Genomic DNA, 119,363 nt, shown 5'->3' with positions numbered 1-119,363 from the left:
CTTTTTTACGTTTCCTATCTCCCTCCCACTGAGACTGTATTTATCCCAAACCTAGTTTAACAGATATTTCACACTTTCACATATCAAGTACATAAATTGTAGATATAAATGTGAAAAAACCCCAGTTTTTTTTCTATTTCCGACAGTACTTTACTTCTAGACGTACAAGAAACTTAGTTTTGGCCCCTGCACATTATTATTCAAAACATCACGCGCACTTCGCACTTCTTATTGCCTATAGGGCGGTGGACTAGCCTAGTGGTTAAAGCGTTCGCTCGTCACGACGAAGACCCGGGTTCGATTCTCAACATGGGTACTAGTGTGAAGCCATGTCCCCTACCGCGATATTGCTGGAATATTGCTAAAAGCGGTGTACAACGGTGTTACTCATTACGCATGGAGAGAGAGAGAGAGAGAGAGAGAGAGAGAGAGAGAGAGAGAGAGAGAGAGAGAGAGAGAGAGAGAGAGAGAGAGAGAGAGAGAGAGAGAGAGAGAGAGAGAGAGAGAGGGGGAGAGAGAGTGAGAGAAAGAGAGAGAGAGAGCTGTATGGGCTTCCATTCAAACTCTAGTTTGTTATTCATTACTTCAGCATACACAATTATGTTATTCGTGTTGTGAACAATGTAATCTGTCTATTGAATTTGAATTATTGGTCTTCAGGAAAGCCTTATATTATTGCCTATTAAATCAACAGTTGATGAAGCCAAGCTATCTATACCGACATCCCTGTTGACAGCTTTTGAAATATTATCCCCAGACAAATCTCATCAGACTACAATACATCAAACAATCTAATGTCACACCCAAATTTCAAATATTTGCCCGCACCAAACAACTTTTTTTCTAAATCCAAACCTGTTTTAAACAATTACACCAATGCGTCCCTCTCCCGTTTATTATGAGGTTTAAAATGTCCTACTGATTGGTGTAAAGTCGAGAGTCCATTCGGTCTAACAGGCGCCAACAAACCTGAGACAGTCCGGCGTGATCCACACCGTCACAAGGAAGCAAAGTCTATACCACGTCATTGTGTTTTTTGTTTGATGATTTTACTTCCTGTATGCGATATCATCAGGTTGTTTTTTTATATTTAACGCCTTACTCAGAAAACGTTAAGCTAAATCGAATTTGGACCTGACATTCAAATGATCGATCATCGAAATGAAAAGCAATAAACACATGAAGAATACATTAGTATAATGGAACATAAGTACACTGGACGACCGAGGTTGGCACAGGATGGGAGTGCGGGTATAGTTATCACACACTATATGCGGAAATAATGGTCGGTGGGGGAAAATAGTGGTCAAAGCTTTCGCTCGTTTCGGTAATAATCAGGTCCGCTCCTCCCGTGGGTACAATGTGTGAAGCCCATTTCTGGTGTTCCCCGCCGTGATATTGGTGGAATATTGCTACATCGTTGTAAAACTATACTCACTCACTCTGCAAAGATACAGTAAACAAGAAGACTGACTGACTGACTGACTGAATTTGGTTTTACGCCTCTTTTAGCAATATTCCAGCAACATCACGGCGGGGGACACCAGAATTTGGCTTCACAAATTGTACCCATGTGGGGATTCGAACCCGGGTCTTCGGCGTGACGAGCCAACGCTTTAACCACTAGGCTACCCCACCGCCCCTAAACAAGAAGAAAATGAGTGAGTCAGTGAGTATGGTTTTACGCCGCTTTTAGCAATATTCCAGCAATATCACGGTGGGTACACCAGAAATGGGCTTCACACATTGTACCCATGTGGGGAATCGAACCCGTGACGAGCGAACGCATTAACCACTAGGCTACACCAGCGCTCCTTGAAGATGAAGCGTATATATATGACCATATACCTCTTATTGCTGTACGACGCATTGAAAGGGATACAGACTGCCAATATAAGGTTTTGTTTCAAGCATTACTACCAGGAGACAGAGTGTATATCGCATCCGGATCCCACAATCCACAGATTGACATCATGAGCACCGGATCTGAACATCCGACCCCGTTAGTGGCCACTTATATAACAAGCAACTGCTGAAGATCAAGTCTTACCCGGATCTTCACGGGCTGGCAAGTAGCGTCATCCACACCGTCAGTACTAAGCAACAGTTGCCGTACAAGGAAGCAAAGTCTATACCACGTCATTGTGTTTTTTGTTTGATGATTTTACTTCCTGTATGCGATATCATCAGGTTGTTTATTTATATTTAACGCCTTACTCAGAAAACGTTAACCTAAATCGAATTTGGACCTGACATTCAAATGATCGATCATCGAAATGAAAAACAATAAACACATGAAGAAAAAGTGATTGATCATGAGCTTGTATATACACGAGGAATACGGGCGCATGTATCAACTCAGATACCGGAACTAGCCACCACTTTAACCGGAAGCATGGGTTGCTTAAGATTCATCTTAACCCAGACCTTCACAACGTTCCTATATTGGAAGGTAGTGGTATGGCCTAGTGGTTAACGCGTTCGCTTGCACACAGAAGACCCGGTTTGATTCTTGACATGGTTACAATGCTTGAAGATCATGTCTGTTACCCCGCACCTTGAGGGGGTAAAACATATCCAGAGATTGTAGAGATGCCATAGCATCAGAACACGACCTGGGTTCTGTGGCCCCAGACAGAAAGGGGTCGCAACCCTAAACAGGGAGGCCACCATATTGTGTTTTTCCGTTGAGGACAATGAAATGAGTGAGTGAGTGAGTTTTATGCCGCACTTTAAAAGGGATCCGTGAACCAGACAAACATTTCCTGCGGCATCGCTTAAAGGACTGTTCATTTAATATTCTGATGGTGATGGTTGTCAAAGAAAGTTATTAACAGTTATTATTATGTTTTAAACAATTGAAAACAAAAGAAAGTGTCAGCCACAAAGGTAAGGTATTGTTTAGAAACAAATATTTCGTCCCATACCAAACGCAATTGGCGTTTTGCAGCACTTGTGGAACATTTGGTCTCCAAACATAATTTCAGGCCACTTCACCCACTGAACATTTGTGCAAGTCGGGCCCCTAACAAGGCAGTCGACGCCCTTCCACTGCATACGTATATACTCAGGAACAGTTGTGAAAGTAGGGATAATCAATCCATGGTCCCCCAGTGAGAAACATTTACATCAAAGTGATGTCCACCATCCCTTTATGAACACCCACCCCAGTCCCAACTACCAATATGTTGGTCCCCTATCTCCGAATGTATAAACTCGTGAAGATCCGGGTTAGAATCGGTCTTCAGCAATCCATGTATGTCGTAAGAGGCAACTAACGGGATCGGGTGGTCAGGTTCGCTGACTTGGTTGACACATGTCATCGTATCCTAATTGCGGAGATTGGTGCTCATGTTGTTGATCACTGGATTGTCTTGTCCAGACTCTATCATTTACAGAGCTGGAATATTGCTGAGTGTGGCGTTGAACACCAACGAACCAACCGAATGTATAATATCCAATCATTCGTTTCATTAGTATGAGCGTACAAATGAAAGATTCCCCTTCAATGTTGCCATTAGCTATTTAGAGAGTTGACGTTTTCACATGAAGATATCATCAAGGATGTCTATATCACCGGAAACACATACAGTGGTCATTATGCAACAAACGAACTACACAATCTGGTAACTCCAATACTTATTTTTAGACTAATAAGTTATTCTGTCGGGTCTAACGACGCTGTGAACAGTTTTCAACTTATACCGCAGCGTCAACTTCGTTGGGAGGATAGGCTGACGTGATGCAGATCTCAGAAGTCTCTTAGGTGGAGCCCACGTGCACAGGTACGATCATGACCATCCTAGGAAGACATTCGGGACATACAGGGATTCGAACCCATGATGTTAGGTTCTGGTGTGCTCAAGGGAAGCAACTCTACACAACGGATTGCGGTGGTTTGGAACACAGGGTCCTCAGAGTCATTAATGAAATATACCCAATCAGGCCTACCAAAGAAACTTTCCCACTGTGTAGAAAAACGCAGAAAAGCCCACATTAATCGTGGAAATAGCAACATAAACATATACCTCGCTACTGAAACAGTAAAAACTGCAACGAAAAACTATGAAACTGCAACATTTTCATAGTTTTCATAGTTATCAGCGAACTTTGACCTCTACTGCACATGCGCATTACGATCCGGGCTTCTTTCCCATTTCCAAGCAACCGTGAATCGCCTCGCGTAGAAAAAGTATTAAAAATGTCGAAATAATTGCTGTCAATCGTTTCATACGAATGGAAAGTAAACTAAACAAGTGTGCACATAAGTATCATGATGATATATGCCAAATAACACAACAGAAATACTTAAAAAGGAATGTAACTTTTGTCCAAGCTGGAAAATGTCAACATGCGGTCGAGACTTCCTCTTCCATGTGCGCATGCGCAAAATCGAAGTTGCGGGGTCCTCGTTTTATGATGCAGTGTTAGCGATTTAAAGTTGCCGTTTTAATTGTTTCAGTAGCGAGGTATTATGTTTAAGTTGCTATTTCCACGATTAATGTGGGCTTTTCTGCGTTTTTCTGCACAGTGGGAAAGTTTTCTTTGGTAGGCCTGCCAATGTCGTCGGAATATTCAATTTTTTATTGGTTGAAAGAAGCACCAGGATATTCCTTGAACGATGAAAAAGTTGATTACGATATGTCAGAGCGGCACATAGATCATTGTAACCTCGTGGAGCACTAATTCTCTTTATACATCTGAACATTCTTTACAAAATTCTCTTTATATATATATATATCAGAATTTTCATTAGATAATTCTCTTTATATATCTGAATTGTCTTATATAATTCTCTTTATAAATCCCAATTGTCTATATATAATTCTTTTTATATACATGCATCTGAATTTTGTATGCAATTCTCTTTATATATCTGAATTTTCTTCATAAAAATCACTTTATAATATATATGTCTGAATTTTCTTAATATAATTCTCTTTTTATATCTGAACTTTCTTTATCATAATTCTCTTTATCTATCTGAATTTTCTTTACACAATTCTCTTTCTATATCTGAATTTTCATTACATAATTCTATTTATATATCTGAATTTTCATTACGTAATTCTCTTTATATACCTGAATTTCCATTACATAATTCTCTTTATATATCTGAATTTTCTTTACATAATTCTCTATATATATCACAAAATCCTATTGAATTGTGCGTCGGGAAGACATTTGCGGAGACTTGGACATGAGGTTCAGGCATTGCTTCTCTAGTTATCGTGTTCCGTGATCGTCAAGTTTATTTTAAAGGGCGGGTTAGGCACAGCTAATGTACCCAAACAACTTGTAATAGTTCAGCAATCAACGAAGTCACATGTTCTGAATCAGTATGGCTAGGTGCACTTCGTTTGTATGTCTAAAAACGTGTACTTTCAGGTAAAATTCCACCAATAATTTTAGATGTACCGTGAGAGGGGGTTTGTGCTCAGTGCCTTCACGTAACAATTGTTTCTGTGTGATTTAATGTGTGATTGCACTGGGAAGATTTCTGGAATCGGCGTGGGGTACTTTATGTAGTCAACTGTTAGGAATCATCAACATCTGGGAGATATTTTCGTTATGAGATTCTGTCCAGGGTTTAACTGAACAAAATTATCCCCCAGGTTCCTGATTCCAATGCTATTTGTTCGGTAAACCTGGTATTTAATTAACTAGCAGTAGTAAACATAGCGATAATCAGATTCATTTGAACGTGTTCAACTGTTTTTATTTCAAACAAATATTCGCTCGCTTTTAGGTTGGATAAATGTCACTAATAGTCTTAACCTGCTATGTTGGCTTATGAACAATCGCGTTTAAATAGCTTATGGGATTATATAACAGAGTTGTTGGCAAGGCAACACGATGTACGGAAGCTTAGTTAGTTAAGGTTTATACTAGTCTATATAGAACGTTAAGGTTTATACTAGCATATATAGTACGTTACGTTAAGGTTTGTACTAGCCTACATAGTACGTTAAGGTTTATACTAGTCTATATAGTACGTTAAGGTTTGTACTAGCCTATATAATACGTTAAGGTTTATACTAGCCTATATAGTACGTTAAGGTTTATACTAGCCTATATAGTACGTTAAGGTTTATACTAGCCTATATGGTACGTTACGTTAAGGTTTGTACTAGCCTATATAGTACGTTAAGGTTTATACTAGTCTATATAGTACGTTAAGGTTTGTACTGGCCTATATAGTACGTTAAGGTTTATACTGGCCTATATAGTACGTTAAGGTTTATACTAGTCTATATAGTACGTTAGGTTTGTACTAGCCTATACAGTACGTTAAGGTTTGTACTAGCCTATATAGTACGTTACGTTAAGGTTTGTACTAGCCTATATAGTACGTTAAGGTTTATACTAGTCTATATAGTACGTTAAGGTTTGTACTGGCCTATATAGTACGTTAAGGTTTATACTGGCCTATATAGTACGTTAAGGTTTATACTAGTCTATATAGTACGTTAGGTTTGTACTAGCCTATATAGTACGTTAAGGTTTGTACTAGCCTATATAGTACGTTACGTTAAGGTTTGTACTAGCCTATATAGTACGTTAAGGTTTATACTAGTCTATATAGTACGTTAAGGTTTGTACTAGCCTATATAGTACGTTAAGGTTTATACTAGTCTATATAGTACGTTAAGGTTTATACTAGTCTATGTAGTACGTTAAGGTTTATACTAGTCTATATAGTACGTTAAGGTTTGTACTGGCCTATATAGTACGTTAAGGTTTATACTGGCCTATATAGTACGTTAAGGTTTAAACTAGTCTATATAGTACGTTAGGTTTGTACTAGCCTATATAGTACGTTAAGGTTTGTACTAGCCTATATAGTACGTTACGTTAAGGTTTGTACTAGCCTATATAGTACGTTAAGGTTTATACTAGTCTATATAGTACGTTAAGGTTTGTACTAGCCTATATAGTACGTTAAGGTCTATACTAGCCTATAAAGTACGTTAAGGTTTATACTAGTCTATATAGTACGTTAAGGTTTGTACTGGCCTATATAGTACGTTAAGGTTTATACTAGTCTATATAGTACGTTAAGGTTTGTACTGGCTTATATAGTACTATAAGGTTTATACTAGTCTATATAGTAAGTTAAGGTTTGTACTAGCCTATATAGTACGTTAAGGTTTGTACTAGCCTATATAGTACGTTTAGGTTTATACTAGTCTATATAGTACTATAAGGTTTGTACTAGCCTATATAGTACGTTACGTTAAGGTTTGTACTAGCCTATATAGAACGTTAAGGTTTATACTAGTCTATATAGTACTATAAGGTTTGTACTAGCCTATATAGTACGTTACGTTAAGGTTTGTACTAGCCTATATAGTACGTTAAGGTTTATACTAGCCTATATAGTACGTTAAGGTTTATACTAGTCTATATAGTACGTTAGGTTTGTACTAGCCTATATAGTACGTTAAGGTTTGTACTAGCCTATATAGTACGTTACGTTAAGGTTTGTACTAGCCTATATAGTACGTTAAGGTTTATACTAGTCTATATAGTACGTTAAGGTTTGTACTGGCCTATATAGTACGTTAAGGTTTATAAGCCTATAGTACGTTAAGGTTTATACTAGTCTATATAGTACGTTTAGGTTTTGTACCTAGCTATATATAGTACGTTAAGGTTTGTACTAGCCTATATAGTACGTTACGTTAAGGTTTGTACTAGCCTATATAGTAATGTTATAGTTAAGTTTAATACTAGTCTATATAGTACGTTAAGGTTTGTACTAGCCTATATAGTACGTTAAGGTTTATACTAGTCTATATAGTACGTTAAGGTTTATACTAGTCTATATAGTACGTTAAGGTTTATACTAGTCTATATAGTACGTTAAGGTTTGTACTAGCCTATATAGTACGTTAAGGTTTATACTGGCCTATATAGTACGTTAAGGTTTATACTAGTCTATATAGTACGTTAAGGTTTGTACTAGCCTATATAGTACGTTAAGGTTTGTACTAGCCTATATAGTACGTTACGTTAAGGTTTGTACTAGCCTATATAGTACGTTAAGGTTTATACTAGTCTATATAGTACGTTAAGGTTTGTAACTAGCCTATAGTAGTTAAGGTTTATTAGGTTTATACTAGCCTATAATAGTAATGTTAAGGTTTACTACTATATAGTCTATATAGTACGTTTGTACTAGCCTATATTTGTACTAGCCTATATATACGTTTAGGTTTATACTAGTCTATATAGTTATAAGGTTTGTACTAGCCTATATAGTATAGTTAAGGTTTATCGACTTAGCCTATATAGAACGTTATAGGTTTATACTGGCCTATATAGTACTAAGGTTTATACTAGTCTATATAGTACGTTACTAGGTTTGTACGATTAAGGTTTATACCTATATAGTACGTTAAGGTTTGTACTAGCCTATATAGTACGTTAAGGTTTATACTAGCCCTATATAGTACGTTGTTTGCACTATTTAGCGTTTAGGTTTGTATAGCCTATACGTTAAGGTTTGTACTAGCCTATATAGTACGCCTATAGTACGTTAAGGTTTGTACTAGTCTATATAGTATAGTACGTAAAGGTTTATACTAGTATATATAGTACTATAAGGTTTATACTAGCTATATAGTATAGTTAGGTTTGTTACGTTAAGGTTTGTACTAGCCTATATAGTACGTTAAGGTTTATACTAAGTACTAGTCTATATAGTACGTTAAGGTTTGTACTAGTCTATAGTACGTTAAGGTTTGTGTTTACAAGGTTTATACTAGTCTATATAGTACGTTAAGGTTTGTACTAGCCTATATAGTACGTTAAGGTTTTATACTAGCCTATATAGTACGTTAAGGTTTATACTAGCCTATATATACGTTAAGGTTTACTAGCCTATATAGGTTAAGGTTTGTACTAGCCTATATAGTACGTTAAAGGTTTGTACTACTATTTAGCATAGCACGTTTATACTATATAGCCTATACGTTACGTTAAGGTTTGTACTAGCCTATATAGTACGTTAAGGTTTATACTAGGCCTATATAGTACGTTAATTTTTATACTAGCCTATATACGTTAAGGTTTATACTAGTCTATATAGTACGGTTTATAACTAGCCTATATAGTACGTTAAGGTTTGTACTAGCCTATATAGTACGTTAAGGTTTATACTAGTCTATATACGTTAAGGTTTGTACTAGCCTATATAGTACGTTAAGGTTTATACTAGCCTATATAGTACGTTAAGGTTTAGTATATTAAGGTTTATACTACTATATAGTACGTTAAGGTTTATACTAGTCTATATATATAGTACGTTAAGGTTTTAATACTGGCCTATATAGTACGTTAAGGTTTATACTAGCCTATATAGTACGTTAAGGTTTGTACTAGCCTATATAGTACGTTAAGGTTTATACTAGCCTATATAGTACGTTAAGGTTTGTACTAGCCTATATAGTACGTTAAGGTTTATACTAGCCTATATAGTACGTTAAGGTTTGTACTGGCCTATATAGTACTTTAAGGTTTATACTAGTCTATATAGTACGTTAAGGTTTGTACTAGCCTATATAGTACGTTAAGGTTTATACTAGTCTATATAGTACGTTAAGGTTTGTACTAGCCTATATAGTACGTTTAAGGTTTGTAATTAGCCTATATAGTACTTGTTAAGGTTTTATACTAGTCTATATATAGTACGTTAAGGTTTATACTAGCCTATATAGTACGTTAAGGTTTATACTATAGGCCTATATAGTACGTTAAGGTTTATACTAGCCTATATAGTACGTAAGGTTACTAGGTTTGTACTAGCCTATATATAGTACGTTAAGGTTTGTACTAGCCTATATAGTACGTTAAGGTTTATACTAGTCTATATAGTACTATAAGTTTAGTACTATATAGGTACGTTAGTTTTATACTAGCCTATGTAGTACGTTAAGGTTCATACTAGTCTATATAGTACGTTAAGGTTTGTACTAGCCTATATAGTACGTTAAGGTTTATACTATCCTATATAGTACGTTAATGTTTATATTAGCTTATATAGTACGTTTAGGTTTGTACTGGCCTATATGGTACGTTAAGGTTTGTACTGGCCTATATAGTACGTTAAGGTTTATACTAGCCTATATAGTACGTTAATGTTTATATTAGCTTATATAGTACGTTTAGGTTTGTACTAGCCTATATGGTACGTTAAGGTTATTGCAAACGCTCATCGTTGACTTGTTTGTCGTTTTGTTTATGGCCCAAAGCCGACTGAAAACCACTCGGACCCACAGCTTTTGTTTTCTGCAGGTCCTTAAGGCCGACAGCTTTTTTTCCCTAATAACTAAGAGTATTATTTCCTTATTAACACACACTGAGTACACATTCTGATCAGGATCCACAACTTGTTATGGTTCTGGGCCCTTAGAGCCTACAGCTTTTGATGTTTAAGGGAAATCACTATCTATAAAGTGGAACGAGACTGGAAGCTCAATAAGCTGATTCCTTCAAAATAGTTCAACACATTCCAACTTTGGTTGCTAGTAATGATGACGCAATATTTCATAAAATTGGAAACTTAACGACAGCAAATTTTGACGGTTTATGTTACGAAAAGATCTTAAATTTGACAATATCGTGACACGAGAATGCTTTACAACTGGGAGACAAGGGAGTGTTCGCGGAAGATCCTTTTGATGTCTAGACCCACAAATATGTCTTGACATGGACAAATAGATGAACAGGGCAGCCAGTGAAGCCTTGGGCAAGAATATGTGAAGCGTTACTCCGGTGTATGAATACGGTCGTTCAGACGGATATTAGGGGGTGAATGAGTATGGTTTTTAGCCGCTTCTTAGTAATATTGTAGTAATTACGACAGGGGACTCCAAAAAAGGTTTACACACATTGAAGCATTGTGGGCAGTCGAAATCTGACCTGTGGCGGTACGTGTGATTCCTTTAACCAACGAACTATCGTACAACTGACTGAGTTTGGTTTTACGCCTCTTTTAGCAATATTCCAGCAACATCACGGCGGGGGACACTAGAAATGGGCTTCACACATTGTACCCATGTGGGAATTCGAACCCGGGTCTTCGGCGTGACGAGCCAACGCTTTAACCATTAGGCTACCCCACCGCCCTGAACTATCGTACAAGTGCTGCACACGAATTACAAATCCATTATGACATCATCAGTCCGGTGCTTCTTACAATCATCAGAATTTCAATGTTTTTAAATGTGCCAATTGTGTTCTTGTCACGGGAATATGAAATTCGTAATATCGTGTGGTCCAGAGAAAATTTCACGCAAGGGTGATCAGTAAGGGTTGTCACGTCTAAGCCTCAATGAACATCTTGTCAAATACCGTTAACTATATCTAAAACTTAAGATCTTGGTTCCATGTTCGGGTGCCGAGGAATATGTTTTGACACTTGAGTGCGAGTAAATATCACTCGGACCATAGTGTGTAATCGTAATCTTCGAGAAACTATTCAACACTTAAACATGATTTTACCTTTATTTATCCTGCGTTTTTTATTTACCACACACACGCACACAATTAAGCAAAAACAAGCGTGTGTATGATTGAGATTGCGGCGTTGAAGATTGATTAAAGTTATGATCCGCTAGAAAGTGCATTTTTCTTTTAAATATTCACATTACTACTTCAGCACTTACCTACGTATTGACGCCTGTCCACAGAGTCTTCAAAACGACTGTGTCTAATCGTACCAAGTTAAAGCCTCACAGGAAGTCCGTCACACTAATATACGTTATGGTAAAACCCATTACATCACTTCCTAGTAAGCAAATGGCATCTCAAGTTCATCTAAAGTTCATTAGGTTAGAGTACAAGGACTTCCTCATTCAAGACATACACGAAGCATCATGATATATTTGTGACGTTTGGACATTCGGACACAAGGTATTACCAAAAACTGGCCTACAGTTGCACCAAATGTACCCACTCTTTTGGGTTTATACGTTTCAGGTATATCGATGGGATGACATCTTTCAATGTTTCAATTCCCAATCCCCTTCCACTGATTTAACCTAGATATAACGCACATCAGTGAAAATGCTTCATCTGTAGTTTATCTACATCTTAAATATTCAGACAAAAACCTGTTCACACGACTGTGTCACAAGAGTTATGACTTAAACGTTTCTTTCATGTCGATCAATATTCCAACAACTCCAGCCTCTACATTTCTTTATCTGCAATGTCCGTGAACACACTGAACAGAATCGTTGCTCTTCTTCCCATACGATTATATGAGATTGAGAAAAGTATGTGACATTGAGTTGTTTTTAACAATGAATACACGACTTGGCCATCGAGTTGTCAGCCGGGAATCAGTATTTCAGTCTTTTCAGAGCGTATTAACTTGACGTCACTGAACAGTCGTGGTGAGGTTGGTTTTGACGTGCGGTATTGCCTTCTTGTACTTATACCCCACTACTGATGATATATATGGTAGTCCAATCAATCACTCTGCCAGGTACAGTATACTGAATCTACGGGCTCCGGTCCCTGTTTTATCCTCTGTATGTCGAGTTCCAGGCAAGGTGACAACAAGTCCCATTTTTAAACGTCTTTGGTAAGATGCCACCTTGGATCGAACCACAGACCTTTTGGTTTCTTGGCGGACCCTCCATCCACTATGCTATGGTGGCGGTAATCACTTCAGTGCAACATACATGTGTTCTACGGCTTTAACACACCGGAGGCCATATGTGGGATGGCTGACCTTATGGACTTATTGGGCTCTTGGAATTCCTTTGCCGTGGTGTCATTATCGTGGCATGATAAATGTCATATACTCTTGACATCAGCATCCTTGCGACATCAGCACCTTGTCACACCATCTTCATGGTAGAAATATATAAGCATCTTAGCAACATTAGCACCTTGTCACACCATCTTCCTGGTTGACATCTATCAGCATCTTAGCGACATTAGCACCTTGTCACACCACCTTCCTGGTTGAAATCTATCAGCATCTTAGCGACATTAGCACCTTGTTACACCATCTTCCTGGTTGAAATCTATAAGCATCTTAGCGACATTAGCACCTTGTTACACCATCTTCCTGGTTGAAATCTATCAGCATCTTAGCGACACTAGCACCTTGTTACACCATCTTCTTGGATGAAATCTATCAGCATCTTAGCGACATTAGCACCTTGTCAAACCATCTTCCTGGTTGAAATCTATCAGCATCTTAGCGACATTAGCACCTTGTCAAACCATCTTCCTGGTTGAAATCTATAAGCATCTTAGCGACATTAGAACCTTGTCACCACATCTTCCTGGTTGAAATCTATCAGCATCTTAGCGACATTAGCACCTTGTTACACCATCTTCCTGGATGAAATCTATCAGCATCTTAGCGACATTAGCACCTTGTCAAACCATCTTCCTGGTTGAAATCTATCAGCATCTTAGCGACATTAGAACCTTGTCACACCATCTTCCTGGTTGAAATCTGTCAGCATCTTAGCGACATTAGCACCTTGTTACACCATCTTCCTGGATGAAATCTATCAGCATCTTAGCGACATTAGCACCTTGTCAAACCATCTTCCTGGTTGAAATCTATCAGCATCTTAGCGACATTAGAACCTTGTCACACCATCTTCCTGGTTGAAATCTGTCAGCATCTTAGCGACATTAGCACCTTGTTACACCATCTTCCTGGTTGAAATCTATCAGCATCTTAGCGACATTAGAACCTTGTCACACCATCTTCCTGGTTGAAATCTGTCAGCATCTTAGCGACATTAGCACCTTGTTACACCATCTTCCTGGTTGAAATCTATCAGCATCTTAGCGACATTAGCACCTTGTCAAACCATCTTCCTGGTTGAAATCTATAAGCATCTTAGCGACATTAGAACCTTGTCACACCATCTTCCTGGTTGAAATCTGTCAGCATCTTAGCGACATTAGCACCTTGTTACACCATCTTCCTGGATGAAATCTATCAGCATCTTAGCGACATTAGCACCTTGTCAAACCATCTTCCTGGTTGAAATCTATCAGCATCTTAGCGACATTAGAACCTTGTCACACCATCTTCCTGGTTGAAATCTATCAGCATCTTAGCGACATTGGCACCTTGTCACACTACTTCCTGGTTGATATCTATAAGCATCTTAACGACATTAGCACCCTGTCACACCACCTTCCTGGTAGAAATCTATCAGCATCTTAGCGACATTAGAACCTTGTCACACCATCTTCCTGGTTGAAATCTATCAGCATCTTAGCGACATTGGCACCTTGTCACACTACTTCCTGGTTGATATCTATAAGCATCTTAATGACATTAGCACCCTGTCACACCACCTTCCTGGTTGAAATCTATCAGCATCTTAGCGACATAAGCACCTTGTCACACCAGCGTCCTGGTAGAAATCTATCAGCATCTTAGCGACATTAGCACCTTGTCACACCACCTTCCTGGTTGAAATCTATCAGCATCTTAGCGACATTAGCACCTTGTCACACCACCTTCCTGGTTGAAATCTATCAGCATCGTAGCGACATTAGCACCTTGTGACACCAGCTTCCTGATTGAAATCTATCAGCATCTTAACGACATTAGCACCTTGTCACACCACCTTCCTGGTTGAAATCTATCAGCATCGTAGCGACATTAGCACCTTGTGACACCACCTTCCTGGTTGAAATCTATCAGCATCTTAGCGACATTAGAACCTTGTCACACCATCTTCCTGGTTGAAATCTATCAGCATCTTAGCGACATTAGCACCTTGTTAAACCACCTTCCTGGTTGAAATCTATCAGCATCTTAGCGACATTGGCACCTTGTCACACAATCTTCCTGGTTGAAATCTATAAGCATCTTAGCGACATTAGCACCTTGTCACACCACCTTCCTGGTTGAAATCTATCAGCATCTTAGCGACATTAGCACCTTGTCACGCCATCTTCCTGGTTGAAATCTATCAGCATCTTAGCGACATTAGCACCTTGTCACGCCACCTTCCTGGTTGAAATCTATCAGCATCTTAGCGACATTAGCACCTTGTCACGCCATCTTCCTGGTTACACTTCCTGGTTAACGTGGCACTCAGCAAAACTCCAGGATATGGCGGCATTCTGTACATAATTGAGCCTGGGCCAGACAATCCAACGATCAATTCTAACCCGAATCTTCACATATCATTTTATACATTATGAGACAGGGGACCGACATATTGGTATTCGGGGCTGGGGTGGGTGTTCATAAAGTGGTGGTAGACATCACTTTCAAGTAAATGTTCGAGTCTGGATAGGGAATCCAGTGATCAACATCAACTGGAATACGATGACATGTGTCAACCAAGTCAGCGAGCCTGACTTTTCATCCATTGTGCCAAAATATTTACCGCCAGTAAGAAGACTTTTTGAGAAAAAATCAAGCCATCCACAAATGAAATGCTTGGCAACTGATATTGTATGAAGTAACGAATTTCAAAGAAGTATGTATATTTGTGATTGTTGGTATTCTTTTGGGAATCATTATCCAGTATGTGTTTATCTAAGTGCTATCCAATGGGTCCCATCGCTACCTCCATTACAGGGAAAAAATGTTCCGGGAAAACTAAATTAGATATTTTAAGCCCCATTATTGTGCACCAGGAATAAAATACATGATATCTAACGTTTCTTGTAACTAGCTACAGTCTATACTTCACAACTCAACACAACACTTAATTTAACTCGTCAACACTCAACTTCTGTCAACTGTCTCCGGGGCTGTGGAGACACCTAATTGTTAAAGCGTTCGCTCGTCACGCATAAGCCCCGGGTACGATTCCCCACATCGGTACAACGTGTGAAGCCCATTTTCGGTGTTCCCCGCCGTGATATTGCTGGAATGTGTATAGCTAAGAGCGGTGTAAAACAAAACTCACTCACTCACTCAACATGTCTCCAACGTGAGCGTCTGCTGTGATAAATAAGGGACATCTAACATGATCTGAGTAGATCTGTGACTCGAAAGCGTGATCACAGAATCCTGCCACGTCTAAGGGACGTAACTCTTCTCTGGGTCATCCCTTCGCCTTTTTCTGCATGGAAGGCATTAGGGACATCTTCTAACTTTCGTAGTAAGATGTAACACTTCATGCATGGTGGAACTTTATCACGTCCAGTACTGGTCATAATCAGGCCAAACATTCAGCTTTGTAAGTACATGAGTATGGTTTTACGCCGTTTTTATCTATATTCCCCGGGCGGGGGGACTACATTAGAAAAATACTAATCATTGGGACTCTTCCTCATCTTTGTCACAAACTACGAACATATGTTCTCATGCGCCACTGAAGATTGTTTTAATCGCTGACAGCTGCTAAAGTCCTGGCCAAACAATATAGTGTTTCTGAAGATATTCAGGATATTAAGTCAGTATCTTAATAATAATAATAATAATAATAATAATAATAATAATAATAATAGTAATATGATCATCCGAACCCTCTCTGCTGCATACTATCTTTAATCTGTAAAACATAATAATAATAATAATAATGAGTGTATTTTTATAGCCCTAAATATTCAGGCACTAAGTGTCTGCTCCAAGCACCTTATTACCACTGATAACTCAAGCTTCCTGTGTGGCGCTTGAAGGTTATAGTCACATGAATTATCCCACCAGGTACCCATTTTCTGCTGGATGAACAGAGACATGTTTGAACAAACTCACTTACCTAAGGTGAGACCACATGTATCACATGTGCTTCATCTCAATTATGTCAGGCAGACCGTGATTGAAGCATTCATTTTCTGCAGTTTATTCAAAATACTCACGGGGCGATGCAGTAGCCTAGTGGTTAAAGCGTTCGCTCATCATGCCGAAGATTCGGGTTCGATTCCCCACATGGGTAAAATGTGTGAAGCCCACTTCTGGTGTCTCCCGCCGTGATATTCCTGGAATATTGCAAACAGCGGCGTAAAACTCATTCACTCGCTCACTCAAAATTCATAGCACTTTGTCCTCATGATCCGGAAATTCTAAATCATCCAACATGTTGTTTGACATATAAAGATAATTATGTGCACGTCTTCCTTGATGAATTCTTTCCTGAGCAGCTGTTGAGGATGAGGAGGAAATCATGTCTCTACTTGTGATTGGTCAGAGTGCTACTTTAAATGAGGAAGACCAACAAACAGTGGCGTGAACCTGATACTGTCAGCTTGTTGAAGCATGATAAGATTAAGTTGGAGACAGTTAAATGCTTTCAATGCACAGCCTTGCCTCATACCACAAGCATGATTTATAGCACAGCGTGCGTAAGAGTGTGTGATTATGGTTTTACGCTGCATTTAGCAATATTCCAGCAATATTCCAGCAATTTCACGGCAAGAGACACCAGAAATGGGCTTCACACATTGTACCCATGTCGGGAATCGAAACTGAGTCGTAGGAGCGAACGCTTTAACCACTAGGCTACCCCACGAATACAATATTCAAATGAGTTATTGGTAGCCATTGTTAAATTCAGCGACTTGTAGGCTGCCGATAGATCAGTGTTTTCATAAGGTTTGATATAAAAGAATGTGATGGTTTGTCTCAGTATGCGTGCAAAGCGTGCCAGAAACACTGGATCCTGGTCAGAAACGTATCTTGATTTCTCCTAATCCTGCGTCATCGTGCTTGTTTAGTTATACAAAAGTGTCGGATTATGTGTCGGTCTTTCCTCCAAAAGCAACGACCCATGATCTAGCTAAAATTCAGGGGCTCCTTTCACGAAGCAACCTTTACTAAGGTTAACCTTAACTCCCATTCTTTAACATGCACTAAGGTTACCTTAGTGACTTAAGTATCACCTTAGTGCTTTGTGAAAGGAGCCCCTGATCAACAGGGTGTTAAACTCCCCTCAGCCACTTAATGTAGGAAGAAGAAGTGATCATGAGTTCTACCGAATATGACTTTTTAGTGTTGTATCCGCACAGGATAAGGTAATGCTGTCAAAATATACTCTGCATAAAATGAAACGCAGACGTAGAAAAAAATAGAAACGATCTGACGAGGTTTTGCTGATATACATACAAAATAAAATTATACCAAATATGATTTCTCATTTCTGCATGCATCGGTTGTAATATGTGCTTGTGGAATAGGGCACGGTAAAAAATACCGAAATAGTGGGTATAAGGATCACAATTGTACAAGCTTAAACATGCCATGACAGACAGAAGCTCAATGCAACAACGTCATCGGCCGACTGAGGACAGGTGACTCGGCTTCAGTCGTAGTCAGCTTTTTCCGCTATTGGGAAGCACCAGTACAAGACTGCATGTGGAACTGTTACCAAAATGCAGGGGTCCACACGTGACCTTCGACCATGCGTCATAACTGCAGCGCAGGACATGTTCATAGTTTACGTGATAGTTACACCACGGCCACCTCTACACCTACAGCCAGACCGGATTTGCTTGATATTTCAGCCCAGACAGTGGGGAACCGTCAACGCGCCGCAGGTATTCGCCCGAGACAAACAGTTCGAGGCGTCATCTTAACTGATCAGCATCGTCAGCTGCGACGTCAATGGCCACAACAATCTTGTTACAGACGTCGTGGGGAACGTTATGTTCGAAAGTACATGCAGGAAGTAGACAGGTTTGGTGGCGATAGTGTAATGATGTGGGGATATCTCCCATACCAGTAGAACAGACTTGATACACGTCAAGATAATTTTAACGACACAGCGTTTCACGGATGACTTGCTCTAGCACATCTTTTTCCCATTATGCAACTAGCAAATGGCATTTCCCAACACAACATAGCCCGATCTCACAAGGCAAGACTGACACCGACCTTGATGAAAAACCACAGCATCCAAAGTCACCAAATCTAAGCCCCACTGAATATTTAAGGGATGCTCTTGATTAACGTCTGCAATCATGTCAGCAACAATCAAAGACCCGCCAACAGACCCATTCCAACAGTTGGCACTGATTGTGGGAACATTCCTCAGGTACAATTCTTGTCATCTGGTTTGCGGGATCAACCAAGCATTACCACAAGCGGGCATAAGTCTTCTAGTTGCCAGGAAGTTCAGAGCGAACGGTCTTCAATTAACATGTCTATGAGAACCTGCCCTGAGATGACCTTCACCTTGGACCGACATTCGATGGTTTAGCCCTCTTACCGGTCGACCTCGTAAAGCAGGATGAACTTACTTTTTTACCCTGCATCACAAAGACCTCGTAATTTTACACTGTGCCGTAAACAGCCCAAAATTTAGGACCCCGATTGACCTGTCGTAAATGCTTTAGGAGGTCGTAAACACTAAAAAGATGGCGTCAACGATTATGGTACTGCAAGTGATTAACGCGCTTACAAAGAAGACCTGAGAAATTTTGAGACATGTCGAACGTGCTCGACACTCATGTTGTTTTCTAACTGTGCAGAAAGTTAGAGCCCCAACTGAACAAACCTACAAGGCGTTCACATGCTATTCCGACCTCCCTGCAAGTGTTGTGTACACAGAGGTATTTGGCAAAAGGGGTTTTCCTCAGTGAAATCGGGGATCTCCATGGAGTATCCCGAGCTAGTGTGTCAAGAATACTCCGTGACACCGCTAGTGCTCTGGCCGTGTATCTGGACTTGGACCTGGGTGCCACAGGGACATATGTCCTTCCTCTTCTCAGATTAAGCTAAAGTGCTTAAATAACCTTTCAAAATAGGCTTCATCGTAAATGTCGCCAATTTATACACAATACGAAATCACGATTCACAGCATTATTTGCTGTACAGTGTAGATAGTATGTTTTCAAATGTGAAAATCGGATAATTACTGGGAGTACTGAATTTCAAAAATAACATATTAATGATCACTGAAATCAGTTTTTCATGAACCTAGAATCGGTTTGGATGTTTTCGAAAATATACTTACACGAACGCCGAAGTGCGCTTTCCGCCATATTGGATAATGTTTACAAAATCACGTCTCGCAAAGGCCGGTATTGAGACGCCTATTACATCACGTATATTTCATAGTCAGCTGTGACAAATGCATCACTGAATTCCCCATACATTTCAAAATCAAATCACAGTTGGTCTTTGTTACCAATACCAAATGGATATTGGGTGTGAAAACAAACGCTGTGCTCGGAATACTGCGCTACTGTAGTACAAAGTAATGTAAACAAAGAAAAATTCCGATTTATACTGCGTAGCAGCCGGGTATTCATTTCTTGGAATGGCTCAATACATTTAGAATATGTATTGAAAGAATATCATAGCAAAAAAGAGGAAATTAAAAATAGATACAATGCAATGATTTGATACTTCATAAGAACTTGTCAAAGTTTCCGTGCACCGTGACGCCTTATAACAGACGCAAAATCACGCAGAACGACAACGGTAATTATCAGCATTTCTGGCTTCTTCTCTTACTTCCAAAGAAAACATATAACAATACACAGATAGTCAGAATCACTCTGAATACTTACATTTCATATTTATGTACAAACGATCCCTGAATCAAGGGAAGAGTCCTCGCAAAATCCTGTGTACGCTTGTCAGCAAAGCCGCCATTTTGTAAGAAATCGGTTATTGCTTGTGATGTCACACGTCAACATTGTTGTACATATTAGGCAATATCTTTGAGGTGAAGGTCGGATGAAAAAAAATTAAACACAATCGTCCTACCCTTCTGATTACACTTTCAGTACTATGATGTATATTTTGCGTATAATTCAGATATTTTTTTCATGAAACCAATTTCAGTACCTACATTTAGCCTTGTTCAATATCATATCATACGTGGATATAGGGTATACGTTTTTATTCTTTGAAAGTTTTGATTGTTTGAATAAAAGTTAAAAGAAATTGGGACATTTAGAGTATCACACCATATTTTAAATTGCAAGTTAGATCATAGCCATAACTGAACAAGGTTAATAGTGATTCAGCATTGGGATTTAATATGAATAAAATGGACCTGGTAAGTAAAACTGATAATATTAATGGAAATGATTTATACATTTTATCTTGTAATTTTCAATGGAATTTAGTGATAGAATCCAAAATAATTCATTTATTGATAATTTTTTTACGATAAGATAACCTGTACATTGAATTAAAAACATAACATTTGCATTGTTATTCAAACTATATTTCTATTTGAAATACTTTGGGAATAACAAGATAAGCATGTGCCCGTTCGGTCTCGCTTTATGCGTTGCTATGCAACAAAGTACCTCTTATACAATGTACGACATGGATTTAGGACCGCGTCGTACGACATGGATATGACGTCTTTGTCAAACGGTCGTAAAGGAGGTCGGAAGAGGGTCGTAAACAAGGTCGTATGGGCTACGACCTCCTAAATTTAGGAGGCTTTTGTGAAACGCGGGCCAGGTGTTGTAGAAGTACTTGTATGTATACCGCGGTACACGAATGTTTATGTAGGCAATCAGGAGCAGAGGTCGACGAACCACTCACTCCTAGGCCTAGCCAAACCTAACGACCATGCGAGTTTTAGGTAATTGTCACAAACGGACCCTGGTGTCAATGAACGGACATACATAATGGTACCTGCTGCACTCGCTCGGCAAACCAAACACAATTACGGCAATACCATACTTATATTTTATCAGAAACCGCCATGTTCAACCTGCTGCTCATAAAACTCTTCTCACATGTTCAGGGCCACATGGTTCTGTAGCTACAATCCTGCTCTTGCTGCTTCACAACCATATTTTTTAGTCATATTACATAAGACCAGTCATAAATGGAAGACGAGGACCTACCTATATGAACCTGTCTTCAACGCGGCAAAACGCCATGTTTTCTTTGGTCCGTGTGCTTTGAGTCACATCGATCGATATATAATTATGGCAAGATGGATTGAGACAGTGAGCAGCGACGATGAACATATGAGTAACCAAGTGCCGAATCATGTCATAACCAGTGCCTTCACGACAACGAGGACTTTGCTTGATAGTATTGCGTCATTTAGTGTGACAGAATGCTTTGATCGTGGCTTTGAATGACATATTTCCAATGATCATGATTCCAAGTTATTCTACCCATGTTCATGGGTTTCACCAATGTGGTATACCTCCAAGGCTTGCTTTAGCTTGGTCGGATTCCCGTCCCCCGTCCCCCGTCATCGTCCCCCGTGCAACACGGAGACAGAGATGGCCAACTCAGACAGGTAAACAGAAGCACAGACAGACAGACTCGTTACAGACTCGTTGTGACATTATATTAACTTATAGCTAAAATACATGGAATTATAGCTAAAATACATTGAATTATCATAAAACGGCCCTCCCATTATCAGAAATTTGCGGGCCGCTGCAAATGATATTGGACCGCTCAACCTTAACGACGGGCCACTATCAGTTCTGTTGTCAAGTGACGTCATAGTGGGTGCGTGGGCTTACGGTTCATTCGACATTAATTGGCTTTTGACTGGCAGATATTCTTGGTCAAACAAGTCAAAGCAACCCGAATTCCCGCCTTAAATAGCGGTAATATTGGCTTTCTTGTTTGTGCTAACCTTAACAAGTGCACTATTAAGGCTGTTGATGGACCAAAACCGAAGACTGACATAGTTTGACATGTTGCAGGCTATGGTCTTGTCAAAGGCCAAGGTCGAATATCGTCACTTTCTTTTGTGACCTCACTTGAATTGTTCGGTGACGTAATTGCATTCGGGCAGTCAACCCCGTCAGAAGTTGATATGGGTAAACTTACAGTCAAATTCCTTCATTGTTTCCTTTTTCTTTTCAACACAAATTCCATGTATTTTAGCAATAATAACGGTAATGCTATTTTTGAGGGCATTATCATTTGCAGAAGCCCTCGGTCTTTTCAACTGCCATCCTTCGTCGGGCAGTTCATGGAAGACCTCGGGCTTCTGCAAATGATAATGCCCTGAACAATAGCATTACCCTTGTAATACTGTGCAACCAGCTAAATATCCAACTCCGGTCTTTTGGAATCACAACATGTTGGCTTCCAACAGGTTGGTATTTATCGACTTCCAACATGTTGGTATCTATCGACTTCCAACAGGTTGGTATTTATCGACTTTAACAGTCAGGGAGTAACACATTAAATATGCACGTGTTGAAACTTTAACATAGCCTCACTGTAGATATGATACCTCAGATGTGACGTACAAATACACATGAAGTAACTACGAACCTTCTGAATCTTATCTCCAGAAGATCACATTAAAGAGACTACACATTATTGTGACCGGTGATTATATGGTTTATGTTACAGTCGTTAGTATGTGTTTTACTTCATTGTGTAGTGAGTGAGTGAGTTTAATTTTACGCCGCTTTTAGCATTATTCCAGCAACATCAGCATATTCGAATGAATACAATATTCAAATGGGTTATAAGTAGCCGTGTTATATTCAGCGACTTGTAGGCTGTCGATAGATCAGTGTTTTCATAAGGCTTCATATAAAGTGTTAACAATTGTGAAAAGGGTCTTTTAAACCAATGAGAATCCAGCATTATTTTACGTCACGGAACAGTAGGACGTAAGTGGTAGGTGTGTTTTGCTTGTTCTAAAGATACCCATCACATCCATCTTTAATCAGTCTGTTGAAGAGGTGTGGATGTTACAGAAATTTTAAAATTCAATATACCGAAATGAATTTGAGTTGATGTACTTGCCTTTTTTAACCAAAGATCGGGTTCTCATGAAACGTGGAAGAATTTATCTGAAAGAGAAATAAATCAAGTTAGAAATATAATATTAGATGGAATAAGAGTCGTAACTGTAACGAATAAATCACTTGCACTAAAAAGTGACTTAACATAGGTACGTAAATAGAGAATACTACACGAGGTCTCATTACATACGAATTATACGAAAACGAGTGTCCTTCCTATGGTATCTGACCGAGCGAAAGCGAGGTCAGATAACATAGGAAGGTCACGAGTTTCGTATAATTCGTATGTAATGAGACCGAGTGTGGTATTTTATTTATTACCCACGTCTTACATGCATTAAATTGACAAAATAGCGTATTTTTGTTAATATTTTGGTTTCAAACCGAAACCGGTTTCATAAAGAGGTTGCGGAAGAGTTTTGTACTGTAGTACAATATTTGCATGACGTCACTGTAATGACGTCAATGCCTTGGTAACCGACGTCACGATGCATGTCAGTTGTCATCGCCTCGTACAGCCTCCTACAGTAAACTACTCCGTAGCACCCCGTTTCTTGGTTTGCAGTTGCTTCATTCGGCTAACATCACTGGTGGAAACATTGCGTTTATGTTTTTCGACGGATATAATGTCTCAGTTCGACTCACAATTAAACAGCGACACGGCAACGTTCGCGATGTTTACATTCCCACAATGCATTTAAGTTGTAGAATGAATGAATTCACGTGTTTGTTATGAATGAAAAAATGGTTACGTCAGAATGTGACCTCATTGAGAGGTCATCAGTTATCCAATCAAATCGTTAGAATCTCAGGTCAAGTCGTTACGACACAGGTCAACGCGATACGACACACGTGTGACGTACGAGATTAGTATGCAACTACCCATACGTTGACCACGTGGGTAATAATACTGAATATCTGCTCCTGAAGTTAGTGAGGTAACCACAAACTCATGGCAGGCAAACCAAAAGAGCATTAATTACTATCCCAGCACAGAAAATCGTTAATTCTGAATGATAATATATAACAAAATTTATGGATAACAACTTCTTTCTAATAAAGAAGTTGTTATCCATAAAGCGTGTTCAGTATTGTGCGTTCCAACTTCTAAAATCACTCAAACAAGTTAATTCTGAATTGCTGCGTGCGGCGTTAAACAACAAACTAACTTTACTTCTGAAATCGATAGATGGTGTGGGTTATATTCAAAACAAGCATACAACACGGTGCAACTCAGTGAAACGTATTGCAATTAGTGAAACCCCGGGCAACCCAACATTTTACCCAATTCAACGCAATGCAACCGCCCCCAAACAGAACCAAGTGGAACCCAGTGCAACTTAGTATTGTTGTTTATTTGTTGCGTACGAATGTGGGGAATCGAACCCGAGACCTCGGAGCGGCGAGCGAACGTGTTAAGCATTAGGCTACCCCATAACCACATTTATTTTTAGAATATGGCCGAAGACTATACAAAAACAGGTACGTCTTCCGGGTTCACCAGGCCGCGTATCTATACATAATGCATGGTAAATTTAACACCTTCAAAGGCCTCTGTGTGTAAAGAACCAGGAAGTCATATTGAGTGTGAAATGTTAGGAGGTGTTCATTCTGAGAGGAATAGTGAGCGTGATGTCTCCCATTGAACATGGCATTGTGTGTCCTATATAAGTAGGGTAAAAGGCTCCAATGCAATCTAAACTGTCAAAGGCTTCTTGGAATAACGTCTAGTAACAGCCAGAGACACACAAGGTACGACCCAGTTGAATGCGTATAACTGTCGCTATAAAACTTCAATAGAGAACGGGACCATTGGTTACTGATTTGATCTCACAATTGTGAGGATTCTTTTAGTCGGATATGATTTGGACACGACACCTGCAAGTAACACGTTTACACATCAGACGAGAGACGATGCGCAAATTGACGATGGCAGAGGCGCCCTTCACATCTTACTACTTCAATGTGTAGCTATCCCGTTGCGACGACTGTCTGTTGTACAGGCTAAGTAAACTAGACTCAGTATTATTCGTTACACTGCCATACTGAGTGTAACAAACCCTAGTAGAAGGTCGCGTCAGCTAACCTTTTGAATTGGCCAATCAGAACACAGCTTACCAAGTTGACATTTGCACATACCGTTTGAACTTTTACGTCGAAAACGTTTGTACTCGAACGATTCTGAATGCTATTTCCTACACAATTGCTTCCGAGTGATACACAGACCTTGGACTCAGTATTATTCGTTACTCTGCTATACCGAGTCTAACAAACCCTAGTAGAAACTCGAAGGTCGCGTCAGCTAACCTTGGAGCGACCTATGACTGTCCAATCAAACGCGAGGCGGACGAACGGATTTAACAAATCAGACAACGACTACTAAGTTTGGTTCGGCGAGGCAAGATGAAATTGTCAGCGCGCTCGGTAAAGTTCTTCTGATGACATGGTTACTATTAACTTATGTTTCCTCAAGATGGCATTCTGGAATATTGACATAAACGTTATTTTCGGCGACTGTTTACTCGCTGTTGTGCGTCCTCTATGGTACGTATTGTGATACGTGTTCACAAGCGTGAAGTGTATCACAGTCACAATACTCGTCAGAAGTTCAAAGTGACGAACTTGGACACTTCCAGCATCATCTCTACAGAAGACGGGATGATGCTGAGAAAAGTTGCCATGTTGCACATGCTTTCATTAAAAATTGGTAGCTTTATAATCTATTTGTTTGGGCAGAATTATGGTAGAATTCGTTGATAAGCGTTTACATACAAAATACTCAGTTACAAAGTTGCCACAATATCAATTTACCAAAAGAATAAAACAACTCAACACAATTGACATTACCAAATACAACAGAACTAATTATAATAAAAAATAATTCCAAAAAAATGATGTAAAGATGATGTAAGTTGCAGTTTGGTTATTTAAAGTTTGCTGATATAATATACGTAGGAATTTACTATCGCAATAGCACAAAGGCATACTCACGGGTCTAGACAACTGCTACTCTGACAATGAATAGGTTTAAGAGATTATCTCCTTGTAATGTGATGTTATTCAAGAGTTTTCCGTTCAGTGTTTTTGTATTGTTGGCTGTTAACAGGCAGGAATGTCAGTTTATTTGTTTAACCTAAATATTTCAGTTATCTAACGTTGTCTTTAACTTGCAGCAGTAAGGAGAGGTCAGCTCTCAGTCAGTTGGGCGACGGTTTGTTTGGAAAACACGTTCGAATTCTTTCAGCTTGAAGTATAGGCGAGTTCCGTTACCGCCCGGGTGGGCGTTTACGAACAGGCAGACGACAGTGGTCCTGATTTAGAAGTCGGGTTTCCTGTATTTTCTGTGCCTCTCCCTCGTCCTAATCACTCAGTTGCCTATCGCCTTATCCTCAGAGTTGTTTGTTTTATCCCCTAGACTGTTGTTTGTGCATCATAGTGGCCTAAGTTATTATAAAAAGATCCCTCAATCTAAGCTTCAAACAAGTGGGGAGACATTAGTTGGAAGGTGCGGTGGCCTTCACGTCACGACATTCTGAGTGAGTAAGTTTAGTTTTACGCCGGTTTTAACAATATTTCAGCAATATCACGGCGGGGGACACCAGAAATGAGCTTCACACATTGCACCCATGTGGGGAATCTAACCCGTAATAAGCGAACGCTTTAACCACTAGGCTACCCCACGCCCCAGGACATTCTGACTTAACTCAGGGCTGTCGTTGTGCAGTCGTTTTGAGGCAATATCATTAACTTTTGAAACAGTTGCACTGCTGCCATTGTTGACAAGTTTCATTGGACAGATTTCGCTTTATACCCTCTGAACGTCCTATTTCGGTTCCCGTGTGGACAGACCAGGGAAGATCCGGGCTAGAATTGGTCTTCAGAAACCCATGCTTGTCTCCCTCATGAAGATCCGGGTTAGAATTGGTCTTCAGTAACCCATGCTTGTCGTAAAAGGCGACTAACGGGATCGGGTGGTCAGGCTTGCTGACTTGGTCGACACATGCTTTTGATCACTGGATTGTCTGGTCCAGACTGGATTATTTACACACCGCCGACACAATCGACATTTTACTGCAGCTTGGCGTTCAGTCCTTTTTACACAGCACAACATGAAAGGAATTTACGGGAAATCCAAATGTCTACATCGAGGGATCATCCCATTATATATCTGTGAAAGCTTATCTGACAGTGTTTGCATAAACACACTTGAGGCTTGCAAACATCCTGAGACTTACTAACATTGTGAATAGCAGCTTTGATACAAACCTATCCTCGGGTACACATGGGAAACTTACCAAACAGTCGAGAAAACAATCTATTAATATCTGGCAAACATTGAATTCATGTTTGAGACTGTTACAATTTGGAAACACGGATTGCTTGGTTAAAGCATGTGCATACGCTAAATGAGCGGTGTACTGTCATATACCCAACTTGGTCGCTTCAAGAGTGAGTGAGTGAGTATGGTTTTACCCCGCTTTTCGTTATATCCCCAATATCAAGCAGCTGACACCAGAAATGGGCTTCACACATTGTACCCATGTGGGGAATCGAACCCGGGTCTGGAGCGTGACGAGCGGGCGCTTTAACCACTAGGCAGTCCCTCAGCCCCGCCTCGTCCCTTTAAGATCAAATAGAATATCATGTCAAGGAAATAATGCAGGCTATTTAGCTGTGACTGGATTCAGATGTATTACACTGGATTTGCGAGAATGGTAGCATAAGAGTTTGCGATATCACACATGAGGAAGGAAATGATGACAAACAAAGAGCATATGCTTTACCAAGTTTACACAACTTGAATGCAAAGTCCGTCCATGGGTTATGTGTAAAAGATCATAACAGGCGAGCACAAAGCGACATACATTGACCAACTAGTGGTAGAAGCATGTACATTAAAGGATCAGGGTCAGAAAATCAGAAACCATGTGGCAGATACGCTTGACCCACATTGCCGTTATCAACGACCCGCATGGGGAAGTGAGACCATGCTGTCTTAGAATACCCTAGAGGGTTTTAGGGAATCACCAATGAATCACAGTCGAGAAACGAAATGCCCAAGTGTGCTGGATTAGTGATTTTAAGGGCGCTTCACATGTGTCGCTTTTCTGTCGAAACACGTCTCAAACATACATGGGTGAGTGGGTTTAGTTTTACGCCACTTCTAGCAATATCTCGGCGGGGGACACCAGAAATGTACCCACGGGAATCGAACCAGGATTCTCGGCGTGACGAGCGAACGCTTAACCACTAGGCTACCCCACCGCCCCCAAACACACATGGAAGCCTGGGGCAAAATGTATAAGATTGCGCCCAAGATTATTTCATATTTAAAAGCGACGTGTACACGTAAATGTGTATGTATGGCTCTCGGCATCCTTGTTGTGACCCATTTATGTTTGGTTACATAAACTAGAATCTTTAAACGAGATATGACGCGGGCGGGGAATGCTCCCTCGGCCTTCTGTGTCACTGTGTTCTTTCACTTTACCCTGAACGCGATCCACATTCGAGAATATTTATATACACCCCAGAGTTTGGAATGTCTGTTAAAAACATCAATGTACAAATCATACATTGATTTTGAATAAAACCGTTTTATTGTTATCTGTGCCTGTCTGCAATTTAACCAAAGGAAACAGCCCCAGTAATACTTGCATATTATGACGTATACTTCATGAATAGAAGATTTCTTGCAGCTGAGATGACGAAGCAAACACGAAAGAGCAAATATTCACAGGAAATACTTTGAAAGAAAGGACTACTATAACTCATAGCCACCTGGAGGAAACGTACTAGCGGTACACGATACAGCATTACTGACATCGAAGGATGTTAAAGATGACGTACAAGTAGCTTGACACTCGCTGGAGACAGTTTACGGTCCAGCCAAGATGACAAGTATCATTATTGTAACAAAAGGCCAGTTACACGAGCGTTGTGAAGGTAAGGTTAAGCATCAGAGTAAGTAAGATACATTTAACACATACATGCTGCAAAGAAATGTTCACCTGAATGCTGCAACAACGTTCCTATCAACCACTCATTTGTTTGATTCAGACCACGGCAGAGACATGGGACATATCTGGCATATTGCTGACTGCACGTCTAATTTATCAAAATCCTGGATCCGCATCTGAACCGGAGGTCCTGCTCTCATCTCATCCAATGGAACTCAGGTCCGCCTTTAATTGAAACTAAACAAGATAGCACTGCATCAGTTTTGTTTCCTAAATCAGTGAGAAACGTGAGAGTCAGTTTCGTGATTACCACCTGTACCATGCATGTACCACCACCTGTACCATCATGTACCACCACCTGTACCATCATGTACCACCACCTGTACCATGCATGTACCACCACCTGTACCATCATGTACCACCACCTGTACCATGCATGTACCACCACCTGTAACATGCATAGACCACCACCTGTAACATGCATGTACCACCACCTATACCATGAATGTACCACCACCTGTACCATGAATGTACCACCACCTGTACAATGCATGTACCACCACCTGTACCATGAATGTACCACCAACTATGACATCATGTACCACCGCTATACCATGCATGCATGTACTACTACCTGTACCATGCATGTACCACCACCTGTATCATGCATGTACCACCACCTGTACCATGCATGTACCACCACCTGTAACATGCATGGACCACCACCTGTAACATGCATGTACCACCACCTATACCATGAATGTACCACCACCTGTACCATGAATGTACCACCACCTGTACAATGCATGTACCACCACCTGTACCATGAATGTACCACCAACTATGACATCATGTACCACCGCTATACCATGCATGCATGTACCACCACCTGTACCATGCATGTACCACCACCTGTACCATGCATGTACCACCACCTGTACCATGCATGTACCACCACCTGTACCTGCATGTACCACCACCTGCACCATGCATGTACCACCACCTGTACCATGCATGTACCACCACCTGTACCTGCATGTACCACCGGCTGTATCATGCATGTACCACCACCTGTATCATGCATGTACCACCACCTGTATCATGCATGTCCCACCACCTGTACCTGCATGTACCACCACCTGTACCATGCATGCACCACCACCTGTATCATGCATGTACCACCACCTGTACCACCACCTGTACCTGCATGTACCACCACCTGTATCATGCATGCACCACCACCTGTATCATGCATGTACCACCACCTGTACCTGCATGTACCACCACCTGTACCTGCATGTACCACCACCTGTATCATGCATGTACCACCACCTGTACCACCACATTTACCATGCATGTACCGCCACGTGTACCATGCATGCATGTACTGCTACCTGTACCCGTCATGTACCACCACCTGTACCATGCATGTACCATTTGTCTGCAGGGGTGATCCAAGATTATAACCCTCTCAATAGTTATACATGACCGATCAAGAAACAATGACTGTAAGGTCATTACTTCAAATGTAAAAATTCGGTATGGTAATATATTCAACCTAAAACCGTTTGGATATTCGAAACAAAAGTCAATAGCTCAGCCTCAAAACCGCCACTTGTCAATTGGAGATAAGGGTGATCAATATTCCATCAATATCATAGAGGGGGGCACCAGAAATGGTATTCAGACATTGTACCCATGTGGGGAATCGAACCCGGGTCTTAGGCGTGACGAGTGAACGCTTCACCCACATGACTACCCCACCGCGCCCAACGGAGAAGAGGATATGGATACGGATGACCGTAATGAATAGAAGTGGATGGATCCCACCACTTGCTAAACGTTGAAGCAACGGTAAGAATTTTATGTTGTGACTACTATATTTTTTAACGCTGTCTGTTGTATACAGGGGTTGAACAGATTTTGGTCGGCCATTTTGTTTTATGACGTCACATAGGTGTGACCTAATCGACTGTTGAACCCTTAAACCCCACCCTCCTTTGGGGGGTCCCCTGTCCGGCCCAGGTGTGTGTGACCTTCAAACCTTAAACATTTGTAATGTTTCAACACGTACCTTACCATAATTCTAGAAAAACAAGCTCTTATCGTGGTTGGGATCTCAATGAGATTAGTATTTGAGTAAACCTCTATTTATACATCTACAAAAGGCTACATAGACAACCAATGCAGATATACTCTTAACATTGATTTATTTCTAATATTCACACATTTTACACCACACCCTTGGTTGCATGCTTGTTGTAAGAGGCGACTAACGGATCGGGTGGTGAGGCTCGCTGACATGGTTCACACATCTCATCTGTTCCCTAGTAATTGGTTAAGATCGATGCTCATGCTGTTGATCACTGGATTGTCTGGTCCAGACTCGATTATTTACAGACCATATAGCTGGTCACTGAATACATTTAACCTACAATACAATTCTTAACACCTGGAGGGGCCCAACCTCTTCATACCCGACACAATACAGTGACAAAGAAGCTTACACTAGTATTCCATTGTACTGTCTGTGGAGTAACAGCGGCTAACACGACATGTGAGTAACCTATGTGTCACATGATGTCAAAAGTGTCATATATAGTATTCATGGACCTAAGATGGATTTTTGTTATGTTTGCAGTTTGAGAGTAAAGTTCAGCTTTAAAGTTTTGAGTAAAGCACTGGAAAGTTTTACAGGAGAACACATGCAGGTTTGTTTTCTTATTCAGCTATATATATGACAAATGCTAAATCATTCCATCACTGTACAACCACTTGACACCACTTGAGATATTCAGTGACCATCAGTCCTCAACTGCTTACTATTTCCTGTCTTTAATTCCGTTCAGATAGTTCTCTGCCTACATAACGGAAGCTGACCATTTGTCAGCATATATTCATTGTAGGCTGTGCGCCATTACGCTGAACATTATCAACGACCATTCCATGTACACATGATTTACAGTCCTGACCTTTAAATTACAATAAAACAATTTCTGGTCAACTTGAACTGGCTAACTTTGCGAGCACAGGAAGCCACACACAGGAAGCTAAACACATCAACCCTCCCAGGGCCGCACCTACATGAACATATCTGTACACGCATAAGCATAAGTGATACAAATGACAGCATTAAATACTTAAAATGGTGGTCAGTTTTAATGACTGGATGGAGGTGCTTTTAACAAACATAACACCTTACACTATTTCATCCAATCACAGCTGTGACATGTCTCTTCAGTTACGGCCCGGCTCAGCGAGCAAGCGATTCTGCTGTTAGTATAGTGCATAGACAGCGCCCCATTCACGCATATCATATACGGTGGTGCATGAATTGTATTTGCTAACAGCTACAATCGTTTATTGTTCACAGATATGTAAAATAAATACTCAGAACTTTGGAGTTATTCCTTGTGTACCAAATGACAGCGCATTTTAAAGTGGCTAGTGGGATACCTTTGATTTAACAAAATGCGCTCTGATATTTTCATAACTTCTGATCTAATAAATAGCATCTAAATTCCCCTCATATGCATAGTGTGATATTAATTCTACGTTGAAAAAAGATTTTGCTGTGTGAACATTCGAGTCGGCAAACTCATACCACTCCATAAGATAATTGAATAATAATCACAGCTCACTAAGGTGAACCTGAAGGTCCACACACACCTTGGAATATTGCTGTGTGCGGCGTAAACTAAACCCACTCACTCACTCACTCATTGCTCCCTATGCATATCTTCACGTGTGCAAATTTTTAAAGGTCGTCAGTTGTATCCCTCACAGGATTACGTGCAAATTAGTAATTAGTTTGTGGTCCCTCCGTGTGAAAAAATAACGCATTTCCTTTTATCGTACATGTCTTCTGGATTTAGACGCACAGCCGATTTTCGAATAACAGTGAACAAGTCTGTTTTCACATCATTTGTACTGCTTTTCCGTTGACCTTCTGAGAAAATCTGATCACCTTAAATTTTAGAACAAACTCTACTCATCCTTATACGTCATTACATATACACAGTATGCACAATTTAACTCTGGACACCCAAAAGTCCAGAAACTCCGCACTATGGCCACTTTCTGACAAAGACCTTGACAAAATTAAACATGCAGTTGTCATGAATATATGATAACGATGAAAAAATTATAAAAAAAGTTTTTGAAAAAAAAAATCATTTGGACTTAATATTCGACTAATTTAGAGCGTTATCAAAAACTGATTTTAAAAATTATTGGAATAATTTAGAGCGTTATTAATTCAAAAAAAAGAAAGATTTTTTAATATCGCTCTAAATACTCGAACCAAAATGGGCGAGTTATTATTACTGTACCACAGTTGAATGAAGTTCAATCATATTGAATTATGTATCATAATACTTTCATGTATTTTTAACCATATATTTGCAATATCAAGAAAACCAGCAAATGAAAATATTTTCGCCCATGGACGAGAATTTTCATTAACGATCATTTAGTCGAATTATGTCAAAAATAGTCGAATTTTGTCTCATGATACTTATAAACATACTTCCATTCATTTACAAACTCCAAAATATGGAAAAAACATTTTTTTTTAGCAAAAGTAAATATTCTTGCTCACGGGCCAAATGTTTTTCGCCCATGGGCGAGATTTTTAAATATCACTCTAAAATAGTCGAATTAAGTCCAAATGAGTATTTTGAGCCAAAATACATTTTCTCGCCCATGGGCGAGAGTTTTTATTATCGCTCTAAATTAGCCGAATTAAGTCCAAATGGGTTCAATTTTGTGTCATGATACTTATAAACATACATTCATTCATTTACACCCTCTAAAACGTGTGAAACATGTATTTTGAGCAAATGTATATATTCTCGCCCATGGGCAAAATTGTTTTCGCCCATGGGCGTGATTTTTTGATAGCGCTCTAAACTGGTCAAATTAAATCCAAAAGATTTAAGTTTTTTGTGATTATACTTATAAACATACTTTCATTCATTTACAACCAAAAGTAAATATTTTCGCCCATGGGCGATATTTTTAAATAACGCTCTAAATTCGTCAAATTAACTTAAAGTCAAAATGAGGTGAAGTTTGTGTCATGATACTTATAAACATACATTCATTCATTTACACCCTCCAAAACATGAATTCTGAGCGAAACTAAACATTCTAGCCCATGGGCCACTGTTTAAATTTTAAGTTTTCGCAAACTGTTTTTTTCTCTTCATTTTTTCATCGTTATCATATATTCATGACAACTGAAATGTTTAATTTGTGAAATCCCTTGTCAGAAAGTGGCCTTAGTGGAGAGTTTCTGGACTTTTTGGGTGTCCAGATTAAATTGTGTCGTGTTATATCAATATATCAATATCCACTGAGCTGCAAATCCTAGGTTCATGTTTTGATGTTTGTTCATATATGGATTTCAGTTGCGTGGGATAGGCAAACACAGCTGGACCAAGGCGTAGGTGGGACAATTGTGTTGAACGCCGCAGTCAGCAATATTTTAGTTGAGTGCAGTATTGAATTATTCCAGCTGAATGTAAGTAATGAATTGTTGACCAAAATATGACAACTATCTGCACCACCGGGTTACCATAACACACAGTTGCCACAAAGCCTTTAACGATCGGGGAGTGTTTGTCTGAAGATTCACGAACAGCTGTCAAAACTTGTACGCTTTGCTACATGGAGGCTTCTTATACAAGATGGCCGCAAAGGGTGACGCCTTTCAAAGGTGACACAATTGGTGATGCCTCATGCCAGGTGACACAAGGGTATCTGTCGCCTAATGCAAGATGACATGGCACAGAGGGTGACGCCTCATGCAAGATGACACATAGGGTATCTGTCGCCTAATGCAAGATGACATGGCACAGAGGGTGACGCCTCATGCAAGAGGACACATAGGGTATCTGTTGCCTAATGCAAGATGACATGACACAGAGGGTGACGCCTCATGCAAGATGACAAATAGGGTGTCTGTCGCCTAATGCAAGATGACATGACACAGAGGGTGACGCCTCATGCAAGATGACACATAGGGTGTCTGTCGCCTAATGCACGATGACATGACACAGAGGGTGACGCCTCATGCAAGATGACACATAGGGTATCTGTCGCCTAATGCAAGATGACATGACACAGAGGGTGACGCCTCATGCAAGATGACACATAGGGTATCTGTCGCCTAATGCAAGATGACATGACACAGAGGGTGACGCCTCATGCAAGAGGACACATATAGGGAAACCTCTTGCTGTGTATGTATGTATGTATGTGTGTGTGCGTGCGTGCGCATGCATGCATGTATGTATGCGTGCATGTAAAGAATGTAATGCATGCATGCGGGTGTGTGTGTGTGCGCGCGCGCGACTATGTGCATATTTCTCTGTTTCTTTAGTGTACATATAAATTCAACACGTCTTGTTGTATTTTGTTAATGTCAAACGTTTTCGTCAATAACTTCCGTGTGTTATATTGATTCAAACATATGGGAATACGGATTTATCTGCATCATGCATACTGTAAAGTAGAATTACCTACATAAACAGCGTACTTCCCCACCAAACAGGCCGTCTGATATATATAAACCCACGTAATGCTTGGGCTGAACTAGATATACGTTTGAACATGCTAGCAGACATTCAACTTCTTGATAGCTGTGTCGATATAAGCGTTGGCTAGTCACGGAATATTACTCCCCACATGGGTACAGTGTGTACATTATATTTATAAATTTTGGAATTTGCTTAAAAAGTAAAACCAAACTCAGTCAGTAGATCAACTTCGTGAAGCATCGATATCACCCACCAGGAAATTGGAAGTATCTCATTATAAAAAAAATTATTTGAAAAAACCCCAGCGTAGATATGAACCATTTCTCACGAACCACATTGCGAGTCAATAATCTTTTCATAATTCTAACAAGAAAATTAAATACGCCATGGTGTTATATCCAGCTCCAGACATGACACATATATGGTGACACATAGTGTCTTCACCTTAGATTGACACCTGAGCATGACATATTCTGTGATCGTTCTGTCTCACCAAACATGAACGCATGTATGATCTGAATGTAGTCCACGGACAATAATCATATGTCGACCCCCCTGGGGTTGCAGATAATGATACGTCCCCAGTTGTGACTGAATGCTTCGGGTGGTAAGGCTTGGTGACGTGGTTTGTTTGTTTGTTGTTTATTGCTGCGTCTTGCTACCCGTATACAGTAAACATCAAACAGTCACAAACAGGCTTAATTGTATTTTCCTCAAAACGACGTTAAAAATTAATTAACACAACCCACATTCTCCATCACAGTCACATTCCTGAAGGCAATAGTAGCTATTCTCGAAACACATTCCAGCAATGTCAGTTGTTTGACAAAACATATCAACTGAAATCTAAACCAAGCCTTAAATCTGACGAAATGCAGCTAGCTTATATATTCCAACTCCAGTTGTGTTCAACACATCATCTCACAAAGCAATGTTGTATATATAATACTTAATTGTTATGGGATGCTGGGAATGCAGGCTATTTAATGCAGGTCGTGGAAGGTGAAGAATGCGGATGTTTCCCACTCTTATTAACTCCAACACAAGGATGTTGTCATATCCACATCCAAACGTGAACAGTACAGTTTACGGAGTTTGTTTGAGATATCCACTATCACTCAAGTTGGCGAACACCAACTCAATGGCCTTGCATGAAATTTCACAAACACTGCCGGAATTGATTTAATTACCAATACATTTGTTTGTTTTTTAAACGCCGCACTTTTCATTGTTTCAGCGATATGACGCCAGTCTGTAAATAATCGAATCTGGACCAGACAATCCAGTGATTAACATCACGAGCTTTCATCTACGTAGTTTGGATACGATGACATGTGTCAACTAAGCCAGAAAGCCTGACCACCCGATCCCGTTAGTCGTCTCTTACGATAAACAATTATAACCCGAATTTTCACGGGTAAGTTAGCATTACTGCCCGAATCGTGTCTTAATGGCTTATCATGTTAGCCAAAAGTAACATTACATCAGGTGAAATAACGTTCTGGGAAAGATATTTGATTTCCAGGTCAACTGATATTTGTGGGTGAAAGGGTTACCCTGGAGCTATGCATGTAAATAAGGCGGCTTAACGATAGGAAACCAGACAATATTTCACTTCTGGGTTTACTGTTTGGGGCTCCTGAACAATGAACAAAACACACCGACACGTTGTTGCCCCTTGCTTCCCGTGGGAGATTCGGCGAGCTCCTATATTTGGCTTCCGCTTTTGCATGCTGTTGTGCATTGAACTTAGTATTGTGATGCAAGCTCCCGTTTCCCACGCCATGTTCCGGTGTAAGACAATCAGCTACAACTGGGGGTGATAGAAAGTGCTGGCGCATTGCTCGATAATAACGGTAATACATTTGTGTAGATGCATTGTTTGTATATGTTATTCTTACATTCAGACACTGAAATATACATTCTTAAACCTTCACACTTCAAGCAAGATTACAATGCACTAGAAACTTTCAGTCTTTGAAAAAACAAAAACAAAGACAAGTTTACAATCACAACAAAAACATTTAAAAAGCCCCATAAGTGATCTGCGAAACTACGAAAACAGTCTCACCGCAATGACACAACACCAGTCTTCTCATATTTCGAGCCGTGAGTAAGTCTATGGTTCCGATTATAATGTTTCACCAACCGGTTCATTCGTGACCCACTCGTGTTATTCCGGGACAAGCCGAATAGCCTCTTCTTGGAGGTTACGGAAAGGGGCGAGTGGTGACGAATGCACCCGGTTTGGGTAGCCTTCGGTGATTGGAGTCGTGCCAAGTTTGAAAAACGTGATTCACACAATCAGTTGCCGGACTAAATACTTATTGGACTATTCAAACCGCGGACTTCGTGAGCTGGTCATTAGGTGCCTAAGACCGAAGGTGTGGGTTTGCATCCCGTATTGCATTCAACCCCCAAGAAGTCTGTCATTTCAGATAACGTTTAAAATTTATATATTTATACTGTTTTTACCTCCGTCTTCAATGAAATCAGTTTGAATCATGTATGAAATCGCTTGTGCATCTTGATCAAGCTCAGCCACCCTTAGGAATATCTCCAATGGCTGCTTGCACCAAATGCCCAAGTTATATTATTTTGATATATATAGTTATAGTTAATAGATCGACAATGTTTGACAACCAAATAACATATAATGGCAGTTTTTTGTTTGTTATCGAAACATCTTCGACAAAAACACTTTTGTGTGTATGTTAATAAATAGCAAATATACATGGTTCTGTAATGACATGGTCCACCGACCATACACCGAAACCCTCTTCTGGGTACAATGTGTGAAGCCATTTCTGGTGTGATATTGCTGTAATATTGCTAAAAGCGGCCTAAAACCATACTCACTCACTCACTCCACCGAAACAGACTCGCTTAAGGCCAAACGGCGGTGAAAGGTAAATGATGTTGTCAGTGATGTTGATGTGTTGATGCTGAATGCTGAAAGCCACGGAGACTAAATTTTGCAGTCCTTGAAATAAACATATTTTACAAAACAAAACAGTTCCTAAATTGTCTGCCAAATGAACAAACATAAACAGGAGCCAGGAGATTTTCTTCATCAACTGCAGCAATGTAGACATATCACGTATGGCAATGGCTGAATTGGGTATATGTGTTTCAGAGTGTGCATGACAGACTAACATCGCCGCCTTTAGCGATATTTCAGCAATATCATGGCGGGGGACACCAGAAATGGGCTTCACACATCGATCAAAGCCTGCGGCGTGACGCGCGAACGTTTTAACCACTAGGCTAGGCTACCACTAGGCTACCTGACCTCAAAGAACAATGACACCGGGTTGGAGCATGTCATGTCGTACAGGTTACATTAACTACTCACACAGACTGTTAGTAAAATAATTCTCACATAACACAAAAATCAAAGCGATGCTCTCAAAGGCGCATCTGTAGTTTCATCAGTTCTAAAGAAATAAAATGGAAATTTACAATTAATTTATAATAGAAATAAGATGTTATCTTGTACATACAGGTGTGAATATCACATTTTCAGAACTGCATGATACTGTTCAAGGTAGGTGTGTTCGTAAACATTGTAGATAACAGAACAAACTCTGAGATTTGAAAAATAGCCAAGACTATGTTCCGATTTTGTTCAATGACGAGTCTACCTTCTGGGTCAGACTGACAAGGTCAGACCGAGCTGACAACCTTCCCCGTGGCAAAGCCTCGGTATAACATTAACCATATTGAAGAACCAGATGAACACATGTTAATATTTGCCTGTGTAAGAATGAACACTCTGGTCAGGTTGCTCGTACTGCAATGTTCATACATGAGTGAAAAGACTGGACTTACCGCGAGAACGCTGACACCGCGTCTAGACAAAGGCCGTGGAGGACAACATTGTACTATATATAATTATACATTGGGGAAAACCCACCAGGGCAAAACAAATGCGATATTTCCCAAGCAAATGTGTGTGTGTGTGTGTGTGTGTGTGTGTGTGTGTGTGCGTGTGTGTGATGTTTATGGAGTAGCATGTACAATGTGAATGACACCGCCATAAAATGTATGAGTGAGTGAGTTAATATTTAACTTCACATCGGCAATATTTCAGCCATAGCGTGACGAGAACATATTTGACATTGAAATGTAATGTGTATATTATAAAAACCTGTCTGCAAAGGACAGTAAAACAACTAGAATATCACAATTACAACTACAACTAGTGTGAAAATTTAAAACTAATAGCACTATTTGCACAATACAATATAAAAACTGGCTATAGATCACCAACAACTGAAGGTAGATCACCAAACTAGGGACCATGGGGACTTACAGTACTTTTGCTACCTGCATGGACCCTAGCTGGATTTATATCATCCCTTCAGCCGCTGGCGATTGTAGACAAATTTAGCCTAAATTAAAATGACAAAAATACTACATTTAAAACACCTGGTAAATTTAAATTTCCTTTGAATGTTTCGGGACTTACATACCCTCTCAGGAGGACAATAATTTTACGCTACTTCAACCCCCTTTGAGGGTACAGCCCCTAACAATCTCAGTTACTAAGCTAAACTACCAATAATAAAATATGTATCTATTTACAAATCAGTTAACAAATCTAATTCTTTTAAAAATGCAATAATTAAATGAGAACTGATATTGTTAAAAAGATCCTGCATGATTCGTGATTTGAAATAGATATCCCTTGTGATGGAGTACTCAACACAGTCAAGCAAGACATGCTTGACCGTGATTCGTTCATCACAAGGGATGCAAAACGGAGGATACTCACCTTTCAATAGGTATTCATGAGTAAATCTTGTGTGACCAATACGACATCGTCGTATGATGACCTCTTCAAATCTGGACTGACAACCCAAGTAGGTGTAACCGATAGTTGGTTTTATTGCATGTCATTTATTGATATCTACTTGGGTGTCCCACTTCTTCTGCATCAGGTCACGGATATAAGATCTGATGTTAGATTTATAATCAGAGTATGGAATAAGAAGTGGTGTCACAGATTTGTTGAGTGCTGCCTTGGCAGCAAGATCGGCCATTGTGTTCCCGGAAATGCCAACGTGGCTGGGTAACCAACAGAAGACGATGTCGTATTGGCCAGTAGCATTATACAATTCAATAATTTCTATTTAAAGTGGATGTTTGCAAGAAAGATTTTTAATCGCCTTAAGGCAAGAAAGAGAGTCAGAAAAGACTATATTTATTGTTTATATTTAGGGTGTTTATTAATATATTTTAAGGCTGTTAATATGGCGTCAGCTTCCGCTGTGAAAATAGAACTGTTATCAGCCAATCGAGAAGATATTGTTCTGGATCCAATGACAGTGGCACAAGCTACAGCGCCACCATCCTTGGATCCATCTGTAAATAAGGATTTATATGTATTATATTTATTTCTTAATTGAATAAATTCTTGTTTATATTCTAATTCATTTGTTTCTGATTTTTTAAATATGGTTAATGTTAGGTCAACTTGGGGCCTAACCAATTGCAAAGGAGGAGAAGAAAGAAGACGGGAAGGAGCTATATTTTCCAGCTCCATGCCGGCAGCAGAAATGAATGGTTTAATTCTGTGCCCAAGAGGCGGAACAAGAGAAGATTTTTTGTTGTATAAATCCTCATAGAGGGGATTAAAGACAGTTATATGCAGGGTTATTGTTGTTAGAGTACAGTTTAGTAATATACTGTAAAGATAGTTTTATGCGGCGTTGTTCAAGAGATGGTTCATCTCCCTGAACGTAGAGGCTGTCAACAGGAGAAGTTCGAAAATACCCAAGAAAGTCTTAGGCCTTGGTGGTGGACAGAATCAAGGATTTTTAATTTGCTTTTGCAGGCTCCACCATATACAATGGATCCATAATCAAGCTTCGAACGGACCAGTGATCTATATAGATGCAGGAGGGTAGCTTGATCCCCTCCCCACTTAGAATTGGAAACGACTTTTAATAAATCTAGTGCCTTCGGGCATTTATTTTTAAGGGATTTAATATGCGGTAGAAAAGTTAAATTGGAGTCGAAAATTAGACCCAAGAACTTGGCCTCTTTGACAACTTTGATTGGAGTGCCATTTAAATTTAGTTTTGGGTCCTTATGTGGCTTATATTTTCTACGGAAGTGTATACAATTAGAATTTGACTTAAAAGATTTAAAGCCGTTTTCAAGACACCATTTATTTATTTTGTTTAAACACAATTTCAGCTGCCGTTCAATAGTATGCATATTTTTCCCACAACAAGAAATATTAAAATCATCCACAAACAGCGACCCATCGATTGAATCATTTAAAACCTTGGCCAAACTATTTATCTTTATACTAAAAAGTGTGACGGACAAAATGCTGCCTTGTATCCACTGTGATGTGACAGTAACCAGCCTTTATGGAATTAGGAGCAGTTGGAGTGGAAAATGAAAACAAATAGGCATTCGTTTGTTGGATGTCATTGTTTTTCCGGGTAGTGAAACGTTTTACGTATAGCACACCTTGTTCCTTCATCTCTGAGGCAATATGAATGTTTAGCATATCAGCAAATGCCGGTCTCGGTCTCTCACTATGCCCTTGCTGGTGTTAAGCGTTCGGTGGGCAGAGACCGATACGAAAATGCCGACAAAAGATTTAGTTGACAGGAGGTTAGTTGCCTGTTGTCTCTTACTGCATTCAACAAGTAGAGAACCTGTCCGCAAACGTTTAACGGTTTTACTATCTCCTGCAATGCCTTGTATGCCCTTCGAAACGGCAAAAGGGTTCAGCTTTAAAGGAGTCTTGTCAACGGTCTCAAGCACTATAAAACGTGGCCAGTATTCAACTGATGTGGTCGGTCTTTTATCATTAACATCCGGATCTGTGTCAAGAGGACGGTTTTGTTTGTAATAGGGGTTTCGTAAGCCATGGTTAGTGTTTAAAGGTTCATCATCCGAGTTCCCCACCCACCACGGAGTATCACAAGGAGAATGCTAAAAACAAGCGGGTCTCCAGCTTGCAGCACCAAGGATACTCGGATGATATACTCCAGCAGCAAAATTAAAATAGTAATTCTTCCACTAGATTGGCCCATGAGCCACCGCCTTCTGGGCATAAGACTCTAGGCAAAGTTCATAATAACAAGTCAAATGCTGTTACATAAACAACGGGCGCCAAGACCAAAATTTATACAGTTTCAAATCAAATTTTGTGCAGTTACAGAACATCCATGCACAGGGCTTGGCATGACCAGCGATTGGTTGAACCGGGCCCATTCAACCCCTCGTCTAGGTGATGTAAGGGGCGAAGTGGTGTGTTGGGCAAAGGAACACTGTTCCTGGACCCAGTGCCCTCAACCACCAGACTCCCGTCCTCCACCGACACAGGGGCGCAACCCACGGCCAACAGGTTGGTGCACCAAATATACCCCCGGGTCCACAACGGGGGGTTGAAGAGCGCTTAGCGTTACCCAGCACCCACCACGAGGAGGTGGCTCTTCACGGGTGCCCATAAAATGTATGTATATAGTAAGATGTAGGGTGTGCATTTCATGTACAAGATCAATTAATGACGACTCCCTAGTCCATGTGTATAAAATTAATGACGCTCCAACTTCATAGAACACCCACCCCTAAAATAATCACTACTCCTTAGCCATACATTATGAACGGTCCCGAAAGCGGACTCATATAGTGTCCTCTAACTGAGATACTATGACACAAGTCTCTCTGCCTGCCTGTCTGTATGGAAACTTCATTCAGACACACCAGTCCCTGCCATAATTTTGTTTCAAAGCCAGTTTGTGCTTGTCCCACCTCGAACTTCAGTCAGTGTTCTACTGTCCAGCCATTGAATCAACATCGATACCAAACTCAGACAGAGCGTACTGACTCCACGATGACAAGTACTCTAAATAATGCCGAGCTACAGGGAAACAGCAAGTGGAATCTTTAAAAATTGATTGTATGACGCATCATGCTATCACACCATCGACGATCATCTCTCTGGAAAGACGCTCTGTCCACTTGCTCTCAGACGCGATGCACGCAGCAAAGAAAAGGGACGTAACTCTGTGCAACTACCTGCGCTCCCTCTGAAGGTTACACAAAACCAAATCTTTTCCCTGTAGTGACGTTATATTTTTCTAAAATATTAACTAAGCCATCAAGAGTTAATACATACACATGTGTGCATAGTCTGGCCTTAAAGAAGCAATAAGAAAATAAATATGATCATCTGCGCCAAAAAATATTCTGAGTACCGGAAGCTAAACAGACCAATCCCAGTTCCGCACAAAATGTCAACCGCTTGAAAATACCTTCAGTATAAGTCATCATGTAAAACAGGGCAGCACTAAATATTAAAAAATATGGTCAGTTTTAATTACTGGATGGTTGTACATGGACGTACAACACACAAATGTCGTACACAAAATGACCCAATCAAAGCTGTCAAATGATTCAGTCTGCACTGACGGCTCCGGACGAAAAGTGCTTGTTAAAATATGGACTCTGATTTAGTGTAGTTGTAACCTGTAGAACCAGCAGTAAATCATACAGTACATGCACAACAGAATCGTTCAGTATCAGCGTCGAAGGTCGAGCTGATGTGCTATGCAATTAATGTTGCTTAAACGGCTATACAAGGAACTTCATTACTGTATGACTAGATACAAAGACCCTTTGATCTGAAAAGAGTTCGTACTGAACGCCTCGTGAACACAAGATAAGATATAAAAAGCAAGATATACTTCATATTCATTCCCAGATATTGACGTGAATTAATGAAGGACGAAAGTTTTGCATAAGTTACATGTACTATTATTTCTGCAGCCACTGTACGTAATGTATGATAACATTTAGAATTATATAGCACTTTGGTCCTGATCACAAAGACCACTTGACCTAGTATTGTCCAAGGACGTATCTAGATCTTACCTTGGCATTTTACCGCCTGCTCTTTAACCAAATTAAAATCGTACCTAAAGGGGAATGTCACACACTGTAGAAAGAATCACAAAAGGCTTCTTAACGATGAGCTGGCGAAGATATTCCGGGACGGAAATCAACACTGTTCCTTCCTCGCTCTAAAAGTCCAATGAGGATTTGTTGGTAACAATGGAGGCGTGGTGGGGTAGCCTAGTAGTTAAAGCGTTTGCTTGTCATTCCAAAGACCCGTTTACGACTCCACATAATGTGTGAAGTCCAAATTTCTGGTGTCCCCGCCGTGATATTGCTGGAATATTGCTAAAAGCGGCGTAAAACTAAACTCACTGGTAACAAAAGAGACAGTATATTGCTGACTGCACGTAAGTGGGTGAGTGAGTTGAGTTTTACGCCGCAGTCAGCAATATTCCAACTATATGGTGGCGGTCTGTAAATAATCGAGTCTGGACCAGACAATCCAGTGATCAACAGCATGAGCATCGATCTGCGCAATTGGGAACCGATGAAATGTGTCAACCAAGTCAGCAAGCCTGACCACCCGATCCCGTTAGTCGCCTCTTACGACAAGCATGGGTTACTGAAGATCAATATTGTAACCCGGACCTTCACGGGTAGACTGCACGTGATAGAACACGTATAATAAGACGCCCAAGTCGACGCCTATTTTCTCATTTACCGATTTTCAAAAATACATTTAGTTAATGCAAGTGGCTTCTTACTGCTTGTATAAAGATGAGCCATGTCTGTGACTTCAGGCAGTCAACCCTTCGACTATATACAAACACCGCTGTGTCGAAGTTGAAGGGGCCTACGCCAATGCTTCGAGTTATCCGAGGTTCGAATCAACCGCATAATACTACACAAACCAAGTTAAAGAACATTCACAACTGGAAGGCTGTGGTTTGCAATACTCAACAGCTGCGACGTATAAACCCTTGTCATAAGAAACAGATTCATTGACTTCTTTTGAGCACTATATAGCCTTAAAGGCATCACACTGCTAATCGACATCGGAAGTTGTCGCCTTATATACTCCACGTTAATGTAATGTCATACTTGAAGATAAATAATTAATAACAGTTTAAGCGTCGACGTCTTTTTTACGAGTTCTGGCAGTTTGGCAGGAACGTACGTGTTTCAAAGCCATCATAACGCTCAGTTGGTCGTGACGCCGTATCAACCATACACATGGAAAAAAGTATCGCAACACCTATGATTTTTAACCCCCATACGGCCATTTATATTAATATCATTATTATTCACTGAAGGTATCTTTTTCCCATAAACTTTAAAACTGACCTTCACAAAGTAACATTTTACAAGATATAACATACAACATAAGCAGAGTCTCTCTCTCTCTCACACACACACACACACACACATTAACACACACACTATGTTTTATAGAAGTTCTTAGAGCCTTATGTTTCTTAGAGGCGTATGATAAAGTCGTGAGAATAGTACACTCGACTCTCTTAATCTTCTTATAACCTGAACGGCGACTTCTCCTGAATGTGGAAATGGTTTTGTCGCTTAATGCTATACATCCTGGGTATTAACATCGATTCAATGGTATCTCCGGACAAATCTTAAAAAATACAAGCCAGACATGGACAGGAGCGTATATACAGACTTATAGATATATAGATACAAAACCATATGCATGCTCGTTTAAACCCAGAATGATAGGACAGGGTTAACATGAAGGAAACATATAGATAACATAGAACATGTTCACATACCTTGTGCTGCGTCTTCATCAGGAATTCTACACTGAATCAGATGATATAAATAGAGCCATGTAATGTATGACGTCACACTGCGGTATTACAGTCTTAAGAAACTGACATGAGAAATCATTATGTAGTTAAATATTTTTAATTAGTAGGAAATAACCAGTAAACATGATGGATGTCACAGTCATGGGTGCATTTTTTAATACTCTATCCACGCTAATATTCCGAAACTTTATTAGTTTAGGCGTGTATTAATAGTTTTATTATGCATTAATTGTCCTTCTAGATTAAATTAGATGACACGTACATACATGTCGAATCATTAACTGTCTGGTACAATAATTATAATGAACCCAAGTATATAGCGCTGTACTCCACGGCGCACCGGCACCCTCTACTCACATATAATTGATGTCATCATTATATTTACCAAACCTGAAAACAAGCGAACCAGAAAGATAATATAACCAGGTTGCATTTACTCTGTGTGAATGTCATAGGGCAGAATATTATTTCCTACACAAACTGAGAATATATAATATGAATATATTGCAGAAAACCCATATATATTTTTAACATAATTATGAAAAGGTCGTGCAAAACAATAACTCATAAAAATATAATGATAGCCGTCCGAATGATATAGGCATTGATGAACACTAACTTTTTCCAGAACAAACTTATTATATACAGCAAGGGGCAAGAGAAAATGTACCTCAGTTAATTTGATCGTTTTATGTTCATTTAAAAATATTATATACACTAAAATGAACTGGTGAAAAACAATCAATCATACACATTTCCTCTTTCCGCACAATTTACACCATGTCAGTCATACTATGGGTCGTGTGGCTGTACATTCAGTTCTAACCCCAGTCTTTATAGAAGCATATATATTTACACAACATCAACAAACAACAAAGTATTTGTTGCAGAGATAGTCCAGTAGACACAAAGTAATGTTTGATAAAGCTACATACGCAGATTATCCAAATAAGCCCCCAGTGTTTCAAAAGTATACCTTGTTATTGCAATAGAGAGAGGTCTTTCTATCCACACACACACACACACCGCAGCGGCGTCAGTACAAGGTATTCATTGTGTATACCCAGAATATCCTCTGTAAACTCTTCTCTTTGCAATGTTGCTTGCATCAAAAACTCATTTGATATCAACAAAAACGCGTGAAGTACTTCCCTATTCACATTAGTCCAGTTAGAATAGGTATTTAAACGTAATATCTCTTTAAAACATAAAGGACGTTTGTAATCTACACAATTCATGCATTTAGAGGGAAAAGGCATATAACTGATATATTATAATAAAACAATACAATGCATTGCTGTTTTCCCATCGGTGCATGAATCTAAAGCGCATGATTGCTATGTTTGACATATACATTGTACCTATTGTATAAACATCAATCTTTAAAGGACGCCATGAAGCAATACCCAAAGACGCGCGGATCTTAAGTAACACGTGGATAAACTAAGCAATAATAAACCTACCTTTCTTTACACGTCACCACTGTTATTATTAACAGACAGAACTTATGTGTAGAAAAGAGTCAGTACCACTAAAGCAGTAAAATATTACCATCCTCGTTTGGGGATAAAACAGCGCATGGAATGAGGCTGGCGAGGCAAACAGAGAGATAGACGGATGGTTGATAATAAAATGTTGTGTTTTTTTTTCAAAAGTATACATAACTGATACACCCTAAATCCAAAGTTTTAAGCACGTTGGTGTTACAATTGGTTCCTTTGTTCTTGTAAAAGTTTGAAGGTTTCGACCAATAAATAAACAATTCCATCACTGGACAAAAAAGACTTTTTTTTATTCGTACCTTAAAACTTTAATATGATCACAGATTTCATTGTACTATTTTTATGAGCGTTTGTAAGATCAGGACTGAGTAGAGAGTGCAACATAACATCCATCCTTAACACGTTCATGGTAATAAAAATAGGCTTTGTCATTACTTTTTTTTTGTAGTAAGCGCTGTGAGTGTGAGCAGTTTGGCTGGAAAAGGCAAGACTGTAGAGACTTGAGCACGTGCTGCACGAAATTCACATGGCTTCAGCGTGACACGACGGCTTCGTCGAAGCACAGTGACAGAGGCTACACCTTTGCAATTGACACATTAATAGTTTGAGAACTATCGATGGATTGCAATTGTTAAGTCTCCGATAGCAATTAATCGATGGTAGAAACGAAAAACTATCGATGCATCGATATCGATTGTTTAGTAATTGACTTCTGTTGATACATACGCAGAGCAAAATACAAGAAGTCCCCGATTCGCTCACTTTGATTTAGAGTTATCCGCCCCTTTACCTGTTCACTTCGTCTGGGTTACAAGTTTCTTGTCAGTTATTAAAAGAGACTGAAACTACTTCAACTTATATTTATTTCGTATGAACTATATATTATTCATTTGTGAAATGACTTCAAATGAGACAATTCAATGCCAAAAAAAAACAATTGCAATAGTATTGGTCGCAATATTATGTTGCAATAGACTATCTCTATCGCAATAGTTGTTTCCCCGTCAATACTCACCCCTAGAAAACACCGTCAAAACTTAAGCCTTCATAACCAATGAAGCCCAGTTCTGATTGTACGAATCATGATTTGCATGGCAAACTTTGGCAGATATCTTAACCATGGATGTTTAAAAATGTATATTTTTGCTTTTGTGGAAGCATTGTTTGATGTATACTGAGCAAAACTGAAGATTTGACACATAAATGGAACAAGGACAGTCACACGTGACACTCCTAGCCTCGGGTGGTCGGCAACAGTTCCGGTTTGGTGCACTATGATCCTTATAAGATTAAAAATTGTTTGTCGTGGGCAATTAAAGGCTCTCACAACAGCGACCACAGACTGACCAGGATCAAGCCTGCCCATAGAACGCTGACGTCCTTGATTTGAAAGGCGTGGCATTTCCAAACAAAGATTAAAATGAAACGTTCAGTTTGTTTTTCAAGCTCACATTCAATGTGCGTGTTCAGTTGCAGCAAACATGCACCGAATGACTGCATAAATTTGCTTTTCAAACGTGCATTTCATGTTTTTCATCTTTTCTGGCGACAAAGTCAACTTTGCATGTGAAGTTACAATTTCACGAAATTAAAGCATTCACACTGTTTACTATACTTGTAATTTATTTGATTAAACGGAAATAGAAAAATGTCGAAATTTATTCAAGGTCAAGTTTTCAATTTTGCTGAGTATACTGTCTGTAGTATTTCTGATCTGGAGTGATACTATACACATGTATTCGTATTCAGATGTAAGCCTCCATCTTGGATACAGACAAAGCCTCCAGCAGTATAGACACACATGACATATGACCACCTTGTAACGGCAAACAACCAGCCAGCACGCAACAGTGATAGAAAACAACGATAACATTGAAGTACGGAGCAACCATTACAACTGATCCCAGAAGATGAAGAACAATCTTTCATATCTAGAAGGGACCTAAAGCGTAATGGTTAAAATGACCGATCGTCAAGCTTAAGTTCCGGGTTCGATTCCCCCCAAATTTTGAAGCCCATTTCTGGTGTTCCTTACAGTGATATTGCTGGAGTATTGCTAAAAGCAGCGGACAACCACTCACTCACACATGTCTAGAATCGCATGGCAGATTAACCACAGTAATCGTATGTTCCTTATCTTGTTTTGATCAGTATATTTTCATATGATGATCAGCAGTAAACACGTATTTTTATGATTTTCGACATAATGATTGTTTTAGCCATGGGTACTGCCTCTTGGCAACAACTAATGTTACAGCTTCTACTGAGATTGTTTAATAGTGTTTAATGATGCCTTCTTCTTAATGATGATAATGATCATTGGAAGAAAGGGCAAGCTTGTGTTGCAATTGTAAACATTTCCCCATTACCTGTGCAACTGAATGAGTGAATTGAAATTTACGCTGCATTTAACAATATTCCGGCAATAGCATGGCAGGGGACACCAGAAATGGACTCCACACATTGTACCCATGTGGGGAATCGAACCTGGGTCATCGGCGTGACCAGCTGGCTCTTTAACCACTAATAGATGTAACACAGCTCCATCATTGTCGACGAACTAGCACTAATTCTGTACTATGTACCACTAACTATGATCCTGATTGTACACTGACTGCATCTCGTCATGGTACCTACTGCATGCCACACGGTCATGGGTCATGACAGAACCATATAAGTCACGAATGGGAAGTTGGAAACAAGTCGATAATTACTTAGCACTTGACTACCCCACCGCCCGTTTTAACAATGACGTACTCATCTAATAACACCTGTGCAGATAATTTCAACCTCGGTATCTCCAGGGCTTGAACATTGGTAAACCCACAACGAAAACTAATCATATATAAGCTGACCCTGAGTACAGTGGAAGCTGTCAAACCCGGCAGCTCTACAATCCGGCACGCTGTCTAAACCGGATTATTTCCTCAGTCCCGACGAGTGCCGGTTTAGACAGTTTCCACTGTACATCAATGAGTAGATGTCCAATTTCACCAGCCATCTAATTGCCCATGAATTCATATTTTGTTACTTGGCATAACTACTGAATTTGTGCATAGTTAATTGTGTACAAGTCCAATGGAAGTGCAGAAGATGTAACGTACCTGAAGGCAAAGTGTCCTGTCATAGTTCTAAATGTTATGGCGACGTGGTCGACATAAATATAATGTGACTGACTTGCATGTGGTTGAACAAGTCCTGATGTGTTTCTATATTTAAAGACACCACGAGTGGTTAATCAAGTACAGCTACATAATCATGTCAACCTTGAGGCACGAGGTTATGAATATCTCTGATTTGACAGAGCATGTCTTAGGATTTCAGTAATCACGGCCTGTCAGCTGAACATGTTATTGGAAATGACTAGATATACGTTTCGAGAAAGAGCTAATGAGAAGATCTATTTCTTCAATATTACTGAAACATCAAGTGTATTTTGTAATCAGGCCACATGGCCCATGGTTGTCTTGTCAATCTCATTTAAATAATTTACATTAATATATTCATAGAAACGAATAAGGCAACACATTAAAGTACAAGTGTTCCTATATTTATTTCCAAAGTTTCACTCACAGGTGAACAGGGAAGGACAGTGAAAAAGCATCAATGCATATGTATTGTCCTCCACTTTCCATGGATAGAGGGACTTGCATGTGCAAATCATTGACATTAAGTGGCAGGTGGATTTCCATGTTGACATTTTGAATACAGAATGTGCCATTTGTAACTGAATTTTTCGGAAGTTAAAGAACGTTATAATGACATTTCAACGGCCTGATGTGTTTTCCATACTGTTAAGAATGTTTGTAAAACATTCAGTTGTATATATTTCAAACAAAAACGAAGGTTTTACAACTTTTAAGAAATAATGTTACCATCACTTGACCCTTCTTTAATGACGCCGTGTATTCTGTATGAGATATATATATATTAAACAATGTCTATTTACGACTAAAATAAATGTTGACTCGAAAGTTGTGATGAGTAAGTCCCCTACACAATCTAGTCATGGCTCTTATTTATCGATTTATGCATAATTCTTTATTCAGAAGATATTTCATATTAGCCATATACCGATGATTGACATTCTCATTATGTTCCACTAGTGGCGTTCAAACCAGGTTGTCATCCACCTGTATACTGGTAACTGATCGGTTAAATATGTACTGGTCATAATGTTAAAATGCTTTGTGATATACCAATAACAACAGTGTTCAAGAGTACAGTGGAAGCTGTCAAACCCGGCAGCTCTACAATCCGGTACGCTGTCTAAACCGGATTATTTATTCAGTCCCGACGAGTGCTGGTTTAGACAGCTTCCACTGTACACTGTCACGAGTGATTAAACCAATCGAAATAAAAGCGACAAAACGCTTATCCATCATCAAAAATATTATCTGCTGAAAGCAGATTCTGTTGCACGATTTTGACTGTTCATGATTATATGTCATTAAGCGATAATTCCAAGAATTTATCTTGCCCGACCAGCGGCAACCTTTACAAACACATGCAAGGGCAGGTCAATACAAGGTTGACGTGAAAATAAAATTGATTTTGCTTCCATACTCATCACTGATGCTACAAGAAAATATCTCATAATGTCCAGCGTAAAGTGTTTTGAAAGCTTTATTGTGACGTGAATGTTTTAACCAACAACATTTGTGCCAGAGGCGTACGACCAAATTGAAGTGGGTTGAAGACCAGGGTGCCGTTGAACAAAACAACCTTAGCGATAAGACTGTCGTAAGTCTATGCTAAGGTATGGGAGTTACTGTCACCATAGCCCTAAGATCTCTTTGTAGAACGACACCCTGGCTGTGAAATTATTCGACATGAAAGGAAATATACATCATAGTAGGCACAACCATAGGTGTTGTTTATTCATAGCTCATGACATGTAAATTAGTTGTCACTGAATGGTGCACGATATCAGATCAATGATAATAGCGTGTCATTTTTATGTTCGATTAGTATAACATGGTGCCTTGGATACGTGATGTAATTACAAACATTTTTGTAATTATAATTTTTCCATGACGTCATTGACGCGCCCTACACGTGGTGGGTCATACCAGGAACAAAGGACCTGACAAAGCAAGAATCATAGTCGAATCGAACCTGGTATCAGCGCTATATAAATACTATTATTATTATTATTATTATTATTATTATTATTATTAGAATGACCAGCAGGGATTTTGAAGAACATACGACACGCAGATAAGCACAGTCTTCTGCACGGGCTTGAACGACACGCCCAATAGGTAGGCAATGTAAACAGGTGTGAATGACTCACACCACATATAGATTGTCATCACAAGGAGCATTAACACTCATTGCACAAACTAGGGTTATAGCTGAAACGGCCCCACGGCAGAACGGCCCCAAGTCGAAACGGCCCCAAATTGGCTATAACGGCCCCAAATGCTTTGGCTGAAATGGCCCCATGACTAAACGGCCCCAAGTGAAAACGGCCCCATATTTGCCAAAATGGCCCCAAAATAATCAGCGTTTTTTCAATGTGTGACCTTAGTCATAAATGATAGATCAAAACGCATATTTTTCAATTACTTATTAAATTAATTAACTTTGACATTTTCATCATGATTTTATTCTGTTTAAATGGCCATGAGGCCAATAATACATGTCGAAGATATGAATCAAACTGAATATTGTACAGATCGTCTAACAATATTCACTAAAATTTAAGTTTGACAAATAAAACATTAGATTTCAGAATCAGAATTCAAATTGTTAAAAACACATCCATACCATGAAGTCACACATGGAACCCTCCACATCTGACATCACCGAGGTCACCTACACACTGGTTGACGACCAGCCCCTTGGCATATACAGACTAATCCCTGAATTGCACAGAGAAGCCAGTCTGTTGCCCTTGCAAGTTCGGATGATTCAAGAAGGCCGACTTCGAACCTACCTGCGCAACTCTGCCACAGCTACACAGGAAGATATCTTCGAGGTCTGGAGAGGTTACAAGGATGGATACCTATCGCTGGGTCAACTTTTGACCAGATGCAGCCAAATCCATGGACCCATCACCCGCTGACTTTATATCTACGAACTGTTCCCTTGTTGGTATCATGCAAAACCATTGGAAGTTTAGTGTCTGTGTTGTTATTCTATTTAATACCCATTATGTAACTTCAGATTACACTAAAATTGAAAACAAATACATCGTCAAGAACGTTAATAGTACTGCGGTGTGTGCCGCAAGGAGTGTGTTGTTAGGACGTTTTCTGTTTTCAATATATGTTATTTGTCAATATAAATGCTACAAATATATTTCACGTTTTTTTTTTGCAATTGTACGGGGTCATTTCAAGCAACATAGTTGATTGCAACATCGGGGCCGTTTTGCACCGGGGCCGTTTTGGCCAAGCAAAATTGGGGCCGTTTTGTCATGGGGCCGTTTTAGCCTGATCCCCACAAACTCTACACAGACATTCATATATACATGTTAATTAACTGTTTTTTTTCTCTCAAAGATAACAGGCTGAGTAAAACCATGGGCCCGTTCCACAAAGCGATCGCAGCGCAAAGGTGATCGTAACTCCCATACTTTGACAGAGACTTAAGACTGTCAGAGATACGGTGGTCTTCTTCTGTATGTGACCAGCATTATGAAAGGGTTTACCATGTCCAAACTACATCTTACACGTTGGTTGCAGTATGTATTCATACATGTCAGGAACGTGCATGTGTTGTTATTAAATGGGGTGTTTACTTACAATGCGGTTTATCTATTATGTGGAATGCAGTGTTGATAACGACTATCAGTTCACAATAAACATACATGTAGCTGGAGTAATGCGGCGTTAAACGACAAACAAACCTCATCGTGTGTCTGTGTCTGTGTCTGACATGTCCGTCAATATTATCGCGATGTTTGGTTGGAGTGGACACAAACAGTTCGCGTCAACTCGGTTGATTCTGGTATCACGGGGTAACTTCTCGGGGAGGGAGTGAGTGAGTATGGTTTTACGCCGCTTTTAGCAATATTCCAGCAATATCACGACGGGGGACACCAGAAATAGGCTTCACACATTGTACCCATGTAGGGGTTCGAACCCGGGTCTTCAGCGTGACGAGCGGCCGCTTTAACCACTAGGCTACCCCACCGCCCCTCTCGGGGAATAGTAAGACCGCACGATGACATTGTAAACCACACAGCATCCAATCTCTCCGCGTACAGAGAATATGTTCAAATTTCAGTGATCGAGCCATTTCAGCAATTGTAAGCAACATCACGGTGGGGGACACGAGATAGGGGCTTCACACATTGGGCCGATTTCAGGAATCGAACCCGGGTCTTCGAGGTGACGACTTAATTATTTTTTGTCTTGTTAATCCGACATCTATATTCAAGAAGAGCAAGGTTACTTATAACCTTCGGAAATATATCGCTGACGGCTGGTTTCACGTAGCTCAGACACATACTTATAAAAATCATTTTTGTTACTTCTTATTAAAACTAGGTAATCTGACCAACGAGGGCAATACAAAGCCTATAGATGTTTTAAATGTTCAACGAGCGTTGACGAGTTAGAGATTCAATTAATTTAGAAACCATTTAGTGAAACGTATCCCAATAGGCCCAGGGGACACTGATTTTGAATCGACGATGGTGAACAGGGTGTATAAGGTGACGCTGCTGAAAGCTCTACAACGTGACAGTGTTTGAAAACAACGCTTGCCTGTCACGTCCGATGAAATCTTTTATAAACATTCTGTGAGACCCAAACCAAAACATGCCTATGTTATTCCCGGCAGACTGGACTACAACTGTCAACACAAATTTGGTTGCGCTGAATCATAACATTAGCTTCCTCATTCCGCTCGTGTGTTGAGTACATACCTAAATAGTGTAAGCTCCTCTATCAAGTGGAGGCCGTGAGGGCGTTCTTCAAGGGGATTAGGTTTCGACGGAGGAATGCTTGATACGCAGTTAATGTACCTGCCCCTTCTTCTCGTGGGAATTGAAGGCTTTAACTGGTCCCCAGCAAACAATGCTTAATTTACGAGGCGACCCGACCCGACTAGGTGGTCACGCTCGCGTAGGACATTGGCATTAATAACGGTACTGATTCTGTGACATAGGGGCTCCACCACTATATCAGGCCCTCGTGTATAGGCTTACATCAGGTGACCATTGGGTGTGGTTTAGGCATGCTTGTTGTTGTTTAACGCCGCACTCAGCAATATTCCAGCTATATGTCGCTTTTCTGTAAATGATCAAGTCTGGAGCAGGCAATCTAGTGATTGACAGCATGAACATCGATCTACGCAATTGGTATACATTGGCATGTGTCAGTCAAGTCAGCGGGCCTGACCACCTGATCCCGTTAGTCGCCTCTTACGACAAGCATGTTTTGCTTGTGTGTGTTCTAACCAGGATCCTCACGGTGACCTCAGACATGTATTAATTTTATTACATATAACTGACTTCATTTTACGCCAGGTATGGACATGATATATAGACTATTGTTATGTGGTACTTTAATGCTTCTTGTGAGCTCTCTCGGCACACTTACAGCAACATGTGCAGAGAGGAACGCCCTGTCCTTAATTCCGCCCACCAACACTGTGTATGAAAGGCGAGATTTGTGAGGTGTCCACTGCCACGTCGACATGTTTGTTGACATACCGAAAACCGGTCAATCTGATCAAAGTTGCCTTATCAATGTCAACGTATGTACCATCAATGGTACACAGGGCGGGTGATATTGAACTTAACCCCGGGCCCGGACACACTAGCAAAGACCTAGAGGATATGAGAAAGGCCATAATTAGTCAAATAATTAGCCAAATCAAGGACTCCGAGGATAGACTGTCGAGAGATATAAACTCAGTGAAAGATGACATTAGATCAATAAAGGCGGAAGTAAGTGACTTAAAGACAGAGGTTATATCCCATAAGGAGGAACAAGAAGTGCTTAGGTTAGATGTAGATGCTCTGTCTGAAAAGTTTGATAAAATGGAGAGTTATTGTGACCATCTAGAATCACGACTTGAAGATCAAGAAGAACGAAGTCGACGCAACAACATGGTAATATATGGGGTGCCAGAGTCAACACGGGAAACCTACACAGAGAGAGTAAGGAAAAAGTTCTCGAGATTCTCAACAAGGCAAGAGAAGTTAAGAAATTACAGCCCCTCACCCCCAGAGATATTGAAAGAGCCCACAGACTATCTCCCCCAAAACAGGATAAGGTCAGACCCATAATTGGGAAGATAAATGGCACTCTTTAAAGATGCGGGAGGTGCTACGAGAGGATGGCTACGGCATAGCCAACGACTTGACCAAATACCAACGACAGGAGCTACATCGTCTACGGGCGGAGAACCCTGACACAAGATACTATTATAAGGGGGAATACACTTGTCAGGGAGCCCAAGGAGAATTCTAATCGTGATGACCAGTCAACACCCACAGACAGGGTTAGAGCTCCCGGGGAACAGCACAAGCGTCGGCGACTGAGGTCAAGCCCGCACCCTCCGGACAGGGGGCAGAGGAGATAGGGGTTAGGCCAGGGTAATTTTACGACGCATCACAAAAATCCCAATGAGACTGATAAAGCAACTGACATTAAAAATGATGTTAACTTTATTTTCTGGAACATTGCAGGTATATCAAGCAAGTTATGGGATATTGATTTTGTAAAATTTATAAGGCAGTTTGACATTGTTGGTCTAACTGAAACATGGACCTCTGATGATAATATTGAACATGTGTTTCCAGACTATGACATAATTAACAAACCGGCAGAAAGGATCTCTATAGGTGGCAGACTCTCTGGTGGGATAGTGGTGATGATAAAACATCATTTGACGAAGTAAATTTTGTGGTCTAAAATTACGGAAAATTGTGTTTTTCTCATCTTTGATAAGATTCTCTTTAAACTGGACATTGATGTGTTATATGCCTGTGCCTATATACACCCACAGGGATCCACGTATTACAACAAAGCTGGTCTACTTTGTAAAAATGGTATCACTTTATTTCAAGATAATTTACTGGACTTACTGTGTAATATGCAAGATGTACATATTTTGTGCGGAGGGAATTTTAACGCCCGTACAGGTACAGACCTAGACTTGAATACACAGAAGGTGGAGAAAGCTCAATGTGGGATTTTCTTATAGACTATTTTAACATTAAGAGATTTTCTACTGATAAAATTGTAAATAATTTTGGGAAGTGCCTTCTCAATTTGTGCTCTGTATTAAATATCCACATAATGAATGGTCGATGTGGATCGGATGCTGAAGTAGGTGATTCTACTTATATTGGTGCTAATGGCACGAGTTTAGTAGACTATGCTATAGCGTCGTCATCACTGTTTGACAGTGTTCGTGACTTTTCAATCCCGTCCCGCACAGAATCTGACCATCTACCTCTTACTTTGTGTTTACGTGCGCTTCACTCATATGGGTATATGTACCCCCAAAACAATGAAAAGAAATCCTTTAGATTTATTTGGGAACAGGATAAATTAGACCACTTTAGACAAAATATTCTTTCAGACAATGTACAAGGACTACTTAGTGAGTCTCTGGATTCAGCATTTACTGAGATCGATAGAAGTGTTGATTTGATAACTGAAGCTCTTTGCATAGCTGCTAGCGACATGAAAAAAATAAATCACACCAGTAGACAATATGAAAATCCATGGCACGATACTGAATGCAGGAAACTTAAAAAAGAAAGATGTAGATATTTAAACAAATTTAGGAAATCGAAAGACGCAGACACTTTAGAAAAATACCACCACGGTAGGAATGCATACCATGCACTTTGTAGACAAAAGCGAAATGAATATTTTAAGGTAAAACAACAAAAATTAGAGAATTGTATAAATGATTCAAAAACATTCTGGTCTATGCTGAAACAAATAAACGGACAAGCGCATTCGCGAAATAATATACAAATTGAAGATTGGTACAATTATTTCAGTGACCTGTTCTCCCACTCGGATAATGACAGTGCATTACGTGACCAGTCTGACACAGAAGTGAACAATTCTGATTGTTCTGATTTTAGTCCAAGCTCCGTAGAAGATATTCTTGACTCACCAATTACTAAGGAGGAAATACTTCATAGTATCACAAACTTAAAAGCTAATAAATCTTCTGGTATAGACTCTACCATCTCTGAATTTTTTAAACACTCTACAGATTTACTATTGCCACTCTTAGAACTGATATTTAATATCATCTTGGAAAAGGGATACTTCCCAAAATCCTGGTCCACTGGCATAATAGTTCCTATACATAAGAACGGAGACGTAAACAATCCTGAAAATTATAGGGGCATAACGTTATTAAGCATATTTAGCAAAATATTTACATCTACCATAAATAAGAGGTTAGTTAAATGGGCAGATACTCTAGACAAGATAACAGAATCACAAGTTGGCTTTAGGAAGGGATACACTACTATTGATAACATATTTGTTTTACATTCTATTATTCAGAAATATCTTAATCAAAAGGGACAAAAATTCTATGTCTTATTTGTAGATTTTTCTATATGCATATATGCAAATGTGAAAATTTGTGTAAGGAGTAATAATGAATTATCAGATACATTTCCGAGCCAATTAGGAGTCAGACAAGGCTGTATATTAAGCCCTTTTCTATTTACATTTTTCATAAATGAACTAGCAACCCAAATCCAAGAAAACTGTTCAAACGGTATCCAATTACATCCAGATATAATGCAAATATTCCTGTTACTATTTGCTAATGACATCATATTGTTTTCAAGCACAATTAAAGGCCTACAAAGAGAAATTATTGAACTAGAGAATTATTGTGATAAATGGAAACTAACTGTAAACCAGGCTAAAACAAAGATAGCTGTTTTTAAAAATGGAGGTAAGCTAGCCAATAATGAAACATGGTTCTTCAAGGGAAATAGACTGGAAACAACCACTTCGTATAAATACTTAGGCGTGCATTTTACCAATCATCTTTCATGGGCAGTACACACATCACAGGCAGCTATACAAGCAAAGAAAATATTAATAGGTATAATAAAAAAATATATACATATTTTAGGCGACTTGTCTTACAAGTCTTTTTCAAAATATTTGACGCCAAAATATACCCAATTTTGTTATATGGTGCAGAAGTATGGGGTTTTAAAACTTTTGATGTCATAGAAAAGTCAATTTGTATGCATGCAAGAAATTTCTGGGCGTAAAACAGCCACGTCAACTTGTATGGTCTACGGAGAATGTGGAAGATATCCATTGTATATAGAATCAAATGTAAAAATTATTAGATATTGGTTGAAATTATTAACAATGCCCTCACACAGATTGCCAAGAAAATGTTATGAAATGATGATACTATATGATAGCCATGGGAAACGTAATGGGTAACAGACATAAAACAGTTATTATCATCTATCGGCTTCGGCAATGCCTGGCATGAACAATTTGTAGAATCTCATTCTCACTTTGTCTGTACAGTTAAACAAAGACTTAAAGATATATTCCTTCAAAATTGGTTAACTAGTCTCTCATTATCTAATAAATGTTTTTACTACAAAATGATAAAAGATTCCATATATGCAGAACATTATCTTTCAGTCTTGACCATAAGGAAATATAAATCTTCATTGGCGAGATTCCGCTGCTCCGCGCATGATTTATATGTTGAAACTGGGAGATACCAAGGTATTGAGAAAGAAAGTAGAATCTGCCAAATGTGCAACTTACACGAGGTCGAAGATGAGTTTCACTTTTTATGTGTTTGCCCAGCATACTTACCGTTAAGAAATAGATATATAAAGAAATATTATTAAGTACATCCTGAAATGCATAAGTTTATATCATTGATGAATAATTCCAGTAAAACACATATAGAAAGATTGTCCATATATATCCATAAAGCTTTTATTCTCCGAAAGAATGCTCTACTACCCGCACATGATTAATCAATGTACTACAGGCCTGTGGCTTTTCAGTATGAAATAAAGATTGATTTCCGGGGCGGAAAACCATACTCCAGTCACTCGCCCTTGCCAGTATAACACATGTCCAAATACCATGGTGACGTCATTTATTCATTACCTGAAGTGTTGTGTAGATGACTGAAAGGAACGTCAATAAGGCGTGGTTGTAATTATCGGTGTTACACAGGTAAATGTCACGTATCGAGCGGGGTAGTACACTCTTCGAACCCAATAGAAATGAAAGCTAAAGGCTAATTACGTGCTCTAACACTCTAATGTGCTCTAATGACGTCTTATACCAATGGTATATGTAGTCGTAACGATTGTGAAATCAGTCTGCGCACCCACACGTCTGTTTGTGTGACCAGTAATGCCCAACTCAATTATTCCAACTGCATTACGCTGTTCTGTGTATCACTGAGTCTAGACCAGACAATCCGGTGATTAATATTACGTTTTATCGTCAGACTCATTCATTCATTCATTCATTCGTATGTTAGCGTGGTTGTGAGCTTGGGCAACCTGGACGTATCCATCGCATGTGACTGTCCAAGCCTGATGCCTGCGGTTGATGTACCATCCCAGGCACGCATACACCACATCAGTAAGTGAGCCAGCTCTAAAGCTATGATGAAGCTGCTCCCGATCCCGACAACAGCAGCCGCCGGCGCATTGTATAAACGTTAATCATTGTTGGATGCCTTTCCCCGTTTAGAGGTGCAGTTCATTCTATTCTTGTCTCAAGATTAAGCAACAATATCTGCATTGGAATGCAAGATAGTCCCAACAAGCGAATGGCTAGTTATCTGAAAGTACTTTCAAGGATGCAAATACTGCACTCTCCAACATCCCCATCTATTCGGAAGCTGGAGTGACCCCTAGATATGCTTGCTACATTCAACGGATGTTTGTGCCAATCTCGTTGACAGAGATATTCTGGTATGTGTTGATAACCACCCAGTGTTCATCGTGTGAAGATTAGTTCACTTACGTCCGGCAACACTGTAGGACAACATCCACAGCGATTTATTAAAATTTTATTTTATTTTATTTTTTTTAAAATTATATTTTGATATGGCCTACTATGTTTTAAAATTCTCTAATAACCTTTTTTAGGTGGCCAATGCATTTTCCTAAGGCAGCATTGTTTATGTATTTGTAAATGACTGACTGACTGAGTTTGGTTTTACGCCGCTTTTAGCAATATTACAGCAACATCACGGCGGGGGACACCAGAAATGGGCTTCACACATTGTACCCATGTGGGGATTCGAACCCGGGTCTTCGGCGTGACGAGCCAACGCTTTAACCACTAGCTAGGCTACCCCACCGCCCCTATTTGTAAATGTGTTGGGTGAGAATACAATAAACAATTTCTCTCTCTCATCCACCGCCTGTCGGTCAGTCGGAAACATGCTCAGTGTATCCTACAATACGATCAAGGGACGCAACTAAGCACAGAAAGGTACAGAATCTCTGTAATACTGTAACTAGTTTCATTGAACACCATCAAATTCACCGTTCTGTAGTGCAAAGCACCACCACACATCTCGTTTATATTATTATATATGTACTTCATTGCGATGAAGGCTTCCTGACTTGGTTGACACATGTCATCGTATCACAATTGCGTAGATCGATACTCATAACGTTGATCACTAGATTGTCTGGTTCAGACTCGAGTATTTACCAACCGCCGCCATATAGCAAGAACATTGCTGAGTGCGGCGTAAAACTAAACTCATCCACTCATTGCGGTGTATCAGGCATCGTTTTTAAATGGATAAACATGGAAGTATACTTGGCGGCATAAATAAGGGTCAAATGATATATAGCACATCTAATGAAAAGTTTCTCAGAAGTATTAGAATTGAGAGTGTCATCATAATGTTTAATGTGTTGACAAATGTGACATATCGTGACAAACAGACAAAAAGTTCAAACAGCACAATCAAACATCAGTTGTATAGACCAACCCCCCAAAATGAAAATGACAAACATGAAGCACTCAGTCATTCAATATCTTGTGCACCCTCCTCGCGCGTTCAAGATATAGGTGCACCTTGTTCTCATTTTCCTTTTCAACTTCATAAGGAAAGCTACCGGACTTGCATTCCATTCCTATACTAGAGCTCTGCGGAGTCCTGGAGATCCACTGGCTCTGGGGGACGCGTGTACACACGACCGATGGAATGTGATGGAATGTTGCCACGACCGAGTTCATCCCAGGCATGCTCAGTTGGGTTGATGTCTGGCGAGTATGCTGGCCACTCCATCTGCTCTACACCCTGCTGCCTAGGGAATTCCGTGACAAACCTGGGGCTATGAGGCCAATCCTTGTCTTCTTGCAGTAAAGAGGGTACCATGACTTGCAGGAATGGTACTGCTATAGGAGCCAGAATCTCGTCCCGATAACGTTGTCCGGTAAGATTACCAACGACCACGTAAAGTTGAGTACATCCAGAAGGAATTATCCCTGCCAAAGCCCGGGCCGATCCCCCGCCAAATCGTTAAGCGTGGCCACAGTTGCATCTGTGATTCGCTCTCCATTGGCGACGATAAATCCTCTGCCGACCATCATGGAAGGACAAATTGAATCTGCTTTCATCATTGAAGAGCACACAAGACCATTGACGTTGATTCCAGCGGCCATGATGTCTACTCCATCTAAAGCGCGCCTGCCCGTGACGTGGTGTTAGTGGTGGACTAACTGCAGGTCGCCTGCAGCGGAGTCCGGCTGCCATTAAACGTCGACGAACGGTGCTCCTGGATATCCTTACATTTTTAACATTGAAGTGTTCTGTCAGAAGATCTGCTGCGTTAAGGAATCTGTTACGAAGCGCAGTGTTAATCGTGTGCCTATCATCTCGGACTACTGTGACTCTGGGGCGACATGGTCAACGTGCATATTCCACGGACCCATTGGCTTGAAATATCTGCCACAGTCTACCAATGGCTTTCTGACTCACCTCAAGCGGACAGCAACCTGCCGCTGAGTTTGACCAGATTCCAAAAGGTCTATAGCTTGACTCCTTTCAGCAATGTCTGACTTTAAGCTGCGATTTCAAACAGGTACCTGAACGGTCAACGACAGTGAAATGCATCAATGCATGTGTATTGCCCTCCACGTTCCATGGATAGAGTGACTTGCACGTGAACATCATTGACATTAAGTGGCAGGTGGATTTCCATATTGACAATTTGAATAAAATATATGCCATTTGTAACAGAATGTATCGGACGTTAAAAAACGTAATAATGACATTTCAACGGCCCGATGTGTTTTTCCATACTGTTGAGAAAGTTTGTAAAACATTCAGTTGCATATATTTTAAACAAAAACGAAGATTTTAAGTTTTACCAGTAGACGACGAGTATATACTGAATGAAGCCGAGTATATAGTGAAATGGCATCGGCGCATGGCCCCAAAGAACATAAGTAGTGAAAAGTGATTCGACACTGGCAACATGTGCAGGGTTTTCTGTAACTTTATGATTTGCCTAACTATAAGCATTATACAAGGTGGTATACATGACTACATTGTACAAGGCTGTATTGGTAAATCACGCTGGGAACACGTAGATCCATATTTACCATAACTGACCTGTTTTAAGAAACAAAACATATGGGAAGAATATTCTTTTCGAAGGCATATTGGTGTTGCATATTTTGTCAAATACAACAAGAAACTGATTATTGCATACATCTACTTTTTAAGTTATCTGTAATAAAATACTGGCATTGGGGGAAATGAACAATAACAACGGGCGCTGTTTGAAGACGAGCAAGTCGTTGACCAGAGGTGAGGGTAAAATATTTGAAAGCGAAATCTTGGATCCTGAACGTGATCATAACCAGGAGTGCTGTCACGCTTAACGATATTACCGTTTTATAACGGTTTCTGTCAGCTATACATATGCGATAGAATCTAAACATATGTGATGGAATGTTGCCACGAGCGAATAGAAAGATATGACAAAAATCTCCCAAACTTCATGGGTTAATTAGCCCTAATGTACATATTCAAAGTTAGGCTCAACCGTCAACTGGTGTGGTATCACACTTGAACAGCAAGAATGATGTCATGGCCACTTATGTAATGCTAGGCACCCATTTCATTTCTCAAGTTTGGGAAGAGATTGAATCCTGACGGAGTCAAATCTAATAAGATGTTCAGACAATTCAAAGCCAAAATCAAGCACTGCACAAGGGCATTATCTTGGAAGAATAACAGTGATTGAATGTTGAAAGACCTTTACCCTTCATATTCTCACACAGTTACCTGAGCAGATTAGCATAACATTTACCATTAACGGGCAGGCATTAAGGAAAATAGTCCAAACAGGGTTTCTATGGAATCACAGGAAACAATTTCTAATCAGCAGTTAGACTGATTACAGTGGGCGTCGACATCTGTTACATATATAGAGCAAGGAAAAGTGATTACATTACACGGGAAGTAAATGTCATTCTGACATACCGGGAATTCATTACAGAATTCAGATACAGTCAAGCTCACATCCAACTGAATGCTGGTTACCTGGAGTGGAAAGTGTTATTTATCTATATTATATGTACGGAATAAGTACGAGACTTATGTACACATACATCACGAATAGCCTTCACAGTGTATGTGTAAAAGCAATCTATGAATGCCACATGGATGTAGGCCAGCAGTATTCAGTGGAACACAAAACAGATACAAATAGCCAGACACACACGTACACATTTACGTGACAACAATACGCAGACAGCAATGTCTAAATAGGAGAAAAGTCAACAGTTATCAATGCATCCATGGTGTATTGCCTCTGTTCACCCAGCAGTGAATAGGTACCCGGTGGGATAGGTGATATGATTGTTAACCTTCTAGTGCCTGACAGGCAGCGTGGGTTATCCGGGGTAATAATTCGCTAGCGCTTTGAGCATGCACAAGTGCCTAGAAACAGGCGCTTTGTAAATAAACATTCTTATTTTTTTAACATATTTTAAAGAAACTGTTACATCTCTTATATAGGGAATAGGTTGTTTTCGGGAGTGAATCGGGATTCAGTGACACCCGGTGTTGTCACTGTTTCTCCCATTATCCAGTGGTATGGTCACAACACTGTTTTGCATTTTACACTCAAACGAACCTGATTCGAAAGAATAGAGATGTTCGTCTCTGGTGTTGACGTAGTATGTGAGTGAGTGTAGAACGTATTATGTCCACCTTTGCTGCAGCACACAACGTGTCAGCTTGCTGTGGGAGTTTGTCCAAAGTGATGCAGATCTTGGATTTTAACCTGCCACGCGTCACAATTATTATCTGCGCATATTTTGGACTCCAGTCACACAATCCTGCCCCCATTGAAGGCACATGTCTCAACTTCCGGTGCCTTAGGCGACTGAGTCACCCTAAAAGAGCTACATTTATATGTGCGCATGTGCAAGTGATGGAGCTTTCAGCAGTATTTCAATACACTCACGGGGGACATCACAAATGACTCGAAATCGAAACCGAACAGGCATGTGTATTTATATGGTATTTAATCTACCATAGAGCAATGGTGTGGTAAATGAACCAAAAGGAAGGCAACATCGAAGCAAACCCACAGTTTACACCTACCTGGATGAATATGCTCAGCAGATACAGTCATAATATAAATAGACACACGTCACTGTACGCATGCGCAAAGTAATGTTTCTGTTACTTCCTGCATCAAGGGCACATATATAGCTGTGCATTATGTTTGCTTGTTTTATACTTATTCACAACCAAGTGATCGATAATTTATATATTCTAACCTGGAATTTCTGTGGGTTAATACATTTACTGAGTATGTAGATCAAAATGCACATTGATTACACTCCCAAAAAATGAAGATATGAATATCAGTAATATTATTAATTCAGTTATAATAAACAGTAATTGTGAAAACGTATTCAATATTACACCAACAGCGCAGATGTCACCTGACAATGTACCCTTTGCGGGGCTCCTTCAACCTTGGGCCGATGTTCCAGTGATGAAAGGAAAAGGACATTTCTGGAACAGGAGCCGAAGGAGCCCCTCTTTTAATTGGTCAATGAGAGTCACGTTGCCACAATAGGCGTCTTATATTGCATGTTGTGGAGCAATACCGAATCTATATTTAGGCAGGGAAAGACCCGAGCTATCAATAGGTCAGCGTCTCGCTGTGTAACTCGCCCTTGTCATATAAGCCAATACATAGTATACGTTTTGTAACCAGAACTGGCTAGCCGTGATCGGATATAGCCGCATGTTTTTTTTGTCTTTATATAAGGTTATTTCCCCCCCCCCCCATACTCAAATCATTACACTCTTGTGAGCGAGTCTAGACGGACGGTCCTCTCGTGTCTACACTCAATCTAACGACGCTGTTCACAAGACAGTCTTAAAGGTATATTGTTCAATATATAGTTAGCTGGAAAATATAAATATTAGAAGTTACATATTTTTTGAATTTTTCTTCACATTTTGAAATGTCAACTATTATATCCAATCCCGATTATAACTAATATGGATAGTGTTGTAAGTTTGTTTTATCTAATTAAACTATCAACATATTTAAGTTTATTTGATTTTAACATCTACACTATTCGGTTTTGTTTTTTTGCTATTCAGAATGGAGAGGAGGCAACGTTTTCTAGACTCTGTACAGTCCCTGCGTGAACTTGAGACATGGGCAACGGCCAATAGCTGTTCAAATGACCCGGCTGTGAACTTAAAATGTATCAATCTATTAGCAAACAGGTTATCCAACAACTGTAAGAATACATCCACATCACTGACTCATACATGTGACAACTGTAACAAATCTTTTACAAGCAAAAGGAATCTTCTTCGACATACACGAACCGTACATGGAAATGAGAAAATATCATGTGCGCAGTGTGGACACTCGTTTTCTCGCATGGATAACTACAAAGCGCACGCTTGTAGACCGAGAGGGAAGCAGTCGGCTGAGACTGAAGTAGGTCTTCCTCGGGTTAAGCGTGTCTGCCGTCAACCACTAAACTCGGTGAATAACGTGGCCGTTGCGCGATATGAGACCTGCAGCTTTAGTGGGCATCATAAGTGTTTACTACCTGGAAAGCGCTTCTGTCAGGAATGTTCATACAAAGGTCGAGAGTGTAAACAGTGTCACCGGCCTCTCCCCGAACGTTTCTTCAGCCGACGTGTAGAACAGTGTGACAGCTGTGTAAGACGGAGAGAGAGGTATGAGGCGAGGCGAGACGAAACCAGGTCGGGGCAGGGCAAGTTAGGGCGCTGGAGGGTGCTGTGACAACAACAACACTGACGCCAACTGTATCGAACAATGTTGATATATTGCAGTTTTTTGCAGATGAACAGACAAATATTGAGTCACTGTTACATGATTTCTTAAAGGAGAAAAAGGGTATGAAATGGTTCCTAACTTTAAGACTTAAATTTATAAAATATGATGAAAGCAATGAAAGCATTTTGGCTGAACCTGTGTTAAGGAGCACAAATCATGTCACCACTATCTAATCTCAGTTAGCTGAACAAATAGCTTAAGCCTACCAGAAGTTGTATACCTCCATGCAAGAGTTTCAAGCTGAGGGTAGTGGGTGGATTCTAGATGAAATTGTACAATTGGAAGTCAATACAGCTGAGTATACACCGTTATCAGCAAGTAGCTACATTCATCTCCCCAAATACCTTGCTGATAAAAAAGCTATCCTAAACATTCATAATGAGGATAGTAAGTGTTTTGTGTGGTCTGTGTTGGCAGCTCTACACCCGGTCAGACACAATCCTCATAGGGTTAGTCACTATATTCCACATGAATCTGAGTTGGACCTTAGTGAATTAGATATGCCAATTTCTTTGTCGCAAATATCAAGGTTTGAAAAGTTAAATCAAATTTGCGTTAATGTTTTTGGGTATGAAGGAGGTGAGGGCGTATTCCCTTTACGTGTTAGCACAGTTAAATCTCCCATCAATGTTGATTTACTGCTCATAGGTCAAAATGACAAGAGACATTTTTGTTTGATTAGAAATCTCACCAGATTAATGGGGGATCGAACCAAACATGATGGGGCAAGATTTTATTGTAGACGATGTCTTCATGGCTTAAGCAGAAAGGATTTGTTAGATGACCACCTACCTTACTGTTCAAATTATTCGATGCAAAGGATAAGGCTGCCAGAGAAAGAGGAAGAAACATGGGTAAACTTCAAGAGCATTCAGAAACAGCTTGAAGTACCTTACATCATATATGCTGATTTTGAGTCCATTACACGTAAAGTGAGTGGTTGTAGTCCAAACCCTGGCACATGCTACACTTCATGCTATCAAAAACATGTGCCCTCTGGGTTTTGTTACAAAGTTGTCAGTTCTCATACTCCGTATAGTAAACCTGCTGTTGTTTATAGAGGCCCTAATGTCATTTCACATTTCATTGACTGTTTGCTTAAAGAAGGAAAAGAAATTGGGGATAAATTGAAAGTAGTGGAACCAATGCAGTTAAGTGAAGCTGATGAGAAAGCATTTCAATAGGCAAACATATGTCATATATGTTCTAAACCCTTCACTGAGCAAGCATGGAAAGTACGCGACCATGATCATTTGGCTCCGGGATATAATTATCGTGGAGCTGCTTATCAAAACTGCAATCTGCAATATCAGTTTACAAAAAAGAAGGGGAAACAAAATGAATATGATGATTTTTTCATTACTGTAGTATTTCATAATTTGAAAATATTTCTGAAATATTTAGACAAAACACTGAAACAAAAACTTCAATGTCTGACAAATAACATGGAGAAGTATATTTCCTTCTCGGTAGGGAAATTACGATTCATTGATTCTCTTCAGTTTTTAAATGCATCGCTTGATACATTAGTTGAAAACCTCCGAGCTGAGGGTACTTCCAAGTTCAAACAACTGAAGCGGGAGTTTTCCTAATAACCAACAGAACAGATTACTCCTGCGAAAGGGAATATATCCTTATGATTTCATGGACGATGAATCAAAATTTGATATGCCTCACCTTCCTTCAAATGAAGACTTTTATAACAAACTGACAGATAGTTCTATATCAGAGGATGACTATTCATATGCTCAAAACTTTGGAAAATCTTCAATTTAAAGTCAATGGGTGAGTACCATGACTTGTACATGAAAACAGATGTATTGTTGCTAGCTGATGTCTTTCAAAATTTTAGACAAACCTTCTTAGAAAACTATCAGTTAGACCCCGCTCATTATTATACATTGCCAGGCCTTGGGTGGGATGCCATGCTGAAAATGGGGAGTGTACATCTAGAATTGCTCACTGATTTAGATATGCATGTCACGATTGAGGCAGGTCTGAGAGGGGGTATTTCCATGATTTCCAAAAGGTATGCTAAGGAGAATCACCCTGACCTGCAGACCTTCCAGCCTGACACCCAACGTCCTATATCTTGTACTGGGACGCTAATAATCTGTCGGCCATGCTATGTCCCAAGCACTCCCTGAACGAGACTTTGAGTGGATGAATTCACAGGACATAGAGAAGTTAGTAAATGTACGAAGCATCCCAGCTGATTCCAAAACTGGGTATATTCTGGAAGTTGATCTCGACTATCCCAGGGAATTACATGACAGCCACAGTGACTATCCATTAGCCCCTGAATCTATGTTGATCAGCAATGACATGCTCTCTCCCCATTCAAAGGAGTTGAGAAATAAGCTTTGTATCAAAGGCCAACCAGTAAGAAAATTAGTTCCAAACTTAAATGATAAGACAAAGTATGTGCTACACTACAGAAATCTACAGTTTTATTTAAGTCAGGGTATGAAGTTAGTCAAAATCCGGAGAGTCATTATGTTTATACAATCTCCTAGGCTGAAGCCTTACACAGACTTCAACACTAAAAACGCAAGGATGCTAAAAATGAAACAGAAAAAGCCTTTTTCAAGTTAATGAACAACTCTTGTTTTGGAAGATCGATGATGAACGTGAGAAAACATGTCAATGTTGAACTGGTGCTCAACGATTCAGAAAACTTTGTGCAAAACCAACATTCGAAGCCTTCAAAATTTTCAATGATGATCTAGCAGCCGTCCATCTAAAGAAACCAAGCTTGTTCTTAAACCAACCTCTGTTTGCAGGGTTTTCTATTTTGGAGATGTCAAAGATAGTGATGTATGATTTTCATTATAATTTTATCAAGCAAAAGTATGGTGAAAAGGCTCAACTGTGCTTCACAGACACGGATTCTCTGTGTTATGAAATCGAAACAGCTGACATTTACGCTGACATGGCAAATCATGCCGACGTATTTGACACCAGCAACTATGACCCTGTTCATCCTCTCTACTCTAAAGCAAATTCCAAAGTTTTGGGGAAATTCAAAGATGAAGTAGGTGGTGTATCCATTGAGGAGTTTGTTGGCCTGCGTCCAAAAATGTATTCCCTAATGTATAAGGGAAAGGAAAAGAAAACAGCAAAGGGGGTCGCTAACGCAGCCATTAAGAAACAGTTGAGGCATGACATGTACAAGCAATGCTTGACTGAGCATTGTCAAATGAGGCACAACATGACTCAGATTCAAAGCCAAATTAATAAAGTGACCATTAATAAAGTCAGTTTGAGCCCATTCGATGACAAACGCTTTGTCCTAGATGATGGGGTTCATTCTTTAGCTCATGGTCACTACAAAACACAGAAGACGTTCAGTTATTGATGTGGAACCATTTCATACTGTTTTCACCCGTGAAGATCCGGGGTAGAATAGGTCTTCAGCAACCCATGTGCTTGCCATAAAAAGGCGACTATCTTGTCGTAAGAGGCGACTAACGGGATCGGGTGGTCAGTTTCGCTGACTTGGTTGACACATGTCATCGGTTCCCAATTGCGCAGATCGATGCTCATGCTGTTGATCACTGGATTGTCTGGTCCAGACTCGATTATTTACAGACCGCCGCCATATAGCTGGAATATTGCTGAGTGCGGCGTAAAACTAAACTCACTCACTCACTCACTCATACTGTTTTCTTTGTATATACTATTTGTTATGAGCAGCTTCAAACTTCATGTACATATTTATTGTGAATAGTTCCTAATAAACTCTCACATATCTGTGTATTATAGGCACAACTGAACGTTTAGCGGATGATATAAATGTAACACCTCATACAAAAACAATGTAAAGAGAGGACGTCTCTTAAACCTGAGCCTCTTGTGTTTGAATACGCTGATTTTCTTGAATATGTATTATTTAACGAATTCCAGAATATTTGTGCTGAGATGAATATGCACTATACTTATGTAGCACTAATTATTGTATGCATTTCAACATAAAATTGGTTTTTGAAATAAAACTTGAACATCAACCCCAGTGCATTTGTTGTGTATCTGTGTAAAATGAGGTTGCTCCTGTACTTCATAACAATATGAAGCAAAACACACAAAAAAGTTGATTCAATATCTATTTTCCTCCATGTTTATAACATGATACTGGTCAAAGGATTGGAGGGTATCCCGACTGTATCTTACAATATAAGTATAAGCATTACATTATCTTCATCAAGGAAAGGATTTATTCAGTGTCTGTCTCCTGATCACTGTCTGCATCACGATCAAGGTTCAAATCTTCAGCTTCTGATAGATCCACATGGGAGAGAATGTCCTTCACAGTGGGTTTCATCCACTTTAGTATTTTTCCATCTAGCTCACGGGTATCAATCTCAGGTTCCAGATATCTCACTTTTTCCAATATCGGCTTGAAAAGTGGACCCTTTGCAAAGTAGCTGACAAATCAGATAGCTTGACTTAGTCGAAGCAAGTAGGTAGTCTCCCAACATTTTCGTATTTGTTTTTCAACCCACCGCTCACTTCGCCCTTCTTCCTCAAACGTCTCCTTTTTCTTCGCAATGTCTTGTTTACACATTTGTAGTGTGTGCTTCCACGCCTTTTCTAAACCCTTAATCTCCCATTCCTTGTCTACCTCACTGACCTCAGATGTTACCGCAGGAGAAAAGACCTCACTGTTCTCTTGATTGAGAATAGGCCAGTCATGTTTAGGTCGCTTCCTCAGAGGCTCTCCACCATTCTCAGGACACAAAGTTCTCACATGCCGTTGAAGGTCATGGTTGTTTTCAAATAAAATCCCACACTCATCGCAACTAGGCATGCTTTCGTCTTCTGGGTACACTGTGTTCACAGCTTCTTCAGAGATGTTAACCCTTTGGGTGTCTGGAGTCAAATGATACAATGGCTCAAGTTGCATCACTTTTATAGACCTGCTCTCAGTCTCGATTTGTCTTGGTTCTGGTGGGCGATTTGATATTTGTCCTTCTGTTATCTCTGGGACTGAGGGCGTTTTCGCTTTGGTAAGTACATTAGGTTGTAATCTTTCTGATTCAAGGCTGGTGGGTCGTAGGTCAATAGTCAGATTACCGTATGTTTTTTGGACAGCTGTCTCATACACTGACATAAACCTATCAGCATTGTTGGGGTAGATACGTCTGGCAAACAATTGGAGTTGATGTCTATCCACAGGGAAGAAGAATAAAGTCACATAGTGGGAATTCAGTGCGATGACACGTGAATCCCTGCCTCTTGGAAACAGGTTTTGTAACAGCAAAAAAATAATGACATTCTTGTGATGGGAGCTACGTGTGAATAGCTGACTGACATGTTTATCATCTTTGACCTCAGACATCAAATCATCTAACACAATCATGTTGTTGTTCATGGCATCGAAGTACTGTTCATCCTGTAGATTATATGGAAGCCCCTTGACAAACTGAATATGAGGAATAGTTTTGGCAATAGTGTTGTAAATGGGCTGCCATTCAGTATAGCACCATACGATGTGATTAGGTGTTGGCTTGATGAGTCCTTTCAGCACAATGTTATGTATAAACAAAGTTTTCCCAGAGCCACTCGGGCCGACTGTAACAGCATTGGAAGGGATGGTATACTTGAATGGTTCAGGAATAAAGTGTGACTGCGACTGCAGCGGCGGCGGCGGAGGAGGAGGAGGAGTAAATTGTGGAGGCAGTAACGGCGGTGAAGTGATTTGAGACGGTTGTGGATATACTTCACTGACTTTGTGAGGGGATGTTTGTTTCTCCTGTGACGTAACATCACATCTTTTCTTGAAAATACATTCCCACACTCAGGACATGATGTTGACTCCATGGTTGACAGACAGCAAATGAGAGTACACACTTCTGTTTTTGCATTTTTTTACCTTCTGTAGATCAGTCTCAGGAATCCAGCTGTTAAATTTCCTAGGATAGCCCATCCATTTGACAAAGACTTCCCTCCGTCCCTTCTTCTTTCTGGTCTTCAAGACTTTCTCCACATGCCACGTGGTGTCTGCAGACTTATCGACTCTCTGAAGTTCATTCGTATAAAAAGTACCAGTGATTGGATCTTCAGCCATATCTTTGACTTCGTAGACTGGTAACCCATCTCTGTAGTATCATCTGCTAATACTGTCCATTTCTCCTGATAGTCCCGTTGAAAAACATGTTTTAAATGTGACAGCCTTACTTGGACTCCTACTTTAAATTTAAAGGCTTTCCTTCGGGTTACATGCCACTTCTCTGCTTTGGGTTTGACTCGTTTTATCAATGGGTCAATGTACTGTTCTCTCCAAACAAGAGATTCATTGTTTGCATCAATATCAGTGGGTGAACGTTCATTGAGTGATCTATGAGGTCTTTGGTTATAGTCTCCCACAAGATCTTGTAAAATGTCCAGATAACGATACGTTTGTTTGAAAGTAAAGTATCTGTACATAGTCGTCTTGAGTGTTCGTATTACTCTCTCTGCATAAGAAGCCTTGGTATCATTCTGTGTGACATAGTAGGTAATACCCTTGCTGGCTAAATATGATCTCACTTTCTTGTTATCAAATTCACGACCTATGCCAGATATGATAATGTGTGGTAGAGTTGCACGAGAAAATATCTTCTTCATGGCCTTAATGATGGCGTCTGGAGTTTTATTCTTAAGGGGCTCCACCCACAGAAATCGTGTGAATATATTAATAGCAACCAGTAGGTATTTCACCCCGTCATTGTCCGAGGTTATATTAGATACATCAGCCAAGTCTATATCCAATCGAGCATTGAGGCCTGAAGCCACCACTCTGTTCCGCTTAAACTTGTACCTTAGTGGTCGTTGAAGTGAATAGGCATCTTGAGACGCGAGCCACTTTTTGATGTGATGTAAACTGATATCAAACTTGCATTCCTTTTTCACCATCTGATGCAGTTTTGTCGGACCCGAGAAGGAGGCTGGGTGTTTGGGATTAAAGTAAATGCTGGACAAATACTCTTTCCATCCTTCAGCGGACATGGTTGGTAAAGAAATGATGGGAAGATAAACTTCACAGTGTTTTTGTTCTGTTTAAAGACTTGATCAGATCAGACAATTACCATTACACAGCAATTCTTTCTGATCTGAATACTATAAGATTGTTGTTTATCGAGTTACATATAATATATATCTCTATATATAAACACATGCTCAAACCTGTCACAGAAACGATCGCCGTAGCATGACCTACTTTTCATACACACGATGGGAATGTTAACGTATCCTCTCCATATGTCTCCGACCCGTTGTATAACGCTCCCACTAAACTAGGTCACGTGACACTCGTCAACCAGACTACCTGTAAATAACCCAGGATTCCCCTATTATTGCTCTACACCATGCAATATTACACACCTATTGTAGTCGCTTGACTGTCATTAACCAATTCAAAGAGGGTCCCTTAGCTCTTGTTCCAGTCAATTTGAATTGAAGCGTTGACTTCATTGTCACACAGCGAGAGGCTGATCTATTTATAGCTCGGGTCTTCTCACGTGACTCTCATTGACCAATTAAAAGAGGGGCTCCTTCGGCTCCTGTTCCAGAACTGTCCTTTTCCTTTCATCATTCCAGGATAACAAGTGGCATATACAGGTGGCACAGTGGGTACAGGTTCTTTACTGCTCACGTTGAGTAGTTCAAATCTACTTCTTCTGTGTTGTAACTGGTGGTGGGCTGGGGTCGAATACTTCTCCGTGCTAATTAACAGGCATCAGGCAGTGTCTCGGTTGGTTAAATAATGGTAAAAGTTGAAGGTGTATTTGAACCTTACAAATAAATAGTACCATGATAACATGATGTCGGGTGATTTAGGGTTTAACGTCACATTAAATATGTACAGTACAACCAGAAATTATTGAGAATTTAAAGATTGTAATTTGTAAAAAAAAATTCACTCATTACTCACGTATAAAATGTGAATATTAGCAGAACATAACTCCAGATTCAAAGACAGGTGAACAGTTAGTATTTTGTCAAGTCACCATGGGCAGCAATGCAGGCTTCTATGCGGTGGGGCATACTACTGATCAATATCGGACCACCTCTTCTTTCATTTCAGCAATATTTGTCAGATTTTTCTTATTGACACTTTCCTTCATAAGTCCCCAAACATTTTCTATTGGATTTAGGTCAGGGCTATAGCTTGGCCAATTTAATAATGTCATATTTTGGGTCCGAAACCAGGCCTGTGAACGCTTTGAACGATGTTTTGGGTCGTTGTCCTGCTGGAAAATCCAAACATTTCCATAGAACACATGAGCAAATGGAAGTAAATGTCCCTCCAGAATATCTGTATACCGCTCACTGTTCATATTCCCTTCAAATACACAGAGGGGCGATACAAAGGTTTTTCAGTTTGTTTGGTCCAGAATTTCAGTGTATTAGGAAACAGCCACACAGAACTTTTATCTGAGAAAATCACATTGTCCCAGTTAAAATTTCTGTGCTGTAAGCACCAGTTCAACCTTTGCTCCTTTTGTTCAGGTTTCATGATCGGTGATGGAATTCCTCGACTTTTCTGCCAACCCATTGCATGCAGTTCAGTTATACTTGCCACTACAGGCAGTCACAGTTCCTCTATCAATCATATCCAGCCTTAAGTTTTCTAAACTCTTTCGTTTGTTTTTAGAAACAAGAATACCAAGCCGCCTCCTGTCACCGACAGTCAATTTTCTGGGCCTACCTGCGCCTCCCTGGTGCTCAATGCCATATCCATTTGCAATATTTTTCAAAACACGATAAACAGTGGACAAAGGGATGCCTGTTCTACTTGAAATAACTTTAGCTGATCTGATGTCCTTGTTATAATACTCTAAAATCAACTTCCTCTTCTTTAAATCATCCATACTGAGGATCACTGAAAATGTCGTCTGCTAGCAAGTAAACAAAGGGGGGTAGCTCCTCACAAACTAATGGAAAAGGATTAACGGAGTTGTCTCTCTTGAATGAAACCAAGCGCTTGATAGCTGGTCAAGGTTGTTTATGCTAGAAATCCAATTAAACATATTCCTAAAATTCTCAATAACTTCTGGTCATACTATACTTCCACGCGTAAGGTTGTTGATGTTTCCAGGATGAATGCTGGTTCTGTAATGCTAGCCCACTGGGATACCCTTCTGTTAAGATACCCAACCAAGTGAGTGAGTGAATTTAGTTTTACGCCGTACTCAGCAATATTCCAGCTATATGGCGGCGGTCTGTAAATAATCGAGTCTGGACCAGACAATCCAGTGCTCAACAGCAAGAGCATCGATCTGCGCAATTGGGAACGGATGACGTCAACCAACCCAGCGAGCATGACCACCCGATCCCGTTAGTTGCCTCTTACGACAAGCATGGGTTACTGAAGATCAAGTCTAACCCGGACCTTCACGGGTCACATCCCACCAAGACACAGTTTACTGACGAGTAGGCGCCCAGACCTTAACGATCCCTTAACGCATATCACGAGGCGGGTCACAAGAACTACCTTGTTTTGGTCAGACACGGCCATCGAACGAAACCTTAGCCTTCCCTTTTGACGAAAACACCTTCTATCTACTTGACCACTGAGATGTAGCGAAATACACGATGACAAAGAGTCATGAACACACAATGATATTTAAACAGTAGTCAATTGCAACACGTGTTAAACATGGATTTACACTTTATCAGTAAAGTACGGATTCTAGTACTTTGGTTGAGTCCCACCCGGGATTCGAACCCTCACTCTCAGTGTCAGGCTCCTACTAGTCAGCAATCTAACCCAGACAATAATGTTTGGGATGAATGCATTACTTAGGCAGAGCTATAAATATAAAATTGGCATGCAAAAAACTAACGTAAACTAACTAAACTAACATCAAACAAGTTTTTAATCTGTGAGTATTTCCTGTTAAGCTCTGTCAGCTGAATCTGAAGAGAGTAAAACTTTTAAAGCCTACCGAAAGTGCAACAAGTAATTGATCGTCATTATTTGATCATTTATCATGGCTAGGCAAACGGAATGTGTTAATAAGTCAGGGATGTATTCATATGGTTTCCACATTGCCTAAGTGTTTCCATTGCATTTGGGTTCAAATAAGGAATGGGGGGCGGTGGGGTAGCCTAGTGGTTAGAGCGTTCGCTCGTCACGCCGAAGACCATTTCTGGTGTCCCCGGCCGTGATGTTGCTGGAATATTGCTAAAAGCGGCGTAAAACCAAACTCAGTCAGTCAGTCAGTCAAATAAGGAATGACGCAATTCGTTTCATAAGGGACACGACTCGGATCGAAAAGCCCCGACTCAGTGCAATGCGTTAGAGGTGGAGACCGTAAGAGGGACATGTTGGCGATCACTGCATGTGCGTTCAGAGATATCTTCAACCCTTTCTTAGAAGGAAAGGTTTAGTAACTGCTGAATAACACGCTATCGTTCGTGTACTTGTCAAGGCAGCTTTGGAGTATAAACACAATGCTTTCCGATTCGTAATGTATATCAGCTATTGCGTGGTTCTGCTGCTTTGAAAAGTAATTCAGTTTTATCACGTCGTGTTATGTTCAAGTGGGAGAAAATCCCGAAGTCAATCAGGCTGTAGATCTTAACCACATCGATGAATGTTTCAACTGTTATCAGGAAGAATCACCTCTGATAACCCAACCTGCCTGTCAGGCGCTAGAAGGTTATAGTCACATGAGTTATTCCACCGGGTACCCGTTTTCTGCTGGATGAACAGAGGCAAGTTTGAACAAACCCACTTGCCTAAGGTGAGACCACATGTATCACATGTGCTTCGATGTGGGGCAGGACTGACATCCTTGAAACTCTTAGGAATCAAGCTGCCAAACACGGTCACCCATCCAAGTACTCTCCGTGCCCAGCGTTGCTAACCTTCAACTGATATATGACCTCATACAAACAAACAAAGCACATGACACACCCTGTCTGGATATTTCAAGCCACTGTAGCACAGAGTCTCCAGGCTAACGAAGGTCTTCTGTTTTGTGTCTCATCTTTCGATATGACGTACGCTGATCACAATGCCATTGTGCAGTGTTTCCAATGACAAATATGATTAAAGAAGATCAAATGTTCATGTTATTCCCATACATCACGGATTGTCTCATTTAACCTTACGTTATTACCAGTGTTGACATCACAATTATTTGTCTCTGATTTATGATTCATACAGCTTGAGAAATGTAATTAAAGGTAACGAAAATGGAGTGATTTATTATAAAGCTGTGGGGTTTGATAATGGGTGAGTAGGTGAGTGTAGAACCGTATTTAACATTAGCGTGTCAGATATATGAAGGAATAATGTTTTAGAGAAGATACAAGTCGACATTGAGTCGACCAGTACCAAATTTACCTAACACAATTATGAGATATGTGGACGATGTTTACAAAAGGAAGAAACTAGATTAAAATATTTATTGCATGTAACGGCAAAGGCCCGTACTCGTGACGTGAATACTGTTATAAGGTGAAAATGCATCCCTAAAGCAGTATGAGAATTACAGCAGATTCAGGATTTCGATTACCAATATGACTCAGAACTGATAACCTTTGGCTCATACCTAAGAACGGTTAAACACAGAATGAAGACAGAAAGTCGGGAATAAGAGAATGATATACATTAAGATATGAACTTGGCTAAAACTTTCGTGAGGCAAGAACACGACAAGGTCGTCAGAGGAAAGTTACGAAATACATGAGTTAAAGGTCGGAGACGGAAGTAGCAAATCACTGAAAGGGGAGTCACTGAACGGTGCTGTCCGAGACCCCTCTAATTATAATACACATGAGTGAAAGGACAGATACAGTTATTAACGAATCAAAACAATATGTTGAAATATGTGGTCAAGATCAGGTCAGGCTCGTCTCATTTAAAAAGACATGTTTGGGCGCTCAGAGAGAGAAAGAGAGAGTGCGGAGAGTACTAGCTCAACATTTCGGAAGCCAATCCACTTTACTAAGTTCCCCGTAGGATACGAGCCTGCTCTGTCTGGTGTTGGAGTTGTACTTTGAGAGATATGGACTAAGAGACAGTAAACCTATGTGAGTATAGAACTTGGTGTTGCGTTTATCCTTGAATGTATGTAAGCCAGTACATGAATGTGATGTAGTTAGTTAGGAGTCACGGTCGCCCGACGCCTCACTCCTTGACTGAGCATTCCCCATGGACCAAGCGAGTGCAGAGCTGGAGCTTACATCACCCCTGACAATGTGGAACGACCATAATCAATAGGTAACTGCGGTAGGGTTTACTAACACCCAAACGCCAGTTACGACAATACGAAACATCATAGAATCATTTTAACTACAGATTCATATCTATTTCATTTCAGTATTGTTCTGTTCTTGAAAGCACATTTGAATATAACAGATCAGATTGTAAATCTTGATAATTTGTAGTTTACGTGTGGTGAATACATTAATTTTGTGTTCGGAAGGTTGACATTTAATCTTAGCGATAGGCCTCTAGAATATTCAGTTGGTCTTGTAGTCCACGTACTGGATCAGAAATAAATATAACATCAACAAACACCAATAGAAACATTTCATGTAAACCAGGGAATGATTGTACTTCTCTTCGACATGTGAGCGAGTGAGTGAGTATGGTTTTATGCCGCTTTTAACAATATTCCTGCAGTATCACGCCGGGGGACACCAGAAATGGGCTTCATACCTTGTACCTATGTGGGGAATCCACCTCGGGTCTTCGGCGTGACGAGCGAACGCTTTAACTACTAGGCTATCCCCTTTGACATGTATCAAGCATATCCGCTTCCACCAAATTGGATAAAACGAGGAAATAAAATAGCGCTTGATGCACAGCCCTGTTGTAGTCCACTAGGACAATCGAAGCACCGAGTAAATCCGTTACAAAGTGTTCATGCTGTTACAGACGAATCCAGGGAATAAATCATATTTAACATTTTAACATGTTAAGTTTCGTTTATTCTGAAACGTAAACAACCACATTATTTAAATCAATACATATCCATTATTTATCAATAAATCCCTTCGTTTAGAAAAACAATTTTGAGCACTTCATCATGTAACAAATAACGTCTAAATAGCGTCATATCCAGTAACGATACATGTACACCTTCAACTCATCCCATGTTCTATCAATCCATCCCATGTTCTATCAATCCATCCCATGTTCTATCAACCCATCCCATATTCCACCAATCCATCTCATGTTCATATATCAACCTATCCGATGTTCTATCAATCCATCCCATGTTCATATATCAACCCGTCCCATGTTCTATCAACCCATCCCATGTTCTATCAACCCATCCCAAGTTCTATCAATCCGTCCCATGTTTATATATCAACCCATCCCATGTTCTATGAACCCATCCCATTTTCTATCAATCAAACCCATGTTCATATATCAACCCATCCCATGTTCTATCAACCCATCCCATGTTCATATATCAACCCGCCCCATGTTCTATCAACCCATCCCATGTTCATATATCAACCCGCCCCATGTTCTATCAACCCATCCCATGTTCATATATCAACCCATCCCATGTTCATATATCGACCCGCCCCATGTTCTATCAACCCATCCCATGTTCATATATCAACCCATCCCATGTTCATATATCAACCCGCACCATGTTCTATCAACCCATCCCATGTTCATATATCAACCCGCCCCATGTTCTATCAACCCATCCCATGTTCATATATCAACCCATCCCATGTTCTATCAACCCATCCCATGTTCATATATCAACCCATCCCATGTTCATATATCAACCCATCCCATGTTCTACCAACCCATCCCATGTTCATATATCAACCCATCCCATGTTCATATATCAACCCATCCCATGTTATATCAACCCATCCCATGTTCTATCAACCCATCCCATGTTCATATATCAACCCACCCCATGTTCATATATCGACCCATCCCATGTGATATCAACCCATCCCATGTTCTATCAACCCATCGCATGTTCATATATTAACCCATTCCATGTTCATATATCAACCCATCCCATGTGATATCAACCCATCCCATGTTCTATCAACCCATCCCATGTTCATATATCAACCCATCCCATGTTCATATATCAACCCATTCCATGTTCATATATCAACCCATCCCATGTTCTATCAACCCACCCCATGTTCTATCAACCCATCCCATATTCTATCAATCCATCCCATGTTCATATATCAACCCATCCCATGTTCATATATCAACCCATACCATGTTCTACCAACCTATCCCATAGTATATGAGTCCATCCCATGTTCATACATCAATCCATCCCACGTTCTATCAACCCATCCCATGTTCATATATCGACCCATCCCATGTTTTATCAACCAATCCCATGTTCTATCAACCCATCCCATGTTCATATATCAATCCATCCCATGTTCTATAAACCCATCCCATGTTCATATATCAACCCATCCCATGTTCTATCAATCCACCCCATGTTAATATATCAACCCGCCCCATGTTCTATCAACCCATCCCATGTTCTATCAACCACCACATGTTCATATATCAACCAATACTATGTTCCATCAACCCATCCCATATTCTACGAGTCCATCCCATGTTCATATATCAACCCATCCCATGTTCATATATCGACCCATCCCATGTTCATATATCAACCAATACTATGTTCCATCAACCCATCCCATATTATATGAGTCCATCCCATGTTCATATATCAATCCATCCCATGCTCATATATCAACCCATACCATGTTCTATCAACCCATCCCATGTTCTATCAACCCATCCCATGTTCTATCAATCCATCCCATGTTCTATCAACCCATCCCATGTTCTATCAACCCATCCCATGTTCTATCAACCCATCCGATGTTCTATCAATCCACCCCATGTTCTATCAACCCATCCCATGTTCTATCAACCCATCCCATGTTCTATCAACCCATCCAGTGTTCACATATCAACCCATTCCATGTTCTATCTATCCATTATTTATCAATAAATCCCTTCGTTTAGAAAATCAATCTGAGCACTTCATCATGTAAAAAATAACGTCTAAATAGCGTCACATCCAGTTACGATACATGTACACCTTCAACCCACCCAATATTCTACCAATCCATTCCATGTTCTATCAATCCATCCCATGTTCTATCAACCCATCCCATGTTCTATCAATCCGTCCCATATTCTATCAACCCATCCCATCCCATGTTCTATCAACCCATGACAATATTTATACGGTAAAGCGGCCAGACTTTATTGTGTAAACAGCATCACATTCAAATAGTTGAACGTTATACAATTTATCCTGGTGACTGTTCTACAGGAATGTTATTTTTATACCTATACCTGTGCACTGACATCACTTAATGAGATACGACGAAGCATACGAAAGTCGGTTTTCATCCATGAGTCTTGAACACTGAGGGTGGGATATGTTCTTGTAGCAATACAGAAGCTGGTAACATGACATCCGAACATGTAACCGTACTGACGTGAAGAATAGGTTGCTGAAGAACAATTCTAACCCGGATCTTCATCGGTTTACGGGAGGTAGTGTAGCTTAAGCGTTAAAGCGTTCGCTCGTCACGCCGAAGAACCGGGTTCTATTCCCCACTTTGGTACAATTAGGAGATAAACATCATGCGTTGGCCAATTTCCGGGTGTTATTGAGTATTTGAAGCCCGGGCGTCAGCCGGAGGTTTCAAATGAAATATTCCCGGGCTTCAAATACTCAATAACACCCGGAAATTGGCTTACACATGATGTTTATCGACATTGTAAACACAAAAGTAAACCAATAGGTCCGCACGCGTTTTTGTGTCTGCACTCATTGACATCGAGTATGGGTAGAGCAGTGAAATGGCATCAGTCTCCCATGGTAGCATCTGGAACTGCTCATTTGTGACGTCATTCAGACTTTACGTGACAATATGATTTGAATGACGGTTGATATTTGTTTTGATAATGTATCATATAAAACACTGTATATTGTGAATTAAAATTTTTGTAATGGCGTACGTTATACAAAAAAAAACATAGTTCTCGGCCAGTGTTTTAAGATTCTCATTATTAGTTTCTCTCAACATTCTCTCATCAGTTTCTTCCTCTGTTATCCTGGGGATGGGAAGGTTGCCAGTAGTATTGGCAAATCCCACTGTCTGACCTAGCTGATGGTGTCATCGTGCCAGGTAAGGCGCTCATGATTCAGTGTCTGATACCTACTATATATTTATCAGTATATACACACGCAGTTGTTGTGTCAAATGCGGCGTAAAATGTCATTCATGCGATCGTGCCTTCCTTACTCGATTTAACATCGTTTAATTTATAACTCGCACTGCCCTGCGTGCAAAATCCCCCTAGAGATGCAGCTCCTAAATGTTGCAAATTAAGTATTTTTAACAATGTAGGGTGAGGCACAGACTACAGATGCATGCATACATATACCATTAAAAAAAAAGAAGGGGATATTCCATTGTGTGAGCATACCACTAGCCAATACCAATGCATATGAGAAAAAGTAATAACATTCCAGCTATATGGCGGCGGTCTGTAAATAATCGAGTCTGGACCAGACAATCCAGTGATTGACAGCATGAACATCGATCTGCGCAATTGGGATATGATGACAGGTGTCAACCTAGTCAGCGAGCCTGACCACCCGATCCCGTTAGTCGCCTCTTACGACAAGCATGGGTGACTGAAGATCACTCCTAACCCGGATCTTCACGGATAACTATGATATGAAAAAAGTCAGCGGAATGACTGTAACCCCTAGTATATATTATGTGTCGGTGTTATCTCTCTGCGTTGTAACTTGGTACATTTAAGCATGACACGAACTCTGCGTCTTGCGCAGACTATACATATGTCTGTATTCATGCATATGTTTCACAGGGAGTGACGGTTCACCAGCTACAATGTAAATATACTGAGCGATATGAACAACATGCGCGAAATAAAGATGCATTTACATTAGTGGACTGAATATATTTCTGAAAAAAGATACTGTTCTGCTATGCATCTTATATTACTGACATGAGCATAGTATTGGCCTTCATTGTGTCGTCCAATCTAAACTGGTGATGGTTAGTGAAGATCAGTGACAAGCAGGATCCATCTAGGGAGGACAGCTGTTCATCACTTACATTTACAGCTTCGTTTGAAATTGCGAACAACATAGAAGTAAACCCAAGAAACACAAAACAAGAAAAACATGGCCGTGGATGGGCAAATGGCTGCAGCATCATGCATGTGGATGGGTACGCTACCGATAATTTCACGCCAAAAGTTTCATATAAAACTCAAGAGAAAAATTGTTCGGAGAATTTAACGGTCGTTACAAACACAGTTACAAAGAAAGACTGACTGACTGAATATGGCTTTACGCCGCTTTTAGTAATATTCCAGCAATATCACGGCGGGGGACACCAGAAATGAGCTTCATACATTGTACCCATGTGGGGAATCGAGCCCGGACCTTCGGCGTGATGCGCGAACGCTTTAACCACTAGGCTACCTGGCCGCCCCTACAGAGAAAGAGGAAGCTTCTGTTTGCGAATAACAAAACATAAGAACGCCCACATGTAAACCCAATAAAACACCTTAATACACTGCCACACAGGTACAGACATAAGGAAACTGCTGTGACACTTCACGAATAGTACACGACCTTAATTTTCAAATCTGACAGTCAGAGACACTTAAAAGCGAGAGTTGATCATTTATATGCATCATAAAGGAGGAAAGTACATTTTGAAAGGGAAAGTTTAACAATGTGTACCTGCAGCTTCCTTAACAACAACATGTAATGCGTTGGTTGTAAAACTTAGACGGACTGTAGGCAGGTAGGATCGCTTGTTTACACTACATTACTTGTCACAATATCCCACCAGTCCAGTGGACGATGTATATCATGTCAGTTTGCATTCACTGTACATCGTATGTATCACTCCATCAACTTTCACTGGGGCGGTGGAGTAGCCTAGTGGTTTAAGCGTTCGTTCGTCACGCCGACATGGGTATAATGTGTGAAGCCCATTTCTGGTGTGCCCGGCCGTAATATTGCTGGATTTCTGCTAAAAGCGGCGTAAAACTAAACTCACTCAGTCTGATTAAGTGATTTATCACTAAAGTAAAAAGTGTGGCTTCAACGACAAGATAGTTATAAATAGTTGCTTCTCTAATCTCATAAAAGTCAGATCATAGGTCCTGTTACAAAAGTATGAGGACATCCTACTACAGGACATGTCAGAACGACAACATAAGCTTTCTCGAGCCTCACAGCTTAGTTTCAAATTGGCGACTTCCGTATGTGAAGCTCTTGTTATAAAGAACCCTTTGTTTCTTTTTGAAATTCATCAAGCAGTAGCATTAAAACTGGTAGGTGACATACAACACAAACAGTACTGAACACATTTCTGAAACCGTTACCAGTGCACAAAACAATAACAATGTTGCCGATTCTTTTACAGTGCATTTTGAATTTGGAGATTTTACATCAGCTTCACTCACTTCACTGGCAACAACCTCTCACATACAAAACAGATTCTCGGGAAAGAGAAAGATACATTATATATTATACACACCTGGACATATTAAACCATGAGTGTATTCTATGGTAAACCTCAACAAATTACACCAGATGAAGTTGGTCACCTGCTATGATTAAATAGCTCCTCCGTCCAGTATTAAATACTGTTAGGGGAAATACATACAGTTCCGAAGGGCTCTTGCTATATACAATGTATAATACTGCGTTTTAAAGATCGCGAGAATTTTCCTTCCAATATATTATAGGTCTGGGAGTTTAAGATACAGTGGATGTTACAAAATAAAATGGCTGGGGAAACGGGTCATTCATGGTAGTTGGTTTTATAGTTGTAGGGCGACGTGGGCCAATAAGAGGCCTATTTGAGCCGTTCATTCATGGTACTAACAAAATAGAGTGGCTTCCCTTGGTTAGGATAGCCACAACAACGTTTCGTGAACGTTGTGCAATGTGTTTTAACTCACACTCGACATATTTCCAGACACCTTGCTTTCATTTTATATTACACTTTGTAATTGGTAACTAAATACATGAGGTGAGCATATCACCACTGATGTACGTATGGAATTAATAGTGTACATTCTTCATATTATTCTCCATATCGAGTCCTAAAATACAAGCGCAAACATTGTTTTTCTGCACGCCTTTTCTCAAATATTGTCTGGAGTAAAATATATTACATGTAGCGGCGACAGAAAGGCCAGGTCCCGTGCTGGGATTCGAACCATTGACCTTCTGATAACCAAAGAGGTTAACCTCCTCAGCAAGCTGACAAAGTAAGGATGTCACCTATTGAATGGCTCCGCACCATATATATTGTATGACGCATAGTTATGCACGGGTCACACGTGGTTCTGTAGCACTCATCCATAACAATTCATGTATAAACATACGTCGTTGAATGTTGTTATGTAACCACATATCTAAACCTGTTTTGAGAAATGCAGAAGGAAAACACTCACCCCAGAATCAGGGCACCGTTCTTTCGTAATACCTCCAAAAGTGTACTCGTCAGATATTATCGATGCATCTGTAGGTTATATATAGGAACTGATCTGGGGACGGTACATAAATGTATATTTTCCCACCCTTAGTAATCGTCACAAATAGCATCGTGTCATCATACACTTGGCACTTAATTGCACTAAGCTCTAATGCGGGTATTTGTGGTACAAATGTATGAAAACAAACCGTCCGCCTTGTTTTGATTACATTTTATCAAAACTTGTAAGTTTTGACATTTAATTTGAAAAAGATACGGTAACGTCAGATTTGAAATTTTAAAGAGTCACTTTTGTGAGTCAGCCAATCATGAATACCGTATAACTAAGAGCTACGCACACAATACAATCACACCTTAGATAAACGCATAGTATGTCCGTGCAGTGTAAAAAATATATTTATGAAACCTGGCTTTGAAAAATGAGGAACCAAAAAAGTGTTTATGTCATGTGTTTTAAAGTGCATAGTACGCCTGTTGTAAACATGATTGGGGAAATCACACGCACAATGTACCGGCAGTATGTGAGTGTGTTAAATAAATGCTTCAAAAGTTCCATCTGTATCCATGTTAACATTTCATCTGTAGCACAGGCATGCAAATCAATCAGTTTCAAATAGTGATTATAAGAGGTATTCGCCAAATGTGTGGGTTTTCTGCCTCATCGGTGTCACCAGTCACAAACACACGCAAAGGCAACGCAATCTATATTCGCCCGCTTTAACCTGTTTAAATCAATATGGTGTCAGATACATGAGGGTTTACTGGGGACCTGAATGGTGTACTGAGATCATGCGTGGTGTATTTAGATCGCGCGTGGTGTACTTGGGACGTGCGCGAGCGTTCCACAGGTCCACCTAGGAAATCTCCACTTATTCCTTCAATGAACCGTGATCAAACAATATTTGCGCAAAGGTGGCGTAAACGACAATGGCTGAAATATTACTCGATACAAAAGGAGTCTACTAGAATTTTTTTATAATCCCACTTTTCTACAATTGCTGGCTTATTTCAAGTATCACTCTGTGTTGGTACGATTTTATCAGATATCGTACACACTAGGCTGAGACCGTCTACCGGGTGGAACGAATTAAGACGCCAAGGTTAATAATGTGTATTGACTGGGGTTATATTAAGTTCCGGATTCCAACCAGTCACCGGGATCCCTTTGGATTATATGGGCGATGTCCAATCAACTTTGGAACGCACATAGTTACGTTGATGAGCTCAATATCATAGAACATGGAACACCCATTAAGGTTTGTATTCTGAACTATGCTAATAGGCACTGTCATGGTGACTACACTACTGTCTACAATGGATGAAAAGTCTTACAGCTGAGCACACAACAAACCCAAGCAACTTGAGATTACATAAATTCATTAATTTTGCTTTTCTGGTTGGAAACTGAAGATCATACATAAATATGTTTATCCAGGGTTGAGTATTTACAGTTTACTGTTTGAGGATTCTCAAAGGTTATTTTTCAATTTCGATGTTTTCTGCTTTCATGGCAACAATTTGGCCTTTGTCTCTTTGAAGGGTAACGTTCGTTTTCGGAGCATAATTCTGAAACTAATTGACCCATCTTCACCAAATTTGCTATACTGCCTCTCCATATCATGTAGATGTGCCTTTTGAGGGTTTGAACTTTACTTTCAATTAATTAATTTTTTTCTGTTGAGGTTTCAACGCTAAATTGGGGGATGGGGCGCATCTGTTTTTACGAGTAAAAACACTCTCTAGTTGGTGAAGGAATGAGGTGTACGCTATTAGCATTTGAATCTCCAAACACAGGACACACTGGATACGGTGTACTTTGTGGACTCTGTCGCTATATAGCTTGAATACTGCAGCATTAAACAATTAACAATGCTACATGATTACACCATAGTATTCAGTGACCCTCTCCACACACACACACACAGAATGCCAAAATGACAATGCTACATGATTGCACCATAGTATTCAGTGACTCCCCCACACACACACAGAATGACAATGCTACATGATTGCACCATAGTATTCAGTGACTCCACCCCACCCCCACCCCACCCCCACACAGAATGACCATGCTACATGATTGCACCATATTATTCAGTGACTCCACCACACACACACACACAGAATGAACATGCTACTTGATTGCACCATAGTATTCAGTGAACCTCCCATATTATCATCATCACACACAGAATGACAACGTTTTCTATAAACTTTGAAAGTTTCTTAATATAATCCTCAAGCCTTTGAGTGAGTGAGTGTGTTAAGGTTTACGCCGCACCCAGCTATATGTTAACAATCGAGTCTGGACCAGACAATCCAGTGATCAACAGCATGAGCATCGATCTGCGCAATTGGGAACCGATGACATGTGTCAACCAAGCCAGCGAGCCTGACCACCCGATCCCGTTAGTCGCCTCTTACGACAAGCATGGGTTATTGAAGGATCATTCTAACCCGGACCTTCACGGGTCCATGCCTTTGAGTGTCATGAAGGTTTTTACTTTTGAGAACATAAGTGAAGCAATCAGGTGCAGTTGTCTCTTCTTGAATTCTATACCAGATTTAGAAATGTTTTATTAAATGTATACCAGTGCAAAGGCATACTCAGTCCTGACCTTCCTCAGAAACAAATCCCGTTTGGTGTCAAGGGAAATTAGTTGTGACAATTATATGAATGGATCACAGACAATCATGACACCAGGTGTTCGCGAAAAGGGTAAGCATGTCCTGTCCTACCCTTAGCACCCGCCATTTAAGACTATTTCACTTAAAACATGTAATAGACGTTTCATTTGAGAGCTAAACTCGAGTTGGCGTTCTTGTTTACGGATAATCTGCTCTTTAAAATTAATTAAACATTAAGGTATTTGAGACTTTTATGTGCCAGGATTTTTTTCTCTTCCAATGTGTGCAGTCCCGCATTAGAGCTCTGGGCATAATTATGTTGATTTTTAATATGGGAGCAAAGGAATCATTATTCATTATTAAGCCCGTTTCTTAAATACGGGAATTTCCGGTATCCATGGGAACAAATCCAAACATATTTGAACTTTGAAAAGTAGCTGAAGTTGAGGATGATTAAATACTATTTAAAAGCTTCATTCACACACTTTCAATAATTGAAAGCTGATGTGAAGCATTTTAAATCAAAATCAATACTAGCTGGCAGTACTGTGTAATGAATAAAAATTACATTTTTTCTGATGTACTCTTAAAAAGGTTGACATGGTTTTCTGAATTAGAAAAAGCAGTTAGAAAATTGGCGTGATCTTGCGCCCAGTCTGTGGCAAATGTTCAGTGCAAAACTTGCACATTCTGCCATTCAGTGGTGAACGAATGCTTATACCTACGTCATTACTCGACGATGGTCCCAATGTTTAACATATCGTTCCTAGTCAATCACTACTTTTAAGTTTATATGTCTGAAGCTTTCTCAAGGCTTGTTAGGATCATCCCCAAACCAGCAGACCATGTATCACAGTCAATTTTTTAGATCTTTTTAATCACTCATTTTGTTCAAATTACGTTCCAACATGCATCATCTTGGTTGACTGCATAATTGGAAAGATCCTGTCAGCTATCAATTTGGTGCACGACCGTACAGGAAAACCAACCCATTTCTTCCCCTGCGGATATTTGTCTAGACAGTTTGTAGTGCGCACCCAGTAACCTACGCTCGTAATGTCAATCAGCCCTGCATGAACTCAAACGAGAGACATGTCAATGAAATGGTTTTGCATCAGTGATGAAGTAAGTAGCATCTTTGTCCAACGGAACTCTCCTGGATAAGTGCCCCGAACATAAAACTAGCCCCTTACTCCGATTCCCTCCTACACACACCTCCACACACACTGAAGATTCGAACATAAGGGGTGAGATCAACAGGTCACTGTGTGTGTGTCTTTGTGAAGTGAGTGGGTGAGTTCTCTTTGTGAAGTATTGAGCAGTAAGGATGCGGATATACAGTTTGTAGGTCGTAGACCTCACTGCCGAGGTGACACCCAGGAACATGGCTGCTGATGCTGAGAGAATAATAGTCAGTGGGTTTGTGGATTTGACACAAATACCAGCGGATCGCACTGAGAGGTATTTCAAGTCATAGAGGTCCGTTAAGCCATGGTAAACACACTGTAAACGAGAAATTACAAATGCCTACCTTTTTTGGTGACAACAATCCACAACAATGGAGAGTACGGTGTCGAGTTGAGTGTGCATCATGCCAATAATGGTTGTCACCCCCTCGCCACCCCAACCCCCCACACACCTCAAACACCCACCCCACATCCCCTCTCAAATTAAAAAACTTGAAGGGGGTGACAACCATTATTGGAATGAGTATATTTGTTTTTAATCTATATACGACCATGTTTAATTATTTCAAAAGAGACAACAATAAGTGTGCCCCATATAGAGGAGGAATGAATGAATACTTTTATTAAAGCGACAGGGGCGGTGGGGTAGCCTTGTGGTTAAAGCGTTCGCTCGTCACGCCGAAGACACGAGATCGATTCCCCGCATGGGTACAATGTGTCAAGCCCATTTCTGGTGTCCCCCCACCGTGATACTGCTGGAATATTGCTAAAAGCGGCGCAAAACCATACTCACTCACTCACTGTTAAAGCGACAGGGGAGACACATTGTCTAAAATAATGTTTAACACCAAGCTTGTTCACTCATGAAATCAGACCGTGACTCCTATGTATCGACCTCTGTCGTTTTCGTTTTTCTAACGAAGGTTAAATTTTGTTTATGAAGGCTTATTCATGAAGATTTGAAATATTTAGGACGTACATTGTTCAGTGTCGAAAGTTGTTTGGAAAGGACAAAATATACATTAAAAGATCACTGTCAAATGATACATCTCAAGATTTGGGATACTGCGCAAATCCAGACGATAATTACTAACGTTGGGGGCGGTGGGGTAGCCTAATGGTTAAAGCGTTGGCTCGTCACGCCGAAGACCCGGGTTCGAATCCCCACATTGGTACAATGTGTGAAGCCCATTTCTGGTGTCCCCCGCCGTGATGTTGCTGGAATATTGCTAAAAGCAGCGTAAAACCAAAACTCAGTCAGTCACTACTAACGTGAATGTTGGACGACGGCTTTCAGTAATCGACGCTATCACAAATAAATGTCACAACTGTTTAAATACCCCGGAAACACTTAACCTATTTGTGCCGCTGGGGCAAGATGACTCCAAACTCAAGTAAACATTTACACCTTGGTTCACACAGCGAGCTTAGAGCTACCGCGGCCTAGATCCTTTAGTGAGTGAGTTCGGTTTTACGCCGCTTTTAGATTCCAGCAATTTCATGGCGGGGGACACCAGAAATAGGCTTCACACATTGTACTCATGTGGGGATTGAACCCGGGTCTGTTGTGTGACGAACGTGATCTTTACCCACTAGGCTAATCACTGCCCTCCTTAGTGAGGTGAGTTGAGGTGAAATTGGGTTTAACGACGTGCTTGAGAATATTTCGCTCATATGACGACGTGCATGCGTGTGTATGTGTATGTTCGGCTGCTTGTACTAGCCCAGACTTAAGCTGGTTTTATAGTTCTAGCCCACTGAGATAACATGCCGCAGTGAAGCATGAATACCCCACACAGACACATTATACTGACTCCGAGCCGACCAGTCCTTGTTGTACCCATTAATGGCGAGCGCCAGGCAGGGACCAACAAGTACAATATTTTAACGTCTTTTGGTATGACGCGGTCGGGGATCGAACCCGCGACTTTCCGCTCTCCGGGCGGACGCTCTAATCACTATACCACGGAGGCGGTCCCTCCTTAGTGAGTGAGTTTAGTTTTACTCCGCTTTGAGCTCCAGTAATTTCATGGCCGGGGACACCAGGAATGGGGTTCACATATTGTACCCATTTTGGAATTCGAAACCGGGACTTCGGTGTGATGAGCGGACGCTGTAACCACAACACACACACACACACGCACGCACGCACGCACGCACGCACACACACACACACACACACTTCCCCCACCAGATAAATGTAATCAATCTGCAACAAACGTATTGTTACGATCCTTATAGCTAAGAGTGAGTGAGGGAGTTAGTATGATTTTACGCTGCTTTTAGCAATATTCCAGCAGCATCACGTCGGGGACACGAGAAATGGACTTCACATTGTACTCATGTGGGGAATCGAATACAGGTCTTCGGCGTGATGAGCGAACGCTTTAACCACTAGGCTACCCCACCGCCCATATACCTGAGAGGATCTAAAGCCGCGAGAAGCTTCATTGCTGAACACACAACCAAAATATAACATGTTACAGCTTCACTGCTACTAGTATACGCTAAAATATAGAAGTGTTGTTCTAAGCAAGACCATGCACGCCGCTTACCTCTCACCATGTTTATCCCAGCCTGATGATGCGGTATTTGTTTTTCTTGCGTAACTGTAACGTGACAGGTTGCGGAATTATCGCGGAACCTTTCCGGAATTTCCAGCACTTGCGGAAGTTCGCGACATGGTTCCGGAATTGTGTATTTCAACGTGTTGGTTGTCACAAAATTTTTTTTATTTCAATGATAGTCCGTGTGAAAAAGGCAAGTAATTTACTTGTTATAATCAGCAGCAGGTATTTCTGAATTCTGCTTTGACCACGAATCAAAATTAACAAAATGTATATATTAGCATTTCCACCTACCTGGAGGCCATTTGATAGTTTTTCTTGTGGCAACACATCTACCTTAACCACAAGCTAGTAGCGACCAGTATTGGTATATAACAGAACGGCAGTCACAACAATAAGACAAGAAAGGAAAATGAGAAATGACCATTCCAAATTCGGAATTCGGATTCGTTTTTCAGGCATACCTGCTGGCACGAACACAGCCAATATTTGTTTACAATTTTCATTCATTATCCAATCACATTTTTTATATAGGTATTGATGTTATAGTGTTTTAGATCATGCTTTTGACATTGATAATTTTCATAACGTTCAGTCCGTAAAGACGTGATCACATGGCCGGTCACATACTGTCTCTATTGTCAACGCACAACGTGGAAGTGGTAGCGACGTTCTGCATATTTTAGTTTTCTCAGATATGATTATAGCAAAGTCCAGATGAGCTTAGGACAAATGTGAGAAATGACAGATGATCCCACAGAGGAACGTTCCAAGAACAATGGACAACGCAGTCATACGTCAATATGATTATTACACGTCCTAAAAACCTATCGCCTTTGTTGATTAAATGACTCTAATTTATACATTTGCAACTCCGCGCATATTTTTTAGGAAGAAGGCTATATGTATATTATTTCATTAAGTAAAACAAAGGTATTCACAGACCAGATTGTAGATGCTAACCATGGATATTTTGACTTATATAGCCATTGAGACGGGAATGTTGTAGTAAGGTTTGATGTGTGGAACTGCCGGTTGTCGGTTGTTTCGAAGTAAAAGCATGGTCCGTGCTTACTCCTCACTATATAATTATGTCATAAATCGGATAACTCGAAGTATTTACGCATGTCCCATCGACATAGTGGTGGTTGAAGTTAAAATGTATGACTCATTCGACTTGTCGTTAGCGGCCGTTCCTAATTTATGGCTGGGGTAGGCTTGGGGGTAGGGAGGGTTGGTGGGGTAAATTGGTAATCCATTTTGTTCTGGGGAGGTAGGGGGTTCATGACTTTTGTTCACATGTACTGCGGGAGGGATGGGGGTGTCAACAATTTTGTACATGAAAATATTAAAAAATATTCTTAAGAAAGTATGGGAAGGAGTGGGTGGGGGTGGGGCCATTGATTTTGTACATGACATACAGGGAGAGGGGTCATTTACATTGTACATGCTCCTCCATAAAAATCATCATCGTCCCCCCAACCCCTCTAACCATAAATTATGAACGGCCCCTTAATACTTAAGCGTGGCTATGACATTGAGTTCTGTAAGTGCACAGATGATAATAATCGTACTGATACCGATCCCCAGGAAGTGCCCCAGACAAGTCCAATATCAACCACCCGTGACATTTCGAGTTATTCATACGGACATTTGGCGAGTTATAATACAATCCTTCCTTCCTGCCATTGTGATTTCATTGCCTCTCTCACGCATGTCAGACTTTATTTTGTTTAAAGGGAATGTCTAAAACTTGTCAAACAGCACCAGTCCCAGGAATTCCTTACTAAAGAGGGGCGGTGGGGTAGCCAAGTGGTTATAGCGTTCGCTCGTCACGCCGAAGACCCGGGTTCGAGTCCCCACATGGGTGCAATGTGTGAAGCCCATTTCTGGTTTCCCCCGCCGTAATATTGCGGGAATATTGCTAAAAGGGCCGTAAAGCTAAACTCACTCCCTTTCTAAAGATAGCCTTTCATAGTTCGCATGTTCAAGTTGTAATGGGTACAAACGTAACTCCACAGTTGCACCAACAAGAAAATATATTATTTGGGTCTGAAGTTATATAGCCAAGTATATTCACACGTTTCAGTTGCGCAGCAATAACCGGACCCATAATGGTGAAAAATGTATTTAACAAACCGATAATGTTCACTGATATATAGAGGGAACATGGGTGGTCGTTATTCGATGTGCAGAGATAAAAGATTGTGAGTTTGATTCCGGGTTGTCTATATGTGTCAGCAATAACCGGACCCATAATGGTGTAAAATGTATTTAACAAACCGATAATGTTCACTGATATATAGAGGGAACATGGGTGGTCGTAATTCGATGTGCAGAGATAAAAGATTGTGAGTTTGATTCCGGGTTGTCTATATGTGCCATCGCCTGACTTGACTTGCCAGAGGGTTTCGCGAAGACTGGTAAGCCCTAATATACCCGGAAGAGGCGACTAACAGGATCGGGTGGTCAGACTCGCTGACTTGGTTGACGCATGTCATTGTATCCCAGTTGCGTAGATCGATGATCATGCTGTTGATCACTGGGTTGTCTGGTCCAGAGTCAACTATTTAGAGATCGCCGCCATTTAGCTGGAATATCGCCGAGTGAAGCGCTAAACAACAACCAGTCAAACGGTGGTATAATTGGAAAACGTATCAATTCGACTTTAACTAAAGACAAACAATCACTGGCTTAGAGGCGATATAAACGATAAAACGAAATCGAGCCACATTTTAAAATGAAAAATAAAAGCATATTTTCAAATACATATCGAAACATCCCATGTTTGATAGGTTCTTACAAGAGTTTAGACTGACTGGCTGCGATAAACCCCAATGGTCACAAAGTGCTAAAGACGTCTACATTCGAGGGGCGGTGGGGTAGCCAAGTGGTTAAAGCGTTCGCTCGTCACGCCGAAGACTCGCGTTCGATTCCCCACATGGATATAATGTGTGAAGCCCATTTCTGGTGTTCCCCGCCATGATATTGCTAGAATATTGCTAAAAGCGGCGTAAAACTCACTCTCTCATCTACATTCCACGTTGCTTCATGTATTTCACTGTGTTGACTGAATCAACTCGATTATGTACAAGCCACCCTGATAAACCTGACCGTTATAGTACCTATTGCGAACCGCCTCCGTGGTGTAGTGGTTAGAGCGTCCGCCCGGACAGCGGAAAGTCGCGGGTTCGATCCCCGACCGCGTCATACCAAAAGACGTTAAAATATGGTACTTGTTGGTCCCTGCCTGGCGCTCGGCATTAATGGGTACAACAAGGACTGGTCGGCTCGCAATCAGTATAATGTGTCTGAGTGGGGTATCCATGATTCACTGCGGCATGGTATCTCAGTGGGCTAGAACTATAACACTAGCTTAAGTCTGGGCTAGTACAAGCAGCCGCACATACACATACACACGCATCATCGTCGTCATGTGAGCGAAATATTCTTAAGCATGACGTTAAAACCCCATTTCACCTCACCTCACCTACTGCGGCGTAAATCAGTGTTCAGTTAATCTAGCAAGAGGCTAGTACTTGTATAGAAATAATAATTACCCATGATGGTTCATTGTCAAAGACAAGAAATACTTCAAAACATGGGTCAAATAATTGATCCCTAAATGTATGGATTGGTAAACATAAGCATGAGTTTTATGAACTTGAAGTTAAGAGGAAAAAATGGGAGACCAATAAAAATCAATGCTTACCATGGATTGGTTAAAACTCCAATAGTGTTAGTGTCCCCCCTAGGCACATTTAGGAGGGCGCTGCGCCCTGCCCTTTGATTTTTGCGCCCTGCCCTTTTTTTTGCGCCCTGCCCTTTTCGCCTCAATGCCAGTCGTTTTCTTCAGCTGTGTTCGATTTTACTACGACCCGTGTGTATTTTCCGGATTTTACCGAGGGCAGAGTTCTCTCCCTTTTTTGTACATTCCGCGTCAACTCTGTCAACAGTTAACAGTGCAAACACGAACTTTGAGAACTGCAATGGGCGCATGTGTTTATATTAGTAGTTAAGGAGATATATGAAATCACTACATTTTGAAATATGTTATAAAGGATAAAACAAAGTATACATTTTCACACACTAAAGTCATATGTGCTTTTAATGTAATCTAAAAAGTAACAAACAACTGCCCAAATCCGATAGCCAGCGCGTATGTATATTGTAATCCCAGCTTTGCGAAGTCGGGCTGTGAGATCATAGATGCGAGACGACGGCCATGTTCCCTTTTTTCATTGAAAGTCAGAGTTAGGTCAAGTATAATCCGTGTTCATGCGAGTAAAATAGATTATATTTGATATTACATTACAATTATGTTGTCCATAATTATAGAAACACAGTGTTTACTAAATATCAGACGCCACTGATACGGGTACGGTACCAGGGCCCCGTTCCTCAAAACGATCATTTTACGAGGAACGGGGCCCATGTGATAGTTAAACCTTTGTTTGAGATTGGAATATATTGAAAGAACAGCTGGGCCTGGTGAAAAGCCTTGGAAGAATGTGCAGCTGGTGCACCCGGTTGATGATTCAACTATATGGATGAGCACTCATAAAACACATTGGCGTTTGCACTTTAAGAAAAGAACAGTGTCAAGCTGACATCTGTGGCTAAAATTATACTGGTACAATAGTCCCGAATGAAAGGAGCATGTGCTCATGAACAATAATACTTAATACACCCAACCCCTGAAGATCCGGGTTAGGATTGGTCTTCAGTAACCCATGCTTGTCGTAAAAGGTGACTAACGGGATCGAGTGGTGAGGCTCGCTGACTTGGTTGAGACGGTTCACTCCCAAAAGACAGACCTTCCAAAAGACAGACCTCCCATAAGACAGACTCAATGAGTACACTAATTAGCTGAGCCATGCTGTCCACCCCTATTTAATTAATGAGCTGACCCAGAGTCCCTACAGAGTATAGTAACAGCACACTCCTATCTCCTGTGCCCTTCTCAAAACATATTACTAATCCTTTTACTGAACAGAACAGAATAGAACCGAAATCTTATTCTCAAAAATCACATATAGTGACACAGAGAACATACAGCATATTGATACATACTCAAACATTGAGCTAAGTCCAGTTTTGATAAATGTGGCAACTTTAGGGTTAAGTGGTGAATAATCAGATTTCATTAGATAAACACATTTTTCAATAGTACAATGTTTACAGAAATATTGGGGAAGAAATTGATTTCTGAGGGCATTTAGTGCTGGACAGTATAATAAAAAGTGCAGTGACTTTTTTCCGATCAACCTTCTAGAAGGCTACCTGTATGCCAAGAGCAAGGTGAAAGGAAAACATGATGAAGTTCAAGTGACTTTCTAATAAGTGTTATCTGTGCTCTTATCTGACATGTGATGTAAAATAATATGGTGCTTGGTCTCATATGTTTGATAGGTACATGTATATAAATTATTGTTTTTGATAATATTCACAAGTCACTGTGATCTGGCAAATAGATGTTGATGTACATATGTGTTGATGCAATATGTCTTAATTTAAAAATCATAATTAGAGAATAACCAACGAGGTACGAGTGATTACGGGAAATATGCCCGAGTTGAAATAATGTTCACAGTGCCGAGCCTTGGCCGAATCTTTTCTTCCACTGAAGTTGAATTGTGTATTTGTCAGTTCACCATTCATCAAATATCAGTTGTATCAATTGCCTTTTGTGCTTGGGATTGGACATAAACGATTTCCAGTCAGATGGGGTTTTATAATTTGGACCCTGAACCAAAAATGAGCTCTCTAATCACTTGATGGAGTCTTTCTTGTTATGAATCTGTGACAAACTCCACTCTTTCCGAATGTGGAAGCATCACAGAAACCTTCTCAGCTAGCTTCGCAAATGTATCGGGGATGCCAGTGAGGGACTGGAGTAGGGCATTACCATCTACTGTATGCACAGCATCATCAGCGATCAAATCATGCTTCTTTGCATTAGTCTCCAGGTAGTGCAGCAGTTTGGCTTTGTCGATTTTCACTGGATAGCCATCAGTTAGTGCTAAGGCCCATGGAACAGGTGATAATGGGAATGAAGATTTTTTTCGCCATCAGTGTCATGTTGCTCACTCAAGAGAACAAACTGAGGAAATACATTTCTGTCAACTTTCATTTGGATGAGTCGACTTCAAGGAAAGAAAGTCTTCTCTATGAATGGTGAAGAGTGTTTTAGTTAATGGCAAACGAAGACTTCTGGATGTACAAAGTATCATCAATCTGAAAGGGTCCACTCTGTGCAATGTCCAGCCAGCCCTTCATGCATTTACAGGACGTGATACCACCAGTGCCTTTGTCAAATGCGGCAAAGTTCTCCCCACTGAGCTTCTCGAATCTCACCCTGAATTTGTGAATGCTTTATCCAAGATAGGACTTTCTGATGAGATAGCTACTGACTTGTTGAGGTCTTTGGACTCCTTGCAGAGACTCCCTACACGTGCACATGCAGCGTGCGATCACCAGGCTTTGATCTTGGTCAATGCTGACAAGAATCCCCCTAATGTTGCTCACCCTGTGGGCTAAGGGTGGCTGAAAGGGGGAGTAAATGCTCTGAAATGTCAATGGACCATAGGCAACATTCTTCCACAAGGGTTGACAGACAAAATATCCAGCAAGAACTTAGATTTGAGAAGAATGGAGGATTCAGACGAAGTTGAGATTGAGAGTCTTGTGGACACAATCTATGATGATTTGGCATAAAGGTATATAAATGTAAGTAATGGTAACTCAATGTTATAAAACGCCAAAGTGAGAATAAACCACCATGCTTTAAGTATAGCTGTGACATTAATTTTGATCATTTTAGAGCAAATGAAGAAATATACGCTCTTTAACCAACTGCCAACTAGACAGTGTAGAAAAACAGCATTCAAGTCTGATTTCCCCCTTAGACACAATGCATTTTTCAATTTAAAGTCTTCCTGGGCCTCTAACTAAATAATAAATGTTAGATATTTTCATTGTTCCTAATAAAGGGCAGTTATTAGAATGTATTTTGTGAAAAAAAGGAAAAACTCATTTTCCAAATTTTTACCCCCTGGCCCCCCTCTTGGGGGGTCAGGGCATGAAAAATCCCCAGCACCCAGACTACAATAAACCATCTCAAAGTCTTTCCATGCTTTAAGTATAGCTGTAACATTAATTTTGATCATGTTAGAGCTATTGAAACAAGAATACCTTCTTAAAACAATTGCCCACTAGAAAGTGTAGAAAAACAGCTATAAAGTTTAATGTTTCACTTAGACGCAATGCATTTTTCAAAGTAAATGTCTTCCTGTACCTATAACTTATCAATAAACATTAAATATTTTTATAGTTCCTGATAGAAAGCAGTTATTAGAATGTATTTTGTGAAAAAAGCAAAAACTAATTTTCCCAAATTTTTCCCACCCTGACCCTTCACTGCGGGAAAAATTCCCCGCACCCAGCCTGCAAACACCTGGAATTTGAATGTACATATGATAAGCTTTCAAAAAAATATAGTCTTCTATATTAGCCCATGGACTAATTACATGAATTGATAAAACTATAGTTAATACCTAATGTTATCTGTTTTTACCTGGGCACGTACCATTATTATCAAGGGTACAGCTCCATTAAGCCTTATGCAACCAACCATAAAATGTGTTGTTTTAAGCGGTCTGTCTTTTGGGAGGTCGGTCTTATGGGAAGATACAAGCCCTATTACGTAGAGCGATGCTCATGCTGTTTATCACTGGATTGTCTGGTCAAATTATTTACAGACCATCGCCATATAGCTGGAATATTGCGGCTACAACAGCCACATCAAACCTAATACAACCATGAAAACAACATCAATACACACGTACAGAGGAAACGACCTGTTGTGATGGCGGCGGATGTATGAGAGGATGATGCTCAGCATGAGATGGCCATTTTGAAAGTTGTTTACGTTTTGAATGGCAAAATAACACTATTTTGCTAAAGCGGAAGTTTTTAATGATGTGATATTGCTGTGTCAGCCTGAATGGTAGAAGTCGGGGACAAATAAATATACAGTCATTCACGCCAGGGAAAACAATTCTCTAATCTGCGCCGTGACAGTTCTACTGGGCGTAAAATCCCAAGCAGGGATGAAAAGTTTAGGAACGGATCACTGAAAATCAGAGTTGACACCAGCAGTTCGTGTAAAATACGCATGTTCTGCTTTTAACTCTGTCTAACCCAGCATTCGCATATTCTGCATAAAAAGGTATGTTTACTGCCTGACATCTGTACGCTTGTCATGCGACCAGACAATCAAGTGATGGAACTCAAGAACACCATCCATTTTCATCACGTAATGAGGTTCCACGGAAACGAGGTTAGTTTGACCCAGGCTGCTTCCCGGGGTCAGTGTCGAAGCAGCACGCTGGCTCAATCACTAAAATTTGGACCTATTCTCTGTACGCGGAGGGATTGGATGCAGTGTGGTTTACAATATCATCGTGCGGTATTACTACTCCGCGAGATGTGATAGGGATAATGGAATAAGCCGAGTTGACGCGAACTGTTTGTGTCCACGTCCCATAAAACAAACATCGCGATAATATTGACGGACATATCAAACACAGACACGGACACACGATGAGGTTTGTTTGTTTGTTGTCTAACGCTGCACTCAGCAATATCCCAGCTATGTGGCAGCGGTCCTTAAATAATTGATTCTGGGTCAGACAATCCAGTGATCAACACTATGAGCATCGATCTACGCAATTGGGAACCGATGACATGTGTCAACCAAGTCAGCGAGCCTGACCACCCGATCCCTTTAGTCGCCTCTTACGACAAGCATGGGCTACTGAAGATCAATTCTAACCCGGATCTTCAATGGTGCACATGCTCACAGTACACGAATCTACGTGTATACATGTCAACAATTAATGTTTAAATGACGAATCACAATAACACAGTGACATTAATTTGAGAAGAAAGTCTACAAGCACGTACCGTCTATTGTTCTTGTCGACAGTTCCAAGCAGATGTCAAACAGACACAGGTACCTGGAATACTCTGTACAGTAGTCGGATATGGTATGTATAAACCTGAAATTGGAAATAAAGTACAGAAGAAAACACAGCAATCACTAATTATCACAAATTATCTATGATGTATGTCTTGTAAATGAGCCATTTATGAAGTAAATCTGACACCGAGGAATCAAAGTGAGTGAGTGAGCGAGTTTACTTTAACGCCGCTTTTAGCAATATTCCAGCAATATCACGACGGGGACAACAGAAATGGGCTTCACACATTGTACCCATGTGTTGTGTGGGGAATCAAAGGCGATTTCATTAAAAGTAGGAACAATCCTCTGCAGATGTCGTGGCTCGAATATTGACAGGGCAATATAAACATGTACTTGTATATATATATATATACATGTTGTGGGTTCGAACGGCAGTTCGCCGGCACCATTCTAGATCTACCAGCATCATGGGATCCCCCAGGATGTTATACGTCTCAGAACTGTATCACTTCGGGTTTTACTCCTACGTATAGCTGACACACAGGTTTTTAACTCGATTCACGTAAACTGCAGCGCTAAACGTAACTCACAGTCTTATCCATTCACATGAGGTTTACCAGTGGTAAGCATGTAGATATATATGGGACAAACGTGCTGGTATACATAAATTTTCAAACAATGGACAATAGCACATGTGGAAATTTCCAGAGGAAAATGACTGTGTATTTCTCTTAACAACAATGTCTAAACATACATGCGTGTTACGTAACAAAATACAACAAATGACAGGAAGGAAAGTATTGTAAAGGATGTAGTAAGAACAATGGTAACAATATGTAAGATACGAAATCAGTTGACTGCGTTTGGTTAGACCATTTACACATTTGAGCCTTGTTAATACAAACGAAACCATAACCAAGCAAAATGATCCTGATTATCGAATTATGGTAATGCAGTACGTATATATGTCCCTAATGTTTGTCCCTGGTGATGAACCAGCCAACACAATAAAATATGTATATCTACGTGGAGTCAAGTATTATTATCATAATCAATATATGTTTATAGCATGTGTATTTGTTCTTGTTCACTGATAATACTATACATTTATTCTGACCATTTGCCAAAATGATACTTCATGCCTGTTGAAAATATTAGTGTTAGAATATCCATGCCCTTTTATTAAGAAATATCCATTATATTGAAGTATGTTAATATCCCAAAGCCAAATGTCTTCTCAGTTTTTCTCATTGTAGTTTATATTGACTACGTGTTTAAATCACGTGACGGTTGAATATATTACACATACAAGTATACTGTATAAATGTATAATGAATCTACTGTGATTGAGGTGTCGGCTTTAATCAGCCAGGAACGTCTGTGATCTAACGTAACAAAGACTGTTGTATATTTGTATGTTTTACACAAAAAGAGCAGCCCAGGGCCCTATTTTTTGTGTAGTTATATCACTAGAAGACAGTGTCACTTATTGTCATCATGTTATTGTGGTGAAGGAAATACAATGAGAGTCTTTCTAACTCACATACAAAGAGTCTTTGTTGAGTGGTTTGTCGGTGACTTATTGTCCTGAGATTAACATCCGAGCCTTGATAACATTTAACAAGACTTCATATTCGAAAACATTGAAGCAAAACACTGTGCGACCCCAGTCTGCGATCTACATTGCGATACGTAGGTCTCGATGTCGTAATGTGCATAACTGAATTATTATAAGTGAGTGAGTGAGTGAGTGAGTGGATGAGTAAATAATTGAGTGATGTGGTGATTGGATAAGTGTGCAGTTGAGTGATGTGGTGATTGGGTGAGTGAGCAAGTGAGTGATGTGGTGATTGATGAATGAGGAATTGAGTGATGTAGTGACTGGGTGAGTGAGCACTTAAGTGAAGCAGTGACTGGGTGAGTGAGGAGTTGAATGATGTAGTGATTGGATCAGGTGAGTGATGTGGTGATTGGGTGAGTGATCAGTGAGGAAATGAGTGATGGGTGAGTGAGCAGGTGAGTGATGATTGGTGATGAGTGATGAGGATTGGGTGAGTGAGTAGTGATATGGGTGATTGGAGTGATAGTGAGTGATCAAATGGATGGTGAGTGTGGTGATGCTGGATGTGATGATGAGTGAGGAGCTGAGTGATGTAGTGATTGGATGAGTGATCAAATGAGTGATGGTGGTGAGTGGGGTGAGTGGAGAGCAGATGAGTATAGTAGTGATTGCATGAGTTAAGAAGTAGTTGAGTGAGTGAGCAAATAAGTGATGTGGGTGAGGAGCAAATGAGAGTGAGCAAATGAGTGATGTGGTGAGTGAGTAGTGTGGTGATTGATCAGTGACAGTTGGTGATGTGGTGATAGGGTGAGTGAGCAAATGAGTATAGTAGTGATTGGATGAGTGAGCAGTTAAGTGAGTGATAGGATGAGTTGGGTGAGTGAGCAAATGAGTGATGTGGTGATAGGGTTGAGTGAGTGAATGAGTAAGTGATTGGATGAGTGAGTTTGATGGTGTGGTGATTGGGTGAGTGAAAATGAGTGATGTGGTGATTGATTGAGTGAGCAAATGAGTGATGTGGTGATTGGATGAGTGAGGAGTTGAGTGATGTGGTGATTGGATGAGTGAACAAATGATGTGGATGAAATGAGTGATCAAAATGGTGATGTGGTGATTGGTTGAGTGAGCATGAGTGAGTGGTGATTGGATAAGTGCAGGCAGGAAAATGAGGATGTGGTGATTGGGTGAGTGAGGAAAATGAGTGATGTGGTGATTGATAAGTGAGCAGTTAAGTGATGTGGTGATTGGGTGAGTGAGAGTGATGTGGTGATTGGATGAGTGAGGCAAATGAGTGATGTGGTGATTGGAGTGAGCAGTTAAGTGATGTGGTGATTGGATGAGTGAGAAATGAGTGATGTGGTGATGGTGGTGATTGGATGAGGGAACAGTTGAGTGATGTGGTGATTGGGTGAGTGAGCAAATGAGTGATGTGGTGATTGGATCAGTGAGGGCAGTTAAGGTGATGTGGTGATTGGATGAGTGGGCAGTTAAGGATGTGGTGGATGTGGTGAGCAGATTGGTGATTGGGTGAGTGAGAAATGAGTGATGTGGTGATTGGATAAGTGAGGAAATGAGTGATGTGGTGATTGGATAAGTGATCAGTTAAGTGATGTGGTGATTGGATGAGTGAGCAGTTAAGTGATGTGGTGATTGGATTAAGTGAGCAGATTAAGTGATGTGGTGGGTGGATAAGTGAGCAGAAATGAGTGATGTGGTGATTGGATAAGTGAGGAAATGAGTGATGTGGTGATTGGATAAGTGAGCAGTTAAGTGATGTGGTGATTGGATGAGTGAGCAGTTAAGTGATGTGGTGATTGGGTGAGTGAGCAGTAGGTGATGTGGTGATTGGATAAGTGAGGAAATGAGTGATGTGGTGATATGGTGAGATTGGATATAGTAGTGATTGAGATGAGTGAGCAGTTAAGTGATGTGGTGATTGGATGAGTGAGCAAATAAGTGATGTGGTGATTGGATAAGTGAGCAATGAGTGATGTGGTGATTGGATAAGTGAGCAGTTAAGTGATGTGGTGATTGGGTGAGTGATCAAACGGGTGATGTGGTGATTGATAAGAGGATGGTGATTGGAAATGTAGTGATGTGGTGATTGGATGAGTGAGGCAGTTAAGTGATGTGGTGATTGGGTGAGTGAGCAGTTAAGTGATGTGGTGATTGGATGAGTGAGGCAAATGAGTGATGTGGTGATTGGATGAGTGAGCAGTTAAGTGATGTGGTGATTGGATGAGTGAGCAGTTAAGTGATGTGGTGATTGGGTGAGTGAGCAGTTAAGTGATGTGGTGATTGGGTGAGTGAGCAGTTAAGTGATGTGGTGATTGGTGAGTGAGCAGTTAAGTGATGTGGTGATTGGATGAGTGAGCAGTTAAGTGATGTGGTGATTGGGAGTGAGTGAGCAGTTAAAGGAGTGATGATTGGTGAGTGATTGGGTGGTGAGTGAGTGAGCAGTTAAGTGAGGTGGTGATTGGGTGAGTTAGGAAGTGAGTGATGTGGTGATTGGGTCAGTGAGCAAATGAGTGATGTAGTGATTGGATAAGAGATCAGTTAAGTGATGTGGTGATTGGATGAGTGAGCAGTTAAGTGATGTGGTGATTGGATAATACCAGGACCATGACGGTGATTGACGAGGAAAACATGACGTGGTGATTGGACGTGGACAAACGAGCGATGTGGTGATTGGCTGACTGACAGTTAAGCGAGGAAAGGACGATGGATGAAGGACATGGAGGAACAGCAGTGATGTGGTGGATTGGGGGAACAAATAGGTGACGACGGATCATGGAATCGACAGCATGGATGCAACGACGGATCAACACGAGACATGAGGAACGAGTGACGCCAGACTGGAGAAACGGAGTGATGGTGCATGGACACGAGTCGACTGGAGGACAGGAACGAGTGACTGGAGGACGGACGACACGGACCGACCGAGGAAACGAGTGGACCGGAGCACAAGGACACGAGCATGAGGCGGACGTGGAGGAAACGACGGAGGAAACGACTGGACAAGTGAGACACCGATGACTGGACGAGGAAACGAGTGGATGACATGGACGGAAACGAGGTGGACGTGGACGGACGCGAGGAACACCGGACACGAGGATGGACTGGACAAGACGGACGACACATGACCGGTGACCGGACGGAGAGGACAAACGACGTAACTGGACAAGAACATGGACAAGATCAACGGACGACTGACGGACACATGGAGCAAACGACAGCACACGGAGCACAGGAACGATGAAATGATGGACAAGGACGACACAAGGAGGACACACGACAAGGACGATGACAAGGAACTGGACGAGCACAGGAGACGGACAAGGAAAACAGTGGAGGAAACGAGTGACCGGTCCGTGGATGGACGGTCAGTGAGCGCGACGGGACACGAGGACGGATGGATCAAAGGAGGATCAAACGAGTGGACAGACAGTGACGAAGAGCAGAACGAGGACAAACGCGGATGGACTGGACAAGGAGGAAACGAGTGACGGACAACATGGACGGACGAGGAGCGGGACCACCGAGACTGGACAACTGGAGCGGTGGACCAACGGACAAGGAGCAAACGAGTGGACAGAGGAAATGGACAAGGACATATGGATGGTGACGAGTGGAGTGAGGATGGACAAGCGGAGTGGAGGATGGACAAACGGAGGACGAATGAGCACGGACAGGACGGACAAACGACACAAGTGAAATGACAGGACGGAGAAAGGACTGACACTGAGAGCAGCACATGGACGAGTGGGAAAAGGAGTGACGAGTGAACACATGACGGATGAGTGGAGATGGACACGGATGGACGGACCGGTGAGCAGCCGGAAAAGGAGGTGAGTGGACGAGACGATAAACGAGGACGGACAAGGAACGAGTGGATGGACCAGGAGCACATGGACACGAGCACATGGACAAGGAGGAAACGAGCCAAGGAAACGAGTGGATGACTGGACAAGGTGACAAGGAGGATCGAGTGGACGTGGTGGAAAGGAGGATGGACAAGCAAGGACTGGACAAGCATGGAAGGAGGCACAAGGACAAGGAGGACATGGAGGAAATGGATGGATGGAGAAATGGACAGAGGACTGACAAGGAGCAAACGAGTGGATGGAGGTGGACTGGACAAGGAAATGAGTGGATGGAATGGAAGGAGGAAGGAGTGGATGGACTGGAAGGAGTGACACATGGATGGTGGACTGGACAAGGAGCAGACTGGAAAGGAACAGATGGATGGTGGACAAGGATGGATGTGGAGTGGAACAGAAAGCAGTGGATGGTGGACAAGGAGGGAGCAAGGAGGTGGATGGTGGACAGGAGGAAATGGATGGATGGACAGTGAGCAAATGAGTGGAATGGAGTGGATGGAAATGGATGGATGATGGATGGATGAGTGGAGGAGGAGTGGTGGATGGAGTACATGAGAGTGGGGATGGTGGAGGAAATGAATGGGATGGTGGATGTGATGGAAGATGAGGATGTGGTGGATGGAGTGGATCCAGTGGATGGTGGATGGGGTGAGTGGAAAAGATGGATGGATGGTGGATGGACATAGGTGAGTGGACAGAAGGAGGATGGAAGCAGTGGATGATGGATGGGTGGGAAAGATACAGTGTGGTGGATGGGGAGGTGGATGTGGTGGATGGACAGTGGAGGAAATGATGGTGGAGGTGGATGTGAATGAGTGGATGGAGGATGGATAAGGAAAGGAGTGATAGTGGTGGTGGATTGGAGGGGAGGACAGGAGGATGGATTGGGTGGAGGAAATGAGTGGATGGTGGATGGATGTGGATGGAAATGAGATGAGTGGATGGATGTGGAAAGGAAGAAAGTGGTGGAATGTGGTGGATGGTGGATGGATGGACAACATGGATGTGGTGGATGGACGGTGGATGGAACGCAGTGGATGGTGGAAAGAAGTGGATGGAAATGAGTGATGTGGAATGGATTGGAGTGGATGGATGGATAATGAGGAAATGAGTGGATGTGGTGGATGGATAAGGAAGGAGTGGATGTGGATTGGAGTGGATCAAATAGTTAAGGATGGTGGATGGAAATAGTGGATGCAGAATGGTGATGTGTGGATGGATGAGGAGGAAAATGATGGAAATGGTGAGTGGATGGGTGGATTGGGACAGTGATGGTGGATTGGATGAGGAGGATGATTGGTGGATGAGCAGTTAAGGATGTGAGTGAGAGCAAAGTGATGTGTGGTGGATTGGATGAGTGAGCAGTTATGGTGAGGAGGATAGGGTGAGGAGCAGATGGAGTGATTGAATGAGTGAGCAGTTAAGGATGTGGTGATTGGACAAGTGAGAGTGAGCAGTGGCGACATGCGGATTTGGGACAGTGAGGATGGTGGATTGGGTGAGTGAGCAGTGGATAGTGGTGATTGGATGAGGAGGAAATGAGTGATTGGGTGAGTGAGCAAATGAAGGATGTAGTGATTGGGTGAGTGAGCAGATGAGTGATTGGGTGATTGAATGAGTGAGCAGTTAAGTGATGTGGTGATTGGGAGAGTGAGCAGTTAAGTGATGTTGTGATTGGGTGAGTGAGCAGTTAAGTGAGGTGGTGATTGGATGAGTGAGGAAATGAGTGACGTGGTGATTTGGTGAGTGAGGAAATGAGTGATGTGGTGATTGGGTGAGTGAGCAGTTAAATGATGCAGTTTGGATGAGTGAGGAGTTGTGTGATATGGCGATTGGATGAGTGAGGAATTGAGTGTCTGAGTGCCTGAATGAGTGAGTGAGTGAATGAGTGAGTTGGGTTAACCCCGCTTTGGTCAGTACTGCAGTTACATCACGGCATATCAGATGAGTGTTTAAAGAAAAACTTGTGATGCAAGTCAAAACATAATAAGGTTTAATCCTGGAATCAAACTAACAATCACAGGCTCCCTGCACGCCTAGGGGACACAACTAGTCCGTACTGCGATGTGTCAAGATGACACACCGTGACATAGTTCGAAGTGGCGTTAACTCAATCGTTGTAGCTACACTAAGATTGATGCATCCTTGTAGACAGTTGAAGCCGTATGCAGACTTTCGTTTTGTGGGACCCGGGTTACAATTGGTATTTAGTAATCCTTGCTTGTAAGAGGCGACTAACGGGATCGGTGGTCAGGTTTGCTGACTTGGTTGACACATGTCATTGTATGCCAGTTGCGCAGATCGATGCTCATGATGTTGATCACTGGATTGTCCAGACTCGATTATTTACAGACCGAGGCCATGTAGTTGGCTTATTGCTGCGCCTCAAACAACAAAGCAACCAAACGTCTTGTGGGATGACGTTTTGTGAGAACAAAGTTCATCAAATGCTACATTTAACAATGAATGTATTGAACAATGTTACTCTATCCGTATTGTATTCTATAGTGTAGTCTAGCCGTAAACTTGACACCGATGTCACGGTACAAGTGACTGAAATATTTCAGTTTCAGTGATAGAAATGCAAGTTTTTAACCCACATTTAACACGACCTTGTTCTTAATATTTTCTCTGTGAGATAAACTGAAAAAAAACCCCAATTTTTATTGTGAATGACCTTGATTTAGTGTACCCTGACAATGTCTGACCGCGTTGTAGTAACAACATGCCGGAAACACGTGTTAACGCTGGACCTTGTCAGGTAATCGGTAAAGTAGAAAGGTCAATTCCTAAATTGAAACTGTGGCGGTGTAACTAATAAAAGTCGTATACCAGGTGTTTCTGTTTCCGCGTCATGGCAACATTTGTAAAAGAGCGAGCGAGTGAGTATGGTTTTACGCCGCTTTTAGCAATATTCCTGTAATATCATGGCAGGGGACACCAGAAATGGGCTTCACACATTGTACCCATGTGGAAATCAAACCCGGGTCTTCGGCGTGAGGAGAGAACGCTTTAACCACTAGGCTACCCCACAGCCCCGTTTGTACAGGAACATTGTACTCAAGTGTAACTAGATATTCTGCTTTGCAAATTACATTAAGTACTTGCATGTCTATGTATACTACCCATCAAAAGTTTAGACTCACTTAAAGCACTCACTATATGTTATGCATATATGTGTGGTTAGTAGTTACATCGAAGATGAATTTCTCCACTAACTTTGTGGAACCAACTGCAAACTTTATGCTGATGAATTGCACGAGGATCATGCTAAAAAGCATGACTTTTGCGCAAATATCGTGCATGTGAACAGCTGTGTTGAGGTGTAAAATTTTGTTAAAAATTCGCCAATTTTCACTCAGTTTCATCATTTCTTTAACCCAGGACAATAATCTTTTCAACGTTACGAATTTGTTTTACAATACATATACATCACTTCATGTGTAAACAGTACCTTTAAACAGTATGTAATATTTTGCAAAATGTAGTTAGTTTAGAGCTGTTGCCTGAAGTAAGTGGCTATATTTACACCAGTGAGTCTCAACATTTCATGGGAAGTATATATTCGCAGACCGTAATGAATGTTTGTTGAGGAATGCTGGTTCAAGCAGAAGTTACGAGAGCGTTATGAATTTGGACCAGGCGAACCAGTGATTGCTATTTTGAGCAACGATCTACGCAGTCGGGCCCGATGAAATGTTTGAACCCGACCATATGTGCAATACAATAAGGTTTTTCACGGGATGGTTGTTTGGTTTGTTTGTTGTTTAACGTCGCCTCCAGCAATGTATCGGCTGTATGGTGGCGGCGGACACGATGACATGTGTCAATCAAGTCAGCGAGCCTGACCACCCGATCCCGTAAGTCGCCATTTACGACAAGCATGGGTTACTGAAAAACAATTCTAACCCGGATCTTCACGGGTTACATGGCGTTTGGGTTGACAGATGGTGAACAGTATGTTGAAATATAAAACACACCTAACAGTACGCAATATTCCAGCAGTATCACGGCGGGGGACACCAGAAATGGGCTTCACAATTTGAACTTAACAAAACCATTCACAGTAGGGTGCTGCATTGCCCCTGGTAATTTCTAAATTTCAGTTTCTTATTTGATGGCTGATAACTATGGAGTCCTATAAGAACCACTTTTAACTGACTTAATAATATTTTTATTCGTTGTCAGTTCAGAGTTATTTATCCGGGTTTCGAAAACACATTTACATGATTTTTTTTTGCACGCTTAAGGAACCCATCGGTTAAATTTGAAAATCGACATCCACTTAAAAGATATCTGATCCTTGTGGACTTAATGCAGACTATTTTCTGTGACTGTACAGTCATACGCATGCATTGTGCGTCACACGTGAACGGGTAAACAAGATTTAAAAGTTTTAATCAAATATTCGAAACAATGCCATGAAAACAACATTTTTAAGACGTATCAGGTCCACACTCCATTCATGGGATGGCATTGTTCAAAACAAATATATTTGGTATTTGCAAAGCAAATTTAAGATTCTCATAAACGTACCAGCGAGGCCTGTCTTTGGCAAGGTTTAAAAAGTGTTTAAATGAAATACGGAGTTTTGCGGCGATCTCCTGGACATTTTACGCATGATTCGTTCAATTAAATATAACCGCTGGCTTTAAGTGAGTTCGTACAATAAACAAATCTAGAGTGACCTCCCTTGGCTATAGACATTTCTTCTCACAGTTGTGCAATGTATTTATATGTTTTTCACGACGCAATTTCATTCTCTTTAAGTCATATCAAGTTAAACGGTCATAGTTAAATACAAGACTACTGTACACGTTTAAACACAAAATAATACGGTAATTATTATCTATTAAAATATCGACATTTCCACGATAACTGTATATGGCGAAACGAATACTTTGATTAAACAAGCAACAGACTTAGTGCAAAGAGAACGAAACTGTATATATATTCATAGTGATGTACTCTTCCGCGAAGATCACGGTGACATACTGGGAATAAAACAGGGGCAGATCCATGATTTTGGAGAAGGGTGGGGATGGGGAGGTGGGTGCAAATGAAGACGTCCAAAGGTTAGGGGGTGCGCAACCCCCAACCCCCACCCCAGATCTGCCCCTGATATTGACGCCTGTTAACAAAATGTAAGTGATTCATAAACACCTGACTGGTTACATTGGGTTTGTGGCGCACTATAGACGTAGAGGCTTTATATACTCATGCCAATAATGGTTGTCACCCCCCTCCCCACCCTAACCCCCACTATCTTACACCCCACCCCCTCCAATTAAAAAATTGAAGGGGTGACAACCATTATTGGCATGAGTATATTTGAAAATAATAATCTAATAACGTCGCATTATATAACGAATTCAAAATATAAACCTGTAAAAAAGAAGATTATCTCCTACCTATTAAAGGGCAGCCGGGCAGGTTTGAGTAGACGGATTACCCGTGATCTATATACGATTCAACGAAAATAAATATAGTAACTGATGGTGGGAAAGTGTGTAGCCAAACATTCTACGTCGTATGAGTATATGGATAAATATAGACATGTGATTTACCAGATGTGTTAATTAAGAGCTATTGACAGAATTCGATCTAATGGATCAAATATTACACTAAGATGCCTCATCTCTCTGTGGGAAAGGCAATATTGCAACTATATGGTATCGATATCCCAAAATATCGAGGCACGATAGCATGTAATGTCACAACTGATGTAACGTATAAATTAGACTGGATTTTTCATTTAATCGAAAGATCATGCATCATCAGCATTCAATTTGAAATATCGGGTAAGTGAGTGAGTGAGTGAGGTTTTACGCCGCTTTTAGCAATATTTCCATAAATATCACCGCGGGGTACATCAGAAATAGGCTTCACCAACTGTACCAATGTGTGGAATCGAACTCGGGGTTTCGGCGTGACAAACGAATGCTTTAACCACTTGGCTGCCCTACCGTCCCTCGCGTGCAGATTTCAAGTTATCCAGCGTATTGGACGATGCCCTCTGGAATATCACTTATCAGGGCTCGGCGTCCGGCGTATTGGTCGATGCCCTCTGGAATATCACTTATCGGGGCTCGGCGTCCGGCGTATTGGACGATACCCTCTGGAATACCACTTATCAGGTCTCGGCGTCCGGCGTATTGGTCGATGCCCTCTAGAATACCACTTATCAGGGCTCGGCGTCAGGCGTATTGGACGATGCCCTCTAGAATACCACTTATCAGGGCTCGGCGCCCGGCGTATTAGACGATACCCTGAGGAATATCACGTTCCGTAGGGCGATCAAAAACAAAACACCTTCAGTTTCTGGGAACCTCTACTCACTGAAGTATTATTTGTTGTTTGGATTGAAGTCAAACGTTTACAAAATCGTGTCGCTTAACAGATCGATGTAATACTAGATTTGTGAGAAACAGTGTTAACGTTTTTTAGAAAACGTAATTATCAACACTTTCCAAACAATTCTTTTTCTTTTAAAAAGTCAATAACTGAGAAACAAGTAAAGAGAACGTGCAAGTCTCAGCATCGAACCGAATGACTGGACCTATTTCTTACAACGTGGACATAGTCACACTGGCCACACATTTGGTTGTTCTGCATATAGCTTCAACTCCAATGACTTTAGTTCGTGTGTGAGCTAATCTAGTGCATTTGTATAGTCTCATGATCCTTTCTATCAATAAGACTACGTGATGTGTATCTTACGCATAGCCACGTGCCTATTGCCTCAGCTCTGCACGGGAATCCCCACTGCGTGTCAGCGTAAATCAGGTCACACCTGACACCAAGACAGCACGAGCCGTGGCTCATAGCTATAAATAGAACACTACTGATTAAGGTGATTACAGTCAAACCAAAGAAGAAAAAAAATGTACTGTTTCTAACTTGACTAGTTAACGAATATAAGTAGGAAACAGGATTTTGTAGTGATTTAATAAAACGTTGCGGTCGTGTAACAGCCATGCAGCTGGAATATTGCAATGTGACACGACAGACCGTCGTGTGAGGGCTTTCAGAGTTACCTCCCCTGTAGTGCCTGCCTTTAACACACGTTCTGTTGGCGGGGCGCGTTTGAAACACTTAACTCGCCTCAAATATATTTAATACGAGCAAATAAGACCTGAAATGCTTTCACTGACAATGCATTCTTTGGTTTGAACTTGACAAGTGGATGTGATCCCTTAGAAAACAAAATTCTAGGGACTTTTCAAGGTTCAATCAGCAACTTTAAGGAATTATAGAAATACCTAACTATTTGAATACATACAAGGCTGGTCCAATACTCCTTAGCTACATCGCTGCACTGGGAAAGTTTTGCTTTGCGATGGAGATTAATTAAAACCCACTGTTGTTGCAAGGTATTTGTATTAAATATGTATTTGTTCCTGTAAAATCATAACTTGACAACTTTTACTAGAAATACGTCCTTTTTATATGTAATTAGGGCCTTTCCAGACTAAAACGCATTTAGGACCTTTTTAGCTTAGAATGTCCAAAATCCGGGCTTTTTCAAGCCTATGCGAACCCTGTGTCAGTAGGTTTCAGTCCAGATTAATGGGATTTCACTGGATACGTCGTTATTCAAAATTCCTTCTGACAATTTCAAAATACCAAACTTGGCTATACTTCATACTTGTATATGCAAAATATCAACATTAACTACTTCAATAGTGAGTGAGTGAGTTAGGATTTATAGTCACATCTGCAATATTTCAACCATATCGTGACTTTAACAAATTACAAATTCATAATAAATGCAATTCAATTATACCAAAAAATACTGTCAAGGAAGAACAGCACAATAACTAGATTATCACAGATAGAAAATTAAAACTAGCATGTAACTGTAAACTTAAACAAATTTTATGAACAATACAGTATATAAAAACGGGCAAGATATCCCGCTATATCACCAGCAACTGATAACTACTTCAATATAATAATAGGATTCTACTAGTTTGCAAATTGTTGTGAGACGTTTGCGTCACCATCACAAAACATTTCTTTCTTGAATGTAGTTTCTGTATAACATTCCAGACTGTTTATACTTACATGACAATTGCTTACAAATTAATGACAAGATTTAGGCCGAAATCATTAAACATTTAAATAGACTATCCGAATCAAATTCTAACGTATTTCTTGTTCACATTATGTTCAAACACATACTTTGATTCAATTCAAATTATTAATTTACTATTTAATACTCAGTGAAGATGTTAATTCAAGAAGTGAGCGCGTGAGTTGAGCACATTACTGCAATTACTGTGTAGATCAGTTATGTATGGTTAATAACCCTGGTCGCAGAGACTTGAAAACAACGGATAATAGTCTGGCAAATTTATAGTGGAACATGAGTCCAAGCGACACAGCCCCTTCAAATTGTGTCGACTTTCATCGCCCACGCTGATTCCCTAATACAGGTAAAACCCTACCTTTAATACCGTCCCCAAGTCCACCCGCACGTTTGTCAAGTCTTCAAGTTTGTCTACTGATTCACTTAAACTCATGTGTAAATTTCACTCGCAACAATTTCAACAGTAACAAAATCGTGACTTCCGTTTGTGAGTAAACCTTTAATCCACGTGGGGCATTATTCCTGCAAGCCATTATGATCTCATTCATACGAAGAAGTTTGACTCAGGATCAGCAGACCAAAAAAAAAACACCAATTGTTTACTACATGTTGCATGTATGAAACCACGTGAACATATTCGTCACCGTTTCCGGAATCACTCGAATGGAAGATGCAGGAATAGGTTTTTACGTCGAGTCTCAATTTGTAAGTGACTCCGTCCACGGTAGTCATATTGCTATTTATGACCCACATGTCACAAGACAGCACGTTTTCCAAAGCAGTCTCACAGTGGCGCCGAACCTTCAAGTATGTATCACTATAACGCTTATAAAGACAACGCGCATTGGGGAACATAATATTTGTGTTAGAGCGTGTGTAATTCCTTTATGATATAACATTATTGTTACATGTTCAGTGCGTTAGGGTGTCAGGGAGTGATTCAAATATCCTTTCAGTGAATCCGTGATTGAATGAATGCGTGACCCAACATGTGAAAAGCCAGTCAGCCCTCCAGTGACAGTGAGTGAGTCAGTTAAAATTTATTGTCACACCGGCAATACTTTAGCTATATCGTGACGAAAGAAAATTATACGTCAATAACAAATATATGAAATATATCTAAAAGTGTAAAAACCTTTCGTTAAAGGACCAACAACAGGCAAGGTGCAACAACTAGCATATCACATAGTTACAGCTTTTTTGGGAGCCTATAAAATATACTGAACCACAAAAGAAACGTCGCACTGATAGCGGTTCTTTAAAGCACACACTTTAATACACTCTAATTAACAATCAAAACGGAGGACTGAGTTCAAACTTGACAATTATGGTTAACACATTGTCGGTAATCACATTTAGAGTTCACACAAACAAATCACCAAAAATGGTACCATTAAGATACCCAAAAGTCAGTATCGTGTGCCGCCTCTGTGGGCATTTATGAAATCGTTGCATCGTCTGTACATGGAATGAATTAGCCGGTCGATGAAGGCCATAGGCACTTGGGTCCATACTCTGCGAAATGCCTGATCGAGTCCAGCCGCAGTTGTCGGCCTTGGTTGAGGCCAATCAGTCTTCTTTGAATCTCGTCCCAAAGGTGTTCTCCTGGACTTAAGTTCGGACCGGACTGAGTGCAGGCTATTGTAGGGTTTGCATGTCATGTTGTCTTAGGAAGTACAATGTTGCACTGGCAGTGTGGGCACGACCGTTGTCTTGCTGGAAGATGTGATTTATGTAACGTCCAAAATGTGGAACAACGTGGGGTCTTATGACTCGGTCAACATAGCGAGCATCTGTTGAGTGAGTGAGTTAAAATTTATCGTCACATCGGCAATATTTCAGCCATATCGTGACGAGAACAATTAATTGGTACACATAGTAAGTAATAGTAAATTATAAAAGCCTGCCTACGAAGGACAGTAAAATAACTAGATTATCACAAAGAATAATTTAAAAACTAGTAATTATATCTAAAACAGTTTAACTATAGTTGACAATACAATATAAAACCGGGCTATAGATTGCTAACAACTGAAGGTAGATCACCATACTAGGGACCATGGGGACTTACAGTACTTTTGCTTCCTGCATGGACCCTAGCTGGATTTACACCATCCCTCAGCTATTAGCAATTTTAGATATTCAAGCCACAAATTAAAAGAACATATATTCTACGATTAAAAATAACAGTAGATTTAAATTTACTTTGAATGCTTTGGGACTTACGTACCCTCTCAGGAGGACAATAATTT

The 119,363-nt window shown here is 40.5% G+C and overlaps 2 long non-coding RNA genes across 2 annotated transcripts; both read right to left on the bottom strand.

Moving 5' to 3' along the window:
- Positions 1-23,658: 23,658 nt before the first annotated feature.
- On the bottom strand, positions 23,659-114,464 carry LOC124254723. Its single transcript, XR_006892533.1, has 4 exons — positions 114,431-114,464; positions 103,559-103,653; positions 102,840-102,841; positions 23,659-23,679 (listed from the first exon to the last, which is right to left on the bottom strand). It is a non-coding gene; the product is annotated as an uncharacterized LOC124254723 (long non-coding RNA).
- LOC124254724 lies at positions 41,459-59,895 on the bottom strand. Its single transcript, XR_006892534.1, has 3 exons — positions 59,660-59,895; positions 44,201-44,203; positions 41,459-41,472 (listed from the first exon to the last, which is right to left on the bottom strand). It is a non-coding gene; the product is annotated as an uncharacterized LOC124254724 (long non-coding RNA).
- Positions 114,465-119,363: the final 4,899 nt, after the last annotated feature.

Source organism: Haliotis rubra, unplaced genomic scaffold (assembly GCF_003918875.1).
Source record: "Haliotis rubra isolate DU_JTF1 unplaced genomic scaffold, ASM391887v1 Scf58, whole genome shotgun sequence".
Classification (NCBI taxonomy): Eukaryota; Metazoa; Mollusca; class Gastropoda; order Lepetellida; family Haliotidae; genus Haliotis; species Haliotis rubra.
The sequence above is the reverse complement of the archived record's forward strand: the minus strand, read 5'-3'. Positions and strand labels throughout refer to the sequence as shown.